Source organism: Manis pentadactyla, chromosome 10 (genome assembly GCF_030020395.1).
Source record: "Manis pentadactyla isolate mManPen7 chromosome 10, mManPen7.hap1, whole genome shotgun sequence".
NCBI classification, from domain to species: Eukaryota; Metazoa; Chordata; class Mammalia; order Pholidota; family Manidae; genus Manis; species Manis pentadactyla.
In genome coordinates, this window is record NC_080028.1 from 72,225,991 (window position 1) to 72,331,612 (window position 105,622).

The window sequence follows — 105,622 nt, forward strand, 5'->3', positions numbered from 1 at the left end:
TTTTACATTACTACGACCATCAAAGGAGGTTCCCCTTTCTCCACATCCTCGCCAACATTTTTTGTTGTTTGTGTTTTGAATGGCAGGGATCTTTACTGGTGTGAGGTGATACCTCATTGTGCTTTTAGTTTGCATTTCGCTGGTGGCAAGCGATGTGGCGCATCCTTTCATGTGTCTATTTGCCATCAGAATTTCTTCTTTGGAGAACTGCCTGTTCAGCTCCCCTGGCCATTTTTTTATTGCAATATTTGCTTTTTGTTTGTTGAGGTGTGTTAGCTCTTTATATATTTTGGATGTCAACCCTTAATCGGATCTGTCGTTTATGAATATATTCTCCCATACTGGAGGATGCCCTTTTGTTCTGTTGGTGGTGCCCTTTACTGTACAGAAGCTTTTAAGCTTGATATGGTCCCATTTGTTCATTTTTGCTTTTCTTTCCCTGGAGCGACATGCTCACGAAGTCGCTCATGTTTATGTCCAAGATATTTTCGCCTGTCCTTCTGTAAGCGTTTTATGGTTTCATGGCTTCCATTCACGGGTTCGATCAATTTCGAATTTACTTTTGTGTATGGAGTTAGACAATGATCCATGTTTCCTCCTTTTTGCAGCCATCACCTCCGGCTTTGGAGCAGTGACCCAGACCACCACCTGTGGGACCAGTACTTCAGGGTTTGGCAGGACCATCCCAGTGCCCTTCACATTCAGGGTGTCAGCAGGCCCCACTGGCAGTGGGGGATTTGGGACAAGCGTGGCTGCCCCCCACAGCATCTCGACCACTGCGGCATTTGGCTCTCCGTCAGAACACAGTGGGAGAACTGGTCTCAAGGATCCTTTCTGGGGAGCCTTGAATCCAAACTCCCTGGGTGCAGCTGGCCAGAGCACACCCACTGGTTTCCATGTGGCCAGCACGCATCAAAACACGCCCGGATTTTCAGGTGAGATTTGGAATGGGCTCGGTCTGCAGTGCGAGTCGCTGTCTTAGGAACCGACACAGTCTCCGCTTTTGGAGCTGTATGCTGTGGTGAAGATTTAGATGTTATCACAGAATTATCTGTAAACAGCGTCAGGTAGCAGTGAATCCCATAAACGGAGGAGCTATTTATGTAGTCAGTGGCAGCCTTTCTGACACAATAGCAAACTGTGGCCATGGCCGCAGTTCCAGAGTTGGGAGCAGGGACAGCGGCTGTGTGTGAGTGTGTTGGCGGCCCAGGTATAAAGGCCCGAAGGCGGAGATGCGCGCATGTTTTCATGAGCAGAGAAGAGCCAGGTGTGGCTAGAGGTTTAAAAAGAAACGTGGGATAAAATGGCATTAAGAGACAGGCAGAAAAGAAGATCATTCATGGCCTTTTAAAATGTACTGACTTTTGGTATCAGTCTACAATGACATGCAGATCATTATGTTTACTAGGCTTCCCCCTTCACCAAATGAACCCCCACAACCCATTACAGTCACTGTCCATCAGTGTACTGAGGTACGGTAGAATCACTACTTGTCCTCTCTGTGTTGCTCAGACCTTCCTGTGCCCAACCTACATTATAAATGCCAATCATAAGACCCCGTTTCTTTTCCCCATCCCTTATTCCTCCCCTCCCTCCCATACTCCTCAGTCCCTTTCCCATTGGTAACTGTTAGCTCATTTTTTAGTTCTGCAATTCTGCACCTCTTTTCTTCCTTCAGTTTTTCTTTGCTCTTATGCTCCACATATGAGTGATATCATTTGTTACTTGTCTTTCTCCACCTGGCTTATTTCACTGAGCATAGTTCCCTCTAGCTCCATCCATGTTGTTGCAAATGGTAGGATTTGTTTTCTTCTTATGGCTGAATTATATTCCATTGTGCATACATTCATCTACTGATGGACATGTAGGTTGTTTCCATTTCTTGGCTGTTGTAAATAGTGCTGCGATAAACATAGGGGTGCATACGTCTTTTGCATACTGGCCTGCATATTCCTAGAGTAAATTCCATGGAGCGGTATTCCTGTGTCAAATGGTATTTCTATTTTGAGCTTTTTGAGGATCCTCGATATTGCTTTCCACAATGGTTGAAAAATGTTACATTACCACGACCATCATAGGAGGTTCCCCTTTCTCTACATCCTCGCCAACATTTGTTGTTGTTTGTGTTTTGGATGGCGGTGATCCTTACTGGTGTGAGGTGATACCTCATTGTGCTTTTAGTTTGCATTTCGCTGGTGGCAAGCGATGTGGCGCATCCTTTCATGTGTCTGTTTACCATCAGTATTTCTTCTTTGGAGAACTGCCTGTTCAGCTTCCCTGGCCATTTTTTTATTGCAATATTTGCTTTTTGTTTGTTGAGGTGTGTTAGCTCTTTATATATTTTGGATGTCAACCCTTAATCGGATCTGTCGTTTATGAATATATTCTCCCATACTGGAGGATGCCCTTTTGTTCTGTTGGTGGTGCCCTTTACTGTACAGAAGCTTTTAAGCTTGATATGGTCCCATTTGTTCATTTTTGCTTTTCTTTCCCTGGAGCGACATGCTCACGAAGTCGCTCATGTTTATGTCCAACATATTTTCGCCTGTCCTTCTGTAAGCGTTTTATGGTTTCATGGCTTCCATTCACGGGTTCGATCAATTTCGAATTTACTTTTGTGTATGGAGTTAGACAATGATCCATGTTTCCTCCTTTTTGCAGCCATCACCTCCGGCTTTGGAGCAGTGACCCAGACCACCACCTGTGGGACCAGTACTTCAGGGTTTGGCAGGACCATCCCAGTGCCCTTCACATTCAGGGTGTCAGCAGGCCCCACTGGCAGTGGGGGATTTGGGACAAGCGTGGCTGCCCCCCACAGCATCTCGACCACTGGGGCATTTGGCTCTCCGTCAGAACACAGTGGGAGAACTGGTCTCAAGGATCCTTTCTGGGGAGCCTTGAATCCAAACTCCCTGGGTGCAGCTGGCCAGAGCACACCCACTGGTTTCCATGTGGCCAGCACGCATCAAAACACGCCCGGATTTTCAGGTGAGATTTGGAATGGGCTCGGTCTGCAGTGCGAGTCGCTGTCTTAGGAACCGACACAGTCTCCGCTTTTGGAGCTGTATGCTGTGGTGAAGATTTAGATGTTATCACAGAATTATCTGTAAACAGCGTCATCTGCAGTGCGAGTCGCTGTCTTAGGAACCGACACAGTCTCCGCTTTTGGAGCTGTATGCTGTGGTGAAGATTTAGATGTTATCACAGAATTATCTGTAAACAGCGTCAGGTAGCAGTGAATCCCATAAACGGAGGAGCTATTTATGTAGTCAGTGGCAGCCTTTCTGACACAATAGCAAACTGTGGCCATGGCCGCAGTTCCAGAGTTGGGAGCAGGGACAGCGGCTGTGTGTGAGTGTGTTGGCGGCCCAGGTATAAAGGCCCGAAGGCGGAGATGCGCGCATGTTTTCATGAGCAGAGAAGAGCCAGGTGTGGCTAGAGGTTTAAAAAGAAACGTGGGATAAAATGGCATTAAGAGACAGGCAGAAAAGAAGATCATTCATGGCCTTTTAAAATGTACTGACTTTTGGTATCAGTCTACAATGACATGCAGATCATTATGTTTACTAGGCTTCCCCCTTCACCAAATGAACCCCCACAACCCATTACAGTCACTGTCCATCAGTGTACTGAGGTACGGTAGAATCACTACTTGTCCTCTCTGTGTTGCTCAGACCTTCCTGTGCCCAACCTACATTATAAATGCCAATCATAAGACCCCGTTTCTTTTCCCCATCCCTTATTCCTCCCCTCCCTCCCATACTCCTCAGTCCCTTTCCCATTGGTAACTGTTAGCTCATTTTTTAGTTCTGCAATTCTGCACCTCTTTTCTTCCTTCAGTTTTTCTTTGCTCTTATGCTCCACATATGAGTGATATCATTTGTTACTTGTCTTTCTCCACCTGGCTTATTTCACTGAGCATAGTTCCCTCTAGCTCCATCCATGTTGTTGCAAATGGTAGGATTTGTTTTCTTCTTATGGCTGAATTATATTCCATTGTGCATACATTCATCTACTGATGGACATGTAGGTTGTTTCCATTTCTTGGCTGTTGTAAATAGTGCTGCGATAAACATAGGGGTGCATACGTCTTTTGCATACTGGCCTGCATATTCCTAGAGTAAATTCCATGGAGCGGTATTCCTGTGTCAAATGGTATTTCTATTTTGAGCTTTTTGAGGATCCTCGATATTGCTTTCCACAATGGTTGAAAAATGTTACATTACCACGACCATCATAGGAGGTTCCCCTTTCTCTACATCCTCGCCAACATTTGTTGTTGTTTGTGTTTTGGATGGCGGTGATCCTTACTGGTGTGAGGTGATACCTCATTGTGCTTTTAGTTTGCATTTCGCTGGTGGCAAGCGATGTGGCGCATCCTTTCATGTGTCTGTTTACCATCAGTATTTCTTCTTTGGAGAACTGCCTGTTCAGCTTCCCTGGCCATTTTTTTATTGCAATATTTGCTTTTTGTTTGTTGAGGTATGTTAGCTCTTTAAATATTTTGGATGTCAACCCTTAATCGGATCTGTCATTTATGAATATATTCTCCCATACTGGAGGATGCCCTTTTGTTCTGTTGGTCGTGCCCTTTACTGTACAGAAGCTTTAAAGCTTGATATCGTCCCATTTGTTCATTTTTGCTTTTCTTTCCCTGGGGCGCTATGCTCAAGAAGAAGTCGCTCATGTTTATGTCCAAGATATTTTCGCCTGTACTTCTGTAAGCGTTTTATGGTTTCATGGCTTCCATTCAGGGGTTCGATCAATTTCGAATTTACTTTTGTGTATGGAGTTAGACAATGATCCATGTTTCCTCCTTTTTTGCAGCCATCACCTCCGGCTTTGGAGCAGTGACCAAGACCACCACCTGTGGGACCAGTACTTCAGGGTTGGGCAGGACCATCTCAGTGCCCTTCACATTCAGGGTGTCAGCAGGCCCCACTGGCAGTGCGGGCTTTGGGACAAGTGTGGCTGCCCCCCACAGCATCTCGACCAATGGGGCATTTGGCTCTCCGTCCGAACGGAGTGGGAGAACTGGTCTCAAGAATCCTTTCTGGGGAGCCTTGAATCCAAACTCCCTGGGTGCAGCTGGCCAGAGCACACCCTCTGGTTTCCATGTGGCCGGCACGCATCACAACACGCCCGGGTTTTCAGGTGAGACTTGGAATGGGCTCGGTCTGCAGTGCCAGGCGCTGTCTTAGGAACCGACACAGTCTCCGCTTTTGGAGCTGTATGCTGTGGTGAAGATTTAGATGTTATCACAGAATTATCTGTAAACAGCGTCAGGTAGCAGTGAATCCCATAAACGGAGGAGCTATTTATGTAGTCAGTGGCAGCCTTTCTGACACAATAGCAAACTGAGGCCATGGCCGCAGTTCCAGAGTTGGGAGCAGGGACAGTGGCTGTGTGTGAGTGTGTTGGCGGCACAGGAGTAAAGGCCCGAAGGCAGAGATGCGCTCATGTTTTCATGAGCAGAGAAGAGCCAGGTGTGGCTGGAGGTTTAAAAAGGAACGTGGGATTAAATGACATTAAGAGACAGGCAGAAAAGAAGATCATTCATGGCCTTTTAAAATGTACTGACGTTTGGTATCAGTCTACAATGACATGCAGATCATTGTTTACTAGGCTTCCCTTTCACCAAATGACTCCCCATACCCCATTACAATCACTGTCCATCAGTGTACTGAGGTACTGTAGAATCACTACTTGTCCTCTGTGTGTTGCTCAGACCTTCCCGTGCCCCCCCTACATTATACATGCCAGTCATAAGGCCCCGTTTCTTTCCCCCAACCCTTATCCCTCCTTTCGCACCCATACACCTCAGTCCCTTTCACTTTCGTAGCTGTTAGTTCATTTTTGGGTTGTGTAATTCTGCTGCTCTGTCCTTCCTTCAGTTTTTCTTTGTTCTTATGCTCCCATATGAGTGATATCATTTGTTCTTATGCTCACACATATGAGTGATATCATTTGTTACTTGTCTTTCTCCACCTGGCTTTTTTCACTGAGCATAGTTCCCTCTAGCTCCATCCATGTTGTTGCAAATGGTAGGATTTGTTTTCTTCTTATGGCTGAATTATATTCCATTGTGCATACATTCATCTACTGATGGACATGTAGGTTGTTTCCATTTCTTGGCTGTTGTAAATAGTGCTGTGATAATCATAGGGGTGCATACGTCTTTTCCATACTGGGCTGCTGTATTCCTAGCGTAAATTCCACGGAACGATATTTCTGTGTCAAACGGTATTTCCATTTTTAGGTTTTTGAGGAAACTTCATATTGCTTTCCACAATGCTTGAACGATTTTACATTACCACGACCATCATAGGAGGTTCCCCTTTCTCCACATCCTCGACAACATTTGTTGTTGTTTGTGTTTTGGATGGCGGTGATCCTTACTGGTGTGAGGTGATACCTCATTGTGCTTTTAGTTTGCATTTCGCTGGGGCAAGCGATGTGGCGCATCCTTTCATGTGTCTGTTTACCATCAGAATTTCTTCTTTGGAGAACTGCCTGTTCAGCTCCCCTGGCCATTTTTTTATTGCAATATTTGCTTTTTGTTTGTTGAGGTGTGTTAGCTCTTTATATATTTTGGATGTCAACCCTTAATCGGATCTGTCATTTATGAATATATTCTCCCATGCTGGAGGATGCCCTTTTGTTCTATTGGTGGTGCCCTTTACTGTACAGAAGCTTTTAAGCTTGATATGGTCCCATTTGTTCATTTTTGCTTTTCTTTCCCTGGAGCGATATGCTCATGAAGAAGTCACTCATGTTTATGTCCAAGATATTTTCGCCTGTCCTTCTGTAAGCGTTTTATGGTTTCATGGCTTCCATTCAGGGGTTCGATGAATTTCGAATTTACTTTTGTGTATGGAGTTAGACAATGATCCATGTTTCCTCCTTTTTTGCAGCCATCACCTCCGGCTTTGGAGCAGTGACCAAGACCACCACCTGTGGGACCAGTACTTCAGGGTTGGGCAGGACCATCTCAGTGCCCTTCACGTTCAGGGTGTCAGCAGGCCCCACTGGCAGTGGGGGTTTTGGCACAAGCGTGGCTGCCCCCCACAGCATCACCACCACTGGGGCATTTGGCTCTCCGTCAGAACAGAATGGGAGAACTGGTCTCAAGAATCCTTTCTGGGGAGCCTTGAATCCAAACTCCCTGGGTGCAGCTGGCCAGAGCACACCCTCTGGTTTCCATGTGGCCAGCATGCATCACAACACGCCCGGGTTTTCAGGTGAGATTTGGAATGGGCTCGGTCTGCAGTGCCAGTCGCTGTCTTAGGAACCGACACAGTCTCCGCTTTTGGAGCTGTATGCTGTGGTGAAGATTTAGATGTTATCACAGAATTATCTGTAAACAGCGTCAGGTAGCAGTGAATCCCATAACCGGAGGACCTATTTATGTAGTCAGTGGCAGCCTTTCTGACACAATAGCAAACTGAGGCCATGGCCGCAGTTCCAGAGTTGGGAGCAGGGACAGCAGCTGTGTGTGAGTGTGTTGGCGGCACAGGAGTAAAGGCCCGAAGGCAGAGATGCGCTCATGTTTTCATGAGCACAGAAGAGCCAGGTGTGGCTGGAGGTTTAGAAAGGAAAGGGGGATAAAATGACATTAAGAGACAGGCAGAAAAGAAGATCATTCATGGCCTTTTAAAATGTACTTATTTTTGGTATCAGTCTACAATGACATGCAGATCATTATGTTTACTAGGCTTCCCCCTTCACCAAATGATCCCCCATACCCCATTACAGTCACTGTCCATCAGTGTACTGAGGTACTGTAGAATCACTACTTGTCCTCTGTGTGTTGCTCAGAACTTCCCGTGCCCCCCCTACATTATACATGCCAATCATAAGGCCCCGTTTCTTTTCCCCATCCCTTATCCCTCCCTTCCCTCCCATACTCCTCAGTCCCCTTCCTTTTGGTAACTGTTAGTTCATTTTTTGGTTCTGCAATTCTGCAGCTCTTTTCTTCCTTCAGTTTTCTTTGCTCTTATGCTCCACATATGAGTGATATCATTTCTTACTTGTCTTTCTCCACCTGGCTTATTTCACTGAGCATAGTCCCCTCTATCTCCATCCATGTTGCTGCAAATGGTAGGATTTTTGGGTTCTGCAATTCTGCAGCTCTTTTCTTCCTTCAGTTTTTCTTTGTTCTTATGCTCCACATATGAGTGAAATCATTTGTTATTTATCTTTGTCCACCTGCGTTATTTCATGAGCATAGTCCCCTCTAGCTCCATCCGTGTTGTTGTAAATGGTAGGATTTGTTTTCTTCTTATGGCTGAATTATATTCCATTGTGCATATGTATCACATTTTTTTACCTGTTCATCTACTGATGGACATGAAGGTTGTTTCCATTTCTTGGCTGTTGTAAGTAGTGCTGCGATAAATATAGGGGTGCATACGTCTTTTTCATACTGGGCTGATGTATTCCTAGAGTAAATTCCACGGAGCGGTATTCCTGTGTCAAATGGTATTTCTATTTTGAGCTTTTTCAGGATCCTCGATATTGCTTTCCACAATGGTTGAACGATTTTACATTACCACGACCATCATAGGAGGTTCCCCTTTCTCCACATCCTCGACAACATTTGTTGTTGTTTGTGTTTTGGATGGCGGTGATCCTTACTGGTGTGAGGTGATACCTCATTGTGCTTTTAGTTTGCATTTCGCTGGTGGCAAGCGATGTGGCGCATCCTTTCATGTGTCTATTTGCCATCAGAATTTCTTCTTTGGAGAACTGCCTGTTCAGCTCCCCTGGCCATTTTTTTATTGCAATATTTGCTTTTTGTTTGTTGAGGTGAGTTAGCTCTTTATATATTTTGGATGTCAACCCTTAATCGGATCTGTCATTTATGAATATATTCTCCCATACTGGAGGATGCCCTTTTGTTCTGTTGGTGGTGCCCTTTACTGTACAGAAGCTTTTAAGCTGGATATAGTCCCAGTTGTTCATTTTTGCTTTTCTTTCCCTTGCCTGGAGAGATATATTCATGGGAAGTCACTCATGTATATGTCCAAGGGACTTTTGCCTGTCTTTCTCTAAGAGTTTTATGGTATCATGGCTTACATTCATGGGTTCGATCCATTTTGAATTTACTTTTGTGTATGGGACAAGGCAATGATCCATGTTTCCTCCTTTCTTACAGCCATGACCTCGGGCTTTGGAGCCGTGACCCAAACCACCAGCTGTGGGAACAAGACATCAGTGAACGGCAGCACCCTCTCCTCGCCCTTCACATCCAGGGCGTCAGCAGGCCCCACTGGCAGTGGGGGTTTTGGGATGAGCATGGCTGCACCCCACAGCAGCTCCACCTCTGGGGCATTCGGCGTTGGGTCAGGTCGGAGTGGGAGAACTGGTCTCAAGAACCCTTTCTGGGGAGCGTTGAAACCGAGCTCCCTGGATGCAGCTGGCCAGAGCACACGCTCTGGTTTCCATGTGGCCAGCACGCATCACAACACGCCCGGGTTTTCAGGTGAGATTTGGAATGGGCTCGGTCTGCAGTGCCAGGCGCTGTCTTAGGTACCGACACAGTCTCCGCTTTTGGAGCTGTATGCTGTGGTGAAGATTTAGATGTTATCACAGAATTATCTGTAAACAGCGTCAGGTAGCAGTGAATCCCATAACCGGAGGAGCTATTTATGTAGTCAGTGGCAGCCTTTCTGACACAATAGCAAACTGAGGCCATGGCTGCAGTTCCAGAGTTGGGAGTAGGGACAGCAGCTGTGTGTGAGTGTGTTGGCGGCACAGGAGTAAAGGCCCGAAGGCAGAGATGCGCTCATGTTTTCATGAGCAGAGAAGAGCCAGGTGTGGCTGGAGGTTTAGAAAGGAAAGTGGGATAAAATGACATTAAGAGACAGGCAGAAAAGAAGATCATTCATGGCCTTTTAAAATGTACTTATTTTTGGTATCAGTCTACAATGACATGCAGATCATTATGTTTACTAGGCTTCCCCCTTCCCCAAATGATCCCCCATACCCCATTACAGTCACTGTCCATCAGTGTACTGAGGTACTGTAGAATCACTACTTGTCCTCTGTGTGTTGCTCAGACCTTCCCGTGCCCCCCCTACATTATACATGCCAATCATAAGGCCCCGTTTCTTTTCCCCATCCCTTATCCCTCCCTTCCCTCCCATACTCCTCAGTCACTTTCCCTTTGCTGTTATTTCTTTTTTTGGTTCTGTAATTCTGCAGCTATTTTCTTCCTTCAGTTTTTCTTTGTTCTTATGCTCCACATATGAGTGATATCATTTGCTACTTGTCTTTCTCCACCTGGTTTATTTCACTGAGCATAGTTCCCTCTAGCTCCATCCATGTTGTTGCAAATGGTAGGATTTGTTTTCTTCACATGGCTGAATTATATTCCATTGTGCATACATTCATCTGCTGATGGACATGTAGGTTGTTTCCATTTCTTGGGTGTTGTAAATAGTGCTGCGATAAACATAGGGGTACATACGTCTTTTTCATACTGGGCTGCTGTATTCCTTGATTAAATTCCACGGAGCGGTATTTCTGTGTCAAATGGTATTTCTATTTTGAGCTTTTTGAGGATCCTCCATATTGCTTTCCACAATGGTTGAACGATCTTACATTACCACGACCGTCATAGGAGTTTCCCCTTTCTCCACATCCTCGCCAACATTTGTTGTTGTTTGTGTTTTGGATGGCGGTGATCCTTACTGGTGTGAGGTGATATCTCATTGTGCTTTTAGTTTGCATTTCTCTGATGGCAAGTGATGTGGCGCATCCTTTCATGTGTATTTGCCATCAGAATTTCTTTGGAGAACTGCCTGTTCAGCTCCCCTGGCCATTTTTTTATTGCAATATTTGCTTTTTGTTTGTTGAGGTGTGTTAGCTCTTTATATATTTTGGACATCAACCCTTAATCGGATCTGTCATTTATGAATATATTCTCCCATACTGGAGAATGCCCTTTTGTTCTATTGGTGGTGCCCTTTACTGTACAGAAGCTTTAAAGCTTGATATCGTCCCCTTTGTTCATTTTTGCTTTTCTTTCCCTTGCCTGGAGAGATATATTCATTGGAAGTCACTCATGTATATGTCCAAGGGACTTCTGCCTGTCTTTCTCTAAGAGTTTTATGGTTTCATGGCTTACATTCAGGGGTTCGATCCATTTTGAATTTACTTTTGTGTATGGGGCAAGGCAATGATCCATGTTTCCTCCTTTCTTACAGCCATGACCTCGGGCTTTGGAGCCGTGACCCAAACCACCAGCTGTGGGAACAATACATCAGTGAACGGCAGCACCCTCTCCTCGCCCTTCACATCCAGGGCGTCAGCAGGCCCCACTGGCAGTGGGGGTTTTGGGATGAGCATGGCTGCACCCCACAGCAGCTCCACCTCTGGGGCATTCGGCGTTGGGTCAGGTCGGAGTGGGAGAACTGGTCTCAAGAACCCTTTCTGGGGAGCGTTGAAACCGAGCTCCCTGGATGCAGCTGGCCAGAGCACACGCTCTGGTTTCCATGTGGCCAGCACGCATCACAACACGCCCGGGTTTTCAGGTGAGATTTGGAATGGGCTCGGTCTGCAGTGCCAGGCGCTGTCTTAGGTACCGACACAGTCTCCGCTTTTGGAGCTGTATGCTGTGGTGAAGATTTAGATGTTATCACAGAATTATCTGTAAACAGCGTCAGGTAGCAGTGAATCCCATAACCGGAGGACCTATTTATGTAGTCAGTGGCAGCCTTTCTGACACAATAGCAAACTGAGGCCATGGCCGCAGTTCCAGAGTTGGGAGTAGGGACAGCAGCTGTGTGTGAGTGTGTTGGCGGCATAGGAGTAAAGGCCCGAAGGCAGAGATGCGCTCATGTTTTCATGAGCAGAGAAGAGCCAGGTGTGGCTGGAGGTTTAGAAAGGAAAGTGGGATAAAATGACATTAAGAGACAGGCAGAAAAGAAGATCATTCATGGCCTTTTAAAATGTACTTATTTTTGGTATCAGTCTACAATGACATGCAGATCATTATGTTTACTAGGCTTCCCCCTTCCCCAAATGATCCCCCATACCCCATTACAGTCACTGTCCATCAGTGTACTGAGGTACTGTAGAATCACTACTTGTCCTCTGTGTGTTGCTCAGAACTTCCCGTGCCCCCCCTACATTATACATGCCAATCATAAGGCCCCGTTTCTTTTCCCCATCCCTTATCCCTCCCTTCCCTCCCATACTCCTCAGTCACTTTCCCTTTGCTGTTATTTCTTTTTTTGGTTCTGTAATTCTGCAGCTATTTTCTTCCTTCAGTTTTTCTTTGTTCTTATGCTCCACATATGAGTGATATCATTTGCTACTTGTCTTTCTCCACCTGGTTTATTTCACTGAGCATAGTTCCCTCTAGCTCCATCCATGTTGTTGCAAATGGTAGGATTTGTTTTCTTCACATGGCTGAATTATATTCCATTGTGCATACATTCATCTGCTGATGGACATGTAGGTTGTTTCCATTTCTTGGCTGTTGTAAATAGTGCTGCGATAAACATAGGGGTGCATACGTCTTTTTCATACTGGGCTGCTGTATTCCTTGATTAAATTCCACGGAGCGGTATTTCTGTGTCAAATGGTATTTCTATTTTGAGCTTTTTGAGGATCCTCCATATTGCTTTCCACAATGGTTGAACGATCTTACATTACCACGACCGTCATAGGAGTTTCCCCTTTCTCCACATCCTCGCCAACATTTGTTGTTGTTTGTGTTTTGGATGGCGGTGATCCTTACTGGTGTGAGGTGATATCTCATTGTGCTTTTAGTTTGCATTTCTCTGATGGCAAGCGATGTGGCGCATCCTTTCATGTGTATTTGCCATCAGAATTTCTTTGGAGAACTGCCTGTTCAGCTCCCCTGGCCATTTTTTTATTGCAATATTTGCTTTTTGTTTGTTGAGGTGTGTTAGCTCTTTATATATTTTGGACGTCAACCCTTAATCGGATCTGTCATTTATGAATATATTCTCCCATACTGGAGAATGCCCTTTTGTTCTATTGGTGGTGCCCTTTACTGTACAGAAGCTTTAAAGCTTGATATCGTCCCCTTTGTTCATTTTTGCTTTTCTTTCCCTTGCCTGGAGAGATATATTCATGGGAAGTCACTCATGTATATGTCCAAGGGACTTCTGCCTGTCTTTCTCTAAGAGTTTTATGGTTTCATGGCTTACATTCAGGGGTTCGATCCATTTTGAATTTACTTTTGTGTGTGGGGCTAGGCAATGATCCATGTTTCCTCCTTTCTTACAGCCATGACCTCGGGCTTTGGAGCCGTGACCCAAACCACCAGCTGTGGGAACAATACATCAGTGAACGGCAGCACCCTCTCCTCGCCCTTCACATCCAGGGCATCAGCAGGCCCCACTGGCAGTGGGGGTTTTGGGATGAGCATGGCTGCACCCCACAGCAGCTCCACCTCTGGGGCATTCGGCGTTGGGTCAGGTCGGAGTGGGAGAACTGGTCTCAAGAACCCTTTCTGGGGAGCGTTGAAACCGAGCTCCCTGGATGCAGCTGGCCAGAGCACACCCTCTACCTTCCACCTGGCCAGTACACCTCAGGACACGTCTGGGATTGCAGGTGAGGTTTGGAATGGCCTCGGTCTGCAGTGCAAGGTGCTGTTTTAAGTGCTGACACAGTCTCTGCTTTTGGAGCTGTAAGCTGTGGTGAAGATTTAGATGTTATCACCGAAGTTATCCATAAACGGCGTCTGGTAACAGTGTAACTCAAGACCAGAAGAGCTATTTAGGTTGTCAGCGGCAGCGTTTCTGACACAATAGCAAACTGAGGCCATGGCCGCAGTTCCAGAGTTGGGACCGGGGACAGCGGCTGTGTGTGAGTGTGTTGCCGGCACAGGAGTAAAGGCCCGAAGGCAGAGATGCGCTCATGTTTTCATGAGCAGAGAAGAGCCAGGTGTGGCTAGAGGTTTCAAAAGGAAAGTGGGATAAAATGACATTAAGAGACAGGCAGAAAAGAAGATCATTCATGGCCTTTTAGAATGTATTTTTTCTGGTGTCAGTCTACAATGACATGCAGGTCATTATGTTTACTAGGCTTCCCCTTCACCAAATAACCCCCCATACCCCATTACAGTCACTGTCCATCAGTGTACTGAGGTACTGTAGAATCACTACTTTTCTTCTCTTTGCTGCTCAGACCTTCCCGTGCCCCCCCTAAGTTATACATGCCAATCTTAAGGCCCCGTTTCTTTTTCCCAACCCTTATCCATCCCTTACCTCCCATCCTCTTCAGTACCTTTCCCTTTGGTAACTGTCAGTTCATTTTTGGGTTCTGTAATTCTGCTGCTCTTTTCTTCCTTCAGTTTTTCTTTGTTCTTATGCTCCACATGTGAGTGAAATCATTTGTTATTTGTCTTTTTCCTCCTGCGTTATTTCATGAGCATAGTCCCCTCTAGCTCCATCCGTGTTGTTGTAAATGGTAGGATTTGTTTTCTTCTTATGGCTGAATTATATTCCATTGTGCATATGTATCACATTTTTTTATCCGTTCATCTACTGATGGACATGTAGGTTGTTTCCATTTCTTGGCTGTTGTAAGTAGTGCTGAGATAAACATAGTGGTGCATATGTCTTTTTCATACTGGGCTGCTGTATTCCTAGAGTAAATTCCACGGAGCGGTATTTCTGTGTCAAATGGTATTTCCATTTTGACGTTTTTGAGGAAACTTCATATTGCTTTCCACAATGGTTGAACGATTTTACATTACCACAACCATCATAGGAGGTTCCCCTTTCTCCACATCCTCGCCAACATTTGTTGTTGTTTGTGTTTTGGATGGCGGCGATCCTTACTGGTGTGAGGTGATACCTCATTGTGGTTTTAATTTGCATTTCTTTGATGACAAGCGATGTGGCGCAGATTTTCATGTGTCTATTGGCTATCGAAATTCTTCTTTGGAGAACTGTCTGTTCAGCTCCTCTGCCCATTTTTTAATTGGATTATTTATTTTTTGTTTGTTGATCCGTGTTAACTCTTTATATATTTGGTTGTCAACCCTTTGTCAGATCTTTCATTTATGAATATATTCTCCCTTATTGTAGGATGTCCTTTTGTTCTGTTGATGGTGTTCTTTACTGTACAGAAGCTTTTAAGCTTAATGTAGTCCCATTTTTTCTTTTCTGTTTTTGTTTCACTTCCCTGGGGAAATATGTTCATGAAGAAGCTGCTCATGTTTATGTCCAAGAGATATTTGCATGTTTTTTTCTAAGAGTTTTATGGTTTCATGACTTACATTCAGGTCTTTGATCCATTTCGAATTTACTTTTGTGTATGCGGTTGGACAATGATCCATGTTTCCTCCTTTTTTGCAGCCATCACCTTGGCCTTTGCAGCTATGACCCTGACCACCAGCAGCGGGACCTGTAGGTCAGTCTTTGGCAGCACCACCTCATTGCCCTTTACATCCAGGGTGTCAGCAGGTCCTGCTGGCATTCGGGGCGTTCGGATGAGCATGACTACCCCCCACAGCAGCTCCACCACTGGGACATTCGGCGTTGGATCTGTACGTAGTGGGAGAACTGGTCTCAGGAACCCTTTCTGGGGAAAGTTGAATCCGAACTCCGTGGATGTGGTTGGCCAGAGCACACACCCTCTATCTTTCACATGGCCAGCACACGTCAGGACACCTCTGGGATTGCAGGTGAGATTTGGATATGGAATTTTAAAATGTTGTCCTGGAATGTTTGAATATTCCCCAGAGAAAGGATAGTACCTCAGCATAACCCATGGCTTTATTGTGTTAATCATGCAGGCCTACCTTATTTTTTTGACTTAACCTACATGCTGTTTTTTTTTTTTTCTCCTTTGGCCCTAATCAAGTAGTTTGCAATCTGGGCGATTAATAATGGCAAGCCAGCCCAGCATAAACAACATAGTCACAGGCAGGAAGGATTTCATCTTAAAAATAAGATTGTGTTTTAATACCCAGGAAGTTAAGAAGTAAGATTCTTAACTTACTCTTTAGCAAACAGACAATATCTCAGCCCACCCTGGGGGCGCACCCCCAGGCAGTCTTGTTTGATATGCTCCCAGACCAAGAAGGCTCAGCTCCCAGGGAGAAATCACAGCAGGAAGTTGCTTGTGTTAAGTTAGTTCTAAGTATTATTCAAAGACCACCCAACAGGTCTGCAACACCAGCCCTTAGTCACATTCCTGAAGAATCCTTAAAAGGGGGAACCCCCAAGCTCTCAGGGCGCTCCTCTCCCTGATGTCGCCTGCACTTTCTAAGTGCATAACCTTTTCACTTTAAACTTTCTTTTCAACCTTTCAGGGTGCTGTCTCTCTCTGAAGTTGCCTGCACTTTTTCTGTAAGCACTTTAAATAAAACTTTTCCTCTGCTTCACTGCTGTGTCTCTGCCTTTTGATTCTTTTTTGCGGTGGAGACAAGGACCAAGGAAAATAGACAATGCTACCCCAACAACCCCACCCCATCTTCAAGGAATATCCAGGTCACCCTGACTAGAGAGACTTGTGGCTTACCAAAGGTTCCAGGTCCAGCAAAGCCCTGGGCAGGTGCTGAGGACACCACAGAGGAGAGGCTGCTGCCCAATGCACCTACCCCAGGGGTGTTCTGACCAAAGGTGGGTGTGGATGTGCCTAGAATGGAGAGACTGCAAAGAAGTGGAAACTAGGCCCACAAGCAAAAGGTGTCAAAGCAGGCGGTAATGAACTGGGGGGAGGTGAGCTTGCAAACGCATCCCCACAGGATCCCTTAGCCCACACCACTATCCAGCTCACCCCTTGGTAAGGAAGCACACGGGTGACTGGGTCCTAACCCCTGTGCTCCAGGTGAGCCTGCCCCCCCACCACTGCAGCAGAGCCCGAGCTGTCCTTTGGCCACCTGAGGAGAACCTTTGCACTCCCTTGGGCACCACAACTCAGCTGAGGGGGACACTGAGTGGACCTCTCTTCTATCAGGACTAACGTTATGTCTCCTCCCCGTTTGCCTGCCACCTCTCCTCTACTTCACCGCAGCCCCACCCCACAGTCAGCCCCCATCCTCCCAGAGGCCCACTCGAACTCGGTCTCCTGCACATGCTTGCCCTCATGGAGTCTCCTGCCCAGTGCTGGGCTACCCTCCACAGCAGCTCTCTGGGAAGGTCCTCTCACATGTAACTGTATCTGTCTAGGCCTGAGGTGGGGAGGGTGCCACCCGAGGTGCTGACCTTGCAATGTACTCTTCCCCCACACCCAACCTCAGGGGGTCACACCTTATCACAACCCGGAACTGCTCTTGCCCCTAGATCTCGGCTGCGAGCACAGTGCTGTCCCTGCTCCCGTGCCAACCGCACCCACTCTGGATCGTCTGCCTCATCAGGGCCTGTAGTCAGCCCCCTGCTCCTCCTGTTCCCTGTGCCATTTAACCAGGTTGGGTTTACTCTCTATCCACTGATTTTAGGTCCACACCTCAAGACTGAATGTTGCTGGACAGACACAACTGTGCTGACTGGCCTTGCTTCAAATTCCTAACCACAATTTCCCAGACTTCAGAACTGCCCGGCACAGCTCTCACACGTCGTTTTCTCCCCCTCTCCAAAATGACTACTGAGAGAGGCCCTCCTTGGTACACAACTCCCTCTAACCCGCGCCAAGGAGCACTTATATTCATTCAGTGAGGAAAACGGAATCTACCAGGGCCCAAACTACTTATCATGCATCTTCCACATGGCAAATAAAATCACTTCCTTCTGCCTGAAATTCTATAGTGACTTCCATTAGTATTTTAACAAAAACATTTTAAAAGGCCATGAAAGATCTTCCTTTCTGCTGTCTCTTAATGTCAATTTATCCCACTTTCCTTTTTAAACCTCTGGCCACAGCTGGCTCTTCTCTGCTCATGAAAACATTAGGCTTGTGTCTGCCTTTGGGCCTTTGCTCCTGTGCCTGCAAGGTCCTCACCCCCAGCCACTGTCCCTGCTCCCAACTCTGGAACTATCGCCATGGCCTCCGTTTTCTGTTGTCTCAGAAAGGCTGCCACTGACCACCTAAATAGCTCCTCTGGTCATGAGTTATACCGCTTCCTGACACTGTTTACAGATAATATCTGTGATAACATCTCTCTCTTCACCACAGCGTACAGCTCCTAGACCGGAGACTGTGTCAGCACTTAAAACAGCACCTGGCACTGCAGACCGAGCTGATGCAGGCCATGCTGCTCATGCTGTTTGACAAGGTCCAGGCACGAGGAGGAATCCTGAAAACAGGAAACCTCATAGCTGGCCCCTGCTAATTCCCGCACTTATTTTTGCAGTTATGATGTTGGTGATTGGGCTCATATATGGGAAATCTTATGTAATTAAGATTTATTCACTTTTAGTAAATAACATAACCCAAAATATTGATCAAAGCAGCAATTCCGGAAATGAAAGCAGTGTTATGGGACCAACCGTTCCAGGCGTACTGCCACAAATAAGTGAGGCAGAACAGCCCAGGCCTCTCTTAAAACTAGATGCAGTTTGTCCTCCCCTTTGTAACAATTCAAACATGACTAACCAGGATTTCTTTAGAATATTGGCAGAGAAGGAGTTATGGGAACCTAGGCCATGGAAAAACCCATTCTCCCAAGAAACTTATATGAAACAGCAAAGTAATAAAGATTAATAGTCCCCACTGCCCAGGGCCCCCCTTATGTTGCTTATAATATTAGAAGACACCTCTGGTAACCCTCTCATAGGAAGAATTTATGATCAAAATAAAATTTATATTGACAAATATCCCATATATAAAAGTTTATGATAAATTTATAAAATATTATTATATTAATAGTAAGGTAGTAAGAGCAGATTTAGTGTTATTATATAAAGGATAAAGAGGACTGCAAGGCCCTGGTGCCTGTAAACGCAGGAAGAAAGGTGTAAACATCTGAAATTGTGGAATGAATATTATAAAAAAATAAGGTGTTTTTATTGTATTCATAGGAATGTTAAGGAATGGGTGATAGGAGTACCGTCCCTAGATTTCAGATGTAAGCCTCAACCCACATGTGTAGGATAGGATTTAATTAATAATATAGTTACACTTAATAACCAAAAGACATATAGATTGCATTTTATATAACCTGCTTAAACTTTATATAGCCTTAGACACATATCTAAAAGTCTATATAATCTTACACGCTTAAAGTAAAAATCATAGCCCACACGCTTAACCCACACGCTGTCTTACGCCATTTTCTGTTTAGCACCTAACACGTAGCTTACATGATTTACCAATCAAAATAGACTAGGGGAAAGTTAAAAATTAAATCTTAAATGGCTACTATTAGAAGAAATAATGATATTTCCTTAAGGGTAATAAGCTGAAATTATGTAAACTGACAGAAAAAGTAATGTATTATTCATAATTTTAAAAAATGTTCAACATTATGAAAACCGTAGAAAGATACAAAAATGAAGACCCTGCCGCTTGATGTCAGGAGATGTTACAACTTTAATTGTGTGTTTTGTCTCCTCATTCATCTCACTCGCTGACGCTGTCCTTTCCTTCGTGACCCACACCTCAGCTGGAGCTGGACTCCGGCACCGAGCCCATTCCAAATCTGATGTGCAAACACAGACGTTTTCTGAGGCTTGCTGGCCACGTGGAAGGCAAAGGGTGTGCTCTGGCCAGCTGCACCCAGGGAGTTCTTACTCAAGCCACCCCAGAAAGGGGCTGTGCCACCACTGCTCCCACTCTGTCCTCCCCAAAGCTGAATGCCCCAGTGGTGGAGCTGCTGTGGGGGGCAGCCACGCTCACCCCAAAGCCCCAACTGTGAGCAGGGCCTGCTGATACCCCAGACATGAAGGGTGATGAGGTGCTGCTGTCAAACACTGAGCTACTGGTCCCACTGCTGGTGGTCTGGGTCGTAGCTCCAAAGCCCGAGGTGGTAGCTGCAAAAAAGGAGGAAACAGTATCACCTTACTCCAGTAAGAATCGCTACCATCCAAAAGACAAACAACAACGAATGTTGGTGAGTTTGCAGACAAAGGGGAACCCTCCTACACTGCTGGTGGGAATGTAAATTAGATCAACCATTGTGGAAAGCAGTATGGAGGTTCCTCAAAAAACTCAAAATAGAAATACAATTTGACCCAGGAATTCCACTTCTAGAAATTTACCCTAAGAATACAGCAGCCCAGTTTGAAAAAGACAGCTGCACCGATATGTTTATGGCAGTACTATTTACAACAGCCAAGAAATGGAAGCAACCTAAGAGTCCATCATTAGACGAATGGATAAAGATGTGGTACACATACACAATGGAATATTATTCACCCAAAAGAAGAAAACAAATCCTACCATTTGCAACAACATGGATGGAGCTAGAGGGTACTATGCTCAGTGAAATAAGCCAGGTGGAGAAAGACAAGTAACAAATGATTTCACTCATATGTGCAGTATAAGAACAAAGAAAAACTGAAGGAAGAAAAGAGCAGCAGAATTACAGAACCCAAAAATGAACTAACAGTTACAAAGGGAAAGGGACTGAGGAGGATGGGTGGGAAGGGAGGGATAACGGCAGGGAAAAAGAAAGGGGGCCTTATGATTGGCATGTTTAATGTGGGGGGGTGCACGGGAAGGGCTGAGCAACACAGAGAGGACAAGTAGTGATTCTACAGTACCTCAGTACACTGATGGACAGTGACTGTAATGGAGTATGGGGGGGCATTTGGTGAAGGGGAAAGCCTAGTAAACATAATGTTCTGCATGTAATTGTAGACTGATACAAAAAAAAATACATTTTAAAAGGCCATGAATGATTTTCCTTTCTGCCTGTCTCAATGTCATTTTATCCCACTTTCCTTTTTAAACCTCTAGCCACACCTGGCTCTTCTCTGCTCATGAAAACATGAGCGCATCTCTGCCTTCAGGCCTTTACTCCTGTGCCTGCAACACACACACAGCTGCTGTCCCTGCTCCCAACTCTGGAACTGTGGCCCTGGCCTGTTTCCTATTGTGTCAGAAAGGCTGCTGCTGACTACCTAAGTAGCTCCTCCAGTCATGAGTTACACTGCTACCTAATGCTGTTCACAGATAACAACTGTGATAACATCTGTCTCTTCACCACAGCGTACAGCTCCAAGAGCGGAGACTGTGTCGGCACTTAAAACAGCACCTGGCACTGGAGACCGAGCCGATTCCAAATCTCACCTGCAAACACAGATGTGTTCTGAGGCGTGCTGGCCACGTGGCAGACAGAGGATGTATTCTGTCCAGCAGCACCCTGGGATTTCTAAATCAAGCCTCCTTCGAAAGGTGCTGTACCACCAGTTTTCCGACTCCACCTTGCCGCAAAGTGGAACGTCCTTGTGGTGGAGCTGCTGTTGGGGGCAGCCACGCTCATCCCAAAGCCCCCACTGCCAGCGGGGCCTGCTGGCACCCAGGACATGAAGGGTGATGGGGTGGTACTGCCATACACTAAGGAACTGGTCCTGCTGCGGGTGATCTGGGTCGTAGCTCCAAAGCCCGAGGTGGTGGCTGCAAAACAGGAGGAAACATGGATCATTGTCTAACCCCATACACAAAAGTATGTTCGAAGTGGATCACAGACCTGAATGTAAGTCATGAAACCATAAAAGTCTTAGACAAAAACAGGCAAAAATCTCTTGGACATAAACATGAGTGACTTCTTCATGAACGTATCTGCCCAGGCAAGGGAAACAAAAGCAAAAATGAACAAATGGGACTATATCAATCTTAAAACCTTCTGTAGAGTAAAGAACACCATCAACAGAACAAAAGGACATCCTACAGTAAGGGAGAATATATTCATAAATGACAGACCTGATAAAGGGTTGATATCCAAAATATATAAAGCGCTAACAGAGCTCCACAAACAAAAAGCAAATAATCCAATAAAAAAATGGGCAGGGGAGCTGAACAGACAGTTCTCCAAAGAAGAAATTCAGATGGCAAACAGACACATGAGAAGATGCGCCACATCGCTTGTCATCAGAGAAATGCAAATTAAAACCACAATGAGTTATCACCTCACACCAATAAGGCCCGCCGCCATCCAAAACACAAACAACAAATGTTGGCGAGGCTGTGGAGAAAGGGGAACCCTCCTACCATGTTCGTGGGAATGTAAAATAGTTCAACCATTGTGGAAAGCAATATGGAAGTTCCTCAAAAAGCTCAAAATAGAAGTACCATTTGACCCAGGAATTCCACTCCTCGGAATCTACTCTAAGAATACAGCAGCCCCGTGTGAAAAAGACAGATGTACCCCTATGTTTATCACAGCACTATTTACAACAGCCAAGAAATGGAAACAACCTGCATGTTCATCAGTAGATGAATGGATAAAAAAAGATGTGATACAAATGCACCATGGAATATAATTCAGCCATAAGAAGAAAACAAATACCACCAATTGCAACAACATGGATGGAGCTAGAGGGTATTATGCTCAGTGAAACAAGCCAGGTGGAGAAAGACAAGTACCAAATGATTTCACTCCTCTCTGGAGTATAAGAACAAAGGAAAAACTGAAGGAACAAAACAGCAGCAGAATCACAGAACCCAAGAATGGACTAACAGTCACCAAAGGGAAAGGGACTGAGGAGGATGGGGGGGAAGGGAGGGATGAGAACCGGGTAAAATAAAGCGGGCATTATGATTGGCAGGTATAATGTGTGGGGACACGGGGAGGGCTAGGCTATACAGAGAAGACAAGTAGTGATTTTACAGCATCTTACTATGCTGATGGACAGAGACTATAATGGGGTATGTGTGCGGTACTTGGTGAAGGAGGGAGCCTAGTAAATATAATGTTCTTCAGGTAATTGAAGATTGATACCAAAAAAAAAATTTTAAGGGCCATGAATAATCTCCCTTTCTGCATGTCTCTTAATGTCATTTTATCCCACTTTCCTTTTTAAACCTCTAGCCACACCTGGCTCTTCTCTGTTCATGAAAACATAAGCTTGTCTCTGCCTTTGGTCCTTTGCTACTGTGCCTGCAATGTCCTGAACCCCAGCCGCTGTCCCTGCTCCCAACTCTGGAATTGCGGTGATTGCCTCAGTTTTCTACTGTCTCGGAAAGGCTGCTGCTTTCTACCTAAATAGCAACTCCGGTCATGAGTTACAATGGTACCTGATGCTGTTTACAGATAACTTCTGTGATAACATCTAAATCTTCACCACAGCGTACAGCTCTAAAAGCAAAGACTGGGTCAGCACTTAAAACAGTGCCTTGCACTGCAGACCGAGTCCACTCCAAATCTTACCTGCAATCCCAGACGTGTCCTGAGGTGTGCTGGCCATGTGGAAGGTAGAGGGTGTGCTCTGGCCAGCTGCACCCAGGGAGTTCGGATTCAACCCTCCCCAGAAAGGGTTCTTGAGACCAGTTCTCCCACTCCGTCCTGACCCAAAGCCAAATATCCCAGTGGTGGAGCTGCTGTGGGGGGCATCCATGCTCATCCGAAAGTGCCCTCTGCCAGCGGGACCTGCTCACACGCTGGACGTCAAGGGCGATGAGGTGGTGCTGCCAAAGACTGAGCTACTGGTCCCGCTGCTGGTGGTCAGGGTCATAGCTCCAAAGGCTGAGGTGATGACTGCAAAAAAGGAGGAAACATGGATCACTGTCTAACCCCATACACAAAAGTAAATTCAAAATGGATCAAAGACCTGAATGTAAGTCATGAAACCATAAAAGTCTTAGACAAAAACAGGCAAAAATCTCTTGGACATAAACATGAGTGACTTCTTCATGAACATATCTACCCAGGCAAGGGAAACAAAAACAAAAATGTACAAATGGGACTATATCAAGCTTAAAAGCTTCTGTACAGTAAAGAACACCATTAACAGAACAAAAGGACATCCTACAGTAAGGGAGAATATATTCATAAATGAAAGATCTGATAAAGGGTTGACATCCAAAATATATAAAGAGCTAACACAGCTCAACAAACAAAAACCAAATAATCCAATTAAAAAATGGGCAGGGGAGCTGAACAGGCAGTTCTCCAAAGAAGAAATTCAGATGGCAAATAGACACATGAAAAGATGCGCCACATCACTTGTCATCAGAGAAATGCAAATTAAAACCACAATGAGATATCACTTCACACCAGTAAGGATGGCCACCATCCAAAACACAAACAACAACAAATGTTGGCGAGGATGTGGAGAAAGGGGAACCCTCCTACACTGCTGGTGGGAATGTAAAATCGTTCAACCATTGTGGAAAGCTATATGGAATTTCCTCAAAAAGCTCAAAATAGAAATACCATTTGACCCAGGAATTCCACTTCTAGGAATTTACCCTAAGAATACAGCAGCCCATCTTGAAAATGACATATGCACCCCTATGTTTATCGCAGTACTATTTACAGCAGCCAAGAAATGGAAACAACCTACGTGTCCATCAGTAGATGAATGGATAAAAAATATGTGGTACATATGCACAATGGAATATAATTCAGCCATAAGAAGAAAACAAATCCTACCATTTGCAACAATATGGATAGAGCTACAGGGTATTATGCTCAGTGAAATAAGCCAGGTGGAGAAAGACAAGTACCAAATGATTTCACTCATCTCTGGAGTATAAGAACAAAGGAAAAACTGAAGGAACAAAACAGCAGCAGAATCACAGAACCCGAGAATGGACTAACAGTTACAAAGGGAAAGGGACTGAGGAGGATGGGGGGGAAGGGAGGGATAAGGGCAGGGTAAAAGAAAGGCGGCATTATGATTAGCATGTATAATGTGGGGGTTTATGGGGAGGGCTAGGCTACACAGAGAAGACAAGTAGTGATTCTACACCATCTCACTACGCTGACAGACAGTGACTCTAATGGGGCTTGTGCGGGGTACTTGGTGAAGGGGGGAGCCAAATAAACATAATGTTCTTATGGTAATTGTAGATTGATACCAAAAAGAAATTTTTTTTTACATGCCGGAAATGATCTTCCTTTCTGCCTGTCTCTTAATGTCATTTTTATCTCACTTTCCTTTTTAAACCTCTAGCCAAACCTGACTCTTCTCTGCTCATGAACACATAAGCTCGCCTCTGCCTTTGGGCCTTTGCTCCTGTGCCTACAAGGTTCTCACCCCCAGTCGCTGTCCCTGCTCCCAACTCTGGAACTGCAGCCGTGGCCTCCGTTTTCTACTGTCTCTGAAAGGCTGCCACTATCTACCTAAATAGCTCCTCCGGTCATGAGTTACACTGCTACCTGATGCTGTGTATTCAATAGATTTTTTCCATTCTGTCCATATGCTTTTCTTCTTCCCAGTATTTACATAATTAATGATCATATCTGAAGTACTATCATGTCACCTGCTTTCTCCCTGAATTCCAATGCAATCTAAGTTCTACTACTGCTTATTATAAATTCTATAAATGCATTTAGTTGTCAGGTAATGACCCAATTAAATAAGTGTTTTATAATTTACTGAACAAGTCTATTACTCAACAGGATGTTTGGATGTTTCCAAGTTTTGTCTGTGTAAGTTATAAAGTCATGACGAACTGATCTGCTGTGTGCTGTGAGGGGAAGGGAAGCTTTTCCTTTGTTACGACACAATTTTAGACTTCATGAACTTACATCTTAGTAGACTGCAAAAGCATTAAGCAGGCAGCATTTCCCTAAAAGGTATTTATCATTATCATAAAAGTTTATTATACGAAGTCTCTCTTTTTCTCTTTAGCTTCTCTTTCATATTTCTCAAGTGTCCTTTTGTCAACCATTCCAGTCAAATACCCGAAAACATTTGAAGACAAAAGAAGCACTTAATTACTCACAAATTATTCAATGAAGTTAAGGGAATTTAGGAATTCCAACTTCAGAAACCAACTATTTTAAAGTAAAGGTACCACTGGATAGATGGTGCAATCACAGAAAATCTCTGTGGAAAAGACATTTACATAGTCTCAAATTATCTTCCCCAGGATAACAGGGAAAAAATAACTTTACATTGGAGAATCCCAGCAGACATCACCTTAACCAAGTAATCATGACTAATATCACCAGTAATCAACAAAACATGCCGAATACTGACATTATGTACCCCTGACTGAATGCTCTGATAAGAGTACAATGTATCTTCGGTGATATTTTGCCCAAAATCTATATACTCAATTTTTTTGTAAAAAGCATCACTCAAACCCAATACAAGAACATATAAAGCCACTGAATAGCACTCTTCAAATGATGATGGTCATGAAAGACAAGACTGAGTAAATGTCACAAGTGAGAGGAGAATAAGGAGACTTAACAAATAAATGCAGTGCACCCTTCTAGAACAGAAAAACTACATTAGTGGAGAAACTGGTAAAATTCAAGTCAGACCTACATAGTTTAGTTAATTTTGCACCAATGTTAACTTCCTAGTTTTGATGACTGTACTATAGTTATTTAATGTTAACGTTAAGGTATGCTGAATGAAAGACAAATAGGAAGCCTATACTGTTTTTGCAACATTTCTCCAAGCCAAATTATTTCAGAATAAAAATTTTTTTAAAAAGCAAATGTAAATACTAAACAAAATTAATTCCAACAGTGTTGTCCAAGAAATTAGGCCTAATACATTTCAATATTTAATATTTTATAAATATTTGTCAAAAAGAGATTATAATTTTAAAATAATTCCTTAGTAATAACTAACCATTCCCTTGCCACAATCTATCCAAATCAAAGCCTTCCTGTTCTGGCCTTCATCTCTATGTGTGCTCTGCAGTCATCTACAGAGCATGCTTCCAACCAACCATAGAAGCCCAGGAAAATGCCAACCAAAATTACAGCCAATAAGCAAAAAATATATTCTTCTAAAATACATAAAGTGGGCCCAACATGTCCATCCATAGAGCCTTAGGTAAGGATTCCTTTTTAATAGCTTCTTTTAGGGTCTGTTGTGGAAATTTTCACAAGTAACTGGCAAGATTACCAACTAAGACTATTTAAAGCAAAACCATGAAGATAAGCCCTCTGAATCCTCTGATGATATAGTTTAAAGAAATGGGTCTGATTTAGGAGGGATTAAAAATGAAAGGCCTTATCCTACAGTAGGGGAGAATATATTTGTAAACAACCCATCTGATAAAGTGTTAACATCCAAAATATATGAAGAACTCATGTGCCTCAACACCCAAAAAACAATAACCCAATTAAAAACTGGGGGAAGGACATGAACAGACACTTCTCCAAAGAAGAAATACAAAGGACCAGCAGGCACATGCAAAGATCCACATTGCTAATCATAAGGGAAATGCAAATTAAAACCACACTGAGGTATCCCCTCACACCAGTCAGGATGGCCACTCTCTGAAGACAAGAAATAACAAATGCTGCTGAGGATGTGGAGAAAGGAGAACCCTCCTACACTTTGGTGGGAATGTAAATTGGTGCAATTGCTGTGGTAAACGGTATGGAGGTTCCTCAAAAAACTAAAAATAGAAATACCATTTGACCCAGTAATTTACCCCCCCAAAAAACACAAAATCCCTGATTTTGAAAGTCATATGCACCCCTATGTTTATTGCTGCACTATTTGCAATAACCAAGGTATGGAAGCAACCTAAATGTCCATCAATAAAATAAAAGATAGATAAATTTCAATAGAATGAAGGATAGATAAATTTATCTAAAGGATAAAGATGTGGTACATATACATAATGGAATATTATTCAGCCATAGAAAGAAAAGAAATACTGCCATTTCCAACAACATGGATGGATCTAGAAGGTATTATGCTCAGGGAAACAAGCCAGACAAAGACAAATACCATATGATTTCACTTATTTGTGGAATATAAAAACAAAGCAAAACAGAAGGAACAAAACAGCAGTAGACTCAGACACTGAGAAGTGACCAATGGTTACCAAGCTGGTGGGGAAAGAGGCTGAGGGGGATAAAAGGACACAATAATTCACAATCACAGTATAATTTGGTCAGAATAGTAAAGCATGGAGAACATAGTCAATGATTCTGTAACATATTTCTACGTTGATCAACAGTAATCACACTAGAGAGGATGAGGATTTAATAATATGCGTAACTGTTGAACCATTGTGTTGTACGTTTGAAACTAAAACACTGTAAATCAATGATACTTCAATTTAAAAAAAAGAAAAGCCTTTTAATTAAAAAGATTTTCAATATTAGAATACATCACCAAAGTTCAACCATGGTGTTTTCATATCTTCTAATCTTAGCATGTTAGCCAACCACCTATCTTTGATTATAAATTTAAGGAGTTGATGGATTAGAAAAAACTTTCCCCCATGCACCTAATTCAAGTACTGCTTTTCATTACTCCCAAGAAAATTATATTCAAAGCAGACTGACATTTCCCATAATCTAGGATTCTGTATTAGTTTTTATAAAAAAATCTAAAACGCAGCTTTCATAAATCCATTTATGCTCCTGGTGGTGATGACAGAAGATTTTAGAGAAGACCTAAATTCCATCAGAAAATTCTAACAACGATCATACTGCAAAAACTACTTAACATCAGCTTTCCCTACAAGTAATGTCATTTTATTATTAATTTTTCTTAAGTTGGGGTAATCTGTTTTATCCCCCTTTGTGTGAATGTTTGCAATGCCCAAAACATTCCATTAAATTAACTATTATTTAACAGAAAATACTTACATTATTTGTCCTCCAATGGTTGACTTGCCAGCATCTAAAAGTAATCATCAACAATGTGTAAACCAGGTGTAAAAGACAAAACCCCCAAATACCAACAATTAAAAACACCAACAACTGAAGGCATCATTCAGCTGATATAATTACATCTTGCAACAGCAACTGAAATGATAGGAATTTGGGGCACACGCTCTGGCTGGTTACCTTCCTCTTTGTAAAATGAAGCTGCTAAGATCTCCTGCAGCTCAACAATGACTGAGAACTACTTTACTGATAAAGAAATGAATTTTTGGACAGATTCCTCCCTGACCGTTAGCTTAGAGCACAGCAACAACAGAATATAAATTACCGCAGTGGAGCCTCAGTGGACAGCAAGAGCAGACCAGGACTGAGAGCTCCATTTAGGTGGTCGGTGTGCCTTTACAAATTTCAAAAGGGTTCTCGCTACTGAAAAAGAATAGGGGAAGCCAGAGATAAAGAGAAGGAAAAAGGACACATAATCCTGTATTTTCCTTTCACAATTTTGGGAGTAAGTCAGACAGAGAACACCTGAATAAATAAAATAGGGTTTTGTTTTGTGCTAAACCAGCAACCTGACTAGCATCCAGAACTCACTCCAATTAATTTCTTACATTACGCAAAATCAAACTACATAGTAAAGTCAATCCTATAAAGTTAACAGAATAACTGAAGTTCACATAAAAAAATAGGCACATTTTCTAGAATGTTAATTAATAAATGTCATAATATGCTGAGCCATCATCGGTGGTGTAGAGACCAATTATGCATCATAGAAATATACTGTAGCTTATTTTCTTCCAGCTTCTATTCCATTATACAACTGTCAATCGGTCCAACCTTCAAGAATAAAGTGCTGACAATTTTTTGCCAGCCAAAAATTCAAGTTAAAAGTCAAGACATTTTAGATCAATTCCATTCAGTTTCACTAAACATCTCCAAGTAGCGAAGATGTTCTGTTTGTTGTACGCAGTAACTTTGGTCATTTCTTATTGCTGTGAATGCAACTTACCCACATGCCCCATGAATACTACATTTACATGTTCCTTCTTAGGAGCACCTGGCGGTGTATCCACAGATTTGGGTTCTGGTACCTCCTCTTCCTCCTCCATCATCTCCTGGGCACTTTCCTCTGGGGGCCTTCCACCTCCAAAGGAGCCACCCACTGGCTCTGCTTCACTGATGTCTTCTTTGTGCTCCCATGATTCTTCTGGGGACATTTCTGTCTCCCCATTTTCTACTGAAATAAGGTATTTTAACTCAGTATTCTGGTAAAATATTTATAGTCTATACTTTAAAACACAGATGCTTTCAAACAACAAATAGAACTTTGCATATTTAGTTCCACTTTCCAATGTCTAGTGACACATAGGAAAGTATCTTTCACAACAGAAATGGATAATAGCTTTCAAGCTGGCCTCACTGCTGACATCAGAGCTCTGACTCAGAGACTACAAGAGATTGCTATTTTTATAAAGCTTCATTTCATAAGGACAAACAAAGTGTGAACAGGAGATGTATCATCTGTAACAGCCCAGTAACTCCAGCGTCAAAATGCCCTGACAGTGGAAAAAAGGGAAAGTTTAAAACCAGGACACAGGATTTAGGGGCTCTTTTCTTTTTCCTCTACAAGTAATATCTTTGGTATCAACTTTTTGGAAATATAAAACCCTTAAAAATAAGAAAGTTACAAAAAGGAAGGAAATTTTTCACAAAGTAAATGGAACAAGTATAACTATTTAAACTGACTTTACCATTCTTCCACCCAATTCTTCTATATTGACAACTACTAAATGTATCACGGCATTGTCAATCCAAACACAAAGATTCAATGTCAGTGTTAAATGTAGGCATTACAATAATCATGACACTTACATGTGCACCTTAAATCTTGAGAGTGAAAGAGTTTCATAATACTGTATTCATATGGTCAGAAATTTTCTTACCAACAGGTTCTGAAAGTTCCATGCTAACAGCTGAATTTGAACCTGGACAAGAAATTGAGATATAATATATATTTACAAAACAATATTTAGCTTTATACACTACAGACAACTTAAATGTTTTTTCAATTAGATATTCAAAGAGTCATCTTGTAGATGCTTACCTTCACACAACAATTGTTCCTCTTGAGAAAGTTCCACAGGTGCTATTTAATAGAAATAAGTTCTATTAAAAATTGAAATTACACATCCATTTTATTTATGTTCTAAAATACAGTAAAAACATAAATTCAATAACCCAACAAAAATCTCAACAATCCAGACCTAACTAATGGCAACTAACTCAGGTTTTCAAACTATAAGTCTGTTTAACCTACTTCTAAAAATCTGCCAATCACAGCCAATTTTGAAACCTTTTCAGTAATGGAAATGTACTCATAAAAGTATGCTTGTTCTCGTATTTTGCTTCAAAAACTTTTCTGTCACAGATATTTAAAGAGTAATCAACAGCATACACAGATCAGATTAGTAAGATTTTGCTCAACAAAGACACATTACTTCTCTAGTTTCTCTTGGTAGCTGTAGTCAAAGAAGGCTATGATTAGCCCTTTTAAAAATTCTATAATCATACATATTTTATCATCAAGATCCTGGAATAAGTTCTATTTGATACCAAGAAAGTACAAAGGACATTCATATAAAGTCCCTGAAATGTGTATGGGCCCTTATGACATCTCAGAAATGATGATTAAAATGACACTGTTTTTGTCCCTCTATTAGAATTCTAAGATCAAGAAACAATCCAGTTTCCACAATTGTCACGCTGAAAATCTACTTATGATATTACTGAAAGAGATGTATGAGAAATATATACTGATACTTAAATGTTTAAGTTTATTTTTATATCTGAAAGCCTAATGATACTCCGGTATGAAAGTGCCCTTGCTTTAAAGAATCTCCAAGATGCAAAAAAGACATTGAAGAATTTGAAGTCACATGAATCCTGCACACCAATAAACAGTGAATTCATAATCTCTCAAAGTTACATTTAAACTCACTCCCCTGGAGTGTTAAGACCTGTAAGTCAAGAAAAGTTTTGGGCCCAATCTTCCATAATATGAAGTAGTGAAGAAAGGAGTTTCTTGCCCCTGAAAGGTAAAGGGCAACCAAGATCTTTTGAGAAGTGACATGCTGAGCGTCGCAGCTGCAGATGATCCTACACAGTGGTATTTGGATGACCTTTGAATGGAAAGACACCTCAGCCAGCAACATCAGCATGGCTCCCACCGCGGCGCAGTGCAGCTGGAGAGGAGAGGCTAAACACAGAGGTAACAGGGGTGACACCGGACAGGTGCAGGAAGGAAGAGTGAAGGGTCTAAGACACCCCAACCTATGCGATTAGCAGGATGTTAACAGAAATGGAAAAAGCATTTGAACTAGGTTTGGAAGGAAGAGGAATTGTACTTCACAAAAGATTTTTTTTTCACTTCCTATTTAAAAGAAAAGTTTACAGGTATAGTAAGGAAAAATCACTCAACTTCCAGAGAAAGTCAGGCAGTGCTAGGTGATCAGGCTGACGTGCGAACCTCAGGATGGAGGAGGCAGCAGACGCTGGTGCTGAGAGGCCAGCACTGGGCTGACTCCTGGCTTTAAAACCTACAGTGTCATGTACAAGTTGTGAGAGGCAATTATTTCACGGAATCATGGAAATGACATGTCATCTGCCTGAGAGAACTGCTTAGAGCACTGAATGAGAATAAGCATTTGTTTAGTTTCAATTAAAGAACTCCTCGCACCTAAGAGATATTCAACAAGTGACTCCCCACTCCCTAATATGTAATGAGCCATCAGTTCAATTCTCTCAACTAACATGTACTGCACATCTATTATGGGCCAGACAGGGATAGAAACACTCACAAATCCACAGTGCTGGAGGCAGGGTTGGAGGTTGTGGCAAATTACCCTAAATCCCTTTAAATTTTTATTGAGCCCTCATGTGCTGATTGCTATCTTATTTAAGCTCCCCCCAAACCCTATGAAGTAAGCGGTAACTTACCAAACATTCTGACATATTCGAATGGGCTTCTCCAAGTTACACAAATGCCACCTTGCCCTTCCTCAGACAGCCCCTGCTGAAAATCCCTCAGTAAAAGTAAACCGAGTAAGTGATGACACAGTTAGGATGGTCAAGCATTGTAAGGCAAGGAAGACGGAGACAATCAGTATGGGGGGCTCTCTCATCACTTATAAGACATCCCAAACTGCAAATGGGCTTTATAAGACCCAACAGTACACACACCTCAACACCTGGTTCTACAACCAACTCTTAGATTTACAAATATACAATACATGCCTAAGGCTGTAAGGCACCTCTCAGGACAGTGACATCAGTCATAAGACTACCTCCATGGCTGCATAACGCAGCATAATAAAAATCTGTTCATGGTTTCATTTTTCAAAACACCCTACATTTATAATGCATTTGTCTTGAGTTTGTACAGCTTACAGAGGCAGGGACAGGGTCAAGTACAAACAGCAATTAAGTTATTAATATACACGTAATGATGACATTAAAGGGCCTCAAAATAAGAAGCTGACAATAGTTTCCCCAGGATGGAAGAAAAAAAGCTTATCCTTGCATTCAGACCACGGATCACGTTACAATTCAAATGGCAATGGTGGCAACATCTGCGAACTGATGTTTTTGGAGCAATGAACCAGAAAAATCACAGATACAGCAACATGTTCTTTACATTTAAACTTGTCAGTGTATTTGTACCCAGTCTCTTCTCTCACACACATCTCCAACCCTTTCTCATTCTACTCCTATTATTCATAATATACATCACATCCAGATTTACTCGCTACTAATGAGCATAGGCTTGTAATTCTACCAGCTCCAAAGTCACTTGTTCATGGCTGGCAAACATAACCATTGGGGCTTGATTTCCAAGTCCTGCACACTTCATATCTGCTAGTCGAAGAGAAGTTAGTCAACCTCCCAAGGAATGAAATCAGTTTCATATTTCCTAATGGTATCTCCATGTTCAGAAGATACATCCTCATCAAGTACACACCCTCATCAAGTATTCAAAAAAGAACAATTCTAATTAGGTGGGAAAGTTTATCAGAAGTGTACTAGTTAATAAAACTGCCATACCTCAAATTAAAAGAAACGAATGCTATCCTTTATGGTAAAGGAAGATTAATGAACTGGCTGTGATAAAAGGTATATTACCCAAAATTTTAAAACAAGAAGTGAAAGATTTTACCAAAAGACAGTCAGGCAACAGTACTGCCTATGGTTTAACAAAGATGATACTGTGAATCTTAAAACTAGTTAAAATTTGATAATGGTGCAATAAGCCAGACACAACAGATCACAGGTACAATTCCATTCACATGAAATATTCAGAATAGGTACATTCATACACACAGAAAGTAGCTTGGTGGTTGCCAAAAGCTGGGAAAAGGGGAGTGTTAAACAATTGCTTGAAAAGTATGATTTCCTTTGGAGGCGATGAGACTGTTTGGAACCTTGAGGTAGTAAGCTGCACAGCACTGTGAATGTACCAAATGCCACCAAACTGTTCACTTTCAAATGGTTAATTTCATGTCATATGGATTTCACCTCAATTTTTAAAAATACAATTTTTTTAAAGATTTGATTATGGATCAAAGGACTTTAACACGGAGATCTTACTTGGCCAGATCATGGGTACAGTGAAGGCCACACTCGTGGTGGGCTGTGAAAACCAGGTTTCAATTCAAGTTATATTTTAAATATAAAAGTCTGGCCAATTCTTAAATTGCTTAACCCACATAGTCCATAAATCAGCAACTTAAATGTGTACTGCTTTATATGTATAAAACTAATCTTTCATCTCTTTACACACAAAACAACAATATGCAAAAGTCATCCTACTTAAATTTCTTAGTCCTGTTGGCTAAATGGTGTTCATTATTAATGAATAAAAACTTCAGTGCTGTCGCAAAAGTCACAAGTGTCTTACGCTACCTTGAAGTGAGAAACATTGTGACAAAATTCTGTCCAATACAAGCTTCTGCAATGATGGAAATGTTCTGTTTCTGTGCTGTGATATGACTGTCACTTAGCCACGTTGTGGCTATTAAGCACTTGAAAGGTGGCTATGACCAAGAAACTGAATTTTTAATTGAAACATTTAGTTTTAATTAATTTAAAGAGCCATAAGTGCACAGTTCTAGATCCTCTTAAGGAATCTCCTCAATTGTAGTACAAATCTTTCCACTTTTATCCCACCCCCCACCCACCCCATTACCCAGCTTATGATGGCTCTTCTGAGCTCCTCTAGGGTAGGACCCTTCTTGCAGCTGTAAGCACACCCACACACAGATCTCAGTTTTCGTTCCCTAAGACATTAGAAACTTCCAGAATGAGTGTGGTTTTCTGAAATACAGAGCCTTTTCCCATCTCCTGTAAAGTCTCCACAGGCTGAAACGGTGTACGTACCGAGTAAGTATGTAATTCACTGTGCCTGGACTGCAGCCGTTTCTTTTGGTTTTCAGAGGTCACTAGTTCCTTAGAGTCTTATCACTTCAGTTTTCTCACCATCTGTAGCAGTCCACCTATATATTTACTGCATTTCCATCAGGGTTCGATAGACTAAAAACAACTTTGTATGTGTCAGTTTTCCAAGAAGGGGTTAGAGAAACAATACTGAAGAGATGCTGAAGTACAATTTGCATAAGAAACTAAAAATTCTCTAGCACCCAGATGACCATACACTCCCAACCAAATCCGCCTGCCTGAGGTATTTTTCTCCCACAGACAATACTGAAAACCAGTAAAGGCAGACATCACAACCAAACGCCCACACAACACATGAAATGTCCATGGTTTTGCCTTAACTACCTATGCTCTCAAAATAAAAAGGTACAATGCTATAGCGGTGAACAGAACTGTTTCAAATTATCTCACATTATTTCCTAAAATGTAGGAAGAAGTGATTTCAAAGTAGAGCATTGCCTACTTATCACAACGTCACCCTGCTACTACTGAGACAGAACAGGGAGGCGGTGCCATAGGCCACAATCTCACGGACTCAGTTGCTGAAAAAGTGTCTCAGCCAAAAAGACCTTTTCATAGCAAATCACAGGGAGAAGACTAGCTGAGTTATTATTACTAGAATAAACTTTGAAATCAGACGTAGAGTCTAACCCTGGCTCCTCCACTTACTAGGAGATGTCACCTCATTTATTTAGCTTTTCTGAGCCTTAATTTTCTTATCTATAAAAGGGCTCAACATAACCTCAAAAGATTGTTGTGAAGATAAAAGCATATGAAGCAAGTAACTGCTCAATAAGTTTACCATTACAAGCTTTTCAAAGCCCCATATTAACAAAACTTTTGAAGAATAAACACAAGAAAGGCAAATTCTAGGGCCTCTCTCAGGAAATCCATGCTGGTTGGTGGTCAAGATGTTAGCCCCAGGGATGCCCTTCTCCCCGGTCAACAGCACGGTGTAATTGAAAGGGCACTAAGCTAGCAGTTGGCAAACAGATTCCAGACTCCACTGTTGCTGAATTGGAGTCACTATCTGTAGGCTTCAGTTTCTTTATCTGATAAGACTGTACTACTGCCAGGGTCACTTCCAGCCCTAACATTCTACGAACTATTCATTCACTAAAAGCAATGACACACATCCACCTGAGTGGGCTTTCTGTAGAGTAACTAAGATCCACTATGTTTTTCAAACAACCCTAAAACAGGTTTATTTATAATGTATATCCTATTTACTTCAAAAAAAATTGTAGGTGAACTTAAAATACTTTGCAGACAGCCCCATTAAGGTACAAAGGGAACAGAAATACACTTACCTTGCAACCAAAACCAACCATCCAAAGGAACTGGACACACCACTGAGTAGTACAGTGGCCCACTGTGGTTCTACAGAAACGGTCAACCCAGAGATTGCCCCAACAACATTCTAAGGCATGCACTTTCTGCTTTGTTCAAGGTCAGTGGCTTACAATTACCTGTTTGGAATGTGGTTTGGATTGGGTGTAACCACTCTTAGGTTAGGCTGGTGAAAGATGCTCAAAAAATCCTTACTGTTTCTCTCACCTAGTAAGCAGAATTATGATGGGGAACTGGCTCAACTTGGAGTACTGTGACAACTAGATTTCCTAAAACAAAGTCACTTAGGAAAAAAATACCCTAGCCTGCTTTGTTAAACTCTACTGAAAACAAGGACACTACTTTTAAGAAGCTTTGGTATGAATCAACAAATGACAGCTTTTTAAGCGTCCTTAGGATGTCAGAATAACCAAGAACTTCCAAATAGTGGCCATATTCTTGCTTCCCAGTTAATTTAAGAACTGTGAATATAATGATGAAATTCTAAATTAACATGCCCAATAGATACACCAGCCGTAATGGCAGTAACTCACAAGCTGCGTAAAAAGGTAACTGATGCTCTACTCTAGCAATTTCCTAGCAAGCTGAAATAAAATACCGAAACACAAGAAATGTAAATTTTATGTGAATTATATCTGAACTTAAAAGACACTTATGGTATTAACAAAGAACAGGTACCAGAAAATGTATCTCTAGGCTTACGATTAGTATAACAAGACTGAAATGATTTACACAAGGGCACCTATGAACAACTCCTCTGCTCAGCTTTGAAACCCTCTCAACCACGTTATGTCTTCCATTAGAGTAAACTGGGGGTCTGACTTCTTTCTAGACTCCAGGACTACGATTAATTCATCTTGTGGTGTCACTTCAAGTGCCCAGCACAGTATCCTGCATTCTGTAAACACGTGAATGTTTGTTCATTAATTGCTATACATCATTCTGAGCAGAAACCAGACTTACATCTCAAAAACTTCCATTCTAATACTGCTAACTCACCACAAAAGACTATCGAATCCTTTTCATTCCTTTCTCTTCGACTAGAAAAACAGTAATATTTTAACACTTTAAGACATTTCCTCCCCAGCAAACAAAAACAAAACAAGACTTAAAACTTGTCATCTACTCTACTTCCCTAACTCGCCCTGAGAAATTTTAATCGCTATCTTTTCTTGCAGTACAATTCCAGAGAAGGTGAAAAACAAGGGACAGAAGAAAGCCATGTACAAAAGCTGCAGTAAATAAAAGCTGCTCCAAAGAGGGCCTATTCTCAATCAAAATTTCTTACCAGTTCAAATAGCTGCTCACAAGGAAAGCACTGGTTCATGTAATGCCTTCGCTTACTCCCTAAATCCTCACGCTGGAGCCATTGCAAGCATGTAAAATCAGGAAATAAGAGCCCAAATCTAATAATTGGTTAAGTCAAGGTAAGAAATAACTAGCTAGAAAACGAGGCAGGAAAAGAAATAACACTCCTGGAACAGTATTTTCCCCTCACCTTCTCTGCCTACTTTACTTACTGTCCCACTGAAGACTTTGTTACTGCAGGGATTTCAGTCTCATGGGAAAAGGAAAATCCAGTCAAGAACCTCACCTATCTTCTGTCTAAACTTATCTCTCAGTCAACAGGTATCACTTAAAATCATAATAAAGCCTAAGAGGCCTTCTGAACAAAGCAATTATGTAAGATTCTGCACTCTACTCTGGTGACCCTGAAGAGGTCACTTTTGAGACTACTCAGTGATTAACAAGCAACCACCACGTAGTAGTGACGGTTGCATTAACTTTGTGAATATACTAAAAACCACTACAGTGAATTCTGTGATATGTGAATTATATCTCTGTCACTAAAAAAAAGAACATTCCTTCCCCATTAAAAGACACCCATCAAAAACCAAGTACTATGAAACAGAACATTTCTCTTTAAAATTCAGGTTCCATAATACAATGTGCTATGTTTTGGAGATAGTTCCTCCTCTGAGGACCGCTGGTTTTATTTTTATTCTATATTCATTTTTTACTGGCAGAGTTCTGAGAGATGCTAAGGGTGCGGTGGTGGAAAGGACACCACACCATTACTACAGAAGCCTGGATGCTCTACAAGTCCAAGTGCTATGCTCTGAAATGTTTGTGTCCCCCCCAAAATTCATATGTTGAAATTCTAATGCCTCACGTATTGGACTTAGGTGGGGTTTTTTTGGAGGACATAAGTCCTAACGGCAGAGCCCTCAAGAATGCATTTTACAAACAGCTCCTTTATAAAAGAGGCCCCAGGGAGCTCCCTTGCCCCTTCCACCATGTGAGAACAAGAAGTCAGCAATCTGATCTGAGAGAGGGAAGGAGGCCCTCATCTGACCAGGGTGGCACCCTGATCGCGGTCTTCCAGCCTCCTGAGCTGTGAGGGATAAAAATTTTGTTTACAAGCTACCTAGTCTGTGGTACTGTACTACACAGCAGCCCAAATGGACTAAGACACCAAGTAATCCTGAATTAAATCGCTAAACTTACTTCTCATTCAACAATAAAAAAGAATGAACTGTGTGCAAATTGAAACTCAAAATAAGTAAAATATGTACATTCTAGCATAGAAAATGTTTGTTCTCTTACACACAACCCTTGTCTTCCACATTTTCATTCATTTCAGGACTTCTACTTTAAAGAGCATCACGTAGTCAATTTACTTGGATCTGTAGAGAACTGAACTTAAATGAATTACACTTGGTTACACTTAATTTGTATTCTACTTAATCATTCCGTTGGAAACCTGTATTACTTTTTCTGAGAGCTAAGATCAACACGGAATCCCAAGTTTTGACTTGGGATGGCTGGAAACAGGCATAACCACCCAGCAGCCTTCTGACACTGTGCAAAAACATTTATGGCAACTGGCTGCTCAAGGAACCACCAGAAAAACCCAACTAGCCTGTTTTCAGGAGAAATGACAGATATTCATCCTAGACAGGAACAGTTAGGAAGTCATTCAGTGTTCTACCTCTAGACTTCCTCCTTCAAGAGCTCTTCCTCCTATCTAGTTTAAAAACAGGGACCCACAACAAATCTCAACAAGGGCTTAACAACCAAAGAAAAGATGCTCCCCTTCTGTTTATTTCCTCACTATAAAAAAACTTGCAACTTTTATGGCTCCCCCTTTGTAAATTTCTAAGGGCAAGTTCCAATTTTTTTCTTTGCTTCTTCCAGGCATAGTTCTCTGCTATGATGGTGGTACTTTATGGACCTCTATGGGTTCAAACATGCAATCCAACAGTCCCACATCTCTCTGGACCTCAATTTAGAAACCATTCTTTTCCAATAGACAACCCTAAGGAGGACACTTTTAAAAATATGAACTGGCATTTTGTAGAAGCAGTTGACAAAGTCAGTAACACCAAAACAGTTTGATATAACTGAAAAAAACTGACCACCAAGTAACAAAGAAAGTACTTCTCTTATAACCGCTTCCTTAGATATTTTTACATCTCCACTTCTAACAGTGTCACAGAGAAAAGGATTAAGAATAAACCAGCAAGTTGGCAAATGCCAGTAAGAGGAAAGACAGCTCTTCTACCTAACAGTCACCCAACCTACCTACCTAGTCACCCAACAATGTCTACTCCAGATCACTGCTCTGAGGATGGCTGTCCCTTCCTGACTCACTGGCTGATGGATGGACAAGCTGGAAATGGAGTTCCAAGTCTAGCCAGAGTGGTGCTGGTGGCTCCAGAGTGAGGAGGGACGGCCAAAAAAGAAACAAGAAAATGGCTGGATAAAAGGAATCTGCATGATAAGGTATGGGGAACCGGGCACTTTTAGGGGCTGGTAAGTGAACTTTATTTAAGTAGGCCAAACTGCTTGATCTAAGCAAAGAAATAAATACTAAGTTTCCTTGTTAAAAGGCAAAACATCAAGAAAATCAAACAACCAAATTCAAACTGTGCTCATATATGTACTTACTTCACAGAAGTACTTCTCCAAGCTCTCTGCCTCTAATACAGAAACTGTGGCAAGTTTCTGAAGAAGCTAAACTCCCAGAGACTTTTATGATGTCCATTTATCTAGGAAATACAACGTGGAACTTCAAAGAGAAATCAACAATCGATTCTCACAAATTGCCAAGAACATCTGTGATATGGTTCTCCAATACCCTGGCTCACGAAGGTACATTCCTTTCTCTCTTTAAGCCAATATTGACAGTTCGTAAAATAAGCACTTTTTCATACAGGGGAGAATAGTTAACTTCACACATCTGACATTCCCACAAGATCAGTACCCGAAAGCATGTCATCCTATCACTTAAGCAGCCCCGAAATACAGAAAGCTTTTTAAAGACCAAACCTGACTTGAAAACACACAAAACAGTCTACTAGCTATGGTCAGAACGGCACGTGACAACTAGTAAGCTATAATACCAAGTATCTGAACAGGCTAATTACTGACACGTGAACATAAAGAGTGACTTACAATACCACACAGCCTGAATAAGCTATCCGATTTTGACGAAATTAAAATTCTAAACGTGTCACTAAGAAGACAAGCACCACTTAAGAAAAAGAGAACACAAATCAATGTAGTTTCCTATACACATTACGGGAGGACCTCTTACTTTTGACACTGTTAACTTTACAAGCTTACACAATGCTTTACAAAACTGAAAGACCTCTGAAGTGATGGCCAACAGTTTCTGCGGGATCCCAAGACTACAATGCATCTTGGGATTCCTGCAGGACACTTCGGTGCCAGATATCCAAAACGTTAATTACAGTTTCAATAATAGAAATTGGAGCAAGAAACGCTCTCTCACCTAGGCATAAGGTGAAGGAAAAGTCGGGCGCTCGTCCTCCCAGCTCCTTGAGTCTGGCTCGCTCAACGCCCACCCACCTCCTGGTTCCAGTTGTCCCACGTCTGGGCCTCATGGTACTGATGGCCGCGGGCCCTCTCCGTCCCATACGGTTTTCAGTTCTAGTAGGTAGCTGCGGCCCCCGGGGAAGGGACGGGCTCTAGATCCCTCCCATGTCGCCGACACGCAGCTACCGCTCCTCCAGGCCCTCCGCCGCGCCCGGGCCGCCCCACACAGGGCTGCCCGCGCCCGGCGCCGCTGTCAGCGCCCCACGTGCCGCCGGGCCCCGAGGCCGCGCGTACCCCGCCCTGCGAGGCGAACCGCAGACGTGTCCCCACACCCCACCAAGGTGGGCTCCGGCCTCCCGCTCGGCTGCTTCCGCGTCCCGGCCCCTTTGCCCGAAGGGCCTCCCGCGCCACTGCAGGCTCCGTGGTGGTTGGCGCCGGCGCCGGCGCCGGTTGGGCCGGGCCACGCAGGAAGGACGGCACGAACTCGGCGGCGTGGACGTTGGGCACAAAGGGTTTGGCATTGACGTTGAGCTGCCGGCTGAAGGCCGCGCTGAGGTGCTCACGCTGGGCCTCGGCGGCCCCCGCCGCCAAGGGGCCGCCTTCGCCGCCGCACGGGCCCGACCCGGGGGCTTCCATGTCCGCCTGGTCCCAGCAGTCGGGCGCTGAGTCGCTGCTGCTCCCGCTGCTGCTGCCCCCGCCGCCGCCGCCGCCACTGCCCGGATCCATGATCGGGGGGACCGTGTGTGTGGTGAAGAGAGGGCGGGAAATGGAGGCGGGGGCGACGGGCCGGGGAGGAGCAGGCCGCGCTGACCCGGGGAAGTGGGAGACAGAAGGGCTGAGGGCTAGCGACAGAGTCCCCGGCGTCACCGCGGCAGCAGCTCCAGTCCCTACTTCGCACTCGCGACAAAGGCGGCGGCGGCGGCGGCGGCTCAACCCTCCTCGTGTGTGCGAGCCGATGTCCTTCCACCCAACCCAGGCACCTCTGACTGCCTCACCGGCCACCCCACTACCGCGCAGATTGACCCCTCGCCGCCTCCCGTACCTTCACCTCGGTAGTTCTCAGCCCCGTTCGTCCCCGCTTCCGGCTATGAAGCACGGCCAAAGACGGAACTACGCGTTCCGACAGAGCCCGCGCGTCCCCGCTGCGGTTTCCCGGGGGTCGATGGGAGTCGGAGTTCCGTGGCCCAGAGCAACCGGAAGAGGCTCCGGCTCCCGGCAGGCAGCGCGAAGAGGCGGGGACCTGGTCGCCCTCGCGGCCCCACCTGTCACCGGGTGGGGCAGCGGCAGGGGTGAGTCTTGGCGTGACTCCGTGCTGGGCCTCCGATCCAGAGCCTTTCAGCCCTCGGGGGCGGTCCACTCTGTCCTGTGAGTCACAGGATGAGGGAAAACCGACAGCAGTTCTACGGGGGGATAAAGCTTTCAACCCCTGGACATCTGTTGAAGAGACTGTCATTTCCGCATTGTATGTCCATGGCTCATTCATCATATATTGATTAACCATATATGTTTGGGTTAATGTCTGGAGTCTCTATTCTATTCCACTGGTCTGTGGCTCTGTTTTTGTGCCATTACCAAACTGTCTTGATTACTGTGGCTTTGTAGTAGAGCTTGAAGTTGGGGAGCGAGATCCCCCCCACTTAACTCTTCCTTCTCAGGATTGCTTTGGCTATTCGGGGTCTTTGGTGTTTCCATATGAATTTTTGAACTATTTGTTCCAGTTCGTTGAAGACATCTTAGCCATTTTTAAATGTACAATTGAGTGGTATTCAGTATATTCACGTTGTTGAGCAGTCATCACCACCATCCATCTCTGAATTCTCCATTTTTCCAAACTAAAACTCTATGCCCATTAAACCCTCACTCCCCAATCTTCCCTCCTGCCAGCCCCTGGCAACCACCATTCTACTTTCTGACTCTATGAATTTGATTACTTTAGGAACCTCATACAAGAAGAATCATACATTATTTATCTTTTTGGCACTGGCTTCTTTCACTTAGCGTAATATCCTCAAGATTGAACTACAAGACACACTGAAGCATGTTATCAGAATTTCCTTCCTTCTTAAGGTTAAACAGTATTCCATTGTACGGACAGACCGCATTTTGTGTTTACCCATTGCACATATTCTTTTATTTAATTCTCACCACAGCCACAAGAGTCAGGTATCTATACTGGACACATAGTATCTCCTGCTCAGATGACCTCAGTGCCCTTGTCCTGGGCCTTCAGCCACTTCCCCTACCTGGATCTGGGTCTGGCTCCCCTGATAATTTTCAGACCTGGATGAAACCCCACTATCACACATAGTTGCCAAAGTGGCAGCAGGAGGCAAACGGATTCAGGGCCGCGGTCTCCTAGAGGGAAACAGCACATAGGAGGAAGCTGGGCAAAGTCCCTATCTTTCTTTCCTCATGGTCCTATGGGCCGTTCAGAGGCACATCTTCCCCTCTATTAGTTTGTTGTGGCGGCTGTAACAAACTGCCACAGATGGAGTTGCATAAAACAACAGGAACTTATTCTCCCATTGTTCTGGAGGTCTTCAGTCTTAAATCAAGGGGCTGTACCCCCTCTGAAGGCTCTAGAGGAGAAATCTTCCTTGCCTCTTCCAGCTTCTGGTGGTCCCAGACATTCCTCAGCTTGTGGCTGCATCCCTCCAATCTCTGCCTCTATCTTGACGTGGCCTCTTCTCTGTGTGTCTGTCTACATTGTCCTCTTCTTTCTCTTAGGAAGACACCAGTCATTAAAGTTAAGGCCCGCTCTAAATACAGGATTGTTTTTAGACTGAGATCATCCACTATTTACATTTGCAAGGACCCTATTTCCAGGTGGACAAGAATTCTGGGGGACACTGTTCCATCAGTTATACAGCCCACCTGAACAAGTGCTGCATGGGGAACAGGCAGCACCTGCTTTGTCCCTCCCCAGCTCATCCTGCCTCAGTAGCTGCTGGGGTAACTCACTGCATTAGTGTTCTAGGGCTGCCGTAATCAAAGACCATAGACCATGCGGCCTAGACAATTGACATTTGTTTCTCACAGTTCTGTAGGCTGCAAGCACAAGCCAAAGGGGTCCCAGGTTTGGGTCTCCTGAGGCCTCTCTCCTTGGCTTGCAGATGGCTGCCTTCTCACTGCCTCCTCATAGGGCCTTTCCTCTGGGCATGCCCATCCCTTACATGGCATCTCTTCTTATATGGACAGCATTCAGGTTGGACTAGGCACACCCTAATGCCCTCATTTTAACTGAACCACCTTTTGAATGACCTCATCTCCAAATACTGTCACAATCTGAGCTATGGGGTCTGGGGTTAGGACTTGAATATATTAATTTCGGGTGGGGTGGGGAACAACTCAGCCCAAAATACTCATTATTTGCATTACCTCACATCGTCCTTTGTGAGTGCTTCTTGGAAGACCCCAAACTAACATCAGACTCTCTTCCCCCAAACCCACACTCACCTCTTTCATTCTGTATATTAGCACCATGCCTTTTCCTTAATAGCACTTCCACAATTATATGTACTTAATTTATTACATTTTTTTTTTCTGTTTCCCCTACCTGATGGAAAACTGCATTAGGGTAAGAACCACATATAAAATGAATTCACTGTTATGCCTTGATGCCTGGCATAGTGCCTAGTATGGAGTGGGCATGTGACCAATATTTATTGAATGGGAGGATATTTTTCTGCCTCTCAAATCATCTAATGATACAGATACCACTGTCTGCATGCTTTGTGTCTTGCGATTGTTGGTGGCAGTCAATGATTTGAAAGGAAGAAATCCAACTTCCCTGAAAAGACACGGTGAACCTTAAAATTGGAAATAATCAGGACACCCTGGAAATCAGAGTGAAGCCACTTTGAAAAAACTCTTAACACATGACAGACTGTGACACTTCGGACAGTGCTGATGAGACAGGGGCCTTGGGTGTAGTCAGAGTAGGGTGAGATCCTCTGGAAAAAGTAAGGCAGGATATTTACAGTCAAGGCAATGTAACAATATAAAGGATACCAGACTAGGAATATAGACATCTTCAGTGAGATCAGTTAAAGGTCAAAAGGCCAGGAACAACTTGGCCTGGAATGTCTGAGTGTTCCGCAACGGTACCTCAGCATAACCCCTGACTTCACTGTAAACAGCCCTAGCAAACAGACAACAACCCAGCCCACCTTGGGGGCAGGGCACATGGTACAAGTCTGCACCCCTAGCCCTTTACCCACATTCCTGAAAATCCTCAAGGAACTATAAATCCCCTAGACAACGCACCACCCTGGGCTCTCTTGTCCCCTCCCGGTGTGAGGCAGGAGCTCTTTCCTTTCACTTTATTTCTCAATAAAAGCCTCTCCCTGGCTCTCCTACCTTGGGTGTTTGCTAAGTTCATTCTTCGACTTTGCAAACAAGAACCCCGACTTCACTGAGAGAAAGCAGGAGTTCAGAGGAGCTGATCTTCAAAGGGAATCTTCTTGGGAAACTAGCAGACGACCCCGAGACCTGGCTCCAGTCAAATTAGCCTTTTTATGCCTACAAGCAAACAAGGCTTCTGAGGGACATTCAGAAATCTATGTTAGAGGGAGAGAAGAGAGGAAGAACATCTTTGCCTTGGAATCTGCCATTGCAGGACTCACTCAGCAGGGTTTCCTAGCTTTGTACTTCTTTACATTCTGGCTCTGAGCTGTTTTATCACCTTTAGCCCAAGGCCAACTTCCCCACACTCTGGTTTAAGTGAAAGAAGAAACGAAACTGTCTGCAGCTTATGGGTGAGCTAAAGGGCCAATGTACCTGGCTTGGTGTTTGCTCTTCCTTTGTGTTGTTAATTTTGTGTTCTTTTAGGTTTCTTTCATTTTGGACTGCAATACACTATAAAGGGCTTGTTCAGTAATATTAAGTCTCCTAAAGAAGTTTCTGGTGGCAGTGAAGAGGCAGTATTGCACAGTGATTAATCCATGGTTTCGGATGCTATATTGGTCAAGATAGATGAGGTCATGGTGCAGTAACAAACACCACCCAAATTCCATTTGTGCAATTTGGTGGTCATAGGCTGCTCAGGCTGCTAGAACAAACTATCAGAGGCTGAATGATTTAAACAACAGAAACTTATTTCTGACAGTTTTGGAGGCTAGGAAGTCCAAGGTCAAGGGGCCAGCAGATTTGGTGGCTACTGAGGGTTCTCTTCTTAGCTTTCAGTGGCCAACTTTTCAATGCGTCCTTCCCATGGCATGATAGCATTCAAGAGAATAAGTTCTCTGGTGTCTTTTCTTATAAGCCCACAAATCCTTCATGAACGTGTATAAACTTAATCACATCCCAAAGGCCACACCTCCAAATATCACAATGCATTTTGAGGGGACACAAACATTCAGCCTGTAACAGTGCCCCTCCTTGGTCACCTGGGGCTATGCTCTGATCATTCTCCCATTGCAACCCAGGCCCACAGAGCCATAACCATCTGGGACACTGCCATTCAGCAGAGCAGAGGGAAAGAGAATGTTTTCAGCTAGGCACTGGCCTCTGCCTTCAAGAGGCACATGTCCCTTCTGTTAACATTTCCTTGATCAAAAGCAAGTCACAACAGTGGAATTCAGTCAGAGCAGAAGAATGAAAAAAGGGGAAGATAGTTTCAGGGACGTATAGGATAACATCAAACAGACTAATATTTGCATTATAGGGCTCCTAGAAGGAGAAAGACAGAGAAAGGGGCAGAAATCTTATTTGGTGAAATAATGGTTGAAAGCTTCCCTAACATGGTGAAGGAAACAGACATCAAGATCCAGGAATCCCAAAGAGTTCCAAAAAAGGTGAACCTAAAGAGATCCACACCAGGACACATTAATTAAAATGTCAAAATTTCAAGACAAGAGGAGAATATTAAAAGCATCAGGAGAAGAGCAACTGGTTATATACAAGGGAACCCTCAAAAGCCTAGCAAGATTTTTCAGTGCAATTTTGTGGGCCAGGTGGAAGTGACATGATATATTCAAAGTGCTGAAAGAAAAAAATTCAAGCAAGGATATTCTACTCAATAAAGTTATCATTCAGAATTGAAGGAGAGAAAGATTTTTTTCCAGACAAGCAAAACCTAACAGAGTTTATCATGCTAAACTGCCTTATAAGAAATACTAAAGGGTTCTCTTTAAACTGAAAAGAATGGGCAATAATTACTAACAAGGATGCATATGAAAACTGCATTTCACTGGAAAAGTAAATATATAATAGAGGTAGTGGATTAATTACTTATAAAGCTACTATGAAGGTTAAAATACAAAAGTAATAAAAATAATTATCACAATAATTAGTTAAAGGATACACAAGATACAAAGACGTAAACAATGACATGAAAAATATAAAATGTTGGGGGAAGGAGAGTAAAAATGTTTTAGAATGGGACGAAACTCGAGTTGTTATCAACTTAAGATAGGTGGTTATAGAGGTAAGTTGTTACATGTAAGCCTCATGGTAACCACGAAGCAAAAAACTATAGTAAAGACACAAAAGAGAAAGAGAAAGGAATATAAGCGTACAACTAAAGAAACTCATCAAACCACAAAAGAAGAGAGCAAGATGCTGTTGGCAAAACTGGAGAGCAACATGAAAGGGCATGAAACTGGATCATTGTCTAACCCCACACATAAAAGTAAACTTGAAATGGATCAAAGACCTGAATGTAAGTCATGAAACCATAAAACTCTTAGAAAAAAACACAGGCAAAACCTCTTGGACATAAACATGAACAAATTCTTCATGAACATATCTCGCTGGGCAGGGGAAAGAACAGCAAAAATGAACAAATGGAACGGTATCAAGCTGAAAAGCCTCTGTAGGGCAAAGGACACCATCAATAGAACAAAAAGGCATCCTACACTATGGGAGAATATATTCATAAATGACATATCCAACAAAGGGCTGACATCCAAAATACATAAAGAGCTCATGCACCTCAACAAACAAAAAGCAAAAAATCCAATTAAAAAATAAGCAGAGGGTCTGAACAGACACTTCTCCAAAGAAGAAAAACACATAGCCAACAGGCCCATGAAAAGATGCTCCACATCGCTAGCCATCAGAGAAATGCAAATCAAAACCACAATGAGATACCACTTCACACAAGTAAGGATTGCCACCATCCAAAAGACAAACAGCAACACATGGGGGCAACGATGTGGAGAAAGGGGAACCCTCCTACACTGCTAGTGGGAATGTGAACAAGTTCAACCATTGTGGAAAGCAGTATGCAGGTTCATCAAAAAACTTAAAATAGAACTACCATTTGACCCTGGAATTTGTCTCCTAGGATTTTACCGAAAGAAAACAAGACCGAAGGTTCAAAAAGCCATATGCACCCCTATGTTTACTGCAGCACTATTTACAACAGTCAAGATATGGATGCAACCGAAGTCTCCATCAGTAGATGAATGGATAAAGAAGAGGTGTCACATATACAAAATGGAACACTATTCAGCCATAAGAAAAAAACATATCCTACCATTTGCAACAACATGGATGGAGCTAGAGGGGATGATGCTCAGTGAAATAAGCCAGGCGGAGAAAGACAAGTACCAAATGATTTCCCTCATTTGTGGAGTATTAAATCAAAGCAAATCTGAAGGGACAGAACAGCAGCCGACTCACAGACTCCAAGAAGCGACTAGCGATTACCAAAGGGGAGGGGGTATGGAAGGGAGAAGAGGATTCATGAAGGGGTGTTATGATTGGTGCACCTGGTGTGTGTGGGGTCACGGGGAAACAATGTAGCTCAGAGAAGACAAGTAGGGACTCCGTGGCATCGTGCTACGCTGATGGAGAGCGACGGCAATGGGGTATAGGGGGTACTCGATAATATCGGTGGAGGTAGTACCCACATTGAAGGTTTCTTGTGAAACCTTCAGAGCAGTGTATGTCAATGATACGTTAATGAAAAAGTAAAAAAGAAAAAAAAGTTCACATTATACCAATTGACATTAAAGAAAGACTTCCACGCTTTTCTTTCCCTTTTCCTTTTTCGCTGTCTCGCCAACGGGTGTCCTGCTGAGTACCTGGTGCCCGGGGCGACCGCGGGAGCAGAAGTGGCTGGGTGGGGGTGCAGCGCGGCACGGGGGGCCTGAGACGCGAGCCCCGAGCTGCCAATCGCTCGCCGTCTCCCGGCAACTTGGCAGCGCGCGCCGCCAGCGCACAATGCCCGCCCGCCTCTAGCCCACGCGCGAGAGCGAAGGCAGGCAGTCTAGCGGAGAGAGCCGCGGAAGCCGCTCGCCGCCGGACAGAGCTCGCTATCTTCCCAAATGGGAGGGGTTTTGAGCAAGCTCTGCCCCCCGCAGCCCGCCCCCGTTCCGGAGGCCAGGAGCCGGCGCCCGGCCTTCCTCGGAAGCCCCGCCCGCCCCGCAAGCCTCGCAAGCCCGGCAAGCCCCGCCCCGTCGGCTCCCTCGGCCCGCCGCGACCGCATTCGCCCTTCAGTACCCACTCGTTTCTTCGGGTCCCCTCGGAGGCCTCATCGCCGGTAAGACGCTGACCCTCCCCAGACCGTGGACGACTTGACTTTGAAAGTTTTGTTTTTCTTAAGTCCTAAGTGGGTTCTGTGCCCTTTTCACCTCCCCAAACACCTTGGTGCGCGTCCAGCTGCCTCCCTTTAGCCTATGCTATGAGATGTGCTGATAGAACTGTTCCCTTCTTTCAGTTCCTTTTTTTGGGTCACTTTTCTATTCCTTTTATTTTTAATTTTTACCTTCTTTTTGGTAGCATTAGTGTACAGTTACATGAGCAACACGGTGGTTACTAGGCTCCCCCCATTATCAAGTCCGCCCCTCATACCCCGTTACAGTCACTGTCCATCAGCGTAGGGAGATGCTATATAGTCACTACTTGTCTTCTCTGTGTGCTATACTGCCCTCCCCGTGCCCACCCCCCTACATCATGTATGTTGATCCTAATGCCCCTCATTCCCCTTCTCCCTCCTTTCCCACCCACCCTTCCCAGTCCCTTTCCCTTTGGTATCTGTTACTCCATTCTCGGGTTCTGTGAGTCTGCTGCTGTTTGGTGCCTTCAGTTTTTTCTCTGTTCTTACGCTCCACAGATGAGTGCAACCATTTGATACTTGTGTTTCTCTGCCTGGCATATTTCACTGAGCGTAATACCCTCTAGCCCCATCCACGTTGTTGCAAATCTTTCTTTCAGTTCTTAAAACTCTGAACTTTAACACAGTATGAGTTTAGCAGAATACTTGGTAAATCACTTAAAATATACCTGCTTCAGGTGAGAATACCATCTGTCTGTTTATTACAGCACTATTTACAACAACCCAGTTATGGAAACAACCTAAGTGGCCATCCGTAGATGAATGCATAGAGAAGAGGTGGCACATATACAAAATGTTACTCTATTCAGCCATAAGAAGGAAACAGATCCTACCATTTGCAACAACATGGATGGAGCTAGAGGGGATGATGCTCAGTGAAATAAGCCAGGTGGAGAAAGACAAGTACCAAATGATTTCCCTCATTTGTGGAGTATTAAATCAAAGCAAATCTGAAGGGACAGAACAGCAGCCGACTCACAGACTCCAAGAAGCGACTAGCGATTACCAAAGGGGAGGGGGTATGGAAGGGAGAAGAGGATTCATGAAGGGGTATTATGATTGGTGCACCTGGTGTGTGTGGGGTCACGGGAAAACAATGTAGCTCAGAGAAGACAAGAAGGGACTCCGTGGCATCGTGCTACGCTGATGGAGAGCGACGGCAATGGGGTATAGGGGGTACTCGATAATATCGGTGGAGGTAGTACCCACATTGAAGGTTTCTTGTGAAACCTTCAGAGCAGTGTATGTCAATGATACGTTAATGAAAAAGTAAAAAAGAAAAAAAAGTTCACATTATACCAATTGACATTAAAGAAAGACTTCCACGCTTTTCTTTCCCTTTTCCTTTTTCGCTGTCTCGCCAACGGGTGTCCTGCTGAGTACCTGGTGCCCGGGGCGACCGCGGGAGCAGAAGTGGCTGGGTGGGGGTGCAGCGCGGCACGGGGGGCCTGAGACGCGAGCCCCGAGCTGCCAATCGCTCGCCGTCTCCCGGCAACTTGGCAGCGCGCGCCGCCAGCGCACAATGCCCGCCCGCCTCTAGCCCACGCGCGAGAGCGAAGGCAGGCAGTCTAGCGGAGAGAGCCGCGGAAGCCGCTCGCCGCCGGACAGAGCTCGCTATCTTCCCAAATGGGAGGGGTTTTGAGCAAGCTCTGCCCCCCGCAGCCCGCCCCCGTTCCGGAGGCCAGGAGCCGGCGCCCGGCCTTCCTCGGAAGCCCCGCCCGCCCCGCAAGCCTCGCAAGCCCGGCAAGCCCCGCCCCGTCGGCTCCCTCGGCCCGCCGCGACCGCATTCGCCCTTCAGTACCCACTCGTTTCTTCGGGTCCCCTCGGAGGCCTCATCGCCGGTAAGACGCTGACCCTCCCCAGACCGTGGACGACTTGACTTTGAAAGTTTTGTTTTTCTTAAGTCCTAAGTGGGTTCTGTGCCCTTTTCACCTCCCCAAACACCTTGGTGTGCGTCCAGCTGCCTCCCTTTAGCCTATGCTATGAGATGTGCTGATAGAACTGTTCCCTTCTTTCAGTTCCTTTTTTTGGGTCACTTTTCTATTCCTTTTATTTTTAATTTTTACCTTCTTTTTGGTAGCGTTAGTGTACAGTTACATGAGCAACACGGTGGTTACTAGGCTCCCTCCATTATCAAGTCCGCCCCTCATACCCCGTTACAGTCACTGTCCATCAGCGTAGGGAGATGCTATATAGTCACTACTTGTCTTCTCTGTGTGCTATACTGCCCTCCCCGTGCCCACCCCCCTACATCATGTATGTTGATCCTAATGCCCCTCATTCCCCTTCTCCCTCCTTTCCCACCCACCCTTCCCAGTCCCTTTCCCTTTGGTATCTGTTAGTCCATTCTCGGGTTCTGTGAGTCTGCTGCTGTTTGGTGCCTTCAGTTTTTTCTCTGTTCTTACGCTCCACAGATGAGTGCAACCATTTGATACTTGTGTTTCTCTGCCTGGCATATTTCACTGAGCGTAATACCCTCTAGCCCCATCCACGTTGTTGCAAATCTTTCTTTCAGTTCTTAAAACTCTGAACTTTAACACAGTATGAGTTTAGCAGAATACTTGGTAAATCACTTAAAATATACCTGCTTCAGGTGAGAAATCATCTATCTGGTTATTACAGCACTATTTACAAAAGCCAAGGTATTTTAGCAACCTAAGTGGCCATCGGTAGATGAATGGATAGAGAAGAGGTGGCACTTATACAAAATGTTACACTATTCAGCCATAAGAAGGAAACAGATCCTACCGTTTGCAACATCATGGATGGAGCTAGAGGGGATGATGCTCAGTGAAATAAGCCAGGCGGAGAAAGACAAGTACCAAATGATTTCCCTCATTTGTGGAGTATTAAATCAAAGCAAATCTGAAGGGACAGAACAGCAGCCGACTCACAGACTCCAAGAAGCGACTAGCGATTACCAAAGGGGAGGGGGTATGGAAGGGAGAAGAGGATTCATGAAGGGGTGTTATGATTGGTGCACCTGGTGTGTGTGGGGTCACGGGGAAACAATGTAGCTCAGAGAAGACAAGTAGGGACTCCGTGGCATCGTGCTACGCTGATGGAGAGCGACGGCAATGGGGTATAGGGGGTACTCGATAATATCGGTGGAGGTAGTACCCACATTGAAGGTTTCTTGTGAAACCTTCAGAGCAGTGTATGTCAATGATACGTTAATGAAAAAGTAAAAAAGAAAAAAAAGTTCACATTATACCAATTGACATTAAAGAAAGACTTCCACGCTTTTCTTTCCCTTTTCCTTTTTCGCTGTCTCGCCAACGGGTGTCCTGCTGAGTACCTGGTGCCCGGGGCGACCGCGGGAGCAGAAGTGGCTGGGTGGGGGTGCAGCGCGGCACGGGGGGCCTGAGACGCGAGCCCCGAGCTGCCAATCGCTCGCCGTCTCCCGGCAACTTGGCAGCGCGCGCCGCCAGCGCACAATGCCCGCCCGCCTCTAGCCCACGCGCGAGAGCGAAGGCAGGCAGTCTAGCGGAGAGAGCCGCGGAAGCCGCTCGCCGCCGGACAGAGCTCGCTATCTTCCCAAATGGGAGGGGTTTTGAGCAAGCTCTGCCCCCCGCAGCCCGCCCCCGTTCCGGAGGCCAGGAGCCGGCGCCCGGCCTTCCTCGGAAGCCCCGCCCGCCTCGCAAGCCTCGCAAGCCCGGCAAGCCCCGCCCCGTCGGCTCCCTCGGCCCGCCGCGACCGCATTCGCCCTTCAGTACCCACTCGTTTCTTCGGGTCCCCTCGGAGGCCTCATCGCCGGTAAGACGCTGACCCTCCCCAGACCGTGGACGACTTGACTTTGAAAGTTTTGTTTTTCTTAAGTCCTAAGTGGGTTCTGTGCCCTTTTCACCTCCCCAAACACCTTGGTGCGCGTCCAGCTGCCTCCCTTTAGCCTATGCTATGAGATGTGCTGATAGAACTGTTCCCTTCTTTCAGTTCCTTTTTTTGGGTCACTTTTCTATTCCTTTTATTTTTAATTTTTACCTTCTTTTTGGTAGCATTAGTGTACAGTTACATGAGCAACACGGTGGTTACTAGGCTCCCCCCATTATCAAGTCCGCCCCTCATATCCCGTTACAGTCACTGTCCATCAGCGTAGGGAGATGCTATATAGTCACTACTTGTCTTCTCTGTGTGCTATACTGCCCTCCCCGTGCCCACCCCCCTACATCATGTATGTTGATCCTAATGCCCCTCATTCCCCTTCTCCCTCCTTTCCCACCCACCCTTCCCAGTCCCTTTCCCTTTGGTATCTGTTAGTCCATTCTCGGGTTCTGTGAGTCTGCTGCTGTTTGGTGCCTTCAGTTTTTTCTCTGTTCTTACGCTCCACAGATGAGTGCAACCATTTGATACTTGTGTTTCTCTGCCTGGCATATTTCACTGAGCGTAATACCCTCTAGCCCCATCCACGTTGTTGCAAATCTTTCTTTCAGTTCTTAAAACTCTGAACTTTAACACAGTATGAGTTTAGCAGAATACTTGGTAAATCACTTAAAATATACCTGCTTCAGGTGAGAAATCATCTATCTGGTTATTACAGCACTATTTACAAAAGCCAAGGTATTTTAGCAACCTAAGTGGCCATCGGTAGATGAATGGATAGAGAAGAGGTGGCACTTATACAAAATGTTACACTATTCAGCCATAAGAAGGAAACAGATCCTACCGTTTGCAACATCATGGATGGAGCTAGAGGGGATGATGCTCAGTGAAATAAGCCAGGTGGAGAAAGACAAGTACCAAATGATTTCCCTCATTTGTGGAGTATTAAATCAAAGCAAATCTGAAGGGACAGAACAGCAGCCGACTCACAGACTCCAAGAAGCGACTAGCGATTACCAAAGGGGAGGGGGTATGGAAGGGAGAAGAGGATTCATGAAGGGGTGTTATGATTGGTGCACCTGGTGTGTGTGGGGTCACGGGAAAACAATGTAGCTCAGAGAAGACAAGTAGGGACTCCGTGGCATCGTGCTACGCTGATGGAGAGCGACGGCAATGGGGTATAGGGGGTACTCGATAATATCGGTGGAGGTAGTACCCACATTGAAGGTTTCTTGTGAAACCTTCAGAGCAGTGTATGTCAATGATACGTTAATGAAAAAGTAAAAAAGAAAAAAAAGTTCACATTATACCAATTGACATTAAAGAAAGACTTCCACGCTTTTCTTTCCCTTTTCCTTTTTCGCTGTCTCGCCAACGGGTGTCCTGCTGAGTACCTGGTGCCCGGGGCGACCGCGGGAGCAGAACTGGCTGGGTGGGGGTGCAGCGCGGCACGGGGGGCCTGAGACGCGAGCCCCGAGCTGCCAATCGCTCGCCGTCTCCCGGCAACTTGGCAGCGCGCGCCGCCAGCGCACAATGCCCGCCCGCCTCTAGCCCACGCGCGAGAGCGAAGGCAGGCAGTCTAGCGGAGAGAGCCGCGGAAGCCGCTCGCCGCCGGACAGAGCTCGCTATCTTCCCAAATGGGAGGGGTTTTGAGCAAGCTCTGCCCCCCGCAGCCCGCCCCCGTTCCGGAGGCCAGGAGCCGGCGCCCGGCCTTCCTCGGAAGCCCCGCCCGCCCCGCAAGCCTCGCAAGCCCGGCAAGCCCCGCCCCGTCGGCTCCCTCGGCCCGCCGCGACCGCATTCGCCCTTCAGTACCCACTCGTTTCTTCGGGTCCCCTCGGAGGCCTCATCGCCGGTAAGACGCTGACCCTCCCCAGACCGTGGACGACTTGACTTTGAAAGTTTTGTTTTTCTTAAGTCCTAAGTGGGTTCTGTGCCCTTTTCACCTCTCCAAACACCTTGGTGCGCGTCCAGCTGCCTCCCTTTAGCCTATGCTATGAGATGTGCTGATAGAACTGTTCCCTTCTTTCAGTTCCTTTTTTTGGGTCACTTTTCTATTCCTTTTATTTTTAATTTTTACCTTCTTTTTGGTAGCATTAGTGTACAGTTACATGAGCAACACGGTGGTTACTAGGCTCCCCCCATTATCAAGTCCGCCCCTCATATCCCGTTACAGTCACTGTCCATCAGCGTAGGGAGATGCTATATAGTCACTACTTGTCTTCTCTGTGTGCTATACTGCCCTCCCCGTGCCCACCCCCCTACATCATGTATGTTGATCCTAATGCCCCTCATTCCCCTTCTCCCTCCTTTCCCACCCACCCTTCCCAGTCCCTTTCCCTTTGGTATCTGTTAGTCCATTCTCGGGTTCTGTGAGTCTGCTGCTGTTTGGTGCCTTCAGTTTTTTCTCTGTTCTTACGCTCCACAGATGAGTGCAACCATTTGATACTTGTGTTTCTCTGCCTGGCATATTTCACTGAGCGTAATACCCTCTAGCCCCATCCACGTTGTTGCAAATCTTTCTTTCAGTTCTTAAAACTCTGAACTTTAACACAGTATGAGTTTAGCAGAATACTTGGTAAATCACTTAAAATATACCTGCTTCAGGTGAGAATACCATCTGTCTGTTTATTACAGCACTATTTACAACAACCCAGTTATGGAAACAACCTAAGTGGCCATCCGTAGATGAATGCATAGAGAAGAGGTGGCACATATACAAAATGTTACTCTATTCAGCCATAAGAAGGAAACAGATCCTACCATTTGCAACAACATGGATGGAGCTAGAGGGGATGATGCTCAGTGAAATAAGCCAGGTGGAGAAAGACAAGTACCAAATGATTTCCCTCATTTGTGGAGTATTAAATCAAAGCAAATCTGAAGGGACAGAACAGCAGCCGACTCATAGACTCCAAGAAGCGACCAGCGATTACCAAAGGGAAGGGGATATGGAAGGGAGAAGAGGATTCATGAAGGGGTGTTATGATTGGTGCACCTGGTGTGTGTGGGGTCACGGGGAAACAATGTAGCTCAGAGAAGACAAGTAGGGACTCCGTGGCATCGTGCTACGCTGATGGAGAGCGACGGCAATGGGGTATAGGGGGTACTCGATAATATCGGTGGAGGTAGTACCCACATTGAAGGTTTCTTGTGAAACCTTCAGAGCAGTGTATGTCAATGATACGTTAATGAAAAAGTAAAAAAGAAAAAAAAGTTCACATTATACCAATTGACATTAAAGAAAGACTTCCACGCTTTTCTTTCCCTTTTCCTTTTTCGCTGTCTCGCCAACGGGTGTCCTGCTGAGTACCTGGTGCCCGGGGCGACCGCGGGAGCAGAACTGGCTGGGTGGGGGTGCAGCGCGGCACGGGGGGCCTGAGACGCGAGCCCCGAGCTGCCAATCGCTCGCCGTCTCCCGGCAACTTGGCAGCGCGCGCCGCCAGCGCACAATGCCCGCCCGCCTCTAGCCCACGCGCGAGAGCGAAGGCAGGCAGTCTAGCGGAGAGAGCCGCGGAAGCCGCTCGCCGCCGGACAGAGCTCGCTATCTTCCCAAATGGGAGGGGTTTTGAGCAAGCTCTGCCCCCCGCAGCCCGCCCCCGTTCCGGAGGCCAGGAGCCGGCGCCCGGCCTTCCTCGGAAGCCCCGCCCGCCCCGCAAGCCTCGCAAGCCCGGCAAGCCCCGCCCCGTCGGCTCCCTCGGCCCGCCGCGACCGCATTCGCCCTTCAGTACCCACTCGTTTCTTCGGGTCCCCTCGGAGGCCTCATCGCCGGTAAGACGCTGACCCTCCCCAGACCGTGGACGACTTGACTTTGAAAGTTTTGTTTTTCTTAAGTCCTAAGTGGGTTCTGTGCCCTTTTCACCTCCTCAAACACCTTGGTGCGCGTCCAGCTGCCTCCCTTTAGCCTATGCTATGAGATGTGCTGACAGAACTGTTCCCTTCTTTCAGTTCCTTTTTTTGGGTCACTTTTCTATTCCTTTTATTTTTAATTTTTACCTTCTTTTTGGTAGCATTAGTGTACAGTTACATGAGCAACACGGTGGTTACTAGGCTCCCCCCATTATCAAGTCCGCCCCTCATACCCCGTTACAGTCACTGTCCATCAGCGTAGGGAGATGCTATATAGTCACTACTTGTCTTCTCTGTGTGCTATACTGCCCTCCCCGTGCCCACCCCCCTACATCATGTATGTTGATCCTAATGCCCCTCATTCCCCTTCTCCCTCCTTTCCCACCCACCCTTCCCAGTCCCTTTCCCTTTGGTATCTGTTAGTCCATTCTCGGGTTCTGTGAGTCTGCTGCTGTTTGGTGCCTTCAGTTTTTTCTCTGTTCTTACGCTCCACAGATGAGTGCAACCATTTGATACTTGTGTTTCTCTGCCTGGCATATTTCACTGAGCGTAATACCCTCTAGCCCCATCCACGTTGTTGCAAATCTTTCTTTCAGTTCTTAAAACTCTGAACTTTAACACAGTATGAGTTTAGCAGAATACTTGGTAAATCACTTAAAATATACCTGCTTCAGGTGAGAATACCATCTGTCTGTTTATTACAGCACTATTTACAACAACCCAGTTATGGAAACAACCTAAGTGGCCATCCGTAGATGAATGCATAGAGAAGAGGTGGCACATATACAAAATGTTACTCTATTCAGCCATAAGAAGGAAACAGATCCTACCATTTGCAACAACATGGATGGAGCTAGAGGGGATGATGCTCAGTGAAATAAGCCAGGCGGAGAAAGACAAGTACCAAATGATTTCCCTCATTTGTGGAGTATTAAATCAAAGCAAATCTGAAGGGACAGAACAGCAGCCGACTCACAGACTCCAAGAAGCGACTAGCGATTACCAAAGGGGAGGGGGTATGGAAGGGAGAAGAGGATTCATGAAGGGGTGTTATGATTGGTGCACCTGGTGTGTGTGGGGTCACGGGGAAACAATGTAGCTCAGAGAAGACAAGTAGGGACTCCGTGGCATCGTGCTACGCTGATGGAGAGCGACGGCAATGGGGTATAGGGGGTACTCGATAATATCGGTGGAGGTAGTACCCACATTGAAGGTTTCTTGTGAAACCTTCAGAGCAGTGTATGTCAATGATACGTTAATGAAAAAGTAAAAAAGAAAAAAAAGTTCACATTATACCAATTGACATTAAAGAAAGACTTCCACGCTTTTCTTTCCCTTTTCCTTTTTCGCTGTCTCGCCAACGGGTGTCCTGCTGAGTACCTGGTGCCCGGGGCGACCGCGGGAGCAGAACTGGCTGGGTGGGGGTGCAGCGCGGCACGGGGGGCCTGAGACGCGAGCCCCGAGCTGCCAATCGCTCGCCGTCTCCCGGCAACTTGGCAGCGCGCGCCGCCAGCGCACAATGCCCGCCCGCCTCTAGCCCACGCGCGAGAGCGAAGGCAGGCAGTCTAGCGGAGAGAACCGCGGAAGCCGCTCGCCGCCGGACAGAGCTCGCTATCTTCCCAAATGGGAGGGGTTTTGAGCAAGCTCTGCCCCCCGCAGCCCGCCCCCGTTCCGGAGGCCAGGAGCCGGCGCCCGGCCTTCCTCGGAAGCCCCGCCCGCCCCGCAAGCCTCGCAAGCCCGGCAAGCCCCGCCCCGTCGGCTCCCTCGGCCCGCCGCGACCGCATTCGCCCTTCAGTACCCACTCGTTTCTTCGGGTCCCCTCGGAGGCCTCATCGCCGGTAAGACGCTGACCCTCCCCAGACCGTGGACGACTTGACTTTGAAAGTTTTGTTTTTCTTAAGTCCTAAGTGGGTTCTGTGCCCTTTTCACCTCCCCAAACACCTTGGTGTGCGTCCAGCTGCCTCCCTTTAGCCTATGCTATGAGATGTGCTGATAGAACTGTTCCCTTCTTTCAGTTCCTTTTTTTGGGTCACTTTTCTATTCCTTTTATTTTTAATTTTTACCTTCTTTTTGGTAGCATTAGTGTACAGTTACATGAGCAACACGGTGGTTACTAGGCTCCCCCCATTATCAAGTCCGCCCCTCATATCCCGTTACAGTCACTGTCCATCAGCGTAGGGAGATGCTATATAGTCACTACTTGTCTTCTCTGTGTGCTATACTGCCCTCCCCGTGCCCACCCCCCTACATCATGTATGTTGATCCTAATGCCCCTCATTCCCCTTCTCCCTCCTTTCCCACCCACCCTTCCCAGTCCCTTTCCCTTTGGTATCTGTTAGTCCATTCTCGGGTTCTGTGAGTCTGCTGCTGTTTGGTGCCTTCAGTTTTTTCTCTGTTCTTACGCTCCACAGATGAGTGCAACCATTTGATACTTGTGTTTCTCTGCCTGGCATATTTCACTGAGCGTAATACCCTCTAGCCCCATCCACGTTGTTGCAAATCTTTCTTTCAGTTCTTAAAACTCTGAACTTTAACACAGTATGAGTTTAGCAGAATACTTGGTAAATCACTTAAAATATACCTGCTTCAGGTGAGAAATCATCTGTCTGGTTATTACAGCACTATTTACAACAGCCAAGGTATTTTAGCAACCTAAGTGGCCATCGGTAGATGAATGGATAGAGAAGAGGTGGCACTTATACAAAATGTTACTCTATTCAGCCATAAGAAGGAAACAGATCCTACCATTTGCAACAACATGGATGGAGCTAGAGGGGATGATGCTCAGTGAAATAAGCCAGGCGGAGAAAGACAAGTACCAAATGATTTCCCTCATTTGTGGAGTATTAAATCAAAGCAAATCTGAAGGGACAGAACAGCAGCCGACTCACAGACTCCAAGAAGCGACTAGCGATTACCAAAGGGGAGGGGGTATGGAAGGGAGAAGAGGATTCATGAAGGGGTGTTATGATTGGTGCACCTGGTGTGTGTGGGGTCACGGGGAAACAATGTAGCTCAGAGAAGACAAGTAGGGACTCCGTGGCATCGTGCTACGCTGATGGAGAGCGACGGCAATGGGGTATAGGGGGTACTCGATAATATCGGTGGAGGTAGTACCCACATTGAAGGTTTCTTGTGAAACCTTCAGAGCAGTGTATGTCAATGATACGTTAATGAAAAAGTAAAAAAGAAAAAAAAGTTCACATTATACCAATTGACATTAAAGAAAGACTTCCACGCTTTTCTTTCCCTTTTCCTTTTTCGCTGTCTCGCCAACGGGTGTCCTGCTGAGTACCTGGTGCCCGGGGCGACCGCGGGAGCAGAACTGGCTGGGTGGGGGTGCAGCGCGGCACGGGGGGCCTGAGACGCGAGCCCCGAGCTGCCAATCGCTCGCCGTCTCCCGGCAACTTGGCAGCGCGCGCCGCCAGCGCACAATGCCCGCCCGCCTCTAGCCCACGCGCGAGAGCGAAGGCAGGCAGTCTAGCGGAGAGAGCCGCGGAAGCCGCTCGCCGCCGGACAGAGCTCGCTATCTTCCCAAATGGGAGGGGTTTTGAGCAAGCTCTGCCCCCCGCAGCCCGCCCCCCGTTCCGGAGGCCAGGAGCCGGCGCCCGGCCTTCCTCGGAAGCCCCGCCCGCCCCGCAAGCCTCGCAAGCCCGGCAAGCCCCGCCCCGTCGGCTCCCTCGGCCCGCCGCGACCGCATTCGCCCTTCAGTACCCACTCGTTTCTTCGGGTCCCCTCGGAGGCCTCATCGCCGGTAAGACGCTGACCCTCCCCAGACCGTGGACGACTTGACTTTGAAAGTTTTGTTTTTCTTAAGTCCTAAGTGGGTTCTGTGCCCTTTTCACCTCCTCAAACACCTTGGTGCGCGTCCAGCTGCCTCCCTTTAGCCTATGCTATGAGATGTGCTGACAGAACTGTTCCCTTCTTTCAGTTCCTTTTTTTGGGTCACTTTTCTATTCCTTTTATTTTTAATTTTTACCTTCTTTTTGGTAGCATTAGTGTACAGTTACATGAGCAACACGGTGGTTACTAGGCTCCCCCCATTATCAAGTCCGCCCCTCATACCCCGTTACAGTCACTGTCCATCAGCGTAGGGAGATGCTATATAGTCACTACTTGTCTTCTCTGTGTGCTATACTGCCCTCCCCGTGCCCACCCCCCTACATCATGTATGTTGATCCTAATGCCCCTCATTCCCCTTCTCCCTCCTTTCCCACCCACCCTTCCCAGTCCCTTTCCCTTTGGTATCTGTTAGTCCATTCTCGGGTTCTGTGAGTCTGCTGCTGTTTGGTGCCTTCAGTTTTTTCTCTGTTCTTACGCTCCACAGATGAGTGCAACCATTTGATACTTGTGTTTCTCTGCCTGGCATATTTCACTGAGCGTAATACCCTCTAGCCCCATCCACGTTGTTGCAAATCTTTCTTTCAGTTCTTAAAACTCTGAACTTTAACACAGTATGAGTTTAGCAGAATACTTGGTAAATCACTTAAAATATACCTGCTTCAGGTGAGAATACCATCTGTCTGTTTATTACAGCACTATTTACAACAACCCAGTTATGGAAACAACCTAAGTGGCCATCCGTAGATGAATGCATAGAGAAGAGGTGGCACATATACAAAATGTTACTCTATTCAGCCATAAGAAGGAAACAGATCCTACCATTTGCAACAACATGGATGGAGCTAGAGGGGATGATGCTCAGTGAAATAAGCCAGGCGGAGAAAGACAAGTACCAAATGATTTCCCTCATTTGTGGAGTATTAAATCAAAGCAAATCTGAAGGGACAGAACAGCAGCCGACTCACAGACTCCAAGAAGCGACTAGCGATTACCAAAGGGGAGGGGGTATGGAAGGGAGAAGAGGATTCATGAAGGGGTGTTATGATTGGTGCACCTGGTGTGTGTGGGGTCACGGGAAAACAATGTAGCTCAGAGAAGACAAGTAGGGACTCCGTGGCATCGTGCTACGCTGATGGAGAGCGACGGCAATGGGGTATAGGGGGTACTCGATAATATCGGTGGAGGTAGTACCCACATTGAAGGTTTCTTGTGAAACCTTCAGAGCAGTGTATGTCAATGATACGTTAATGAAAAAGTAAAAAAGAAAAAAAAGTTCACATTATACCAATTGACATTAAAGAAAGACTTCCACGCTTTTCTTTCCCTTTTCCTTTTTCGCTGTCTCGCCAACGGGTGTCCTGCTGAGTACCTGGTGCCCGGGGCGACCGCGGGAGCAGAAGTGGCTGGGTGGGGGTGCAGCGCGGCACGGGGGGCCTGAGACGCGAGCCCCGAGCTGCCAATCGCTCGCCGTCTCCCGGCAACTTGGCAGCGCGCGCCGCCAGCGCACAATGCCCGCCCGCCTCTAGCCCACGCGCGAGAGCGAAGGCAGGCAGTCTAGCGGAGAGAGCCGCGGAAGCCGCTCGCCGCCGGACAGAGCTCGCTATCTTCCCAAATGGGAGGGGTTTTGAGCAAGCTCTGCCCCCCGCAGCCCGCCCCCGTTCCGGAGGCCAGGAGCCGGCGCCCGGCCTTCCTCGGAAGCCCCGCCCGCCCCGCAAGCCTCGCAAGCCCGGCAAGCCCCGCCCCGTCGGCTCCCTCGGCCCGCCGCGACCGCATTCGCCCTTCAGTACCCACTCGTTTCTTCGGGTCCCCTCGGAGGCCTCATCGCCGGTAAGACGCTGACCCTCCCCAGACCGTGGACGACTTGACTTTGAAAGTTTTGTTTTTCTTAAGTCCTAAGTGGGTTCTGTGCCCTTTTCACCTCCCCAAACACCTTGGTGTGCGTCCAGCTGCCTCCCTTTAGCCTATGCTATGAGATGTGCTGATAGAACTGTTCCCTTCTTTCAGTTCCTTTTTTTGGGTCACTTTTCTATTCCTTTTATTTTTAATTTTTACCTTCTTTTTGGTAGCGTTAGTGTACAGTTACATGAGCAACACGGTGGTTACTAGGCTCCCTCCATTATCAAGTCCGCCCCTCATACCCCGTTACAGTCACTGTCCATCAGCGTAGGGAGATGCTATATAGTCACTACTTGTCTTCTCTGTGTGCTATACTGCCCTCCCCGTGCCCACCCCCCTACATCATGTATGTTGATCCTAATGCCCCTCATTCCCCTTCTCCCTCCTTTCCCACCCACCCTTCCCAGTCCCTTTCCCTTTGGTATCTGTTAGTCCATTCTCGGGTTCTGTGAGTCTGCTGCTGTTTGGTGCCTTCAGTTTTTTCTCTGTTCTTACGCTCCACAGATGAGTGCAACCATTTGATACTTGTGTTTCTCTGCCTGGCATATTTCACTGAGCGTAATACCCTCTAGCCCCATCCACGTTGTTGCAAATCTTTCTTTCAGTTCTTAAAACTCTGAACTTTAACACAGTATGAGTTTAGCAGAATACTTGGTAAATCACTTAAAATATACCTGCTTCAGGTGAGAAATCATCTATCTGGTTATTACAGCACTATTTACAAAAGCCAAGGTATTTTAGCAACCTAAGTGGCCATCGGTAGATGAATGGATAGAGAAGAGGTGGCACTTATACAAAATGTTACACTATTCAGCCATAAGAAGGAAACAGATCCTACCGTTTGCAACATCATGGATGGAGCTAGAGGGGATGATGCTCAGTGAAATAAGCCAGGCGGAGAAAGACAAGTACCAAATGATTTCCCTCATTTGTGGAGTATTAAATCAAAGCAAATCTGAAGGGACAGAACAGCAGCCGACTCACAGACTCCAAGAAGCGACTAGCGATTACCAAAGGGGAGGGGGTATGGAAGGGAGAAGAGGATTCATGAAGGGGTGTTATGATTGGTGCACCTGGTGTGTGTGGGGTCACGGGAAAACAATGTAGCTCAGAGAAGACAAGTAGGGACTCCGTGGCATCGTGCTACGCTGATGGAGAGCGACGGCAATGGGGTATAGGGGGTACTCGATAATATCGGTGGAGGTAGTACCCACATTGAAGGTTTCTTGTGAAACCTTCAGAGCAGTGTATGTCAATGATACGTTAATGAAAAAGTAAAAAAGAAAAAAAAGTTCACATTATACCAATTGACATTAAAGAAAGACTTCCACGCTTTTCTTTCCCTTTTCCTTTTTCGCTGTCTCGCCAACGGGTGTCCTGCTGAGTACCTGGTGCCCGGGGCGACCGCGGGAGCAGAACTGGCTGGGTGGGGGTGCAGCGCGGCACGGGGGGCCTGAGACGCGAGCCCCGAGCTGCCAATCGCTCGCCGTCTCCCGGCAACTTGGCAGCGCGCGCCGCCAGCGCACAATGCCCGCCCGCCTCTAGCCCACGCGCGAGAGCGAAGGCAGGCAGTCTAGCGGAGAGAGCCGCGGAAGCCGCTCGCCGCCGGACAGAGCTCGCTATCTTCCCAAATGGGAGGGGTTTTGAGCAAGCTCTGCCCCCCGCAGCCCGCCCCCGTTCCGGAGGCCAGGAGCCGGCGCCCGGCCTTCCTCGGAAGCCCCGCCCGCCCCGCAAGCCTCGCAAGCCCGGCAAGCCCCGCCCCGTCGGCTCCCTCGGCCCGCCGCGACCGCATTCGCCCTTCAGTACCCACTCGTTTCTTCGGGTCCCCTCGGAGGCCTCATCGCCGGTAAGACGCTGACCCTCCCCAGACCGTGGACGACTTGACTTTGAAAGTTTTGTTTTTCTTAAGTCCTAAGTGGGTTCTGTGCCCTTTTCACCTCCCCAAACACCTTGGTGCGCGTCCAGCTGCCTCCCTTTAGCCTATGCTATGAGATGTGCTGATAGAACTGTTCCCTTCTTTCAGTTCCTTTTTTTGGGTCACTTTTCTATTCCTTTTATTTTTAATTTTTACCTTCTTTTTGGTAGCATTAGTGTACAGTTACATGAGCAACACGGTGGTTACTAGGCTCCCCCCATTATCAAGTCCGCCCCTCATATCCCGTTACAGTCACTGTCCATCAGCGTAGGGAGATGCTATATAGTCACTACTTGTCTTCTCTGTGTGCTATACTGCCCTCCCCGTGCCCACCCCCCTACATCATGTATGTTGATCCTAATGCCCCTCATTCCCCTTCTCCCTCCTTTCCCACCCACCCTTCCCAGTCCCTTTCCCTTTGGTATCTGTTAGTCCATTCTCGGGTTCTGTGAGTCTGCTGCTGTTTGGTGCCTTCAGTTTTTTCTCTGTTCTTACGCTCCACAGATGAGTGCAACCATTTGATACTTGTGTTTCTCTGCCTGGCATATTTCACTGAGCGTAATACCCTCTAGCCCCATCCACGTTGTTGCAAATCTTTCTTTCAGTTCTTAAAACTCTGAACTTTAACACAGTATGAGTTTAGCAGAATACTTGGTAAATCACTTAAAATATACCTGCTTCAGGTGAGAAATCATCTGTCTGGTTATTACAGCACTATTTACAACAGCCAAGGTATTTTAGCAACCTAAGTGGCCATCGGTAGATGAATGGATAGAGAAGAGGTGGCACTTATACAAAATGTTACTCTATTCAGCCATAAGAAGGAAACAGATCCTACCATTTGCAACAACATGGATGGAGCTAGAGGGGATGATGCTCAGTGAAATAAGCCAGGCGGAGAAAGACAAGTACCAAATGATTTCCCTCATTTGTGGAGTATTAAATCAAAGCAAATCTGAAGGGACAGAACAGCAGCCGACTCACAGACTCCAAGAAGCGACTAGCGATTACCAAAGGGGAGGGGGTATGGAAGGGAGAAGAGGATTCATGAAGGGGTGTTATGATTGGTGCACCTGGTGTGTGTGGGGTCACGGGGAAACAATGTAGCTCAGAGAAGACAAGTAGGGACTCCGTGGCATCGTGCTACGCTGATGGAGAGCGACGGCAATGGGGTATAGGGGGTACTCGATAATATCGGTGGAGGTAGTACCCACATTGAAGGTTTCTTGTGAAACCTTCAGAGCAGTGTATGTCAATGATACGTTAATGAAAAAGTAAAAAAGAAAAAAAAGTTCACATTATACCAATTGACATTAAAGAAAGACTTCCACGCTTTTCTTTCCCTTTTCCTTTTTCGCTGTCTCGCCAACGGGTGTCCTGCTGAGTACCTGGTGCCCGGGGCGACCGCGGGAGCAGAACTGGCTGGGTGGGGGTGCAGCGCGGCACGGGGGGCCTGAGACGCGAGCCCCGAGCTGCCAATCGCTCGCCGTCTCCCGGCAACTTGGCAGCGCGCGCCGCCAGCGCACAATGCCCGCCCGCCTCTAGCCCACGCGCGAGAGCGAAGGCAGGCAGTCTAGCGGAGAGAGCCGCGGAAGCCGCTCGCCGCCGGACAGAGCTCGCTATCTTCCCAAATGGGAGGGGTTTTGAGCAAGCTCTGCCCCCCGCAGCCCGCCCCCGTTCCGGAGGCCAGGAGCCGGCGCCCGGCCTTCCTCGGAAGCCCCGCCCGCCCCGCAAGCCTCGCAAGCCCGGCAAGCCCCGCCCCGTCGGCTCCCTCGGCCCGCCGCGACCGCATTCGCCCTTCAGTACCCACTCGTTTCTTCGGGTCCCCTCGGAGGCCTCATCGCCGGTAAGACGCTGACCCTCCCCAGACCGTGGACGACTTGACTTTGAAAGTTTTGTTTTTCTTAAGTCCTAAGTGGGTTCTGTGCCCTTTTCACCTCCTCAAACACCTTGGTGCGCGTCCAGCTGCCTCCCTTTAGCCTATGCTATGAGATGTGCTGACAGAACTGTTCCCTTCTTTCAGTTCCTTTTTTTGGGTCACTTTTCTATTCCTTTTATTTTTAATTTTTACCTTCTTTTTGGTAGCATTAGTGTACAGTTACATGAGCAACACGGTGGTTACTAGGCTCCCCCCATTATCAAGTCCGCCCCTCATACCCCGTTACAGTCACTGTCCATCAGCGTAGGGAGATGCTATATAGTCACTACTTGTCTTCTCTGTGTGCTATACTGCCCTCCCCGTGCCCACCCCCCTACATCATGTATGTTGATCCTAATGCCCCTCATTCCCCTTCTCCCTCCTTTCCCACCCACCCTTCCCAGTCCCTTTCCCTTTGGTATCTGTTAGTCCATTCTCGGGTTCTGTGAGTCTGCTGCTGTTTGGTGCCTTCAGTTTTTTCTCTGTTCTTACGCTCCACAGATGAGTGCAACCATTTGATACTTGTGTTTCTCTGCCTGGCATATTTCACTGAGCGTAATACCCTCTAGCCCCATCCACGTTGTTGCAAATCTTTCTTTCAGTTCTTAAAACTCTGAACTTTAACACAGTATGAGTTTAGCAGAATACTTGGTAAATCACTTAAAATATACCTGCTTCAGGTGAGAATACCATCTGTCTGTTTATTACAGCACTATTTACAACAACCCAGTTATGGAAACAACCTAAGTGGCCATCCGTAGATGAATGCATAGAGAAGAGGTGGCACATATACAAAATGTTACTCTATTCAGCCATAAGAAGGAAACAGATCCTACCATTTGCAACAACATGGATGGAGCTAGAGGGGATGATGCTCAGTGAAATAAGCCAGGCGGAGAAAGACAAGTACCAAATGATTTCCCTCATTTGTGGAGTATTAAATCAAAGCAAATCTGAAGGGACAGAACAGCAGCCGACTCACAGACTCCAAGAAGCGACTAGCGATTACCAAAGGGGAGGGGGTATGGAAGGGAGAAGAGGATTCATGAAGGGGTGTTATGATTGGTGCACCTGGTGTGTGTGGGGTCACGGGGAAACAATGTAGCTCAGAGAAGACAAGTAGGGACTCCGTGGCATCGTGCTACGCTGATGGAGAGCGACGGCAATGGGGTATAGGGGGTACTCGATAATATCGGTGGAGGTAGTACCCACATTGAAGGTTTCTTGTGAAACCTTCAGAGCAGTGTATGTCAATGATACGTTAATGAAAAAGTAAAAAAGAAAAAAAAGTTCACATTATACCAATTGACATTAAAGAAAGACTTCCACGCTTTTCTTTCCCTTTTCCTTTTTCGCTGTCTCGCCAACGGGTGTCCTGCTGAGTACCTGGTGCCCGGGGCGACCGCGGGAGCAGAACTGGCTGGGTGGGGGTGCAGCGCGGCACGGGGGGCCTGAGACGCGAGCCCCGAGCTGCCAATCGCTCGCCGTCTCCCGGCAACTTGGCAGCGCGCGCCGCCAGCGCACAATGCCCGCCCGCCTCTAGCCCACGCGCGAGAGCGAAGGCAGGCAGTCTAGCGGAGAGAACCGCGGAAGCCGCTCGCCGCCGGACAGAGCTCGCTATCTTCCCAAATGGGAGGGGTTTTGAGCAAGCTCTGCCCCCCGCAGCCCGCCCCCGTTCCGGAGGCCAGGAGCCGGCGCCCGGCCTTCCTCGGAAGCCCCGCCCGCCCCGCAAGCCTCGCAAGCCCGGCAAGCCCCGCCCCGTCGGCTCCCTCGGCCCGCCGCGACCGCATTCGCCCTTCAGTACCCACTCGTTTCTTCGGGTCCCCTCGGAGGCCTCATCGCCGGTAAGACGCTGACCCTCCCCAGACCGTGGACGACTTGACTTTGAAAGTTTTGTTTTTCTTAAGTCCTAAGTGGGTTCTGTGCCCTTTTCACCTCCCCAAACACCTTGGTGTGCGTCCAGCTGCCTCCCTTTAGCCTATGCTATGAGATGTGCTGATAGAACTGTTCCCTTCTTTCAGTTCCTTTTTTTGGGTCACTTTTCTATTCCTTTTATTTTTAATTTTTACCTTCTTTTTGGTAGCATTAGTGTACAGTTACATGAGCAACACGGTGGTTACTAGGCTCCCCCCATTATCAAGTCCGCCCCTCATATCCCGTTACAGTCACTGTCCATCAGCGTAGGGAGATGCTATATAGTCACTACTTGTCTTCTCTGTGTGCTATACTGCCCTCCCCGTGCCCACCCCCCTACATCATGTATGTTGATCCTAATGCCCCTCATTCCCCTTCTCCCTCCTTTCCCACCCACCCTTCCCAGTCCCTTTCCCTTTGGTATCTGTTAGTCCATTCTCGGGTTCTGTGAGTCTGCTGCTGTTTGGTGCCTTCAGTTTTTTCTCTGTTCTTACGCTCCACAGATGAGTGCAACCATTTGATACTTGTGTTTCTCTGCCTGGCATATTTCACTGAGCGTAATACCCTCTAGCCCCATCCACGTTGTTGCAAATCTTTCTTTCAGTTCTTAAAACTCTGAACTTTAACACAGTATGAGTTTAGCAGAATACTTGGTAAATCACTTAAAATATACCTGCTTCAGGTGAGAAATCATCTGTCTGGTTATTACAGCACTATTTACAACAGCCAAGGTATTTTAGCAACCTAAGTGGCCATCGGTAGATGAATGGATAGAGAAGAGGTGGCACTTATACAAAATGTTACTCTATTCAGCCATAAGAAGGAAACAGATCCTACCATTTGCAACAACATGGATGGAGCTAGAGGGGATGATGCTCAGTGAAATAAGCCAGGCGGAGAAAGACAAGTACCAAATGATTTCCCTCATTTGTGGAGTATTAAATCAAAGCAAATCTGAAGGGACAGAACAGCAGCCGACTCACAGACTCCAAGAAGCGACTAGCGATTACCAAAGGGGAGGGGGTATGGAAGGGAGAAGAGGATTCATGAAGGGGTGTTATGATTGGTGCACCTGGTGTGTGTGGGGTCACGGGGAAACAATGTAGCTCAGAGAAGACAAGTAGGGACTCCGTGGCATCGTGCTACGCTGATGGAGAGCGACGGCAATGGGGTATAGGGGGTACTCGATAATATCGGTGGAGGTAGTACCCACATTGAAGGTTTCTTGTGAAACCTTCAGAGCAGTGTATGTCAATGATACGTTAATGAAAAAGTAAAAAAGAAAAAAAAGTTCACATTATACCAATTGACATTAAAGAAAGACTTCCACGCTTTTCTTTCCCTTTTCCTTTTTCGCTGTCTCGCCAACGGGTGTCCTGCTGAGTACCTGGTGCCCGGGGCGACCGCGGGAGCAGAACTGGCTGGGTGGGGGTGCAGCGCGGCACGGGGGGCCTGAGACGCGAGCCCCGAGCTGCCAATCGCTCGCCGTCTCCCGGCAACTTGGCAGCGCGCGCCGCCAGCGCACAATGCCCGCCCGCCTCTAGCCCACGCGCGAGAGCGAAGGCAGGCAGTCTAGCGGAGAGAGCCGCGGAAGCCGCTCGCCGCCGGACAGAGCTCGCTATCTTCCCAAATGGGAGGGGTTTTGAGCAAGCTCTGCCCCCCGCAGCCCGCCCCCGTTCCGGAGGCCAGGAGCCGGCGCCCGGCCTTCCTCGGAAGCCCCGCCCGCCCCGCAAGCCTCGCAAGCCCGGCAAGCCCCGCCCCGTCGGCTCCCTCGGCCCGCCGCGACCGCATTCGCCCTTCAGTACCCACTCGTTTCTTCGGGTCCCCTCGGAGGCCTCATCGCCGGTAAGACGCTGACCCTCCCCAGACCGTGGACGACTTGACTTTGAAAGTTTTGTTTTTCTTAAGTCCTAAGTGGGTTCTGTGCCCTTTTCACCTCCTCAAACACCTTGGTGCGCGTCCAGCTGCCTCCCTTTAGCCTATGCTATGAGATGTGCTGACAGAACTGTTCCCTTCTTTCAGTTCCTTTTTTTGGGTCACTTTTCTATTCCTTTTATTTTTAATTTTTACCTTCTTTTTGGTAGCATTAGTGTACAGTTACATGAGCAACACGGTGGTTACTAGGCTCCCCCCATTATCAAGTCCGCCCCTCATACCCCGTTACAGTCACTGTCCATCAGCGTAGGGAGATGCTATATAGTCACTACTTGTCTTCTCTGTGTGCTATACTGCCCTCCCCGTGCCCACCCCCCTACATCATGTATGTTGATCCTAATGCCCCTCATTCCCCTTCTCCCTCCTTTCCCACCCACCCTTCCCAGTCCCTTTCCCTTTGGTATCTGTTACTCCATTCTCGGGTTCTGTGAGTCTGCTGCTGTTTGGTGCCTTCAGTTTTTTCTCTGTTCTTACGCTCCACAGATGAGTGCAACCATTTGATACTTGTGTTTCTCTGCCTGGCATATTTCACTGAGCGTAATACCCTCTAGCCCCATCCACGTTGTTGCAAATCTTTCTTTCAGTTCTTAAAACTCTGAACTTTAACACAGTATGAGTTTAGCAGAATACTTGGTAAATCACTTAAAATATACCTGCTTCAGGTGAGAATACCATCTGTCTGTTTATTACAGCACTATTTACAACAACCCAGTTATGGAAACAACCTAAGTGGCCATCCGTAGATGAATGCATAGAGAAGAGGTGGCACATATACAAAATGTTACTCTATTCAGCCATAAGAAGGAAACAGATCCTACCGTTTGCAACATCATGGATGGAGCTAGAGGGGATGATGCTCAGTGAAATAAGCCAGGCGGAGAAAGACAAGTACCAAATGATTTCCCTCATTTGTGGAGTATTAAATCAAAGCAAATCTGAAGGGACAGAACAGCAGCCGACTCACAGACTCCAAGAAGCGACTAGCGATTACCAAAGGGGAGGGGGTATGGAAGGGAGAAGAGGATTCATGAAGGGGTGTTATGATTGGTGCACCTGGTGTGTGTGGGGTCACGGGGAAACAATGTAGCTCAGAGAAGACAAGTAGGGACTCCGTGGCATCGTGCTACGCTGATGGAGAGCGACGGCAATGGGGTATAGGGGGTACTCGATAATATCGGTGGAGGTAGTACCCACATTGAAGGTTTCTTGTGAAACCTTCAGAGCAGTGTATGTCAATGATACGTTAATGAAAAAGTAAAAAAGAAAAAAAAGTTCACATTATACCAATTGACATTAAAGAAAGACTTCCACGCTTTTCTTTCCCTTTTCCTTTTTCGCTGTCTCGCCAACGGGTGTCCTGCTGAGTACCTGGTGCCCGGGGCGACCGCGGGAGCAGAAGTGGCTGGGTGGGGGTGCAGCGCGGCACGGGGGGCCTGAGACGCGAGCCCCGAGCTGCCAATCGCTCGCCGTCTCCCGGCAACTTGGCAGCGCGCGCCGCCAGCGCACAATGCCCGCCCGCCTCTAGCCCACGCGCGAGAGCGAAGGCAGGCAGTCTAGCGGAGAGAGCCGCGGAAGCCGCTCGCCGCCGGACAGAGCTCGCTATCTTCCCAAATGGGAGGGGTTTTGAGCAAGCTCTGCCCCCCGCAGCCCGCCCCCGTTCCGGAGGCCAGGAGCCGGCGCCCGGCCTTCCTCGGAAGCCCCGCCCGCCCCGCAAGCCTCGCAAGCCCGGCAAGCCCCGCCCCGTCGGCTCCCTCGGCCCGCCGCGACCGCATTCGCCCTTCAGTACCCACTCGTTTCTTCGGGTCCCCTCGGAGGCCTCATCGCCGGTAAGACGCTGACCCTCCCCAGACCGTGGACGACTTGACTTTGAAAGTTTTGTTTTTCTTAAGTCCTAAGTGGGTTCTGTGCCCTTTTCACCTCCCCAAACACCTTGGTGTGCGTCCAGCTGCCTCCCTTTAGCCTATGCTATGAGATGTGCTGATAGAACTGTTCCCTTCTTTCAGTTCCTTTTTTTGGGTCACTTTTCTATTCCTTTTATTTTTAATTTTTACCTTCTTTTTGGTAGCGTTAGTGTACAGTTACATGAGCAACACGGTGGTTACTAGGCTCCCTCCATTATCAAGTCCGCCCCTCATACCCCGTTACAGTCACTGTCCATCAGCGTAGGGAGATGCTATATAGTCACTACTTGTCTTCTCTGTGTGCTATACTGCCCTCCCCGTGCCCACCCCCCTACATCATGTATGTTGATCCTAATGCCCCTCATTCCCCTTCTCCCTCCTTTCCCACCCACCCTTCCCAGTCCCTTTCCCTTTGGTATCTGTTAGTCCATTCTCGGGTTCTGTGAGTCTGCTGCTGTTTGGTGCCTTCAGTTTTTTCTCTGTTCTTACGCTCCACAGATGAGTGCAACCATTTGATACTTGTGTTTCTCTGCCTGGCATATTTCACTGAGCGTAATACCCTCTAGCCCCATCCACGTTGTTGCAAATCTTTCTTTCAGTTCTTAAAACTCTGAACTTTAACACAGTATGAGTTTAGCAGAATACTTGGTAAATCACTTAAAATATACCTGCTTCAGGTGAGAAATCATCTATCTGGTTATTACAGCACTATTTACAAAAGCCAAGGTATTTTAGCAACCTAAGTGGCCATCGGTAGATGAATGGATAGAGAAGAGGTGGCACTTATACAAAATGTTACACTATTCAGCCATAAGAAGGAAACAGATCCTACCGTTTGCAACATCATGGATGGAGCTAGAGGGGATGATGCTCAGTGAAATAAGCCAGGCGGAGAAAGACAAGTACCAAATGATTTCCCTCATTTGTGGAGTATTAAATCAAAGCAAATCTGAAGGGACAGAACAGCAGCCGACTCACAGACTCCAAGAAGCGACTAGCGATTACCAAAGGGGAGGGGGTATGGAAGGGAGAAGAGGATTCATGAAGGGGTGTTATGATTGGTGCACCTGGTGTGTGTGGGGTCACGGGGAAACAATGTAGCTCAGAGAAGACAAGTAGGGACTCCGTGGCATCGTGCTACGCTGATGGAGAGCGACGGCAATGGGGTATAGGGGGTACTCGATAATATCGGTGGAGGTAGTACCCACATTGAAGGTTTCTTGTGAAACCTTCAGAGCAGTGTATGTCAATGATACGTTAATGAAAAAGTAAAAAAGAAAAAAAAGTTCACATTATACCAATTGACATTAAAGAAAGACTTCCACGCTTTTCTTTCCCTTTTCCTTTTTCGCTGTCTCGCCAACGGGTGTCCTGCTGAGTACCTGGTGCCCGGGGCGACCGCGGGAGCAGAAGTGGCTGGGTGGGGGTGCAGCGCGGCACGGGGGGCCTGAGACGCGAGCCCCGAGCTGCCAATCGCTCGCCGTCTCCCGGCAACTTGGCAGCGCGCGCCGCCAGCGCACAATGCCCGCCCGCCTCTAGCCCACGCGCGAGAGCGAAGGCAGGCAGTCTAGCGGAGAGAGCCGCGGAAGCCGCTCGCCGCCGGACAGAGCTCGCTATCTTCCCAAATGGGAGGGGTTTTGAGCAAGCTCTGCCCCCCGCAGCCCGCCCCCGTTCCGGAGGCCAGGAGCCGGCGCCCGGCCTTCCTCGGAAGCCCCGCCCGCCTCGCAAGCCTCGCAAGCCCGGCAAGCCCCGCCCCGTCGGCTCCCTCGGCCCGCCGCGACCGCATTCGCCCTTCAGTACCCACTCGTTTCTTCGGGTCCCCTCGGAGGCCTCATCGCCGGTAAGACGCTGACCCTCCCCAGACCGTGGACGACTTGACTTTGAAAGTTTTGTTTTTCTTAAGTCCTAAGTGGGTTCTGTGCCCTTTTCACCTCCCCAAACACCTTGGTGCGCGTCCAGCTGCCTCCCTTTAGCCTATGCTATGAGATGTGCTGATAGAACTGTTCCCTTCTTTCAGTTCCTTTTTTTGGGTCACTTTTCTATTCCTTTTATTTTTAATTTTTACCTTCTTTTTGGTAGCATTAGTGTACAGTTACATGAGCAACACGGTGGTTACTAGGCTCCCCCCATTATCAAGTCCGCCCCTCATATCCCGTTACAGTCACTGTCCATCAGCGTAGGGAGATGCTATATAGTCACTACTTGTCTTCTCTGTGTGCTATACTGCCCTCCCCGTGCCCACCCCCCTACATCATGTATGTTGATCCTAATGCCCCTCATTCCCCTTCTCCCTCCTTTCCCACCCACCCTTCCCAGTCCCTTTCCCTTTGGTATCTGTTAGTCCATTCTCGGGTTCTGTGAGTCTGCTGCTGTTTGGTGCCTTCAGTTTTTTCTCTGTTCTTACGCTCCACAGATGAGTGCAACCATTTGATACTTGTGTTTCTCTGCCTGGCATATTTCACTGAGCGTAATACCCTCTAGCCCCATCCACGTTGTTGCAAATCTTTCTTTCAGTTCTTAAAACTCTGAACTTTAACACAGTATGAGTTTAGCAGAATACTTGGTAAATCACTTAAAATATACCTGCTTCAGGTGAGAAATCATCTATCTGGTTATTACAGCACTATTTACAAAAGCCAAGGTATTTTAGCAACCTAAGTGGCCATCGGTAGATGAATGGATAGAGAAGAGGTGGCACTTATACAAAATGTTACACTATTCAGCCATAAGAAGGAAACAGATCCTACCGTTTGCAACATCATGGATGGAGCTAGAGGGGATGATGCTCAGTGAAATAAGCCAGGTGGAGAAAGACAAGTACCAAATGATTTCCCTCATTTGTGGAGTATTAAATCAAAGCAAATCTGAAGGGACAGAACAGCAGCCGACTCACAGACTCCAAGAAGCGACTAGCGATTACCAAAGGGGAGGGGGTATGGAAGGGAGAAGAGGATTCATGAAGGGGTGTTATGATTGGTGCACCTGGTGTGTGTGGGGTCACGGGAAAACAATGTAGCTCAGAGAAGACAAGTAGGGACTCCGTGGCATCGTGCTACGCTGATGGAGAGCGACGGCAATGGGGTATAGGGGGTACTCGATAATATCGGTGGAGGTAGTACCCACATTGAAGGTTTCTTGTGAAACCTTCAGAGCAGTGTATGTCAATGATACGTTAATGAAAAAGTAAAAAAGAAAAAAAAGTTCACATTATACCAATTGACATTAAAGAAAGACTTCCACGCTTTTCTTTCCCTTTTCCTTTTTCGCTGTCTCGCCAACGGGTGTCCTGCTGAGTACCTGGTGCCCGGGGCGACCGCGGGAGCAGAACTGGCTGGGTGGGGGTGCAGCGCGGCACGGGGGGCCTGAGACGCGAGCCCCGAGCTGCCAATCGCTCGCCGTCTCCCGGCAACTTGGCAGCGCGCGCCGCCAGCGCACAATGCCCGCCCGCCTCTAGCCCACGCGCGAGAGCGAAGGCAGGCAGTCTAGCGGAGAGAGCCGCGGAAGCCGCTCGCCGCCGGACAGAGCTCGCTATCTTCCCAAATGGGAGGGGTTTTGAGCAAGCTCTGCCCCCCGCAGCCCGCCCCCGTTCCGGAGGCCAGGAGCCGGCGCCCGGCCTTCCTCGGAAGCCCCGCCCGCCCCGCAAGCCTCGCAAGCCCGGCAAGCCCCGCCCCGTCGGCTCCCTCGGCCCGCCGCGACCGCATTCGCCCTTCAGTACCCACTCGTTTCTTCGGGTCCCCTCGGAGGCCTCATCGCCGGTAAGACGCTGACCCTCCCCAGACCGTGGACGACTTGACTTTGAAAGTTTTGTTTTTCTTAAGTCCTAAGTGGGTTCTGTGCCCTTTTCACCTCTCCAAACACCTTGGTGCGCGTCCAGCTGCCTCCCTTTAGCCTATGCTATGAGATGTGCTGATAGAACTGTTCCCTTCTTTCAGTTCCTTTTTTTGGGTCACTTTTCTATTCCTTTTATTTTTAATTTTTACCTTCTTTTTGGTAGCATTAGTGTACAGTTACATGAGCAACACGGTGGTTACTAGGCTCCCCCCATTATCAAGTCCGCCCCTCATATCCCGTTACAGTCACTGTCCATCAGCGTAGGGAGATGCTATATAGTCACTACTTGTCTTCTCTGTGTGCTATACTGCCCTCCCCGTGCCCACCCCCCTACATCATGTATGTTGATCCTAATGCCCCTCATTCCCCTTCTCCCTCCTTTCCCACCCACCCTTCCCAGTCCCTTTCCCTTTGGTATCTGTTAGTCCATTCTCGGGTTCTGTGAGTCTGCTGCTGTTTGGTGCCTTCAGTTTTTTCTCTGTTCTTACGCTCCACAGATGAGTGCAACCATTTGATACTTGTGTTTCTCTGCCTGGCATATTTCACTGAGCGTAATACCCTCTAGCCCCATCCACGTTGTTGCAAATCTTTCTTTCAGTTCTTAAAACTCTGAACTTTAACACAGTATGAGTTTAGCAGAATACTTGGTAAATCACTTAAAATATACCTGCTTCAGGTGAGAATACCATCTGTCTGTTTATTACAGCACTATTTACAACAACCCAGTTATGGAAACAACCTAAGTGGCCATCCGTAGATGAATGCATAGAGAAGAGGTGGCACATATACAAAATGTTACTCTATTCAGCCATAAGAAGGAAACAGATCCTACCATTTGCAACAACATGGATGGAGCTAGAGGGGATGATGCTCAGTGAAATAAGCCAGGTGGAGAAAGACAAGTACCAAATGATTTCCCTCATTTGTGGAGTATTAAATCAAAGCAAATCTGAAGGGACAGAACAGCAGCCGACTCATAGACTCCAAGAAGCGACCAGCGATTACCAAAGGGAAGGGGATATGGAAGGGAGAAGAGGATTCATGAAGGGGTGTTATGATTGGTGCACCTGGTGTGTGTGGGGTCACGGGGAAACAATGTAGCTCAGAGAAGACAAGTAGGGACTCCGTGGCATCGTGCTACGCTGATGGAGAGCGACGGCAATGGGGTATAGGGGGTACTCGATAATATCGGTGGAGGTAGTACCCACATTGAAGGTTTCTTGTGAAACCTTCAGAGCAGTGTATGTCAATGATACGTTAATGAAAAAGTAAAAAAGAAAAAAAAGTTCACATTATACCAATTGACATTAAAGAAAGACTTCCACGCTTTTCTTTCCCTTTTCCTTTTTCGCTGTCTCGCCAACGGGTGTCCTGCTGAGTACCTGGTGCCCGGGGCGACCGCGGGAGCAGAAGTGGCTGGGTGGGGGTGCAGCGCGGCACGGGGGGCCTGAGACGCGAGCCCCGAGCTGCCAATCGCTCGCCGTCTCCCGGCAACTTGGCAGCGCGCGCCGCCAGCGCACAATGCCCGCCCGCCTCTAGCCCACGCGCGAGAGCGAAGGCAGGCAGTCTAGCGGAGAGAGCCGCGGAAGCCGCTCGCCGCCGGACAGAGCTCGCTATCTTCCCAAATGGGAGGGGTTTTGAGCAAGCTCTGCCCCCCGCAGCCCGCCCCCGTTCCGGAGGCCAGGAGCCGGCGCCCGGCCTTCCTCGGAAGCCCCGCCCGCCCCGCAAGCCTCGCAAGCCCGGCAAGCCCCGCCCCGTCGGCTCCCTCGGCCCGCCGCGACCGCATTCGCCCTTCAGTACCCACTCGTTTCTTCGGGTCCCCTCGGAGGCCTCATCGCCGGTAAGACGCTGACCCTCCCCAGACCGTGGACGACTTGACTTTGAAAGTTTTGTTTTTCTTAAGTCCTAAGTGGGTTCTGTGCCCTTTTCACCTCCCCAAACACCTTGGTGTGCGTCCAGCTGCCTCCCTTTAGCCTATGCTATGAGATGTGCTGATAGAACTGTTCCCTTCTTTCAGTTCCTTTTTTTGGGTCACTTTTCTATTCCTTTTATTTTTAATTTTTACCTTCTTTTTGGTAGCATTAGTGTACAGTTACATGAGCAACACGGTGGTTACTAGGCTCCCCCCATTATCAAGTCCGCCCCTCATATCCCGTTACAGTCACTGTCCATCAGCGTAGGGAGATGCTATATAGTCACTACTTGTCTTCTCTGTGTGCTATACTGCCCTCCCCGTGCCCACCCCCCTACATCATGTATGTTGATCCTAATGCCCCTCATTCCCCTTCTCCCTCCTTTCCCACCCACCCTTCCCAGTCCCTTTCCCTTTGGTATCTGTTAGTCCATTCTCGGGTTCTGTGAGTCTGCTGCTGTTTGGTGCCTTCAGTTTTTTCTCTGTTCTTACGCTCCACAGATGAGTGCAACCATTTGATACTTGTGTTTCTCTGCCTGGCATATTTCACTGAGCGTAATACCCTCTAGCCCCATCCACGTTGTTGCAAATCTTTCTTTCAGTTCTTAAAACTCTGAACTTTAACACAGTATGAGTTTAGCAGAATACTTGGTAAATCACTTAAAATATACCTGCTTCAGGTGAGAAATCATCTGTCTGGTTATTACAGCACTATTTACAACAGCCAAGGTATTTTAGCAACCTAAGTGGCCATCGGTAGATGAATGGATAGAGAAGAGGTGGCACTTATACAAAATGTTACTCTATTCAGCCATAAGAAGGAAACAGATCCTACCATTTGCAACAACATGGATGGAGCTAGAGGGGATGATGCTCAGTGAAATAAGCCAGGCGGAGAAAGACAAGTACCAAATGATTTCCCTCATTTGTGGAGTATTAAATCAAAGCAAATCTGAAGGGACAGAACAGCAGCCGACTCACAGACTCCAAGAAGCGACTAGCGATTACCAAAGGGGAGGGGGTATGGAAGGGAGAAGAGGATTCATGAAGGGGTGTTATGATTGGTGCACCTGGTGTGTGTGGGGTCACGGGGAAACAATGTAGCTCAGAGAAGACAAGTAGGGACTCCGTGGCATCGTGCTACGCTGATGGAGAGCGACGGCAATGGGGTATAGGGGGTACTCGATAATATCGGTGGAGGTAGTACCCACATTGAAGGTTTCTTGTGAAACCTTCAGAGCAGTGTATGTCAATGATACGTTAATGAAAAAGTAAAAAAGAAAAAAAAGTTCACATTATACCAATTGACATTAAAGAAAGACTTCCACGCTTTTCTTTCCCTTTTCCTTTTTCGCTGTCTCGCCAACGGGTGTCCTGCTGAGTACCTGGTGCCCGGGGCGACCGCGGGAGCAGAACTGGCTGGGTGGGGGTGCAGCGCGGCACGGGGGGCCTGAGACGCGAGCCCCGAGCTGCCAATCGCTCGCCGTCTCCCGGCAACTTGGCAGCGCGCGCCGCCAGCGCACAATGCCCGCCCGCCTCTAGCCCACGCGCGAGAGCGAAGGCAGGCAGTCTAGCGGAGAGAGCCGCGGAAGCCGCTCGCCGCCGGACAGAGCTCGCTATCTTCCCAAATGGGAGGGGTTTTGAGCAAGCTCTGCCCCCCGCAGCCCGCCCCCGTTCCGGAGGCCAGGAGCCGGCGCCCGGCCTTCCTCGGAAGCCCCGCCCGCCCCGCAAGCCTCGCAAGCCCGGCAAGCCCCGCCCCGTCGGCTCCCTCGGCCCGCCGCGACCGCATTCGCCCTTCAGTACCCACTCGTTTCTTCGGGTCCCCTCGGAGGCCTCATCGCCGGTAAGACGCTGACCCTCCCCAGACCGTGGACGACTTGACTTTGAAAGTTTTGTTTTTCTTAAGTCCTAAGTGGGTTCTGTGCCCTTTTCACCTCCTCAAACACCTTGGTGCGCGTCCAGCTGCCTCCCTTTAGCCTATGCTATGAGATGTGCTGACAGAACTGTTCCCTTCTTTCAGTTCCTTTTTTTGGGTCACTTTTCTATTCCTTTTATTTTTAATTTTTACCTTCTTTTTGGTAGCATTAGTGTACAGTTACATGAGCAACACGGTGGTTACTAGGCTCCCCCCATTATCAAGTCCGCCCCTCATACCCCGTTACAGTCACTGTCCATCAGCGTAGGGAGATGCTATATAGTCACTACTTGTCTTCTCTGTGTGCTATACTGCCCTCCCCGTGCCCACCCCCCTACATCATGTATGTTGATCCTAATGCCCCTCATTCCCCTTCTCCCTCCTTTCCCACCCACCCTTCCCAGTCCCTTTCCCTTTGGTATCTGTTAGTCCATTCTCGGGTTCTGTGAGTCTGCTGCTGTTTGGTGCCTTCAGTTTTTTCTCTGTTCTTACGCTCCACAGATGAGTGCAACCATTTGATACTTGTGTTTCTCTGCCTGGCATATTTCACTGAGCGTAATACCCTCTAGCCCCATCCACGTTGTTGCAAATCTTTCTTTCAGTTCTTAAAACTCTGAACTTTAACACAGTATGAGTTTAGCAGAATACTTGGTAAATCACTTAAAATATACCTGCTTCAGGTGAGAATACCATCTGTCTGTTTATTACAGCACTATTTACAACAACCCAGTTATGGAAACAACCTAAGTGGCCATCCGTAGATGAATGCATAGAGAAGAGGTGGCACATATACAAAATGTTACTCTATTCAGCCATAAGAAGGAAACAGATCCTACCATTTGCAACAACATGGATGGAGCTAGAGGGGATGATGCTCAGTGAAATAAGCCAGGCGGAGAAAGACAAGTACCAAATGATTTCCCTCATTTGTGGAGTATTAAATCAAAGCAAATCTGAAGGGACAGAACAGCAGCCGACTCACAGACTCCAAGAAGCGACTAGCGATTACCAAAGGGGAGGGGGTATGGAAGGGAGAAGAGGATTCATGAAGGGGTGTTATGATTGGTGCACCTGGTGTGTGTGGGGTCACGGGGAAACAATGTAGCTCAGAGAAGACAAGTAGGGACTCCGTGGCATCGTGCTACGCTGATGGAGAGCGACGGCAATGGGGTATAGGGGGTACTCGATAATATCGGTGGAGGTAGTACCCACATTGAAGGTTTCTTGTGAAACCTTCAGAGCAGTGTATGTCAATGATACGTTAATGAAAAAGTAAAAAAGAAAAAAAAGTTCACATTATACCAATTGACATTAAAGAAAGACTTCCACGCTTTTCTTTCCCTTTTCCTTTTTCGCTGTCTCGCCAACGGGTGTCCTGCTGAGTACCTGGTGCCCGGGGCGACCGCGGGAGCAGAACTGGCTGGGTGGGGGTGCAGCGCGGCACGGGGGGCCTGAGACGCGAGCCCCGAGCTGCCAATCGCTCGCCGTCTCCCGGCAACTTGGCAGCGCGCGCCGCCAGCGCACAATGCCCGCCCGCCTCTAGCCCACGCGCGAGAGCGAAGGCAGGCAGTCTAGCGGAGAGAACCGCGGAAGCCGCTCGCCGCCGGACAGAGCTCGCTATCTTCCCAAATGGGAGGGGTTTTGAGCAAGCTCTGCCCCCCGCAGCCCGCCCCCGTTCCGGAGGCCAGGAGCCGGCGCCCGGCCTTCCTCGGAAGCCCCGCCCGCCCCGCAAGCCTCGCAAGCCCGGCAAGCCCCGCCCCGTCGGCTCCCTCGGCCCGCCGCGACCGCATTCGCCCTTCAGTACCCACTCGTTTCTTCGGGTCCCCTCGGAGGCCTCATCGCCGGTAAGACGCTGACCCTCCCCAGACCGTGGACGACTTGACTTTGAAAGTTTTGTTTTTCTTAAGTCCTAAGTGGGTTCTGTGCCCTTTTCACCTCCCCAAACACCTTGGTGTGCGTCCAGCTGCCTCCCTTTAGCCTATGCTATGAGATGTGCTGATAGAACTGTTCCCTTCTTTCAGTTCCTTTTTTTGGGTCACTTTTCTATTCCTTTTATTTTTAATTTTTACCTTCTTTTTGGTAGCATTAGTGTACAGTTACATGAGCAACACGGTGGTTACTAGGCTCCCCCCATTATCAAGTCCGCCCCTCATATCCCGTTACAGTCACTGTCCATCAGCGTAGGGAGATGCTATATAGTCACTACTTGTCTTCTCTGTGTGCTATACTGCCCTCCCCGTGCCCACCCCCCTACATCATGTATGTTGATCCTAATGCCCCTCATTCCCCTTCTCCCTCCTTTCCCACCCACCCTTCCCAGTCCCTTTCCCTTTGGTATCTGTTAGTCCATTCTCGGGTTCTGTGAGTCTGCTGCTGTTTGGTGCCTTCAGTTTTTTCTCTGTTCTTACGCTCCACAGATGAGTGCAACCATTTGATACTTGTGTTTCTCTGCCTGGCATATTTCACTGAGCGTAATACCCTCTAGCCCCATCCACGTTGTTGCAAATCTTTCTTTCAGTTCTTAAAACTCTGAACTTTAACACAGTATGAGTTTAGCAGAATACTTGGTAAATCACTTAAAATATACCTGCTTCAGGTGAGAAATCATCTGTCTGGTTATTACAGCACTATTTACAACAGCCAAGGTATTTTAGCAACCTAAGTGGCCATCGGTAGATGAATGGATAGAGAAGAGGTGGCACTTATACAAAATGTTACTCTATTCAGCCATAAGAAGGAAACAGATCCTACCATTTGCAACAACATGGATGGAGCTAGAGGGGATGATGCTCAGTGAAATAAGCCAGGCGGAGAAAGACAAGTACCAAATGATTTCCCTCATTTGTGGAGTATTAAATCAAAGCAAATCTGAAGGGACAGAACAGCAGCCGACTCACAGACTCCAAGAAGCGACTAGCGATTACCAAAGGGGAGGGGGTATGGAAGGGAGAAGAGGATTCATGAAGGGGTGTTATGATTGGTGCACCTGGTGTGTGTGGGGTCACGGGGAAACAATGTAGCTCAGAGAAGACAAGTAGGGACTCCGTGGCATCGTGCTACGCTGATGGAGAGCGACGGCAATGGGGTATAGGGGGTACTCGATAATATCGGTGGAGGTAGTACCCACATTGAAGGTTTCTTGTGAAACCTTCAGAGCAGTGTATGTCAATGATACGTTAATGAAAAAGTAAAAAAGAAAAAAAAGTTCACATTATACCAATTGACATTAAAGAAAGACTTCCACGCTTTTCTTTCCCTTTTCCTTTTTCGCTGTCTCGCCAACGGGTGTCCTGCTGAGTACCTGGTGCCCGGGGCGACCGCGGGAGCAGAACTGGCTGGGTGGGGGTGCAGCGCGGCACGGGGGGCCTGAGACGCGAGCCCCGAGCTGCCAATCGCTCGCCGTCTCCCGGCAACTTGGCAGCGCGCGCCGCCAGCGCACAATGCCCGCCCGCCTCTAGCCCACGCGCGAGAGCGAAGGCAGGCAGTCTAGCGGAGAGAGCCGCGGAAGCCGCTCGCCGCCGGACAGAGCTCGCTATCTTCCCAAATGGGAGGGGTTTTGAGCAAGCTCTGCCCCCCGCAGCCCGCCCCCGTTCCGGAGGCCAGGAGCCGGCGCCCGGCCTTCCTCGGAAGCCCCGCCCGCCCCGCAAGCCTCGCAAGCCCGGCAAGCCCCGCCCCGTCGGCTCCCTCGGCCCGCCGCGACCGCATTCGCCCTTCAGTACCCACTCGTTTCTTCGGGTCCCCTCGGAGGCCTCATCGCCGGTAAGACGCTGACCCTCCCCAGACCGTGGACGACTTGACTTTGAAAGTTTTGTTTTTCTTAAGTCCTAAGTGGGTTCTGTGCCCTTTTCACCTCCTCAAACACCTTGGTGCGCGTCCAGCTGCCTCCCTTTAGCCTATGCTATGAGATGTGCTGACAGAACTGTTCCCTTCTTTCAGTTCCTTTTTTTGGGTCACTTTTCTATTCCTTTTATTTTTAATTTTTACCTTCTTTTTGGTAGCATTAGTGTACAGTTACATGAGCAACACGGTGGTTACTAGGCTCCCCCCATTATCAAGTCCGCCCCTCATACCCCGTTACAGTCACTGTCCATCAGCGTAGGGAGATGCTATATAGTCACTACTTGTCTTCTCTGTGTGCTATACTGCCCTCCCCGTGCCCACCCCCCTACATCATGTATGTTGATCCTAATGCCCCTCATTCCCCTTCTCCCTCCTTTCCCACCCACCCTTCCCAGTCCCTTTCCCTTTGGTATCTGTTACTCCATTCTCGGGTTCTGTGAGTCTGCTGCTGTTTGGTGCCTTCAGTTTTTTCTCTGTTCTTACGCTCCACAGATGAGTGCAACCATTTGATACTTGTGTTTCTCTGCCTGGCATATTTCACTGAGCGTAATACCCTCTAGCCCCATCCACGTTGTTGCAAATCTTTCTTTCAGTTCTTAAAACTCTGAACTTTAACACAGTATGAGTTTAGCAGAATACTTGGTAAATCACTTAAAATATACCTGCTTCAGGTGAGAATACCATCTGTCTGTTTATTACAGCACTATTTACAACAACCCAGTTATGGAAACAACCTAAGTGGCCATCCGTAGATGAATGCATAGAGAAGAGGTGGCACATATACAAAATGTTACTCTATTCAGCCATAAGAAGGAAACAGATCCTACCATTTGCAACAACATGGATGGAGCTAGAGGGGATGATGCTCAGTGAAATAAGCCAGGCGGAGAAAGACAAGTACCAAATGATTTCCCTCATTTGTGGAGTATTAAATCAAAGCAAATCTGAAGGGACAGAACAGCAGCCGACTCACAGACTCCAAGAAGCGACTAGCGATTACCAAAGGGGAGGGGGTATGGAAGGGAGAAGAGGATTCATGAAGGGGTGTTATGATTGGTGCACCTGGTGTGTGTGGGGTCACGGGAAAACAATGTAGCTCAGAGAAGACAAGTAGGGACTCCGTGGCATCGTGCTACGCTGATGGAGAGCGACGGCAATGGGGTATAGGGGGTACTCGATAATATCGGTGGAGGTAGTACCCACATTGAAGGTTTCTTGTGAAACCTTCAGAGCAGTGTATGTCAATGATACGTTAATGAAAAAGTAAAAAAGAAAAAAAAGTTCACATTATACCAATTGACATTAAAGAAAGACTTCCACGCTTTTCTTTCCCTTTTCCTTTTTCGCTGTCTCGCCAACGGGTGTCCTGCTGAGCACCTGGTGCCCGGGGCGACCGCGATAGCAGAGCTGGCTGGGGGCGGGGGTCGCAGCGCGGCCTCAGGGCGCCTGAGACGCGAGCCCCGAGCTGCCAATCGCGCGCCGTCTCCCGGCAACTTGGCAGCGCGCGCCGCCAGCGCACAATGCCCGCCCGCCTCTAGCCCACGCGCGAGAGCGAAGGCAGGCAGTCTAGCGGAGAGAGCCGCGGAAGCCGCTCGCCGCCGGACAGAGCTCGCTATCTTCCCAAATGGGAGGGGTTTTGAGCAAGCTCTGCCCCCCGCAGCCCGCCCCCGTTCCGGAGGCCAGGAGCCGGCGCCCGGCCTTCCTCGGAAGCCCCGCCCGCCCCGCAAGCCCGGCAAGCCCCGCCCCGCCGCATTCCCCGGCCCACCGCCTCCCTCGGCCCTTCGCGATCGCATTCCCCCTTCAGTACCCACTCGTTTCTTCAGGTCCCCTCGGAGGCCTCATCGCCGGTAAGACGCTGACCCTCTCCAGACCGTTGAGGGCTTGAGTTCGAAAGTTTTTTTTTCTTAAGTCCTAAGTGGGTTCTGTGCCCTTTTCACCTCTTCAAACACCTTCGTGCCGGTCCACCTGCCCCCCCCTTTAGCCTTTGCTATGAGTTGTGCTGATAGAACTGTTCCCTTCTTTCAGTTCCTTTTTTTGGGTCATTTTTCTATTCCTTTTATTTTTTATTTTTAACTTCTTTTTGGTATCATTAGTTTACAGTTACATGGGCAACACGGTGTTTACTAGGCTCCCCCCATTATCAAGTCCCCCACTGATACCCTGTTACATTCACCGTCCGTCAGCGTAGGGAGATGCTGTAGAGTCAATACTTGTCTTCTCTGTGTGCTATACTGCCCTCCCCGTGCCCACCCCTCTACACCATGTATGTTGATCCTAATGCCCCTTATTCCCCTTCTTCCTCCCTTCGCACCCACCCTTCCCAGTCCCTTTCCCTTTGGTATCTGTTAGTCCATTCTCGGGTTCTGTGAGTCTGCTGCTGTTTTGTGCCTTCAGTTTTTTCTCTGTTCTTATGCTCCACAGATGAGTGCAACCATTTGATACTTGTCTTTCTCTGCCTGGCCTATTTTACTGAGGATAATACCCTCTAGCCCCATCCATGTTGTTGCAAGTCTTTCTTTCAGTTCTTAAAACTCTGAACTTTAACACAGTATGAGTTTAGCAGAATGTTTGGTAAATCACTTAAAATATACCTGCTTCAGGTAAGAATACCTTCTGACTTTAAAGTATAGTACTCTAATAGGTTTTGTTAATTTTCTGTCTTTGGACCAATAAATTGTATCAGCTCACCTCAAAGTGATGTTCCCAGGAAACCTCCTGAATGGATATAACTTGGCTGATAAAGATGATTAGTTTAAAAAGACTGTTGTTTTCATTTAGTCCCAGTTGAGTATAAACAGCAAAATTGAAAACTTCAGTGACAACAGCAGATCCTTGATAAGTACATTTATTTGAAAAGGTGAACATTCAGGTTTTTAAAATGTTTGACTTTGGGTGTACATTTCTGATGAGTTAGCATAAGGGATTGAAGGATTCTTGTAAAATTTGTCCCTGCACATCCATACGCACACTTTTCTTCCACTGTCGTTTGACTTGTGTGGGCAGTTTTTCGATTTCCCTCTCAACGTTTTTGAATCCATTGCAGTTACAGCTGTTAAGTACCTGGCACTTTCTGCCCTTAGGTGGAATGGGGGAAGCCATAAAAATGCTATATTTTGTATTGCTTAGAGGCTTAAGCTCTCTGGAAAATAACTGAACCCATATGGTTCTTACGGAATTTAAACTTTCTGTCATTCTTCTAAGCTGCTTTGATTCCATAATGTGTCTCCCATTCTCCACAGGGTCTGTGGGACTTCACCACACCACTTTGGCATAACACGTCCAAGACGATACCCAATCCAGCAGGGCCGGTATTCCTGTGTGCTTGCCACGCTGTGCCGGAATGGCGGTCACAGGAAGCGTGTGCTGTCTCGTGGTAGTTCCAGAGTGGTGTGCAGGCCTTCGACAGTGAGGATCGCTCCTCCCGGGAGCAACCTGGCTCGTTTTCCAATGTAAGCATGGAGGAAAAGACTCCCAGTGTGTTCACTTTATTCTCCTGCAGTTGTTATCTGAGAGAATATCTGTAACTCAAAGGAAAGGAAGAATCTCCTTATGTGAGGGAGAAATCTCAAGTTCCAGTTATTGAGCAGTTTTTTATTTTCTGGATTTTTCCCAAGACTGTAGCTTAACAGCTAAGGGCCATTTGTGTGAGTGTATAAATTACCCTTTTGCTTGTTGGATAGCTTCTGATTTCCAGCACCTGAAGTTCATGCTATGTAGCATGATGATCAGAATATCTTAATGCTAGAATCCTGTTTTCTGTTACAGAGCAGCGCAGATCCCTAAGGCCCCAGACCCGTGGTCAAAGGAGGCTGTTCTGCTTGCCCTCGAACGTTGGAAGAGGAAGAAAAGGACAGTGGAGGAGGAGGAAGACCAAATATCTGCTGCTGGTCAGGAGGACAAAAGAAGGTAACATGCCCTGCAGAGTACTCAACGTGCCTCCCACATGGGCTCCTGGGATTTGTTGAAAGAGAGATCACTCCCCAAAAGAATCAGAGGCCACCTCCTGTGTGTGAATGGCAGGTCCCCTTCTTTGGCTTTCATGGAAGAGCTTGGTAACAAGAGCTTTAATGCTATGCCTTTCATTAGGCACAGGTTACATACATTTTGTAATATACCTTTTCCATAAGTACTAGAGAAAAGCCAACAGTTACTGGCCACATCAGCTTCATACTTTTGATATAAATGTGTTAAATTTTATTTTGAGAGAATGCTGAAAGTCTTACCCTTGTGGTGGTCAGATATTTAGAGGTGACCATCAGCTTAGGTGTCATGTTTGTGATGAAGGAAATACTTAGCAAAGAACAGTGAAGACTGGAGTATGGTAGCTTTATGAGTAATGAGAATAAAACCAGTTTCATCATTTGGTTTTTGAAAATGTAACAAAAATAGAGGAAGCAGTCTGTTTCCTCGATGGAAAGAGAGGAAGTTGTAGGTGCTGAGAAAGCTGCAGAACTGCTTGTGGCTTTCCAAGGAGTCAGTTAAGAATTTTGTTGTAACTCAACAAATTCCAAGACCCACCATGTGCCAGAGCCTACTGCAGGTACTGTGGATAGAGCAGTGAGCAAGACAAAGGTCTCCTGGGACTTGGGTAATCAATGAAACAGGGTAATTATAGATTGTAAGTACATAAAGATTTTTAAAAAGCAGTGCTATAAAAGGGTCATGACAAAGGGGGAGCTCTGTATATAAGGTAGTCAAGGAAACATGCTCTGAGGAGACAGTGGGCCCTACATTTGAGAAATAGAACCATTGTCCTCATCAGTTACACCAGGTTAGCCATAACCTGCAGGTTCACAGCTGGCCATCTTTGATACTGTAGATGGCAACATTAGGTAAGGAAATACTAATAAATGCAAGTGTGTTCATTGGAAGATTGATTGGAAGTAACGTTAGAAGATCAGGTAAAGAATACTAGGGATATGCTTTACAAGTGAGCAGTCTGAGCTCATGTCAGCCAACTAAGCAGGAGTGGCAGAGGGAGATGGTGTGTTGGGAGTCAGAGAGAAAATAACTATTCTTATGGTCAAAACAGGTTTCTCATGTTCTCCAGGTTGGTAATTTGTCTAGACCCCAGTGAGCCTATAACTGAAGGCTCTGTGTTGTCTTTCCCATAATTGGAATAAGCAGTGATTATGTGCACCATGCGCAGGCCCTTATCTGTGACCTGTGAAGTTCTTCTCTTACAGACTGAACTAAGTGAGAGCACTGGGGGATGTGTGAGGGTGGGTCGCTAAAGTGTTTTTTTGTCTTTAGTTTACAGATGGTAGGATATTAAATTTGTGATTGCAGTGCTTTGGTGAGAAGTTAGCAAATAATCAGTACACCGGAATAGTTCAAAAGGTCTTGATGCATTTTTATACTTTTCTTATTAGATTAGGACAGTCCTAGAATAAATTGACCTTCCTGAATCTTTGAGAACTGAGGCAACCTTTTCTTGTCTAGCATGAACCTATGTTCTGTAGAAAGAGTATAAGATCCCAGGAATATGAGAGTATGCTTTAAAGGAGAGGTCGTATCATCTAACTGAGGGTTTGTGATTTGTCACAGGTGCCATGACAGCAGTGGGAGTGGCCATTCAGCTTTTAAGCCCGAGGTGGCCAACGGAGTCCCTGCTGCTTTTGTGCCTGAGTAAGTGAGAATCCATCTGGGTGAGGTTTCCTGTTTGGGAAAGGGTCATTATCAGACTTATTGACCTGTAAGTTTTCCTCTTTGAAGTCAGAGAGGAACATTTTGAGTAACTTGCCACAATAACTATTTTATCTAATTCTCTTTTACTATTTTTCTTTAATATGCATAAAATATGCTAAGGCTAAGAGGGTTTGTAGATACACTGAATAACCAAGTATGTAACAAAAAGATCACAAGGTTTGTGCAATGGATAGAATGCAGCAGTACGAAATTTAAGAAAAATGTGAGATTTCTGCCTTTTAGCTTAATTATATTTGAGGAAGAATTGGCTGGGAGGGAAAGAGGTTGGAAATGTGTGTGAAAAGGCTTGGACTAAGTTACATTTTTAAACTGAGTCAGCATGATGATATGGCTGCCAAAAAAGCTTAACATGCTCCTACTCTGGGCTGATAGCAGAACAAAGACTAGGAGGAGGCCGGTCAGTGGTGGTCCTGAGTGCCTTAGTCCTGCTGTCCACGGAGTGCTGCTGGTTGGCTGTGCTGCCCTGCAAGAGGAGGCAGACACAAACCGAAACTCACTGCGAGAGAGTGAAGCAACTCAAGATGTCCCGGGGTGGTGGTGGGTGAGGGGTTTCTAAAGGTACATAAGCACTAGCCCAGAAGAGAAAATCCTCACCAGTGTAAAGAAATGAGGGAGGGAAGGATAATGGCCTGCAAAAATCTGAAGGACTATCACATGAAAGGAGGACAATTGGCTTCGCTTGGCTCCAGATGGGATCCATAGGTGAAGTAAGTGAAAGAGAAAGTATGTTTGCATCTAGTGCAGGGATAAACTGCTCTGTGATTGACATTCATCAGCCAGGAGTCAGTGAGCCATCAGTGCTGTCACAATGGTTGGATGACTATTTCACAGGAAAGATGTTTAGGGAATTTCTGTTTCAGTTTGAATCTTAGAAAAAGTGGTTGGTTCCTCCTAAACTTTTTTTTAACACCTTTATTGATGTATAATTGACATAAATAAACTGTGCCTCTTTGAAGTGTACCATTTGATCAATTTTGACATGTATCCTTATCAGAATTATTGTCCTATAAATTTTCCTCTTTGAAATCAGAGAGGAACATTTTGAGTAACTTGCCACAATAACTATTTTGTCTAAATTCCACACCCACAAAACCATCACCACAGTCAAGATAATGAACATCACCATCACTGCCAGAAGTTTCCCCATGCCCCTTGGTGAAGCCTTAAAATCTCCCTCTCATACTGTCTCCGTTGCCAGGCATCCATTGGTCCCCATTCTGTCACTATAGATTTGTGTGCGTTTCCTACAGTATATGTAAGTAGAATCATACTTTTAATTTTTTATATACTGAGCTTTCCCTTTCTGACTTTGTGAGACATGTTTAGCTGAATTAACAGTAAAATTAACAACATTATCCTTTTCCATTGCGTTAGAACAGTTTTGTGACCGTGGATCAAGCCTTAAAACAATGTTGGTGACTTTCAGTAGCACATCTGTGTTTTCCCCTTTTATTTCCCTGTTAGGCCTGGGCCTCTGAAGAGAGGCCTCAGTTCCCCGAGCTCAGATGGTGAGCTGCGTAAGAGAACCTGCACCCCTGCTGTGAGCTGCTCGAAGGGCACGTGCACATGTGGCATCCGTATGTCCAGGCGCAATGCCATTACCAGTTCCTACACTTCTACTGGAGGCATCTCTCAGGTACACGCACCTGGTGGTGTGGCAGAAGTGGGTTCTTTGCATTTATTAGTTGATTATGCAGTGTTTACTAGCCACCTTCTGTCAGATGCTGAGATCACCTCTAAGCTAACAGCAGTTACCAACCCTTGAATGATTGCTATGGACCAGTGGAACAAACTAGAAAGCCCAGAATGCCTATGTGGAAACCTGACACAAGACAGAGCCATTATTATAGATAAATAGACAGAGGATGAATAATTCAAAAAATGGTACTAATTTGATTAAAAAGGTAGATTGAGTCTGAATTGCATTGGGTCGTAAATTCATCCTCTAGGCACTGGGAATTTAATGAAAGTTTTAAAAATAAGTGGTTATAACTATTTTTAGAAAGGATGTAGTATAGACTGGAGAACAGATCAAGTTTTGCTACCAGAATGACTTGGGTTCAAATCTTGGCTTTGGCACTTAGTAGCTATAGACTCTTGGCCAGGTAAATGACTTAAACTCTCTTTTTCTCATCTCTAAAGGATCGTTATAAAGATTGATGGTAATGTTTGAAAAGCACCCATTACAGTGCTTGTCAGTAAGCAGGCACCCAATATATCGGAGCTGGAAAAAAAGTAAGACATGCGTGAAGGAGGTTTTTGAGAGGAGAAAGAATTTGACATAAGTTTTCATCCATACAGAAGGCTCTTAGAGTAATATAAATGACACATTAATGATAAATGACAAATATAGGAGATGAAGGCCCCAGCCAAGCAGTTATGACAATGCAGAGCATAATAGTACGAAGCTTTACCTGGATCTATTCTGCACTAGGCCCTCTGCTGAGCACTGTACACACATTTCCTCAATCAGTGATCACAACAGACCTGACATACATAGTCATTGCCCCTTACAATTTTATATCAAATGTCATACATACACAAAAGGAAGGAAAAATATCATAGTGAACCTCCATGTGGCTCCAGCAGTTAACAGTGTTTTGTCAGTCCTGATCCATCAACACCCCCACCCCAAATTGGTTTTCCTCTTGTGTTTTAAAGTACAAACATGTGGTTTCACCTGTAGGTACTTCAGTGTATTTTTAAAACTTTTTGAACATTAATAAAAACAATGCCTCTGTTCCTCTGAATAATAATGACTTAATGTTAGTTATCATCACTCCAATTTGCCCTTCTTACCCTCACTGTCTTATTACAGTTACTTTGAATCAGGGACCAAAAATCAACTCATTGTGTTTGGTTCACATGTCTCTTAGACTCTTTTTTTTTTAGCATTAAAGGTATTTAACTCATATATGTAACAAAAAATCTGAAGGTAAGGTTGTACACTTATGGAAATAATGATTTTGACCTACTTCATAAGATAGTTGTGAGGCAGTACATGTAAAGTGTTGATGCGTCTACACTGTCCATAGTAAGCATTCAAGAAGTGCCACCAAAATAAGTACTGAAATTTTCATTTCAGGGGACTTAATTCACACTCAGCGCTTCAGACTTAGCATTATACAAGGTTGTATCTGATGGCCTAACAAGCAGACAGGGTAAAAATAATCAACTTTTTAACAGGCCTGGGCGGAGCGATGATGCTCGAGGCACCACGCCAGGGGCAGGGCGCCAGGACGCCGGGGTGGGTGGGGCGAGGGACACGCCCTCCACCGCCCTTTGGTCCCCCGGGAGCGGAGCCCGCGTTTCCACGGCCCGCCACGCAGCCGCGCGGGAAGCCACCCCCTCGTCACGGGCAGCTGCGGGGTCGACCGGGGGAGGCGCGCATGCACCGGGGCCTCTGCCTCCCCGGGCACGCTGCTCAGGCCGGCTGGACGGCCCGGCAAACTCTCCACGTTGGCAGAACCCCTCCGCGGTCCTGGGGCGCGCCAGACACAGCCCCGGGTTGCGCTGGCCCCGCCAGGATGCCGGCTATCCCAGCTGCCGGGCCCCGGCTCCCAGCGCCTCGGCCCGTCTGAGGAACCGCAGGCGGCAGGTCACCGGCCTCACAGCGCAGCCTCCCCTGGCGCCCCAGGCCCACGCGGCGGGCACGCCCTGGCGGCTTCCAGATGTCAGGCTTCCCCCGCGGGCTGTCCCCGCGACTGCTGCCGCTGCCGCCGCAGGCGCGGAGCACATGGGCTGGGGCAGCGGCTGCGCGCGCCCTCCCCCGCAGCGGGGATGTCAGGCCTCTCTTAGACTCAATCAACGGTACTACTACTACGCTTTTTCTTAACTTTTGAAAAGTCTGTGTCATTATGTTCTATAGAATTTACTACATTCTGGATTTTGTTTTCATCATGGTGCCATTTTGACAATTACTCTATCCCTATTTTCCCTGTAAATGGGCAGTTGGCTCCTGAGGCTTGATGAGTGTCGAGCTTAGTGATTCGGGCAGAGGTGCTGCTGTGCACTTCTGATCGCATCACATCGGGAGCAGGTGCTGTGTGGTTGCCTCCCACTGGGCTCAGTTGTCAGTCTGATCCTTCACTTTATTGTTCCTATGAGCTTTTCACCTGCTGATTTTAGCGGCCATATTTTGCCTTTGTCTATGTCCATTGTGGCAAAATGGTGATGTTCTAATTCTGTCCTTCCCTCTGCATTTGTTAACTGAAGGTCTGCGTAATTCTAGATAGAAGAACAAACCCTATCTATTGGAGTGGCAGGATAATAAGCAGGCACTGATGCCGTAGTTAACTCCAAAGGTGACCAGTATGATTCTTGCTGTGTTATCTTTATGAACTGATGATATTTTATAAACATTTCATGATCCTCAGTATAGTGTAGCTGCTCTTTCTGATGCAACTTTTCCAACTTTGGCCAATGACAACCCTTTCAAATACTGGCAATTGACTCACTTTTCAGAAGCCCCACTTCAGAAAGAAATGTTTTTTTAGTCACTTGAAAAGGAGACTTTATATACAGTGATGGATTAGAGTCACAGAATTATGTTGAAGGTCAGATCCTATGTTATTCCCAAGGTCAGTCACGTGACTTGTGTTTGGCTTTTAGCTCTGGAAGAGGTGTCCCAGTGCCTCACCCTTCTCCAGCCCAGCCTCGTCCCTCTCACAGACACGAGAGAGTCCAGAAAAGAAAATGAGGTAATGGGTGATTCGCTGTGTGGATTATTGAGAGGGTGGGAAAGGAGGGAAATTTACTTGGCTCTTAGGCTTTCTGAGACTTCGATTTGGAGAATCAAAACGGTGCACATCTAAAGGGCAGAGATGGTGCCACCCTGAATTGCTCTCATCTCTTGCAGTCGTCACATAGTGTGACCACACCAGCCTCTGCTTCCCCTCATGCTACAGCGTGAGGGGCTGGGGCATAAGGGGAAGGGCTTGCATGGGACAGAGTGAACAGAGTGACTGATGAGGGTGGGCAGCAGGCTTCACAGTCTAGACCCCAGCTGAACCCCTAGGTGCCTGACTAGAATGCCGCTTTCTTAGAGATAGAGGTGTGACTAGGACTCTCAGAAACTTGGCAGGTTTTATGTAAGGTTCTGAAGATTGTTTTCTGCTTCTTTTAAGACAAAGGTGTCTCTATGGCTTCTGTGAACTGCCTCCCTTCATTTCTTTAGGAATTTTCTTTGCTTCTTTTTGTTGTCTTGACACACTGAGATCTTAGTCATGGTTGTTCTAGACTTTGGTCAGTTGGTAGTTAGGAGGGTCTAAGAAGTAGGTAGGGATAGAGGGTGGCTCCACCTAAAAGTTTAGAAGTGCTTTTCAAAACTTAATTGTGCCTCTTCCTCTTACAGAGAAGAGGATGGTCCTCAGGGATCTGGCTCTTCCGCTCCACCAGTAAACAAGGAGTCCCAGGGAGAACAGGGTAAGTTGATGAACGAATCCATGTGTTGACGGTAGTGTATGGAGGGCACATGGACCACAGCCCACTGGAAACACGTACTGAGCCTTGATTTGTGTGGGGCTTGGTAGTTACAGAGAGAGATGTTCCTGTCCTACGGAGTTTATGGTCTGGTAAGGGAGAAAGGTGGCCCAGACTCGTATAGCATAACCCAGGCCACCTGGGGGGTTTGGGGTAAGGTAAGCCTAGGTGGGGGAAGCTCAGCAGCCCTGGCCCCACCCCAGCCCACCTTTGGCAGCACCGTGTGGTCAGGTTTTTGTGGATTGAAACCCGCAGCCTCTCTTTTTGGCACCATCTCCAGCACCCTGTCAGCCTTTGGCAGCACCACAGCTGTTTCCTCCAATTTTTTTATTTTGTGGTATCATTAATCTACAATTATTTGAGGAACATTATGTTTACTAGACTCCCCCGTTCACCAAGTCCCCCCCACATACCCCATTAGTCACTGTTCATCAGCGTAGTAAGATGCTGCAAAATCACTACTTGTCTACTATGTGTTGCACAGCACTCCCCATGCCCCCCCCAAATTATACATGTTAATCATAAGGCCCCCTTTCTTCTTCCACCCCTTCTCCCTCCCTTTCCACCTATCTTCCCCAGTCCCTTTCTATTTGGTAATTGTGAGTCCTTTCTTGTGTTCTGTGATTCTGCTGCTGTTTTATTCCTTCTGTTTTTCCTTTGTTCTTATACTCCAGAGATGAGTGAAATCATCTGGTACTTGTCTTTCTCCATCTGGCTTATTTCACTGACCATAATACCCTCTAGCTCCATCCATGTTGACGAAAATGGTAGGATTTGTTTTCTTCTTATGGCTGATTAATATTCCATTGTGTATATGTATCACATCTTCTTTATCCATTCACCTACTGATGGACACTTAGGTTCCTTCCATTTCTTGGCTATTGTAAATAGTGCTGCGATAAACATAGGGGTGCATCTATCTTTTTAAAATTGGGCTGCTGCATTCTTAGGGTAAATTCCTAGAGGTGGTATTCCTGGGTCAAATGGTAGTTCTATTTTGAATTTTTTGAGGAACCTCCATGCTGCTTTCCACAGTGATTGAACTAAGTTACATTCCCACCAGCAGGGGAGGAGGGTTCCTCTTTCTCTGCATCCTAGCCAGCATTTTTTGTTGTTTGTCTTTTTGATGGTGGCAGTCCTTACTGGTGTGAGGTGATATCTCATTGCGGTTTTAATTTGCAATTCTCTGATGACTAGCGATGTGGAGCATCTTTTCATGTGTCTGTTGGCCATCTGAATTTCTTCTTTGGAGAACTGTCTGTTCAGCTCCTCTGCCCATTTTTTAATTGGATTATTTGCTTTTTGTTTGTTGAGGTGTGTGAGCTCTTTATACATTGTTGATGTCAACCCTTTATTAGATCTGTCATTTATGAATATATTCTCCCATACTGTAGGATGCCTTTTTGTTCTATTGATGGTGTCCTTCCCTGTACAGAAGCTTTTCAGCACGATATAGTCCTATATGTTCATTTTTGCTTTTGTTTCACTTGCTGGGGGAGATATGTTCATGAAGAAGTCACTCATGTTTATGTCCAAGAGACTTTTGCTTATGTTTTTTCTAAGAGTATTATGGTTTCATGGCTTACATTCAGGTCTTTGATCCATTTCGAATATACTTTTGTGTATAGGGTTAGACAGTGATCCTCATTTCCTTCTCTTTTGCAGCCACCACCTCGGACTTTGAATCTACGACCCAGACCACCATCAGCGGTGGCAGCACACCCTCATCCCATGTCACATCCGGGGTGTCAGCAGGCCCCGCTGGCACTGGGGACTTTGGGATGAGCGTGTCAGCCCCCCACAGCAGCTCCACCCCTGGGGTATTCAACTTTGTGGCAGGATGGAGTGGGAGAACTGGTGGCACGGCCCCTTTCTGGGGATGCCTGAGTCAGAACTCCCTTGGTGCAGCTGGCCAGAGCACACTATTTGCCATCTATGTGGCCAGCACACCTACGAACACATCTGTGCTTGCAGGTGAGATTTGGAATGGGCTCGGTCTGCAGAGCCAAGGTGCTGTTTTAAGTACCAACATAGTCTACACTCTTGGAACTCTACGCTGTAGTGAAGAGACAGATGTTATCGGTAAACAGCGTCAGGTAGCAGTGTAACTCATGTCCGGAGGAGCTATGTAGGTAGGGAGTGGGAGCCTTTCTGAGACAATAGTAAACGGAGGCCACGGCCGCGGTTCCAGAGTTGGGAGCAGGGACAGCGGCTGGGGTTGGGGGCATTCCAGGCACAGGAGCAAAGGCCCGAAGTCAGAGATGAGCTTATGTTTTCATGAGCAGAGAAGAGTCAGGTGTGGCTAGAGGTTTAAAAAGGAAAGTGGGATAAAATGACGTTAAGAGACAGGCAGTAAGGAAGATCATTCACGGCCTTTTAAAATGTTTTATTTTTTGGTATTAATCTACAATCACATGAAGAACATTATGTTTACTAGGCTTCCCCCTTCAACAAGTCCCCCCACGAACCCTATTATAGTCACTGTCCATCAGTGTAGTAAGATGCTGTAGAATTACCACTTGTCTTCTCTGTGTGGCCCAGCCCTCCTTTGCCCCCCGCCCACATTATATATGCAATTTGTAATGCCCCCTTTCTTTTTCCTGCCTTTATCCCTCCCTTCACACCCATCCTGCTCAGTCCCTTTCCCTTTAGTCCATTTCAATAGGTAGTCCATTCTTGGGTTCTGTGATTCTGCTGCTGTTTTGTTCCTTCAGTTTTTCTTTGCTCTTATACTCCACATATGAGTGAAATCATTTGGTACTTGCCTTTCTCCACCTGGCTTATTTCACTGAGCATAATACCCTCCAGCTTCATCCCTGTTGTTGCAAATGGTAGGATTTGTTTTCTTCTTTTGGCTGAATAATATTCCATTGTGTATATGTACCTCATCTTCTTTATCCATTCATCTACTGATGGACATTTAGGTTGCTTCCATTTCTTGGCTATTGTAAATAGTGCTGAGATAAACATAGGGGTGCATCTGCCTTTTTCAAAACGGGCTGCTGCTTCCCTTAGGGTAAATTCCTACAAGTGGGATTCCTGGGTCAAATGGGATTTCTATTTTGACCTTTTTAAGGAAGCTCCATACTGCTTTCCACAATGGTTGAACTAATTTGCATTCCTACCAACAGTTTAGGAGGGTTCCCCTTTCTCCACAACCTGGCCAACATTGGTTGTTGTTTGTCTTTTGGATGGTGGCGATCCTTCCTAGTGTGAAGGGATATCTCATTGTGGTTTTAATTTGTATTTCTCTGATGACTAACGATGTGGAGCAATTTCTTCTTTGGAGAACTGTTCAACTACTCTGCTCATTTTTTTTTTTTTTATGTATTAACAATTTCTAATTTATTGAACAAAATGAAGATCTGTATGTTTCTTTTATTTTTTAAAAAATTTTGTTATCATTAATTTACAATTACATGAGGAACATTATGTTCACTAGGCTCCCCCTTTCACCAAGTCCACGCCACACACCCCATTACAGTCACTATCCATCATCATAGTAAGATGTTGTAGAATCACTACTTGTCTTCTCTGTGTTGCACAGACGTCCCCATGGCCACCCCCCTACATTATATGTGCTATTCTTTTTCCAGACCCTTACACCTCCCATCCCTACCATCTTCCCCAGTCCCTTTCCCTTTGGTAACTGTTAGTCCATTCTTGGGTTCTGTGATTCCGGTGCTGTTTTGTTCCTTCAGTTTTTCTTTGTTCTTATACTCCACCTATGAGTAAAATCATTTGGTATTTTTCTTTCTCTGCCTGGCTTATTTCACTGAGCAGAATACCCTCTAGCACATCCATGTTGTTGCAAATGGTAGCATTTGTTTACTTCTTATGGGTGAATAATATTCCATTGTGTATATGTACCACCTCTTCTTTATCCATTCATATACTTATGGACACTTAGGTTGCTTCAGTTTCTTAGCGGTTGTAAGTAATGCTGCGATAAATATAGGGGTGCATCTGTCTTTTTCAAACTGGGCTGCTCCCATTTGTTTATTTTTCCTTTTCTGTCCTTTCCCTGGAGAGATATGTTCAAGAAGAAGTCGCTCATGTTTGTGTACAACATATTTTCGCCTGTCTTTCTCTAAGAGTTTTATGGTTTCATGGCTTCCATTCAGGGGTTCGATCAATTTCGAATTTACTTTTGTGTATGGGGTTAGACAGTGATCCATGTTTCCTCCTTTTCTGCAGCCATCACCTCCGGCTTTGAAGCTGTGACACAGACCACCAGCTGTGGGAACAGTACTTCAGGGTTTGGCAGCATCAACTCAGCGCCCTTCACATCCAGGGTGTCAACAGAACCCACTGGCAGTGGGGGCTTTGGGACAAGCGAGGCTGCCCCCCACAGGAGCTCCACCACTGGGGCACTTGGCTCTGCATCAGAACAGAGTGGGAGAACTGGTCTCAAGAACCCTTTCAGTGGAGCCTTGAATCCAAACTCCCTGGGTGCAGCTGGCCAGAGCACACCCTCTGGTTTCCATGAGGACAGCATGCATCAGAACACGCCCGGGTTTTCAGGTGAGATTTGGAATGGGCTCGGTCTGCAGTGCCAGCCGCTGTCTTAAGTGCTGACACAGTCTCCGCTTTCGGAGCTGTATGCTGTGGTGAAGATTTAGATGTTATCACAGAAGTTATCTGTAAACAGCGTCAGGTAGCAGTGAAACCCATAACCGGAGGAGCTATTTATGTAGTCAGCGGCAGCCTTTCTGAGACAATAGCAAACTGAGGCCATGGCCGCGGTTCCAGAGTTGGGAGCAGGGACAGCGGCTGGGGGTGAGGACGTTGCAGGCACAGGAGCAAAGGCCCGAAGGCAGAGATGAGCTTATGTTTTCATGAGCAGAGAAGAGCCAGGTGTGGCTAGAGGTTATAAAGGAAAGTGGGATAAAATGACGTTAAGAGACAGGCAGTAAGGAAGATCATTCACGGCCTTTTAAAATGTTTTATTTTTTGGTATTAATCTACAATTACATGAGGAACATTATGTTTACTAGGCTTCCCCCTTCAACAAGTCCCCCCACGAACCCTATTATAGTCACTGTCCATCAGTGTAGTAAGATGCTGTAGAATTACCACTTGTCTTCTCTGTGTGGCCCAGCCCTCCTTTGCCCCCCGCCCACATTATATATGTGATTTGTAATGCCTCCTTTCTTTTTCCTACCTTTATCCCTCCCTTCTCACCCATCCTGCTCAGTCCCTTTCCCTTTAGTCCATTTCAATAGGTAGTCCATTCTTGCGTTCTGTGATTCTGCTGCTGTTCTGTTCCTTCAGTTTTTCTTTGCTCTTATACTCCACATATGAGTGAAATCATTTGGTACTTGCCTTTCTCCACCTGGCTTATTTCAATGAGCAAAATACCCTCCAGCTTCATCCCTGTTGTTGCAAATGGTAGGATTTGTTTTCTTCTTTTGGCTGAATAATATTCCATTGTGTATATGTACCTCATCTTCTTTATCCATTCATCTACTGATGGACATTTAGGTTGCTTCCATTTCTTGGCTATTGTAAATAGTGCTGAGATAAACATAGGGGTGCATCTGCCTTTTTCAAAACGGGCTGCTGCTTCCCTTAGGGTAAATTCCTACAAGTGGGATTCCTGGGTCAAATGGGATTTCTATTTTGACCTTTTTAAGGAAGCTCCATACTGCTTCCCACAGTGGTTGAACGAATTTACATTCCCACCAACACTGTAGGAGGGTTCCCCTCTCTCCACATCGTGCCAACATTTGTTGTGGTTTGTCTTTTGGATGGTGGCGATCCTTACTGGTGTGAGGTGATATCTCATTGTGGTTTTAATTAGCTTTTCTCTGATGACAAGTGATGTGGTGCCTCTTTTCCTGTGTCTATTGGGCACCTGAATTTATTCTTTGGACAAGTGCCTGTTCAGCTCCCCTGCCCACATTTTTATTGGAATATTTGCTTTTTGTTTGTTGAGGTGTGTTAGGTCTTTATATATTTTGGATGTCAACCCTTAATCGGATCTGTCATTTATGAATATATTCTCCCATACTGGAGGATGCCCTTTTGTTCTGTTGGTGGTGCCCTTTACTGTACAGAAGCTTTTAAGCTGGATATAGTCCCATTTATTCATTTTTGCTTTTCTTTCCCTGGAGCGATATGCTCACGAAGAAGTCGCTCATGTTTATGTCCAAGATATTTTCGCCTGTCCTTCTCTAAGCGTTTTATGGTTTCATGGCTTCCATTCACGGGTTCGATCAATTTCAAATTTACTTTTGTGTATGGGGTTAGACAGTGATCCATGTTTCCTCCTTTTCTGCAGCCATCACCTCCGGCTTTGAAGCTGTGACACAGACCACCAGCTGTGGGAACAGTACTTCAGGGTTTGGCAGCACCAACTCAGCGCCCTTCACATCCAGGGTGTCAACAGAACCCACTGGCAGTGGGGGCTTTGGGACAAGCGAGGCTGCCCCCCACAGGAGCTCCACCACTGGGGCACTTGGCTCTGCATCAGAACAGAGTGGGAGAACTGGTCTCAAGAACCCTTTCAGTGGAGCCTTGAATCCAAACTCCCTGGGTGCAGCTGGCCAGAGCACACCCTCTGGTTTCCATGAGGACAGCATGCATCAGAACACGCCCGGGTTTTCAGGTGAGATTTGGAATGGGCTCGGTCTGCAGTGCCAGCCGCTGTCTTAAGTGCTGACACAGTCTCCGCTTTCGGAGCTGTATGCTGTGGTGAAGATTTAGATGTTATCACAGAAGTTATCTGTAAACAGCGTCAGGTCGCAGTGAAACCTGTAGCCGGAGGAGCTATTTATATAGTCAGCGGCAGCCTTTCTGAGACAATAGCAAACTGAGGCCATGGCCACGGTTCCAGAGTTGGGAGCAGGGACAGTGGCTGGGGGTGAGGACGTTGCAGGCACAGGAGCAAAGGCCGAAGGCAGAGATGAGCTTATGTTTTCATGAGCAGAGAAGAGCCAGGTGTGGCTAGAGGTTATAAAGGAAAGTGGAATAAAATGACATTAAGAGACAGGCAGAAAGGAAGATCATTCACGGCCTTTTAAAATGTTTTATTCTTTTTGGTATCTATCTACAATTACCTTAAGAACGTTATGTTTATTTGGCTCCCCTCTTCACCAAGTACCCCGCACAAACCCCATTGGATTCATTGTCCATCAGTGTAGTAACATGCTGTAGAATCACTACTCATCTTCCTGTGTAGCCTAGCACTCCCCGTGCCCAACCACATTATACACGCTAATCATAATGCACCTTTTCTTTTTCGCTGCCCTTATACCTCCCTTCCCACCCATCCTCCTCAGTCCCTTTCTCTTTGGTAACTGGTAGTCCATTCTTGGGTTCTGTGATTGTGCTGCTGTTTTGTTCCTTCAGTTTTTCCTTTGCTCTTATACTCCAGAGATAAGTGAAATCATTTGGTACTTGTCTTTCTCCGCCTTGCTTATTTCACTCAGCATAATATCCTCTAGCTCCAAGCATGTTCTTGGAAATGGTAGGAATTGTTTTCTTCTTGTGGCTGAATTTTATTCCATTGTGCATACATTCCTCTACTGATGGACACATAGGTTGTTTCCATTTCTTGGCTGTTGTAAATAGTGCTGCGATAAACAAAGGGGTACATCTGTCTTTTTCAAAACGGGCTGCTGTGTTCCTAGGGTAAATTCCTGGGAGCGGTATTGCTGGGTCAAATGATATTTCTACTTTGAGCTTTTTGAGGAACCTCCATATTGCTTCCCACAGTGGTTGAACGAATTTACATTCCCACCAACACTGTAGGAGGGTTCCCCTCTCTCCACATCCTTGCCAACATTTGTTGTGGTTTGTCTTTTGGATGGTGGCGATCCTTACTGGTGTGAGGTGATATCTCATTGTGGTTTTAATTAGCTTTTCTCTGATGACAAGTGATGTGGTGCCTCTTTTCCTGTGTCTATTGGGCACCTGAATTTATTCTTTGGACAAGTGCCTGTTCAGCTCCCCTGCCCACATTTTTATTGGAATATTTGCTTTTTGATTGTTGAGGTGTGTTAGGTCTTTATATATTTTGGATGTCAACCCTTTATCCGATCTGTCATTTATGAATATATTCTCCCATACTGGAGGATGCCCTTTTGTTCTGTTGGTGGTGCCCTTTACAGTACAGAAGCTTTTAAGCTGGATATAGTCCCATTTATTCATTTTTGCTTTTCTTTCCCTGGAGCGATATGCTCACGAAGAAGTCGCTCATGTTTATGTCCAAGATATTTTCGCCTGTCCTTCTCTAAGAGTTTTATGGTTTCATGGCTTCCATTCAGGGGTTCGATCAATTTCGAATATACTTTTGTGTATGGGGTTAGACAATGATCCATGTTTCCTCCTTTTTTGCAGCCATCACCTCCGGCTTTGGAGCTGTGACACAGACCACCAGCTGTGGGAACAGTACTTCAGGGTTTGGCAGCACCAACTCAGCGCCCTTCACATCCAGGGTGTCAACAGAACCCACTGGCAGTGGGGGCTTTGGGACAAGCGAGGCTGGCCCCCACAGGAGCTCCACCACTGGGGCATTTGGCTCTGCATCAGAACAGAGTGGGAGAACTGGTCTCAAGAACCCTTTCAGTGGAGCCTTGAATCCAAACTCCCTGGGTGCAGCTGGCCAGAGCACACCCTCTGGTTTCCATGTGGACAGCATGCATCAGAAAATGCCCGGGTTTTCAGGTGAGATTTGGAATGGGCTCGGTCTGCAGTGCCAGGCGCTGCATTAGGTGCTGACACATTCTCTGCTTTCGGAGCTGTAAGCTGTGGTGAAGATTTAGATGTTAACACAGAAGTTATCCGTAAACGGCGTCAGGTAGCAGTGAAACCCATAACCGGAGGAGCTATTTATGTAGTCAGTGGCAGCCTTTCTGACACAATAGCAAACTGAGGCCATGGCCGCAGTTCCAGAGTTGGGAGCAGGGACAGCGGCTGGGGGTGAGTGTGTTGGCAGCACAGGAGTAAAGGCCCGAAGGCAGAGATGCGCTCATGTTTTCATGAGCAGAGAAGAGCCAGGTGTGGCTAGAGGTTTAAAAAGGAACGTGGGATTAAATGACATTAAGAGACAGGCAGAAAAGAAGATCATTCATGGCCTTTTAAAATGTACTTATTTTTGGTATCAGTCTACAATGACATGCAGATCATTATGTTTACTAGGCTTCCCTCTTCACCAAATGACACCCCATGCCCCATCACAGTCACTGTCCATCAGTGTACTGAGGTACTGTAGAATCACTACTTGTCCTCTCTGTGTTGCTCAGACCTTCCCGTGCCCCCCCTACATTATACATGCCAATCATAAGGCCCCGTTTCTTTCCCCCAACCCTTATCCCTCCCTTCCCACCCATACTCCTCAGTCCCTTTCCCTTTGCTAACTGTTAGTTCATTTTTGGGTTCTGTAATTCTGCTGCTCTTTCCTTCCTTCGGTTTTTCTTTGTTCTTATGCTCCACATATGAGTGATATCATTTGTTACTTGTCTTTCTCCACCTGGCTTATTTCACTGAGCATAGTTCCCGGTAGTTCCATCCATGTTGTTGCAAATGGTACGATGTGTTTTCTTCTTATGGCTGAATTATATTCCATTGTGCATACATTCATCTATTGATGGACTTGTAGGTTGTTTCCATTTCTTGGCTGTTGTAAATAGTGCTGCGATAAACATAGGGGTGCATACGTCTTTTCCATACTGAGCTGCTGTATTCCTAGAGTAAATTCCACGGAACGGTATTTCTGTGTCAAATGGTATTTCCACTTTCACGGTTTTGAGGAACCTTCATATTGCTTTCCACAATGGTTGAACGATTTTACATTACTACGACCATCAAAGGAGGTTCCCCTTTCTCCACATCCTCGCCAACATTTTTTGTTGTTTGTGTTTTGAATGGCGGGGATCTTTACTGGTGTGAGGTGATACCTCATTGTGCTTTTAGTTTGCATTTCGCTGGTGGCAAGCGATGTGGCGCATCCTTTCATGTGTCTATTTGCCATCAGAATTTCTTCTTTGGAGAACTGCCTGTTCAGCTCCCCTGGCCATTTTTTTATTGCAATATTTGCTTTTTGTTTGTTGAGGTGTGTTAGCTCTTTATAT

General features: G+C 46.6%; 3 protein-coding genes across 4 annotated transcripts; 2 read left to right on the forward strand and 1 right to left on the reverse strand.

The window, feature by feature from the left end:
* Positions 1–12,208: 12,208 nt before the first annotated feature.
* LOC130679117 (putative nuclear envelope pore membrane protein POM 121B) lies at positions 12,209–18,790 on the forward strand. Its single transcript, XM_057486953.1, has 3 exons — positions 12,209–13,590; positions 15,342–15,670; positions 16,301–18,790. The coding sequence occupies exons 1-3, from the start codon at positions 13,236–13,238 to the stop codon at positions 16,316–16,318; spliced, it is 702 nt and encodes a 233-aa protein (XP_057342936.1). The 5' UTR covers positions 12,209–13,235; the 3' UTR covers positions 16,319–18,790.
* Positions 18,791–19,007: 217 nt separating this feature from the next.
* On the reverse strand, positions 19,008–41,409 carry LOC130679123 (eukaryotic peptide chain release factor GTP-binding subunit ERF3A-like). Of its 2 annotated transcripts, none has more exons than XR_008992115.1 (8): positions 35,060–37,205; positions 30,732–30,773; positions 30,500–30,612; positions 29,637–29,864; positions 28,610–28,643; positions 23,240–23,566; positions 21,160–21,486; positions 19,008–19,898 (listed from the first exon to the last, which is right to left on the reverse strand). XR_008992115.1 is itself a non-coding variant. In XM_057486964.1 (8 exons), the coding sequence occupies exons 1-6, from the start codon at positions 41,407–41,409 to the stop codon at positions 23,512–23,514; spliced, it is 546 nt and encodes a 181-aa protein (XP_057342947.1). In that variant the 3' UTR covers positions 19,008–19,898; positions 21,160–21,486; positions 23,240–23,511. The 2 variants fall into 2 exon arrangements, 1 of the variants encoding a protein (XP_057342947.1); XM_057486964.1 differs by lacking the exon at positions 35,060–37,205 and adding an exon at positions 41,265–41,409 and having other exon boundaries at positions 30,571–30,612.
* Positions 41,410–42,032: 623 nt separating this feature from the next.
* Positions 42,033–97,524, forward strand: LOC130679364 (nuclear envelope pore membrane protein POM 121-like). The gene is made up of 10 exons (XM_057487968.1): positions 42,033–42,251; positions 42,365–42,597; positions 87,596–87,805; positions 88,122–88,262; positions 89,904–89,984; positions 91,530–91,701; positions 94,677–94,765; positions 95,419–95,489; positions 97,212–97,335; positions 97,521–97,524. Exons 1-10 carry the CDS (start codon positions 42,033–42,035, stop codon positions 97,522–97,524), a joined length of 1,344 nt encoding a protein of 447 aa, XP_057343951.1.
* The last annotated feature ends 8,098 nt before the right edge of the window (positions 97,525–105,622 follow it).

What these genes read in the sequence shown, in the direction of transcription:
- LOC130679123 (XM_057486964.1), bottom strand. Translation starts at nt 41,409, where the DNA reads ATGGGACGGAGAGGGCCCGCGGCCATCAGTACCATGAGGCCCAGACGT. An exon ending in GGAACTTTCAGAACCTGTTG is followed by an intron (nt 29,865 to 30,570) that starts GTAAGAAAATTT and finishes ACCTTATTTCAG; the next exon opens with TAGAAAATGGGGAGACAGAA. An exon ending in AGTATTCATGGGGCATGTGG is followed by an intron (nt 28,644 to 29,636) that starts GTAAGTTGCATT and finishes GATTACTTTTAG; the next exon opens with ATGCTGGCAAGTCAACCATT.
- LOC130679117 (XM_057486953.1), top strand. Translation starts at nt 13,236, where the DNA reads ATGATCCATGTTTCCTCCTTTCTTACAGCCATGACCTCGGGCTTTGGA. An exon ending in GGACACGTCTGGGATTGCAG is followed by an intron (nt 13,591 to 15,341) that starts GTGAGGTTTGGA and finishes CCTTTTTTGCAG; the next exon opens with CCATCACCTTGGCCTTTGCA.
- LOC130679364 (XM_057487968.1), top strand. Translation starts at nt 42,033, where the DNA reads ATGATCGGGGGGACCGTGTGTGTGGTGAAGAGAGGGCGGGAAATGGAG. An exon ending in CGGGTGGGGCAGCGGCAGGG is followed by an intron (nt 42,598 to 87,595) that starts GTGAGTCTTGGC and finishes CATTCTCCACAG; the next exon opens with GGTCTGTGGGACTTCACCAC. An exon ending in CCTGCTGCTTTTGTGCCTGA is followed by an intron (nt 89,985 to 91,529) that starts GTAAGTGAGAAT and finishes TTTCCCTGTTAG; the next exon opens with GCCTGGGCCTCTGAAGAGAG.